This window comes from Panulirus ornatus, chromosome 13 (assembly GCF_036320965.1).
Source record: "Panulirus ornatus isolate Po-2019 chromosome 13, ASM3632096v1, whole genome shotgun sequence".
Classification (NCBI taxonomy): Eukaryota; Metazoa; Arthropoda; class Malacostraca; order Decapoda; family Palinuridae; genus Panulirus; species Panulirus ornatus.
The window spans coordinates 51,823,533-51,967,711 of record NC_092236.1 but is presented as its reverse complement, the minus strand read 5'-3'; the positions used below and the strand labels follow the sequence as shown (position 1 = coordinate 51,967,711).

General features: G+C 40.9%; 5 protein-coding genes across 16 annotated transcripts in view; 2 read left to right on the top strand and 3 right to left on the bottom strand.

The window, feature by feature from the left end:
• Window positions 1-13,818, top strand: part of LOC139752876 (gamma-butyrobetaine dioxygenase-like) — a 43,853-nt gene extending 30,035 nt beyond the window's left edge. The window contains exons 5-11 of the mRNA XM_071668887.1: window positions 1-66; window positions 254-481; window positions 751-881; window positions 2,656-2,815; window positions 3,748-3,878; window positions 9,238-9,303; window positions 10,257-13,818. The exon at window positions 1-66 is cut by the window's left edge and continues 130 nt beyond it. Coding sequence (XP_071524988.1) covers window positions 1-66; window positions 254-481; window positions 751-881; window positions 2,656-2,815; window positions 3,748-3,878; window positions 9,238-9,303; window positions 10,257-10,275 — 801 coding nt within the window. The 3' untranslated portion in view covers window positions 10,276-13,818. The remainder of the gene's footprint in view (window positions 67-253; window positions 482-750; window positions 882-2,655; window positions 2,816-3,747; window positions 3,879-9,237; window positions 9,304-10,256) is intronic.
• On the bottom strand, window positions 3,489-22,881 carry LOC139752877 (uncharacterized). 2 transcript variants are annotated; one of them, XR_011713605.1, is made up of 2 exons: window positions 16,205-22,881; window positions 3,489-4,159 (listed from the first exon to the last, which is right to left on the bottom strand). XR_011713605.1 is itself a non-coding variant. In XM_071668888.1 (2 exons), exon 1 carries the CDS (start codon window positions 20,522-20,524, stop codon window positions 19,514-19,516), a length of 1,011 nt encoding a protein of 336 aa, XP_071524989.1. In that variant the 5' UTR covers window positions 20,525-20,672; the 3' UTR covers window positions 3,489-4,159; window positions 19,509-19,513. The 2 variants fall into 2 exon arrangements, 1 of the variants encoding a protein (XP_071524989.1); XM_071668888.1 differs by having other exon boundaries at window positions 19,509-20,672.
• On the bottom strand, window positions 16,861-17,679 carry LOC139752878 (uncharacterized). Its single transcript, XM_071668889.1, has one exon. The coding sequence runs from the start codon at window positions 17,677-17,679 to the stop codon at window positions 16,861-16,863; it is 819 nt and encodes a 272-aa protein (XP_071524990.1).
• A 4-nt stretch (window positions 22,882-22,885) lies between the features above and the next one.
• LOC139752879 (uncharacterized) lies at window positions 22,886-50,921 on the bottom strand. Of its 4 annotated transcripts, none has more exons than XM_071668892.1 (6): window positions 47,745-48,011; window positions 44,865-45,068; window positions 41,088-41,275; window positions 35,058-35,185; window positions 32,164-32,306; window positions 22,886-24,427 (listed from the first exon to the last, which is right to left on the bottom strand). In XM_071668892.1, the coding sequence occupies exons 2-5, from the start codon at window positions 45,065-45,067 to the stop codon at window positions 32,184-32,186; spliced, it is 642 nt and encodes a 213-aa protein (XP_071524993.1). In that variant the 5' UTR covers window position 45,068; window positions 47,745-48,011; the 3' UTR covers window positions 22,886-24,427; window positions 32,164-32,183. The 4 variants fall into 4 exon arrangements, with proteins under 4 accessions (XP_071524993.1, XP_071524994.1, XP_071524991.1 ...); XM_071668893.1 differs by lacking the exon at window positions 47,745-48,011 and adding an exon at window positions 50,793-50,921 and having other exon boundaries at window positions 24,289-24,427; XM_071668890.1 differs by lacking the exon at window positions 47,745-48,011 and adding an exon at window positions 50,726-50,769 and having other exon boundaries at window positions 24,289-24,427.
• Window positions 50,922-52,562: 1,641 nt separating this feature from the next.
• On the top strand, window positions 52,563-134,142 carry LOC139752874 (cellular tumor antigen p53-like). 8 transcript variants are annotated; one of them, XM_071668882.1, is made up of 9 exons: window positions 52,563-52,684; window positions 114,987-115,412; window positions 120,365-120,538; window positions 121,752-121,926; window positions 123,591-123,816; window positions 123,964-124,105; window positions 125,313-125,414; window positions 130,154-130,279; window positions 133,453-134,142. In XM_071668882.1, the coding sequence occupies exons 2-8, from the start codon at window positions 114,993-114,995 to the stop codon at window positions 130,277-130,279; spliced, it is 1,365 nt and encodes a 454-aa protein (XP_071524983.1). In that variant the 5' UTR covers window positions 52,563-52,684; window positions 114,987-114,992; the 3' UTR covers window positions 133,453-134,142. The 8 variants fall into 8 exon arrangements, with proteins under 8 accessions (XP_071524983.1, XP_071524981.1, XP_071524982.1 ...); XM_071668880.1 differs by lacking the exon at window positions 52,563-52,684 and adding an exon at window positions 85,072-85,218; XM_071668881.1 differs by lacking the exon at window positions 52,563-52,684 and adding an exon at window positions 106,435-106,583.
• The last annotated feature ends 10,037 nt before the right edge of the window (window positions 134,143-144,179 follow it).

Sequence of the window (144,179 nt, the reverse complement as noted above, 5' to 3'; positions counted from 1 at the left end):
ATGTCTTATAATGAGATGATGGAAAGTGACAGTGGCCTCAGACAATGGCTGGACATGTTCTACAAAGTAAGCTTCACACTTCATGGTTGAAACTTTTTTGCTTTCTTTTATAAAATGCTTTGTATATGCAATGTACAAAATTTGTCTATCATGCACATGAGAAATACCGCACTCTTTCTTAGGATGCTTCACACCATATTAATATTCATAGTAGGCCCTATAATGCTCATACGTGCATTATCCAATTTTCCAGTATGGCGTGGCTGTTTTACGTGGAGTGCCAACTGAGGCAGGCAAAATTGTAGATGTTGTGAAGCGCTTTGCCTATGTAAAGGAGACTCAGTACGGCCACATATTTGATGTGATCAATAAGCCAGTAGAGGGTTCCCATCTAGCATACAGTGGGGTTGCTTTGGCTCATCACACTGATATGAACTACCGAGAGAAGAGTCCTGGCATGCAGCTTCTTCATTGCCTTAAGGTAGTATATGTGTATGTATGATTAACATATATGAATTACAGGAAATTATCACATTACTTTTAGTATGTCATCTGTCTTTTACAACTATACATATTCTTAAATCACTCATGAAATCTTACAGCGAATTACTAATATTATGCAATCAGTTAAGCTATATAACTGAAAAATAAGAATTTTGGCAACGTGGATGGGAATTAAACTGTCTTCAAAATTCTTGATTTTCATTGTCAGTATTTCAGGCAGTAAATGAGACATTCTCTTTCAAACAGGCTAACGATCCTAAGATGTCTGACTCAGATCCAGGTGGTCGTTCCTTTTTCACTGATGGCTTCCGCATTGCTAGTTGGCTGGAAGAAAATGAGCCTGCAGCATTCCATGTCCTTACTTCCACACCCATAAGGTATCTCCTCACCTGTTAAAAAGCTTTTAACTTTTCAGTTAAGTCCACATGTATTATGTGGCTTGTGACTGATCAGTTGACTACTCATTCGTCATGATTTAGTTTCTAACCAGTCATGTAGCTTCATTCCCAACAAGCAGTTCCTCGCTTGTCAGGTAGCATCCAAGTACCTTCAAATCATTTTAATTCCTTACTTGCTATGTAACTCCTTACTTGTATCTCGTAACAAATCAGGTAGTTCCTATCCAATCATGTAGCTGAAACTCTTCCATGCAGCCCCTAAAATGTCAATTAACTCATCCTTTGTGAAGGATCTGCCTCTCTTATCAAGTAACACTAATTCGACGAGATAGCTTCTGACTTTTCTCATTCAACAAACTTGCTTGACTGTGTCCTTATACAATTTGTTCCAAACCCAACTTATAACATGAAGATCAACATCTTCCTATAATGTTCTAGATGAAGAATAGTCTGGTGTAAGTGGTCACCAATAAATTCTTTTTGAGGTAGATTTAAGTTCTCAAATGACATTATTTGTGCCTCTTTAATTACATATTAAGTTTAAAGACATTTCTCCTAAACCAATTTGGGTGCCTGTCTACTTTTTTCACGCAAACCTCTATTTTGTGATTTCTTCCATTATCATAAACAGCCACAAAAAGGACCCTGTAAACTGTTGCTCTTTGCCTCTTTGGACTTACTTTTATTCTTACTTGCACCTAATCTTCACCAGCTAACAGTTACCTACACATCAGTGGCTCTTCAACCATCATATGGATCCTATTCTGATTACTTTTTTCCCATCATTTAGCTCTTCAATGTCTCACTGGTTCCTCTTCTTTGTTCTCAGTCAGGAAATTTCAAACCTCTTGAATAACCCCTTATTTGTCAGGTACCTCCTTAAACATCAGGTTGCTCCTTACTCATCATGCAACGAAAACCCATCAGGTAATCCCTAAATGTAAGGTAGGTCCTTCCTTTTCAATTATGTTTCACCCATCAAACTGTTGTACCCCCATGAGGTAGCTTCTCATTGATCAGGTTCCACCTCACATCATAATTTTTTGCCCATCACGTGGTTTGTATTCAGTTTTGTGGCCTTATTGTTTATAGTCAGCTTTTCAGTAATTGAATGACTCATCCAGCAGGCAACCTCTTATGTATTTCACATAAGACTCCTTATCCATGTAATAGCTCCTCACCTAGCATGTAGTTCCTCTCCCATTCACTGGGTAGCTCCACATCCAGTCAAGTTGGTCATTACTTAACAGGTCGCTCCTGACTGACCCTGCAAAGAAGTATCAGGTCCATACTCCCAGGTAGCTCCACATCAGTCAGGTAGTTTCCCACATATTAGATGTCTCCACATCCATTAAGTAGCACCTCACCTGTCTAGTAACTCTTAATCCAAAGTCCATCATGTGGCTGTCTGTTATCCATCAGGCAGCTCCTCCCCCTTTATATAGCTCTTCATCCAACAGGTTGCACTTCAGCTGTTTGGAAACTATTTCTCTGATAGTTCCTGCCATACAGATGGTAATGCCTAACCTTACAAGTAGCTTCTTGACAATCAGACAGCTTTTAATCTTGCACATACCTCTTCACTCATTCAACTGATTACTTTACAATAACGTCACATTTTCATAAATCTGAAATCTTTACTCTCATTGTATTATTTAGGATATTCATTATACCAAGACATTTAACTTTGTCTGAGAAAAAGATGACACTTGTTAAAATAACTTACACTCATTCATTTCTTCTTTTTAATCAGGTTTTCGATAAAGAATGAAGGTCGCCAGTATTCAGCACTATGGCCCATCTTGTGCACTAATGCTGAAGGGGATGTAACAGAAGTACACTACAACAATCGTACCATGAAGCCTCTTCAGGCACCTACACATGTTGTCACACCATTCTACCATGCATATAAGGTGACGTAATATACAACATTAGAAGATTAGGCATATGTATAACTGTTTAACGTATACTCACAGTCTTTTTGTGAAATGTATGTGGTAAATACCACTCGGGTTGATTTTAAATATTTTTTTTTTTTTTCATACTATTCGCCATTTCCCGCATTAGCGAGGTAGCATTAAGAACAGAGGACTGGGCCTTAGAGGGAATATCCTCACCTGGCCCCCTTCTCTGTTCCTTCTTTTGGAAAATTAAAAAAAACGTAATACTTTTCTTTCTTTTGTGCTTGCTATTTCCATCATGATTGACTTAGCATCAAGAACAGATGAATGATAAAACAATGGTGTAAAGTAATTCAAGAAATGTGAAATAAATAGGTAGTGGATAGGCAACCATCAAAAATGTAGGAAATATCAGATGTTCAAATTATGACATGAGTTGGGTACTAACATGAAAACATATTATGTATTTAGAATTTCTTAATTCATAGATGAACCTATGAATAAGCATTATTCACTGTGGCAGTTGATCCATGGAAACAGTGCAGCAACATAGAAATTTAAATGCCTTCAAAAGATGGTACTAAAATTCCATCAGAAAAAATCACCTCCAGAACTCAATTTTTTTTTGTTTCAATTTATTGAAGCATAATGTTAGTATCCATAAAAAGAGTGTGAAAGAGTACTGTAAATATATTACATATATTTTCTGCATTTCTTATAATGCATTTGAGAGAAGTGGGACCAGGGAAGACTGTATTACAGTATTTACAGTCTTGCCTAAAAGTTGAAACAAAAGTAGGAACCATGGTTGGTATAACCTTGTAGGCTTACTCTTCTGTTCCTCATGCACTTTTATTAAGACAGGAAGGGCATGCACATATTAGAAAAAAATTTATGACTCTCTTATCCACATCATGTATCTAAAGTAATGATTTGGTGTCCAGTTGTTTTCAGACAAATTGCGTGATCCAGCATCATGTCTGGAATTCAACATGGTTCCAGGTGACCTCGTAGCCTTCAACAACAGACGAGTTCTCCATGGTCGTACTTCCTTTGATGCAACCAGGGTTGACAGGTGAATTTTCTTTTTTCTTTTACAGCATAAAATGAAAGAGTTTGACTCTAGAAATGTCTGGACAGAAACTTAAATCATGCTTTTTAATTGCAATGCATAAAAAATTGAAAACCATAATTTTGTTCAATAAAAGTGGGCTCCATCTTCAAGAACTTGAAATATAAGAAGCAGAGTTTCCAGCTCTCCCCCACTCTTGCCCTCTTTAGTCACCTCCTACGACGAGCAGAGAATGCGGAGGTAGAATTCTCTCTACCATATCCCAATTAAGGCAAGGACACAGTCTGTAGGGATGAGGAAAATGAGTCAGTTGTTGTTTGCTGATGACACAGGACTGGTGACAGATTCAGGTAATAAATTTTGGAAGTTGGTGACTGAGTTTGGTGGATTGCATGAAAGGAAGTTGAGAGTAAATTTAAATAAAAGCAAGGTTGCGAGGTTTAGCAAGGTAGAGAGACAGGTTAGTTTGGATGTGATTTGAATGGAGAAAATCTAAACCAAGTAAAGTATTTTAGATACCAAGCAATGGAACCATAGAGCACAACTGAGTCATGGGGTGGGTGAGAGGATGAAGGTCCTGGGAGCACTGAGGAACGTGTGGAAAGAAAGGTCATTATCTATGAGGGCAAAAATGGGTATGTTTGAAGGTATATTAGTCCCAACAATGTTATATGGATGAAAAGCATGGACTACAGATGAGGATGTGCAGAGGAGAGTGGAGGTACTGATTAAGTAATAAAAGGGTGAGAGAGAGGTATGGTAATAAAAAGTGTGTGGTTGAAAGAGCTGAAGAAGGTGTACTGAAATGGTTTGGATGTATTGGGAGAACGAGTGAAAGAGGTTTTCAAAGATGATATGTGTCAGAAGCAAAGGGAGCAAGGAGAAGGGGAGACCAAAGTGGTGGTGGAAGGATGGTGGAGTGAAAAAGATTTAGAGTGATCAGGGCTTGAACATACAAGAGGGTGAAAGGTGTGCATGGGATAGAGTGAATTGGAGCAATGTGGTATACAGGGGTCCACATGCACTCAGTGGACTGAACTAAGGCATGTGAAGTGGCTAGGATAAACATGGAAAGGTCTGTGGAGCCTGGTTGCAGATACAGAGCTGTGGTTTTTGTGCATTACAAAGGACAGCTAGAAAATGGATGCAAGTGAATGCGGCCTTTCTTAGTCTGTTCCTGGTGCTACTTGCCAACATGCGAAACAATGATCAAGTATGAAAAAAAAGGGGGAGGGGGGGATATCATAAAGTGAAACCAATACACCATAGATTCAGAAATTTTGTTTTTGTCATAATTGTTTGTTGTTTCATATTTAGTGAAGCAGTGCCAGCAACAGACAAAAAACAAATGGCATTATTTGCTAACATCCCTTTTTCTAGTCACCATGTATAATGCACTAAAATGACAGCACTTTATCCACACCCAAGGCCAACAGACCTTTCTGTGGTTTCTCCTGATTGCCTCGTTTGCCCTACTTCAGTCTACTGTCAACACGTCACCCACTGTATAACTCATCACTCCATGTCACTTTATCCCTTGCATGCCTCACACCCTTCTGGATGTTCAGACCCTATCACTCAAAACCATCTTTCAGTTCATCCTTCCATCTCATCTTCATTATCCCACTTCTTGTTCTTTCCACTTCTGATGCTTACACCCTCTTACTCAACCTCTCCACACTCATCCTTCTTAAATGTGCATAACATTTCAGCCCACCCTCTTCAGCTTCCTCGGCCATATTCCTCCTACTACCCTATCATTTCTTGATCACCCCTCATCACACCACATATCCTATGTCTATCTATATCTTTGATGCCCATTCCCTTTAGGAACTCCCTCAGTGGGGAAGTCACAGCAGAGAGCAATTCTGATGCAGTGTTTCCAAAGGATCTTACCTAACATTCCTGCTGACTACTTATGCCTCATGTGTCTACCCACTGTTCCCACCCACTACTACTACCTCATGTTCCTACCTATTGTTTCTACTCACTACTTCTATCTAATGTTTCTCCCTATTGCTCCCCTCAAAAGTTGCTACTTACCACCTCTATCTATTGCTCCAACCATTTTGCCAAAAGGCATGGCTAGCACATAGCTGGGAATCTAGTTACAAATAATTTGTATGAGTTAAGTGTTGTCATTTGGTATGTGGGACTAGAAAAGATTGTATGTTTGTGGACAAAATACCTGGTATTCTGTCCATAAGCATGCAGTCCATGTGGGGGTGAGGAAGAAAGAAAAGACAGCTACCTGGGTCAGAGGAGTGCATAATGTCCACACTTCCAGCACATCCAACCCCTTTCATACCTTTTTTTTTAATCTTGGGGCCCATGCCTTGCGTCCATACAACATTGCTGGGACCACACTACCATCAAACTTATCAATCATTCCCTCCTCCGATAGTGATCTCTTTTTCCACATAATCCTCACTGTGCCCAGGAACTTAGCTCTCATGCTTACCCTGTGGCTTACTCACCTCCTATGATTCAATCTGCTTCCATGTCTACTATCAGGTACCTAAAACACTTCACTTCCTCCAGATTCTCTCCATTCAAACTCACATGCCAACTAAACTGTCTCTCTTCACTGATGAACTTAATAATCTTGCTTTTATTCACATCCTCAACTTATTCCTCTCACACATTCTCCCATCTCAGACACCTGCTTCTGCAGATTTCTCACTTGAGTATGCTACCACAGCTATGTCATCAGCAAACACCAATTGACCCATCGTGTCATCAGCAAACACCAACTGACCCATCGTGTCATCATCAACAAACACCAACTGACCCATTTGTCTGGCTCTCCAGCCAGAAAAAATTCAAATCCACATCTCTCTCTCTAAAACTCTCATGGTTACTTCCTCTCTGTCGCATCCTTAAACAAGTTAACAGCTATAATTACACCATATACCCTTGTTGCAAACCCACCTACAGCCCTTCCACCTCCTTTCTTCTAACTTGCACACAAACCTTACTCTGTTGATTAAAAAACCCTCCCTCCTTCTTGAAGCTTCTCTCCCACGCCATATATTTGTAACACCTACCACAATGCATCTCTAACGTCCTTATCATGCAAATTTTCTAGATCCATAAATACTACATACGATTCTCTATCTCTAAATATTTCTCAAACATTCTTCAAAGCAAACACCTGAACCAAACATCCTTTACCACTTCTTAAACCAAATTATTCCTCACCAAGCTGATGCACTGTGCATGCCACCACCCTCTCAGTGACATCTGTCCCAAACAACTTACCAGGTGTACTCAACAAACTTATACCACTAATTTGAACTCTCACTTTTGTCCCCTTGCCTTTATGCAGTGGCACTATACAGACATTCTCCCAGTTCTCGGGTACCTTACCTCTCACCTTGAATTGCACGTACAATGGAGATGCTAACTAACTAATCAGAAATGCTGTCACTTACTTTCTTTAGAAATTCAACCAAAATCCTTTCCATTCCAGCTGCTTTGCCACACTTCTTAGGTAAACTTTCACTATCTTTTCACCAAACCACTTGCCTCAACTCTCCTGTTTCATATATATCCAGATCCTAAACGCTCCGTATCTGCCTCCACATCATCTAACACCTTCAGTAGTCCTTCAAAATGTTCACTCGCTCTCCTCCACCTCTCCCTTGGCTGTTACCACTTCCCTATCTGCTCACTTCAGTGGTGCTCCCATTTGTTCTCTTGTTCGTCTCACATTATTCATCTCTGCAAAACATTTTTTCTCTGAAGTTTGCTGATACTCTCTCACTTGCCCTCATTTTCACTCCCTGACCTTAACCTCCTGCCACTTTCTCCTGTTCATCATCTTGTCCCAAACACCCCTGCCCTGCAGGTAAAACCTATACACCCATCTTTTCTCTTTTACAAACGACTAACTCATCCCATCATTCACTACCATTTCTCACATACCCACAACCCATCTTCCGCTTGCCACACTTTTCTTTTGCACATGAGAGCCCTGCTTCCCTATATACCTCCCATTCCTCACCTACTCCTCAAGTTTTGTTTAATCTCAGCTTTTGCCACTCATCCCCAATCTCTCCAGGTATCTCCTCACTTAAGTTTCTTTTTTCCAAGTTCACTCAGTTTCACTGCACTTTTCCCAAACATTTCCTAAAGCCTCTACAAACTTGCAACTTCTTTTCCACAAAGAAGTGATCAGATAACCCACTAGTTGCCCCATTCAGCACATTTACATCCAGAACTTTCTCTTTAATACACTGATCAGTTTGTGCATAATTCAGTAATGACTGCTTAACATTACCCCACTCCCCATGAATATTTGTATGTCACACTTTTTAAACCAGGTATTCCCTACCATCAGTCCTTTTTCAGCACAGAATTCCAAAAGCTATTCACCATTTTCATTCAGAATAGGCACCCCATGCCTCCCAGTTATACCCTCAGTTGCCACATCACACATTCTTGCATTCACATCACCCATTACTATTCCTCAATCCACTTATCAAAATTGCTGATGCACTCACTGGGTTCATCCAAAAACACTTGCCACCCTTCCCCACCTCTGATAACCAGAAAACAAAATAAACTAAGGTTTTTCAGATATAATCAGTCTTTACACTGAAGGGTTTAAAAGCACTTTTTTCTGGTGAGCTATCCATGCTGTGGTCTTGATTTGAAACTATGTCGCTGATAATGAGAGAGAGAGAGAGAGAGAGAGAGAGAGAGAGAGAGAGAGAGAGAGAGAGAGAGAGAGAGAGAGAGAGAGAGAGCTAACTAACTATGAGCACCTACAACAACATTTTTGCTTGAAGAGGGTTTGGTGTAGTGGCATTCATTAACAGGTGAAATCAAACTCCCCAGCCTTTATCATTTTGACAGAAGTTAAGATCCTCCTTTGTGTTTGAGAGAGAGAGAGAATTGCTGTTGAAAGCAATCAGATACCCACAGAATTTTCTTGCACCTCAAACAGAGATCATTCTCAATACTGCACAGTGGCAAAAATATGTCCTTACCCAACTAAAGAAATTCTGGGATGTGGAACCCATGCAAAATTTCCAGACAGAAGTTCATGAATAGCACATTCATTATGAGGGTAGGAAGAACTAAATTTCAGAAATGGTTGCTCTATCCAAATTCATACCTAGAGCTTGTCATTCCAAAATCCCTTACTGTAAACGAGTGCAGTGCCGCAAAACCAGTGGACTGCATTATATTAGAATGTATGCCTTTCTTTTTCACTTAGTCAAGAATCACAATGTGGTGCCATCCAAAAAGATGAAAAGCAGCAGTAATAAAGTAACATAAAGGCACGACTCCTTAAAATTTCCTCACATTCCTCCCAGTATATTGAAATACACTAAGCTTCTCTTTATTTTAACAGGCATCTACAAGGTTGCTATGTTGACATTGATGAGGCTTTCTCCAAATATGACAGCCTACAGACTAGGTAAGTTTCATATTTCTTTCTGAATTTGTGTTACACCTCATTGCATTCTCCAGTAACAGCTCTTTTTATGTGTTTTATCTTATCTATGGCTCCCTAGCTACCAGGAAAAAATGCATGCCTTTATTCACTCATTTTTTCCCACCATAATTTAGTACTTGTCCCAGACCTCTTTTGTTGATGGATTTTTAACATTTTACAGCTCTTGAGTATACAGCATTATCTTTATTATCAGTGAATTAAGAAATTTATATTTCATATAAGCTCCTAAGTGTACAGCATTATCTTTATTATCAGTGAATTAAGAAATTTATATTTCATATATGCTTCCATGACAAATGCCACTGCTTAATCTGTTATTTATGTTTTTCTGATGAAATCCTGTGCTTAGAATTCCATTTACTGCAAAGAAGAAATTCTGATACTTTCTTTTTACTAGTTAATTTTCAAAAAGGAATGCATTATTGGGAACACTGGATCCTGACCCCCTTAGAATATGAAAGTGCAAAACAGTTTCCCTCTTTTTTTAATAAAGCTATGCTTTAAATACACCTTAATTGCTGAGAAAAATAATTTATAAAGCTTCACTTTTCTCAAAAGATTTTCCCCAAGCTTACAAATATATATATGTTAACTCATGAGGTTTTTCAAAGAACACTGCCAACATGTCCTGACAAACTGCCACAATAATTTTCTCCTATCTTTGAGGTACTGTATTTTACAAGATCCATCCAATAATTTCTAAGACAATAATTTCTAAGAACTATACTCATGGTCACAAATGTACAAGAGGCAAAAGAATGCAAAGAATATTATTTGACCATTCTATGACCATCATCATCACCAATCATTGGCTGTTACAGTTTACTCCAGCTTCTGTTTCTTCAAGATCTTTTGACAGCTAATGTTATACTTTTTCAGAAAAATCTAACTCTTAGTTATCCTTCTGTCCACAGATTCTACCGTAAACTGTGATCTGAGGAAGTTACAAAATTTAAGGGGAACAGCAATAATGTGAGTTGTAAGTGAAACGTGCTAGTTGCATGATTTCTGAGAGGTCCTCTACCATGGAAAGGATATACTTATGCAAGAGAAAAGATAGTTTGCTAAGATGTATACATGATTAGTAGTTTGCTACCAGGTACTATATTTTTCATTTTTAGCTATATAGACTGATCACTGTGATAAGTATGTTTGTTACTTCTTTTCGTTATTTCATAATTACGATTTAATTTTCATAACTGCAATATTACTGTATTTACTTGAATATAAGTCAGCCTTGATTCTAAGCTGCAAAGTGAGTTTTGGACATTTTTCATGCAAAAAAAACTTTGACCTCTATTCCAAACCAAACCCCAGAATTGAACTATCTCTTTGAAACTGTACATCAAAATTACCTCACATTCAAAATTGCTCTTACATACTTTTTTCTCCCCTGAATCCCCCAGTCACACGATCAGGAAAGCTAAGGCCTTGAACACTTTGTATTACAGAGAACTGAACTATTTTGTATAATGAGTTCCAATGGATATAAGAGATTAAGGACCAAAGTAAAAAAAAAATGCTTGGTAACTGTATTAAACTACTGTAATGCACATAGTGTACTCTAAATAATGCAATATTTAATGAAAACTTTCCAGAAAATGTGGTGATGAGAGCTTGATATGGTGGTGGATAGGGTTGCTATTTGAGCAGGAAGGAAATTGGGACACTAGGGTGTTCTACTAGTCACTGAATTACATGATTCAGCAACTGTTTCAAATGACTGTGGAGAAGTCTTCCTAAGGCTTTTGGGAAAGGTAACCAACTGTAGCTCTGTGGAATGCTTCTAATTTTCCATGAAACTCCCTGTAGCTACATGAAACATCTGTAACATAAACAAAAACCTAAGTAAAAGACTATTTGAAAAAAATTGCAGAAACAAGCCAAGCCTTGACACAGCAAAGCCTGACAACATACAAAAGTTTAATAAGTTGCATGACAGCAAAGTTAATATGGGGCTCCACAAATGTAAAGGTCCTTCTCCTTACTGCAAAATTTGTTGAAAATAGGCAAGTGCACACAAACAACCAGACCTACAAAAATCACACAAGAATGGACAGAGAAACAGACAGATACTGCTTACTGTGTGACAATTGAATAAATGTTTATTAACTATTACAAGAAACTGTAACAAGAAAACTCTTGATGATATTAATACAAAGGTGAAAGGCTGAACAATGAACAGCTAAATTTTTTTTATATTTTAGCTGAGACAGCTTTGGCAACTGAATTCCCTATTCAAGATGATCTCATTAATGCCATTCATACATTTACATATATCCTAGCATAAGCAAGGACCAAATTTATTGACGAGCCTAAAGAGAAAATTATCAGCTGGGTTGATTGTCAGCCGACTCCCATGACCAGATTCAGATGCATGCAGACTTGGCCCCTGAATGTGTGACAGTCAGGAACACTGTTACTTCAGAGAGGTTCACAGATATCATGTGCAGTTACTGACTCATGTGTCAACATTAAAATCACTAGCAAGAGTATATATTTATTTCAATCAACTCTATCTATTACATACAATTCATTGTTAATTGATATTAGATACAGCAAAAAAAGTGTGTGTATTTATGGGAGAAAGAATATTTCCCATGTATTTCCTGTGTGCTGTAGAAGGAAGCAAAAAGGGGTAAGAGCTGGGGGCTGGAAATCCTCCCCTCCAGGTTTACTTTTCCAAAAGAAGGAACAGAGAAACATATGAGGAGATTTCCCTTTTTCCCTTTTTCCTGGCACTACCTCACTGAAGCAGGGGGGCAGTGATGCTGTTTCCTGTGGGGTGGGGTAGCAACAAGAATGGATGAAGACAAGCAAGTATGAGTATGTACACGTGTATATATGTATATGACTGTGTATGTGTATGCAGATGTATGTATATGTTAATATGTATATGTATCTATATGGGCATTTACATATATATATATATATATATATATATATATATATATATATATGTGTGTGTGTGTACATGAGTGGATGGGCCATTCTTCGTCTGTTTCTTGGAGCTACCTCACTGATGTGGGAAACAGCAACTAAGTATAATATATATTCATTTATATTTATTATACTTAGTCGCTGTCTCCCACATCAAAGAGGTAGCGCAAGGAAACAGATGAAAGAATGGCCCAACCCACCCACTTACACATGTATATACATAAACACCCTCACATGCACATATATATAGCTATACATTTCAACATATACATACACAGACATATACACACATGTACATATATGTATATATGTACAAAGGCAAGGGGGATAAGAGTGAGTGCTCAAATTACAGAGGTATAAGTTTGTTGAGTATTCCTGGTAAATTATATGGGGGGGTATTGATTGAGAGGGTGAAGGCATGTACAGAGCATCAGATAGGGGAAGAGCAGTGTGGCTTCAGAAGTGGTAGAGGATGTGGATCAGGTGTTTGCTTTGAAGAATGTATGTGAGAAATACTTAGAAAAGCAAATGGATTTGTATGTAGCATTTATGGATCTGGAGAAGGCATATGATAGAGTTGATAGAGATGCTCCGTGGAAGGTATTAAGAATATATGGTGTGGGAGGCAAGTTGTTAGAAGCAGTGAAAAGTTTTTATCGAGGATATAAGGCATGTGTACGTGTAGGAAGAGAGGAAAGTGATTGGTTCTCAGTGAATGTAGGTTTGCGGCAGGGGTGTGTGATGTCTCCATGGTTGTTTAATTTGTTTATGGATGGGGTTGTTAGGGAGGTGAAAGCAAGAGTTTTGGAAAGAGGGGCAAGTATGAAGTGTGTTGTGGATGAGAGAGCTTGGGAAGTGAGTCAGTTGTTGTTCGCTGATGATACAGCGCTGGTGGCTGATTCGTGTGAGAAACTGCAGAGGCTGGTGACTGAGTTTGGTAAAGTGTGTGAAAGAAGAAAGTTAAGAGTAAATGTGAATAAGAGCAAGGTTATTAGGTACAGTAGGGTTGAGGGTCAAGTCAACTGGGAGGTAAGCTTGAATGGAGAAAAACTGGAGGAAGTGAAGTGTTTTAGATATCTGGAAGTGGATTTGGCAGTGGATGGAACCATGGAAGCGGAAGTGAATCATAGGGTGGGGGAGAGGGAGAAAATCCTGGAAGCCTTGAAGAATGTGTGGAAGTCGAGAACATTATCTCGGAAAGCAAAAATGGGTATGTTTGAAGGAACAGTGGTTCCAACAATGGTGTATGGTTGCTAGGCGTGGGCTATGGATAGAGTTGTGCGCAGGAGGGTGGATGTGCTGGAAATGAGATGTTTGAGGACAATGTGTGGTGTGAGGTGGTTTGATTGAGTAAGTAATGTAAGGGTAAGAGAGATGTGTGGAAATAAAAAGAGCGTGGTTGAGAGAGCAGAAGAGGGTGTTTTGAAATGGTTTGGGCACATGGAGAGAATGAGTGAGGAAAGATTGACCAAGAGGATATACGTGTCGGATGTGGAGGGAACGAGGAGAAGTGGGAGACCAAATTGGAAGTGGAAAGATGGAGTGAAAAAGATTTTGACTGAACATGCAGGAGGGTGAAAGGCGGGCAAGGAATAGAGTGAATTGGATCGATGTGGTATACCGGGGTTGACGTGCTGTCAGTGGATTGAATCAGGGCATGTGAAGCATCTGGGGTAAACCATGGAAAGTTGTGTGGGGCCTGGATGTGGAAAGGGAGCTGTGGTTTCAGGCATTATTGCATGACAGCTAGAGACTGAGTGTGAACGAATGGGGCCTTTGTTGTCTTTTCCTAGCGCTGCCTCGCACACGAGGGGGGAGGGGGATGGTATTCCATGTGTGGCGAGGTGGCGATGGGAATAAATAAAGGCAGACAGTGTGAATTGTGTGCATGGGTATATATGTATGTGTCTGTGTGTGTATATATATGTGTACATTGAGATGTATAGGTATGTATATTTGCGTGTGTGGACGTGTATGTATATACATGTGTATGGGGGTGGGTTGGGCCATTTCTTTCGTCTGTCTCCTTGCGCTACCTCGCAAACGTGGGAGACAGCGACAAAACAAAATGAAAATAATAAAATATATATATATATATATATATATATATATATATATATATATATATATATAGGGGCAAGTATGAAGTCTGTTGGGGATGAGAGAGCTTGGGAAGTGAGTCAGTTGTTGTTCACTGATGATACACCGCTGGTGGCTGATTCATGTGAGAAACTGCAGAAGCTGGTGACTGAGTTTGGTAAAGTGTGTGAAAGAAGAAAGTTAAGAGTAAATGTGAATAAGAGCAAAGTTATTAGGTACAGTAGGGTTGAGGGTCAAGTCAATTGGGAGGTGAGTTTGAATGGAGAAAAACTGGAGGAAGTGAAGTGTTTTAGATATCTGGGAGTGGATCTGGCAGCGGATGGAACCATGGAAGCGGAAGTGGATCATAGGGTGGGGGAGGGGGCGAAAATTCTGGGAGCCTTGAAGAATGTGTGGAAGTCGAGAACATTATCTCGGAAAGCAAAAATGGGTATGTTTGAAGGAATAGTGGTTCCAACAATGTTGTATGGTTGCGAGGCGTGGGCTATGGATAGAGTTGTGCGCAGGAGGATGGATGTGCTGGAAATGAGATGTTTGAGGACAATGTGTGGTGTAAGGTGGTTTGATCGAGTAAGTAACGTAAGGGTAAGAGAGATGTGTGGAAATAAAAAGAGCATGGTTGAGAGAGCAGAAGAGGGTGTTTTGAAATGGTTTGGGCACATGGAGAGAATGAGTGAGGAAAGATTGACCAAGAGGATATATGTGTCTGAGGTGGAGGGAACGAGGAGAAGAGGGAGACCAAACTGGAGGTGGAAAGATGGAGTGAAAAAGATTTTGTGTGATCGGGGCCTGAACATGCAGGAGGGTGAAAGGAGGGCAAGGAATAGAGTGAATTGGAGCGATGTGGTATACCGGGGTAGACGTGCTGTCAGTGGATTGAATCAAGGCATGTGAAGCGTCTGGGGTAAACCATGGAAAGCTGTGTAGGTATGTATATTTGCGTGTGTGGACGTATGTATATACATGTGTATGGGGGTGGGTTGGGCCATTTCTTTCGTCTGTTTCCTTGCGCTACCTCGCAAACGCGGGAGACAGCGACAAAGCAAAAAAAAAAAAAAAATTATATATAGAGAGAGAGAGAGAGAGAGAGAGAGAGAGAGAGAGAGAGAGAGAGAGAGAAAGAGAGAGAAGGGGGCCAAGTGTGGATATTTCCTCTAAGGCTCAAACCTCTGCTCTTAATGCTACCTTGCTAACATGGGAAATGGCGAATATGTATGAAAAAATAATATATGTATGTATGGATCATAGTGAAGTGCCTGTGGATTGGCAGAATGCATGCATAGTGTCACTGAACAAAGGCAAAGGGGATGAGGGTTAGTGTTCAAACAATAGAGGCATAAGTTTTTGAGTATTCCTGGGAAATCACAAGGGAGAGCATTGATTGAGAGGGTGAAGGCATATACAGAGCATCAGATTGGGGAGGAGCAGTGTGGTTTCAGTAGTGGTAGAGGATGTGTGGATCAGGTATTTGCTTTGAAGATTGTGTGTGAGAAATACTTAGAAAAACATGGATTTGTCTGTAGCATTTATATATATGGTAAACATTAAACACTTGTTTTATGAAAATTCCCAACAACAACAAAAAATTACTAAAACCTCCAAAAACTATTACAAACAGTACATGAGATTCTATGAGCAAATAATCTGCACAATGATGAGGTCTTTATGGTGGTGTCTAAGGTAAGGTGATGGTGGGAGAGGGCACTCTTTGAAGAATTTTCATAACTTTGTATTCCCTTGTAAACAGCAACCCCACTTATGCTCCTTTTTCTTCTTTCTTTTAAATGTATGGCTTATAATTAATGAAGTACATGAGACTTACCGTAGGTCAGTTGAAATGTGCTTCGAATTTTATGAAGTAAATCACCTCTGCTAGAAGGGAGCTTTCACATGAGATACGCTTTGCCGCTTCATGTCACCAGACTTTAAAGAGTACGACCAACCACATGAAAGTAAGTGAACATTTTGCACTGCTAGAAATATGTAAGCCACAAGACGCTACAGAGCGTAGGGTGGGAGAGGTGGGCATGAGAAAGCTCCCTTCTAGCAGAGGTGATTTGCTTCATAAAATACGAAGGACATTTCAACTGACCAACAGTAAGTCTCATGTACTTCATTAATTTTACGTCAGCAAATCACACCTCTGCTAGAGGTCGCTTTCCCATGAGGTTTTGAAGCCATGTGGGTGTCGTACTGTAGACATGCAGAGCAGAGAAATGATACAAGCAGTAACCAACTGCAATATAGTAAGAAATTTACACAGCCATGGACCAGGTGACAAGAGACATCTCCTATGCAAACAAAATGAACAGACTATTGAAGCACAGCATCTTGGAAAGGATCGTGACTTGGGACAATCTCGTCATAAAACTTGGCAAAAGTCGCAGCCCTGGACCACCCAGCCCTTGCCATGATGTGTCCAATCGGTAGAGCCATGGCTTTGGCTTTCGATGCAGCTGCAGGCCGAACACTGCTCGCTCAATACTGGCTGGAGTCTATGCCCGACAGAGAAAGCACTGTTCGAATCCACCTTGCAACACTATCCCTCGTTACATGCTTGTGGGGCTTGATAAAACTTAGGAGTAACTTCCCATTCTCCTGATGTGCAGAATTTCTGAACTTCTCTGTCCTAGCAATATACATTTTCAGAGTTTCACACACACACAATCTAATGTCAGTAGAATATGCTTTAAAGGTCACAAACCACACATTGAACTTTGGCCTGCACTGTTTAATAGTTTCCCCTAACCAAACACAAACAGAAGCCTGCCCAAAACTAATATTCTTCAGCAACAAACAATGCAAAGTTTGTATTCTGGCAGCCTGCGTAAGTGCCATCAACATCACAAGCTTCAGTGTTAAATCCTTTAAAGAGAGGGAGGACAAAGGATCCATGGCTCGCAGATGCTGTAGCACCTGCTGAACATCCCAAGTTCTTGTATACCTAGAAATAGACGGCCGCAAGTTAAAAACTCCCTTTAAGAACCTGGTGACAAGAGGATGGCTGCCTGCACTGCAACCATCCACAGTAATCCCCAGGGAGGAGAGTGCACCCCTGGCAGTGTTGATTGAAGTATAACTAACACCTCTGTGGAAAGTGACAGACAGAAAATTCACAATATTAGTTACAGTGGGAGCAAAGGGATCGATGTTCCGGCTACCACAAAACTGTGACCACCTGTTAATATGTGGCTGGTACTGCCTCGCAATCGCAGGTCTCCAGGGGGCAAGGATGATGTCCGTACCTGCCTGAGAAATGCCCGTCTCGCAGACGTTGCCGGATAAGAGGCAAGCCATCAGTCAGGTGTGTCAGAGAATGGGGTGTTCCTCCTCCGTCGATGGGTGACGCAAGACGTGTGCCCCCCTCGGACAGCCGTGGTTCCTTGACCAGCAAAGTGAGTAGAGTCCCCATCCAGGGCTGGGACGGCCAGAGAGGCAATACCATCCACCCCTTCGCTGACTCTGCTCGAATTTTCTGTAGGCACCTGGCTATCAGAGCAAAGGGTGGGAAAAGGTATATTAGTTCAAACTGCTACCAGCAGATAGAAAAGGCATCAAAATGTTCTGCATCTGGGTCAGGTTTCCACGAGCAGAAATGAGTCACTTGAGCATTCAGTCTAGAAGCAAAGAGATCAATGCTCGGAACCCCAAATACTTCAGAGAGGGCCCTAAAGAGTTCTTCATTCAATTTCCACTCATGCCTGTCATTGAATGTCCGAGATAGCGCGTCTGCCATGAGATTGACTTTACCCGGTACATGAGAGCAGGTAAACCAGATATCATTCTCCGCACACCACTCCCAAAGGTCACGGCAAATGTCATTACATAGTGAGGACCGTGTGCCACCCATTTCATTGACATAGGTCACCGCCGTCGTGTTATCACAAAACATCCGAACATGTCGTCCTTTGAGAAGAGATGCAAATGAGCGCACTACCAGGGAGATGGCTTTGAGTTCCTTTGCATTAATGTGCAAGGCAGATTCTGATAATGACCATCTCCCATTAACTTTTTGTTGATTGAGGTAGCCACCCCAACCTAAATTTGATGCATCAGTATACAGATCCAATTCTGTACCCTTCCGAAAAATCTGTCTGTTTTGCAATGCAATGTGAGATACCCACCAAAGCAAGTCCAATCTCATCTCATGAGTGACCACCATCCACTTGTCAAAGTTACCTTTTGCGACTCAACGCAGCAATCTTAGCACATTCTAACCGCCTGTAATGCAGTTTCCCCATCTCTGCTGCTGGAACGGCTGCAACTAATAGCCCAACAACTCTGGCCACCTTCCAAATTTTGGCTCTGTCACTATGTAACAATTCCTCACAGCATTGTAGTATCTTGTGTATCCTACGAGCAGGTAATGTTACTGTCATAGTCTCAGAATCTATAATGTTCCCCAAATACTCCAAGTGCTTAGTGGGGACCAAGACAGATTTGCTTTCATTAATACAGTAACCTAACTTCTTGAGCAAGTCAACAGTGGCATGCACACTCTCACAACATCCATCAAAAGTGCAGTGACAAATAAGAGTATCATCAATGAAACTCGTGATGATATGTCCCTTCTCTCTAAGTACAGCAAAAACAGGTTTCATTAATTCAGTGAACAGATGGGAACCATCCGCAACCCAATTAGGGAGACATGTGAATTGATAAATTTTTCCTTGCCACATGAAACACAGAAAGCGTTGTTGCTCCTCAGCTATCTTAACAGAATAATAGGCGTGCTGCAAATCGACAGAGGCCATGAAGACACCGCTGTTAACAAGACGAATCGCCTGCTCAAAATATTCCATCTTGAAGTGTTTGTACTCTAAAAATTTATTAAATTTTTCCAGGTTAAGGATCATCCTAAACCCACCATCCTTCTTCCGTCTTAAGAAAATAGGGGAGAGAATCTGCCCCTCCTGTCTCTGGGTCTCCTTGATAACCCCAAGACTCAAAAGCTGTACAATTTCCTGGCAAACAATTTCCTAATTTCCAAATAAAGGACCAATGTGAGCAACATCAATATCTAAATGGCAATGCTGAACAATATCTAAAATATTTGGATCACTGGTAAAAGCATGCCACTCATGTACAAAATAGTGAAGTCTGCCAGCTTGAAAAGGATGACTCACCTCAGTTACTGCCGGGAATTGTGACCCCAGCCTCGGGAGTTTTTTGTCTCTGGACCCTGCCGTGAGAAGGATTGCCAGTGCTCACTCCGGGGATCATGCGTGCGTTGGCCATATGGATGAAACCTGGCCATAAAACCCCAGTATGGCAGTCTCCCAGAAGAGCCCCTAAACTTGCCAGGACCAAACTTCGAGGTAGAGAGCGGTTTCCTTGGAGCAATCTTACTCCTTAACTTTTCAGACTCCTCAATGTGCTTGGCTGAGAGTGAGACATCATCCCCAAACAGAAGACGAGTCATGGGCACCTTGTCTGAACAGAGGTGAGCATACTTGTGGTTAATTTCGCGCTTGATGATGAACCGGCGAGCCCGATTATTCTTGTGGTTAGCATGACCCAGGAGTGCCAGGGCACCATTAAGCATGCCCACCTCCTGGGCAACATCTGGTTGGCTAGTCTGGGCGATCTTGTTAAGCACTGTGAGTGACTTAGTCAAAATTGTGGCAGCCGTAATAATGTCTTTCCCAACATCCTTCAAACGGAAGTCTGCCTTCTTGGCATCAGTCTTCAGTGCATCTAAAACTTGCAAGTTGCAATCCACGGGCGCTAAGGCATGACAGTTATCTGGCCTCTTGGCTGCAGCATCCTCCAAAATCTCCTTATACTCCTCCTCTCGCAAGCCGTGAGCAAATACATGGTTAACCATATCGGCAACATGCTGGTCAATGCCATCAGACACCTCATCCACAGGACCGTTAGCCCTGACGCACTGCAGGAGAACACTGTCAGGCCGCCTGTCATTCTCAAAGACACAATCATCACTGGAAAGATAATGCTCAGCTGGAGTAAAGCCCGAAAAACCCGTGGGCGAGGGAAGCACAGGCACCACCGGGCTAGAATGGCCAATGTTTACATAGGCGGCCGCCGCGGCATCATCAGCCCCCCGACTGGGGCCAAAGTTCCTTTCCTCCCTCAATTTCTCCACATCACCACGTAAAGCAGCCAAAGCGTCCACCACCATGTTCCAGGGCGGCGCAGCTCCAGAGGGATCACGGGAAGAAGGCTGCCAAGCTCGCACCAGCACAAAAATGTCTGGAAGGTGCCAAGGAAGCACAGCAACTGGTGGCGTGAAGCGTTAAAGCGTATCTCATGGGAAAGCGACCTCTAGCAGAGGTGTGATTTGCTGACGTAAATTCAAGAAAATATAGTTGTGGATCAGTATTGAATTACGTTTTCTTTGAAGATAATTATTCCAATCTACTGATACAAATGAAATCAGAATTATTCATATGAACGGAAGTGACGATACAAATTTTGATTTAAAACTAAGATACATTTGAGTCTTTCTGATGGATGTGATTTCTTACCAACATATAACAATTATATTACTTCTTTTTAATTATTATTAGTTATACTGTACTTCTACACAATAAAGTGACTCAGTTAAGAGCATAATTAATACATTTTGGAGAATGTCAATAAGATATAAGCATCCTGTCAGAGGTACATGTTTTTCATGTCTTGTGGGATGCTAAACCAGCTAAACTTTAATAACTGCACAAATCTACTTTTTCTAGAATTTAGATAATACTATTATATAGAATTACTAAGAAATACCTATGGGAGAGCTGGTTCAGGGTATCAGGAACCCACTTACTCTACGGTTATCAAACAACTGTTGAACTACTCTCATTGCATAAAAGTTTACGATGTGTAACTGTTGCTATTTATGCTTTACTTAAATATCAAAATTTTCACCACATACTGTAGCACTATATCCAGATTTATTCTCTGTTGCAATATCGTTTATTGTTTGAAATATGTTAAACTTATGTCATAGACTTAATAGGATAAGCTTAATTTCCTGATTAAATTATTATCACAAAACTTAATAAAGCCATAATCTTCCATTCTTGTTAAAAACTGGATAAAGGTTCATATGAACTTTCTTTTCTTGCATACTTGATCGCTGTTTCCTGCGTTAGTGAGGTAGAGCCAGGAACGGACAAAGAAAGGTCACATTTGTTCACATCATTCTCTTATTGGTCATACGAACAAAGTACAAAACATTATTTTCATGATATAAAAATTGCTCTTATTTTGTTTAATCAGTGTTCTTCCAATAATAAAAAGAAAAATTGTAGCATCCATATCATGAAAGTAATATTTTCTATTCAATGTTAACAGGACTAGGAAACGAAGGTGGATTTCAGAAGGGAAGAAGGGGTGTAACCGTGACTTTTGCATTAAAGATATAGTAACAAAGTTTTGAGAAAATGATGCAGTCTCATTTATAAATGTACAAAAGGATGGATAAATGAAGTGAAAAAGGTTTTGAGCGATCGGGGCCTGAACAAACAGGAAGGTTAAAGGCATACACATGGCAGAGTAAATGGGAACAATGTCATATATTGGGGTCGACTAGCTGTCAATGGACTAAATCATAGCATGTGAAGCGTCTGGGATAAACCATAGAAAGTTCTATGGAGCCTCCTTGTGGATAGGGAGCTGTGGTTTTTGGTGCATTACACACAACAGCTACAGAATGGATGTGAGTGATTGTGGCCTTTCCTCATCTGTTTCCTGGTACTATCTTGCTAACATGGGAAACGGCAATCAGGTATGAAAATATATATATTCATATAGAACTAATGACAAAACATGAAAGACCTCTTGAGAATGTAAAAGGAAGGTCTCCTAAGACGATTTTTTTAGATTTAGTGTTAAGTTACAAATCTACCATTGTGTATTGTGTAAAGTGCAATCACTTAACAAGAAATGGTAAAAGATTACCAAAATATACAATGCAAATAGTGATATAACTTTGTTTTTAAATGAATGTAAAAAAATTTCTCATGTATTTCAGTATATATAGGTTATGCATATAATTTAAGACATTATATTTTAAAAGTAAATGTAAGATGTACTCTAATATTTCTAATATTTGTTAAACAACAAATATATTATGTGTTATTTATGGGGTTGGTATAAGTGACTCAACTGAATGTTGTTATAAGTCCTTAAAAGAATGTGCTATTTTCAAAACAACAGCAGAGCAAGAAATGTACCATTCTCACAGCAGAAATATGAGCAAGGAATGTGCCATCCTCAGAGTGATAACACGACCAAGGAATGTGCCATTCTCACAGCAGTAACATGAGCAAAAAATGTACCATTCTTGCTGCAAGTAATATGATGAAACATTATGCACAAACTGGAATACCTTCAACGAGTTCTCAAATTGTGAATCTTAACATATTTTAAGAGTCAAAAATTATACTGTTGATTTAAAAACTCAAATTGAGTGTTCTTCACAAACTGTGCTTATTTAGATCCTACAATGTATGGATGACACTGGTCTCTGATTAAAAATATACTAACATATATTCAACTTTGTTTTATTTCTCAGTACAAAATGTTTAACAGAATTTACATTATGAGATTCAGGTAGTAACAACCATTATTCTTAAGTAGCATTAAAAAACTAATGTTACCACTAACTATTAAAGATGCATACAATGTGTGTGATGAAGTTTCTTTCCTACAGTATTATGTTTCAGAAATTTTCTTAATTTTAGCTACGTGTGAAACAATCATTTTAATATCTAATGAAAGTTCAACAGCAGGCAATCAACACCTATCAACCACTTTTACAAACTTTTAGTTGGTACCAAGTTGAAAATCGACCTCATTTAGCAATAAATACCCAAACAGGAATCCTTTTCATTCTATTATCATTACACATGAAATAATATCGATCAAACAAAAATCCTAAAATTACTTGTAACTGATTGTGTCTATGTACTGTTAAGCCAAATTTTTTTCTTCTATGATTTGTAAGACAACACAAATTAGGGTGCCTCCAGCAATTAAGTTGAGGAGATGAAAATTAGTATTGTAATGAAATGGGAAGATAAAAGAAAAATTGGGAAAAGCAATTGTATTACAGACTCTTTTGATTATGGGGATATATCAAAGAAAAATGCAGTCAGAAGGACTGAATGAAGCTCTTCCAAGAATATCTCCCAAGAGATATTCTTGGACACACTCAACACAATGACACAAAAAAGTAATTTATGTACAATCCCACTTAAAAATGCTCACACTCCAATTTTTGAGCAGCTCTAGCCCCCTCCTGCACACAGAGAGATGTCACTCCAGCTTCACATTTCAGCAACCTATACTAAAGATCCCTTCATCATCAAATACATCAGTAATGAAATATATATTCACTGTAATGATTTGAGATGCACTAAGCAAAAGTCATTGTCAAACACAAACTATACTCATAACAGAAAGACATCTCAAATTACACCCCTGAGACATATTCAAGTTTCACATAAAACATCCCCAGCTGCAAATACAAGCACTTGCAGATATCTTCAATCTCTTGGTTACACACAAAAAAAAATTGCTAACATCTGAAACTTGCCAACATATTACCTGTCTTGAAACCCTCCAAACCAGCTAACTCCTCTTCCTCCTCACACCAAATATCACTTCTGTCTTTAGTATCCAAACTTTTTGCAAAACCAATTCACAAGAGAATAGAGCACAAATCTTACTCTCACCTATACAACATGGCCTTAGACTTCACCACTCCAACTCCAATCTATACACAGATCCCATATAACATATCCTAGATGGCATCAACCAATCACAACCTCCATGCTGCTCAATATTAGAAGCAGAAGACATAAACAGTGGCTGACACTGTCCCCAACACTTACTCAAACAAAAGATACTGACACCATTCTCCACAACAATGACAAAAAGAAGATGGTCAGTTTTACAGCTTGCCACCATGCAAGAGTCACTCACAAAAGCCTCATCTTTAAAGCCCTTAAGGTCCACAATGGAATTCTCCAAGAAGTAGATCTGTCCCTGACCCTCTTCAACCTCTTCTTGCATGACCTCCCAGTACCTTTAATAAACCACATAAACATAGCTAAGATGTAAGCAAAGAAATTGAGAACTCAATAATTATAAACTTTTCAAGAGATATAGGAGGTTCATGCAGCTATACCAGAAAGAAGGGACATGGTTAATGTAGACAGCACATATAAATTTATGAGGTTGTATGACAGTAGAGAGCATTCAAGAGATGAAGCCTTAAGTGTAAAATTCCCTCCCAAGACAGTACTAATAGGTAATTACAGTATGAAAGTATTCTCATGCACAATGGTGTTACCAAACTTCACCTGTTCAAGGTTACACTGCAAGTGTTAAGTCACCTTTGGTGAGGCTGTAACACTGGAACTACAGCCTCATTCAAGAATTTCTTAGTCTAAAGGAGTCAAAATTTCCCTGCTAATGGAAGTAGTGCAACCTTGGGCTGCAAGATCCATTAGGAAGGTCCTGGGTAATAACGTGACTCACAGAAACTGATTATGGGGTGATTATGAATAGACTTGCAGATGACCTCAAAACTACTTAAAAAAGAAAACTGACATCACAGTAGAAACAATAGATATGCAGCACTATAATACAAAATTGGGACAATGACTTACCAGTAACATAATGTCTGCATCACCAAAGAAGTCCTCAATCACTCTTTCAACCACAGATATAGACATATCCAACTTGCAAATTTCAATTACTTTAAATGAGCAATCAGTCACATTCAACAAAAGCCTGGCTATTCTGGGCAACACATACAATACACACAGCATTAAGTCCTCACTTAAAAACATCACCATGAAAGCAACATGGAAGCAGTAAATGCTCTCAAAACTCTAATTGGTACTAGATTTGCATAAGAAAAAAAAAATCTGTTAGTATCCCCTACAAAAAATTTTCTGCTCCACTTTAAACTGTCTCACTTGGCCAGCTGTCCACCCTCTCCAAAGCAAATGAAGCTGCAAACCACACAAACTACAGCACTCAGATTAATTACTGGCTGCCTAGTCAAACAAATACTCAGCACCTGCAAAATGAAACAAAGATTCTCCCAATACAATCACACTTCAACATGCTTAGCACTCACTTTCTTACATCAGCACTAGACCCTTCTCATCGAAACTACTCCATATCTTACCTCCCACCCAAATACATATAAAAAGCTTTATCCTGTCTCATACTTGAGCAACTTGTACTCACAGATATCCCCATGCCAACAAATACAACACTAATAAAACACAAAGTTATGACCCAACGAGCACAAAACAACTGCTTTCACAACTCAGTCTTAAATGCCATCCCAATTTAAATCCACACTCAACAGGCATACACAAATTACTCTTTCTCATCTACACTCTAGACACCACCCTTCCCTACAGCATAACAAACACTAATTCAACATATCTCAAGACCCTTCATGTCTACTATACAACTTTTTCAATGAAGAAACTAAACAATGACTATTCCACTGCTGTGAATCTTCCTACATAAACACACTCACAGAATCACAACCCTCTATGACCTGCTGTCCTACCTGGTGGATGTGGCCAGTTTCCTGAAAGTTGTAGGAGCCATATACAAGATGAGAGGGACTACTGGGGTAGAAAATAAATAGTGTGTGTGTGTGTAATCATGTATTTGTAATTACCTAAACGTAATGTACAGGGAGGGACTTTTACACTTGTGGGGGCCCCATATCTTGAACTCCCTACTATTGCACAACTTCTAAATCTATATATGCTGTCAGCATTAACCATGTCCCTATTCACCCTTTTCAATTCATCCACCACTCTTATACTATAAAAGTACTTCTTTGCATCTTCTTTACAAATTTCCTGCTTAATGTCATGCTATGTCCTATGGCTGCTCTGTCCCATCTCTCAGAACTATTCGCTGACCACATCACCCCCCACTCTTCTCTCTTCCATAGTAGGCAAATCTAAAGCTTCTAGCTTTTCCCTGTAACATTTTTTCACTCTTGATCGCTGTGTCCTACATTGCTAAGGTAGTGCCAGGAACAGATGAAGAAAGGCCACATTCCCTCACATCCATTCTCTAGCTGTCATGTGTAATGCACCAAAACCATGACTCCCTATCCACAACAAGGCCCCACAGACCTTTCTATGGTTTAACCTAGAAGCTTCACATACCTTGGGCCACTCCCTTGATAGCACGACAATCCCAGCATACCACATCATTACACATTGCTCTATGCCATGCATGCCTTTTGTCCTCTTGCATGTTCAGGCTCAGATTACTCAATATCTTTTTCACTACATCCTTCCATCTCCAGTTTGGTCTCCCCATTCTCTTTGTTCCCTCCAAGTCTGACACATATAACCTATTTGTCGACCTTTCCTCACTCATTCTCTCCATTTGTCCAAACCATTTCAGCATGCCCTCTTCTGCTCTCTTGACCAAGCCTCTCTCTTACCCTTCATTACTTACTCAATCAAACCATCACAAACCACGTTCTGTCCTCAAACACTTCAATTCCAACACATCCACACTCTTCCACACAGCCTTATCTTCAGCCCATGCCTCACATCCGTATAATATTGTTAAGATTACTATTCCTTCAAACATACCCATTTTTGCCCTCCCAGATAATGTTCTCTCTTTCCACGCATTCTTCAGTGCTCCCAAAACCTTCATCCCTTTAGGAAAGTCATTTACATATATCAAGAGGAGTAATGGTCCCAGAACAGAACCCTGTGGCACTCTGCAGGTTACTTTGACCTATGGTGATTTCTAAAACCTCCTCCCCATTCCATCTCCCAATGTAAAACACTTTTGATCTTGTTATGCAGTTCCTCACATATCCTCATATCATCCTCTACAATTCTTCCCATACCTCCTTAACTGACAACTGTTTCCTTCTGATTCTATAGGAATGATTTTGAGTTTCTCCTTTTTGAAAGTTTCTTTATTCCTCTTTTCTCATCCTACTATATTCATTCCCTGCTCTCTTTTACTATGCAAATCCTAGCCAGCTGAAGCGACTTCTACGTCCTCACCACTGCACATCTCGAGCTCCTTGCTATTTGACATCTTTTATTAAACCATCTTTACTCTTTCCAGCCATTCCTCTGTATCAGATGCTTGAGAACCTATCACCATAAAGCTCTGGTTCCTGGCTAATGAGCTCCATTTCCCAATCTATGTTACCACAGAAAAAGTTGAGGTCTGTGTAGTTTCTACAACTTTATCTTCTACTAATGCCTTGTTTCATCTCTGCTCCTTTAATGTCCTCAATTATTTCAAGATCACTTTTCCAACTGGTGTATCATACATAATATTCTCAATATACATCCTAATATGTGCAAAAATGAGATCTAGCAATTATGGTGTATGAGTCCCTCTCATCCCTACTGTGCTTACTGATGCTGGTATAGGAAACTTCCATTTATACTCTAAAAACTTGTCTCTCTGTTACTCCTTATAACCATGAAAATCCAAATTCCCTAAGTCTACCCCTTTATATTTGAAAATCCCCATTATTAGTACTTTACTATCTCTAACAAATGAGTGTTTTGCTGCTTCATGTACCATCTTGACTGTTTCTTTAGTTATCACTGTATCTATGCTCTTGATCACTGCAATTCTTTGAAGGATTATAAAACATTAACAACACTGCAATTCTATCCTACAATTACTCTTCCCATTGTGCATTGTTTACATGGGCTATCCTCCAATATTTTTTGAAACTCAGGGCTACCTCTTTGGGCAGAACAAGTGAGATCTCATCTCTTTAGTAAGCTTTGTTTCCTTCAATCTAACACACAAGGTGCACTCCCTAACATGATCTGTGAATTCCAGCTCATTACCATTAACCATTAGTCCATCAACATTTAATACATTACCATGTCCACTCTACAGTGCTGGCAGGGATGGTCCATCTCTTGCCCTTATTTGGTGTCTTCAATTTTTTGTCTTCTGACTGTACTTCTTACTTATCCCCTTCCCTTCCTTTATCACATTTGATGAATATCCCACTGAATTTCATCTTGCCTTAAAGCTTTTTAGCTTTCCTAAGTACCTCTTGGCCAGATGACTCCAAGTCAAATGTATCCATACCTTGTCATCTGTCATGATTATAACCACAAAATATTTTCCTTTAATCAACAAAATTGCATCTGGAAGATCCACTGCCTCAAGCAATTCTTATAATCATTTCCTCCTTTCCATTTTTTTCTCATCTAATATATGATCTCCCAAACCAAAAATAATCAGTGGTTTACATTTATCTTTGTAATCTTGGTGTCATGTATTTTTCACCTAGATCCTTGTGTTGAATTGTCAACCTCTGTGTCTGTGTATGTGTATGTGTCATTACCAATTTGTGCTTTACACCCATAGGATTCCATCCCTTGAACATTCTGCACTATCATACTACTGAAACTATGTAAGTTGTTGGAAATTAACCATGTTCTCAATCATTTTATTCCATTTATCCACCACTCCTATCCTGTAAAAGTACTTACATCTTTTTGACACATTTCTTGCTTAATTTCATGTTATGTCCTCTGGTTCCACTATCTCTATATCTCTCAAAGAACTGCTCACTGTCCATATCATCATTCTGTTTCAAAAACTTCAAAGGTTGAGATCAGGTCATCCTCTCCCTCACTCTTCCACCCTCTAAGGTGGGCAAGTTTAAAACCTTTATCCTTTCCCTGTAACTCAATGCAATTCTGGTACTATCTCAAGTTCAAAGCCTTTATCCTTTCCCTGTAACTCAACTCACTTAATTCTGGTACTATCTTCTGTTATTCTCTTCTAGACCTTCTCTATAAGCTCTTTGTGCTTCTTTGAGAAATATTCCAGTTTTGGCATCATGTAAGACATAAACAGTTTGCTAATCATTTTCTTTTCCATGTATTTAAAAGTTACCCTTATATGTGACAGCAGACAGTTTGTCTCCTTAACTATTCTACTAATGTGGGATTCAGACAAGTTAGGGATGAGAACAACTCCCATGTCCCTCTACCACACAGAATCCTGATGCTTATTTCCATCTAAATATTGATCATGAATGTATGTACTTTCAATCTGGACATCATCCATCTCTTCAGCATTACAAACACAGATTCAACATATCACAGGGCCCTTTCTGCCCAAGATGTAAATTCCACACCAAACACTCACTCATCAACCTTCTTGTACTCACCCCACAAAGACACACATACATCACCACACTTTCTGACCTGCATGCAGTTCCACCAATAGACACAGCCAGCTTTCTGAGTGCTACAGGATCCCCATAAAAGGGGGTCCTTAGGCTGGTATGTAAGTTAAGATGTTATGATAATACACATAAATACACACACATATATATATATATATATACATATTTTTTTCATACTCGATTGCCATTTCCCACATTAGCAAGGTAGCCACAGGAACAGAAGAAAAAAGGCTACATCCTCTCACAACCATTCTCTAGACCACCAAATCCACATGACCAGCTTTCTGTGTGTTACAGAAGCCTAAAGGAAGGGGCTGGAAACCCTCCCCTCCTTGTATTTCAATTTCTAAAAGAGGAAACAGAATATGTACATGTGTATATATGTCTATGTATGTGTATGTATATGTATATATATATGTGTTTATGTTGATATGTATATGTATGTGTAGGTATATGTACATGTATGGGCATTCATGTATGTTTCTTTCTCTGGTAAACAGAGATGAGGTAGTAAAAGCTTTGCGGAAGATGAAAGCTGGCAAGGCAGGGGGTTTGGATGGTATTGCAGTGGAATTTATTAAAAAAGGGGGTGACTGTATTGTTGACTGGTAGGTAAGGTTACATAATGTATGTATGACTCATGGTGAGGTGCCTGAGGATTGGTGGAATGCTAGCATAGTGCCATTGCAGAAAGGCAAAGGGGATAAAAGTGAGTGCTCAAATTACACAGGTATAAATTTGTTGAGTATCCCTGGGAATTTATATGGGAGGGTATTGATTGAGAGGGTGAAGGCATGTACAGAGCATCAGATTGGGGAAGAGAAGTGTGGTTTCAGAAGTGGTAGAGGATGTGTGGATCAGGTGTTTGCTTTGAAGAATGTATGTGAGAAATACTTAGAAAAGCAAATGGATTTGTATGTAGCATTTATGGATCTGGAGAAGGCATATGATAGAGTTGATAGAGATGCTCTGTGGAAGGTATTAAGAATATATGGTGTGGGAGGCAAGTTGTTAGAAGCAGTGAAAAGTTTTTATCGAGGATGTAAGGCATGTGTACGTGTAGGAAGAGAGGAAAGTGATTGGTTCTCAGTGAATGTAGGTTTGCGGCAGGGGTGTGTGATGTCTCCATGGTTGTTTAATTTGTTTATGGATGGGGTTGTTAGGGAGGTGAATGCAAGAGTTTTGGAAAGAGGGGCAAGTATGAAGTGTGTTGTGGATGAGAGAGCTTGGGAAGTGAGTCAGTTGTTGTTCGCTGATGATACAGCACTGGTGGCTGATTCATGTGAGAAACTGCAGAAGCTGGTGACTGAGTTTGGTAAAGTGTGTGAAAGAAGAAAGCTAAGAGTAAATGTGACTAAGAGCAAGGTTATTAGGTACAGTAGGGTTGAGGGTCAAGTCAACTGGGAGGTAAGTTTGAATGGAGAAAAACTGGAGGAAGTGAAGTGTTTTAGATATCTGGAAGTGGATTTGGCAGTGGATGGAACCATGGAAGCGGAAGTGAATCACAGGGTGGGGGAGGGGGCGAAAATTTTGGGAGCGTGGGAAGTCTAGAACATTATCTCGGAAAGCAAAAATGGGTGTTTGAGGGAATATTGGTCCCAACAATGTTATATGGTTGCGAAGCGTGGGCTATGGATAGAGTTATGTGCAGGAGGGTGGATGTGCTGGAAATGAGATGTTTGAGGACAATATGTGGTGTGAGGTGGTTTGATTGAGTAAGTAATAATAGAGTAAGAGAGATGTGTGGTAATAAAAAGAGTGTGGTTGAGAAAGCAGAAGAGGGTGTTTTGAAATGGTTTTGTCACATGGAGAGAATGAGTGAGGAAAGATTGACCAAGAGGATATATGTGTCAGAGGTGGAGGGAACGGGGAGAAGTGGGAGACCAAACTGGAGGTGGAAAGATGGAATGAAAAAGATTTTGAGCTATCGGGGCCTGAACATACAGGAGGGTGAAAGGCGTACAAGGAATAGAGTATATTGGAACAATTTGGTATACCAGGGTTTGATGTGCTGTCAATGGATTGAACCAGGGCATGTGAAGCATCTGGGGTAAACCATGGAAAGGTCTGTGGGGCCTAGGTGTGGAAAGGGAGCTGCGGTTTTGGTGTATTACACATGACAGCTAGAGACTGAGTGTGAATGAATGTGGCCTTTTTTTGTCTTTTTCCTGGTGCTTCCTCACTGGAGGTGGAGGGGGATGCTATTTCATGTGTGGCGAGGTGGCTACGGGAATAGATGAAGGAAGCAAGTATGAATATGTACATGTGTATATATGTATATGTCTGTGTATGTATATGTATGTATACATTGAAATGTATACATATGTTATGTGCATGTATGGGTGTTTATGTATATATATATATATATATATATATATATATATATATATATATATATATGTGTGTATGTGGGTGGGTTGGGCCATTCCTCGTCTGTTTCCTTGCACTACCTCACTGAAGTGGGAGATGGTGATCAAGTATAATAATAATGAATATATATATATATATACATATTATCAAAAGTAATAAATGGCACAATAAAAGATTTAATAAGCTGAAAATTTTTTTTTTACCATGACTAAAAGCGTTGCCATCACTGAGTCATGATTTCATTCTTAATGTGATTCCTTTGACGGTTAAGGCCACAGTTCTTCAGAGCTTGCAACAGCCCTGGCATGGGGTCAGCATGAATTTGCCTTTTATACTCTCCTAGAATCTGCAATAACATAAGGAAAATCAGTTATCATGAGAGAAAACTGAAAGTGATTGTAAATATTTATGTTCCTACTCTTTAGCAGTATATTCAAGTACAGACCCCTCCCATGCGTATTCACCATGTATGCAGATTTCCTTGCCTTCATAAACAATAACACTTAATTCTTCAGAATGCAATGCCCTGTTTCATGTGTTGCCATTCTAGCTATTGACATCACTGCATTTTCCCATAAAGCACTGCCCTGATATGGCCTCACTTTCCAGCCACTGAATCCCCTCACAATGTAGAGGTCAATTTCGATGGTTATCTGCTCATGTAAGATGAATGGGCAACTTTTCTGGCACTTCAGTACACTTTGCCTTTCCACAAGCTCTCTAACCTTAGAAGAAAATGGAATATAATATCTTCCTATTCAACTAGCCAACCAGTGAGCAAGTAAAAGCTTCATTATTAGTATATGAAACTATTGCCTTCTAATGCAAGAAGATGGATATCAATCCTTTAAGAATAGATTTCACCTGACAAATGTATGGACTGCCATCACCGAGCAAATAAAAATTCTTTTTTTCTTATTTGATCCCCTTTTCCCGCATGAATGAGGTAGCACCTGGAACAGACAGAAAAAGGCCACATCCGCTCACATTCATTCTCTAGCTGTTATGTGTAATGCACCGAAACCACAGCTCGCTATCAACAGCCAAACCCCACAGATATTTTCATGGTTTATCCTAGCTGCTTTACATGCCTGGTTCAGTCCAGTGACAGCATGATAACCCCAGTATATCACACTATTCCAATTCACTTTATTCCATGCATGCCTTTCACCCTTCTGCATGTTCAGGCCCCAATAGCTCAAAATCTTGCACTAATTCGTTCCATCTCCATTTCTGTCTCCCTGTTCTTGTTTCCTCCACTCCAGACACATATATGCTCTTTGTCAACCTTTCCTCACTCATCCTCTCCATATGTCAATACCATTTCAGCACACCTTCTGCTCTCTCAGCTGCACTCTACTTATTACTACATATCTCTCTTGTCCTTTCATTACTTAATCAAACCACTTCAAACCATATATTGTCTTCAAACATTTCATTTCCAAAACATACATCCTCCTACCCACAGCTCTATCTATAGCCCATGCCCAGCATCCATGCAATATTGTTGGGAATACTGTTCCTTCAAACATACCCATTTCTGCCCTCCCAACAGTCTCTCTTTCCACACATTCATCAGTGCTCCCATAACCTTCACATCCTCCCCCACCCTAAGCCTCACTTCCGCTTCCATGGTTCCATTCGCTGCCATGTCCATTCCCAGATATCTATGAAACTTCATTTCCTCCAAATTTTCTCCATTCAAACTCAAATCCTAACTAACTTCTCCCTCAATCCTGCTAAACATAATAACCTTGCTTTTATTCATATTTAGTATCAACTTTTTCCTTTCACACACTTTTCCAAACTGAGTCATTGACTTCAGCAGTTTCTCACTCAAATCTGCTACCATGGCTGTATCAACAGCATACAACAACTGACTCACTTCCGAGGCCCTCCCATCCTTCACAGACTGCATACTCGCCCCTCACTTCAAAACTCTTGCATTTACCTCCCTCACAAAACCATCCATAAACAAACTGAACAACCATGATGACATCACACATCCCTGCCTTAAACCAACCTTCACTTGGAACCATTCATCTTCCTCTCTTCCTACTTGTACACAAGCCTTACAACCTTAAAAAAATTTTCACTGCTTTTAGCAGCTTTCCTTCCACACTGTATATTCTTAAGACCTTTCACAAAGCATCTCTATCAACCCTATCATATGCCTTCTCCAGCTCCATGAATGCCACAAACAAATTCATCTATTCTTTTAAGTATTTCTCACACACATTCTTTATATCAAACACCTGATTCACACATCCTCTACCACTTCTAAAACCACACTGCTCCTCCCCAACCTGGTGCTCAGTACATGCCCTCAGTCTCTCGATCAATACCCTCCCATGCAACTTCCCTCATGCACTCATGAAACTTATACCTCTGTAGTTTGAAAATTCACCATTATTCCACTTGCCTCTATACAAAGGCACTATACTTGCATTTTGCCAATCCTCAGGGCCAATGCAATGATCCATACATACATTACAAATCTTTCCCAGCCAATCCACAACAGTCACCCCTTTCTTAATAAATTCAACTGTAATACCATCCACTCTAGCTGCTATGCAGCATTTCATCTTATTTCATCTTCACTACCTCTTCTCTCTTCACCAAACCATCAAAACACCCTACATATGCCACTATCATCAAACACATTCAACAATCCTTCAAAATACTCACTCCATCCCCTCCTCACTTCTTCAGAACCAGTTAACACTTCCTCTTTTGCCCACTTCATCGATGTTCCCATTTGTTCTCTTATATTTCACACATCATTTACCTCCTTCCAAAACAAAATTTTTTTTTTGTCAATTCAAAGATGCAGAAATACATCTTTAATTGATGGATGTCTATGAACATACTGGCATAATTTATGGTAAACCTATAATGCCCAAAGGGTTAAAACTCAACCTCAAAGTTAATTTTTTATGCAGTTTGGAAAGACTGAGGTTACCCAGAGATGAGATAAATAGACATCACTGTTGCTCCCATTCTGTATTAAAAGAATAAATAATCTATGATCACAATGCTGTGCCTTACTGATATACTTGGTGTTAGGTGAGGTCTAACATCTATGTATGAGTCTCACCTGATAAGTTTTATCCTTCTGACGCATGGCAGGTTCATGAAACAGCTCACTAACAAGATTAGCCAGGCCAAGAGTACGTCCAAGATCTGCCCAACGTCCTCTTAAATTCTCACTCAAGTACTCACAAACTGTAAGATATAGTAATCAATATGAATGGTAATAGATAAACATTGTAGCCGTTGTGAGACTATGAGATGTAAGACAAGCAAAGTAAATAAAACGCAGCAAAATACATTAAGGAAAAGACTTCAGAAGTGAGGGAAGGTAAAATAATTACACACTGCTCTTTCCAGACAAAAAAGTACCTCAAAAAGGTACTATAATCAAGTGATGATAAAATGTGTGAAGTTGTAATAATTTCTAAACATTTATCTTATATATTATCATACTTGATCACCATTTCCTACTCAGCGAGGTGGCACCAGGAAACAGGCAATGCTGTTTCCTGCGAGGCAGGGTGGCGGCAGGAATGGATGAAGGCAAGCAAGTATGAATATGTACATGTGTATATATGTATATGTCTGTATTTGTGTATATATATGCATGTATATGTTGATATGTATATGTGCGTATATGGGCATTTATATATATATATATATATATATATATATATATATATATATTTTTTTTTTTTTTTTTTTTTTTTTTTTTTTTTTATACTTTGTCGCTGTCTCCCGCGTTTGCGAGGTAGCGCAAGGAAACAGACGAAAGAAATGGCCCCCCCCCCCCCATACACATGTACATACACACGTCCACACACGCAAATATACATACCTACACAGCTTTCCATGGTTTACCCCAGACGCTTCACATGCCTTGCTTCAATCCACTGACAGCACGTCAACCCCTGTATACCACATGACTCCAATTCACTCTATTTCTTGCCCTCCTTTCACCCTCCTGCATGTTCAGGCCCCGATCACACAAAATCTTTTTCACTCCATCTTTCCACCTCCAATTTGGTCTCCCTCTTCTCCTCGTTCCCTCCACCTCCGACACATATATCCTCTTGGTCAATCTCTCCTCACTCATTCTCTCCATGTGCCCAAACCATTTCAAAACACCCTCTTCTGCTCTCTCAACCACGCTCTTTTTATTTCCACACATCTCTCTTACCCTTACGTTACTTACTCGATCAAACCACCTCACACCACACATTGTCCTCAAACATCTCATTTCCAGCACATCCATCCTCCTGCGCACATCTCTATCCATAGCCCACGCCTCGCAACCATACAACATTGTTGGAACCACTATTCCCTCAAACATACCCATTTTCGCTTTACGAGATAATGTTCTCGACTTCCACACATTTTTCAAGGCTCCCAAAATTTTCGCCCCCTCCCCCACCCTATGATCCACTTCCGCTTCCATGGTTCCATCCGCTGACAGATCCACTCCCAGATATCTAAAACACTTCACTTCCTCCAGTTTTTCTCCATTCAAACTCACCTCCCAATTGACTTGACCCTCACCCCTACTGTACCTAATAACCTTGCTCTTATTCACATTTACTATATATATATATATATATATATATTGTGTACATGTGTATGTATGTATATGTCTGTGTGTACATATATGTATACGTTGAGATTTATAGGTATGTATATTTGCATGAGTGGACGTGTATGTATATACATGTGAATGTGGGTGGGTTGGGCCATTTATTTGTCTGTTTCCTTGCGCTACCTCGCTAATGCGGGAGACAGCGACAAAGTAAAATAAATGAAATATATAAATATCTTATTTATATCTATTATACTTAATTGCTGTCTCCCACATTTTGATAAGTTTTGATAAGTCAAAATATATACCATTCATGGGAGAACAATTTATCACATATTCTAGTACCTTTTATAAAAAATATTTTGGATTTTATGGAATTTTTATGTCAGATCCAGGAAATATATGTACTTTTGATATTCAAAGAGCAACAGAAAATGCCAAGTACACAACTTTATTTTTTGGTGGAATATTGAAACTTGAGGGGATTATGATGACTACTGATCTGTTTATCTATCTATCCAATGATTACACAGGAAGGGAATATTTCCATCACTACAATCCCATTCCTCTCAGTCGTCTTTTACAAAACAAAAAATACATGGGTAGTATTCTTTCTCCCATCTCCATGGATAAAAGCAGACACATGTCAAAATCACTAATATAACAAATCGACTGTCAAGAATGAGACAGAAGCACAAAATACACACTAACATCTTATAAAGGTTGAGCATCCCTAATCTGAAAATCCACAATTCGAAATGCTCCAAAATTTGAAACTTTTTAAGTGGCAATATAACATTACAAGTGGATTATTCTACACCTGACCTCACTTGCCCATGCTAGGCTCTGAGGCTCTGTTGGTGCCATTTTGTTACAAACCATCATCACCGCCAGACCTGTGTGAATTACTCATGTTGGTTTTTGCTTATTCTCTGCTCTGAGTGAATAAGTGTTAGAAAATTATTGCTAATCCCTTTACATAACTTTACTGTGGAAGTAAAAAATAACTGTATATCACCACTTTTAGACAGCATGATCCATAGGGACAAAAACAAAATTAAGTTTATGATATAAAGGAAACCAAACAATGTTTGTTCTTTCTTTTTCTTTAATACTTAATCGCTGCCTCCCGCATTAGCAAGGTAGCACGTGGAAACAGATGAAAAAATGGCCCAACCCACCCACATACACATGTATATACATAAAAGCCCACACACGCACACATACATACCCATACATTTCAACATATATGTACATAAAAATACACGGACATATACATATATACACATGTACATATCCATCTTGCTGCCTTCATCCATGCCTGTCGCCACCCTGCCACACATGAAATCTCACCCTCCTTCCCCCACATGTGCGCAAGGTAGCACTAGGAAAAGACATCAAGGCCACATTCATTCACACTCAGTCTCTAGCTGTCGAGTGTAATGCATTGAAACCACAGCTCCCTTTCCACATCCAGGCCCCACAAAACTTTCCATGGTTTACCGCAGATGCTTTACATGTCCTGGTTCAATCCACTGACAGCAAGTGACCCCGGTATACCACATTGTTCCAATTCACTCTATTCCTTGCATGCCTTTTACCCTCCTGAATGTTCAGGCCCCAATCGTTCAAAATCTTTTTCACTCCATCCTTCCACCTCCAATTTGGTCTCCCACTTCTCCTAGTTCCATCCACCTCTTTGTCAATCTTTCCTCAATCATTCTCTCCATGTGACCAAACCATTTCAATACACCCTCTTCTGCTCTCTCAACCACACTCCTTTTATTACCACACATCTCTCTTACCCTTTCACTACTTACTCGATCGAACCACCTCACACCACATATCATCCTCAAACATTTCATTTCCAACACATCCACCCTCCTCCGCACAACCCTATCTATAGCACTGAAGAATGTGTGGAAGGCGAGAATGGTATCTCGGACAGCAAAAATGGGTATGTTTGAACGAATAGTGGTTTCAACGGTTTGTTTTTATTTATTCATTTATTATACTTTGTAGCTGTCTCCCACGTTAGTGAGGTAGCGCAAGGAAACAGACGAAAGAATGGCCCAACCCACCCACATACACATGTATATACATAAATGCTCACACATGCACATATACATACCTATACATTTCAACATATACATACATATACATACACAGACTTTCTTTCATACTATTCGCCATTTCCCGCATTAGCAAGGTAGCGTTAAGAACAGAGGACTGGGCCTTTGAGGGATTATCCTCAACTGACCCCCTTCTCTGTTCCTTCTTTTGGAAAATTAAAAAAAAAGAGAGGGGAGGATTTCCAGCCACCCACTCCCTCCCCCTTTTAGCCGCCTTCTACAACACGCAGAGAATACATGGGAAGTATTCTGTCTCCCCTATCCTCAGGGATAAACATACACAGACATATACATACATACACATGCATATATTCATACACGCTGCCTTCATCCATTCCCGCCGCCACCCCGCCACACATGAAATGATACCCCCCCTCCCCCCGCATGCACAAGGTAGTGCTAGGAAAGGACAACAAAGGTCACATTCGTCCACACTCAGACTCTAGCTGTTATGTGTAATGCACCGAATCCACAGCTCCCTTTCCACATCCAGGCCCCACAAAACTTTCCATGAAAAGTTTGTTCTTCTGTTCATCATTACTCAGCTCAACATGACAGGGTTAAACTATCATCATTCCCGTCGATGTTCCTTAAGACAGTACCTATATGCAGTCCAGAATTTACTGACAATGAGTTTGAGAAGATATATTCTATTGGTTCCAAGTTAAAGTCCTAGATCTTTCACTGATTAACCCCTCAAGTTGGCAAAGAAATCATTTTATAGAGTTAAACCCAAACTCCTCCTTGATATCAAGAATCTTTTAGTTCTCCCTTTTAGCGAAAATTTTACGTTACTTCCCAGGTTGCTTAAATCCTTTAATGTAAATGCAGCCTTCAGTAATAACAATACTATTAAGAATATCATAATCAAAAACTCACCAAAAAAACTCTGTGGGCTGTGTTTACAGAATACCTTATAAAAACTGTAATATGTTTTATGTTGGGCAGACTTGTAAGGAACTTTATGTTAGACTTAAGCAACACAAATAAAGCAAAAGAGCAGGTCCAAAATCAAATGCTTTGTTTAATCATGTTAAAAATTATGACCAAACTACTGACTAGATTAATGCTAATTCAGTCATTAACTGTAACACCTTTACCACAAGAAATATCATTGAATCTTCAATTATCAAATACAAAACGAATTACAACAATAATATTAGTGAAGGTCTATACAAACTGGATAGCTCTGCTATAGGCAAAATTTGTAAACAGTTCCCTTTCCTGTCCACAATAAAAATTTCATGATAGGCATGATGGCAGACCCATCCATCACCAACCCGAACACCATCGTCTGCTTACGTTTGTTTACCAATGGCATCTTAACTACATCTCTTCCTTGTATATCAACAGACTGTTCAATATTCATCTCATTCTCGTATCTCCCTTGACAATATGCTCATAACGAGAAAGTGCACTTGGGAACATATCATGTTCCATTTTCCTCGAGGTTGATGCATATGTATATATATGTAAATATACATGAATGTGTAAGTAGTAACCACAAATAGTGATAAATGTCATTTTGTGAATCTGCATTATGAGTTCTACTCACCTTAATCAAAAATCAGGTTACAGAACAATGAGTCTGGATGAGCATTGAGATACTGCATACCATGATTTGTTCTGTACCTCCCTCTTCCAACATCCATCCACTGCCTCTGGCACTGGACTTACACCATACATTCAGTGCTATATCAGAGCCAAATTAGTTATATCAGCTGACTTGTTTGTACATATCCTTTACTTTCATATGTATTTCTTTCTCAAACAGTGATCAATGTCATTATTGAATGTACATCATGAGGTTCATACCATTCTAACTCCAAGCCAAGTGAGGTATATCAACTTACTTTTTCATGGTATTTCTTTTATCTCGTGAGAAAAAGAATTATAAAAACCTCACATTCATCAATCATGATTTCCAATACTGCATTCACCAAGTAATTTGGGGTTGTCACCAAAGATCATTCTCTTTTGTGAAGAGGATAATTTCAGTTCCTTCTATCTTTTCTCTATATAATACAGGTAAATATATAGGGGAGTTCCTCTATTTCTTCATACCAAAACAAACCACTGAGAACTAGCAACCTCTTGGCGAACAAGGTCAGCTCAGCATTGGGGTTGAAGTAAGAAAACTGTATAATAAATTATTTCAATGATGAAACTGTTAATGGAGACAATGTCGTGATATTGAAAAAGTTACTTGATAGGAAAATTTAAAAGATGGGCACTTCAAAAGTAGAGCTTTGCCACATCTACCTAACCTAGGAAATGGCCTAAAGTTTCAACAGTTGTATGTGCAAAGTGGTATCCTGGCATCATGTATCCAACTCAGTTATCCATGTACAAAAAATATTTTTTAGAGGTGTTTATAAGTTCTACTCACCTTCATCAAAAATCGGATTATGGAGCAATGGGTCTGGATGGGCACTGAGATTCTGCATACCATGATTTGCACCACCCTTACAAAAGTTGTTTAATTTCAAGGATATCTTCTTGTACTGTTCTATGCGTGCTTTCACCATCTCAGTGTGAGTGCCAATGTGTTTAGTCAGCCTCAAGAGAACATCCACTCTGGTAATAAAAACAGTTTTCCATCATTTTAAAAGCACTTGGACTTCAAAACAAAAATACTGGTTTTGAAGGAGGAAAATCCATTCTTCTAGCATAAACAGAACAAAACAAAAATACTGGTTTTGAAGGAGGAAAATCCATTCTTCTAGCATAAACAGAACCATATGAACATCTGACAGAACACTTTCTCAGTAGTAGGGGGGGGCAAAGCTTTATCACCCAGATATTCACCCTTTTGACCACAATAAACTGTATGAGGTCAGTGGATGCTTGTTCACTGGAACTTAACAACCATACAGTAACATGCCTAGTCTACAACATCACAGCACAGAAAAGACATGGCAGGTTGCTCCAGGCCACTGTCTCATTCACCGATCACTGGTATCTGCCTCAAGACTGTTCATCTCCAAAATCAAGAAATTATCTAATCAAAGAGGAAAGATGAACAGAATTCCTTATGAGCTCACTGTTGTCCTAATTTTTTCTTTATATTAGCTGAGATGGCATGGGTAACTGAGGCCCTAATCAAGGCCATCTCACTTAACACTATATACATATATTATTATATAGCGCCAGGAAACAGACGAAGAATGGCCCATCCACTCATATACACATATATATACATAAACGCCCATAAATGCACATATACACACATACATACATATACATACACATACACAGACATTATACATATATACACATGTACATATTCATGCTTGCCTTCATCCATTCCTGGCACTACCATGCCACACAGTAAACAGCATTGCTACCCCCCAGCCTCTGTGGGGTAGCACCAGGAAAAATGACAAAAAAGGCCACATTTGTTCACACTCAGTCTCAAGCTGTCATGTGTAACGTACCAAAACCACAGCTCCCCATCCACATCCAGACCTCACAGACCTTTCCATAGTTTACCCCGGGCATTTCACATGCCCTGGTTCAGTCCACCGACAGCACATCTACCCCATTATACCACATTGTTCCAATGCACTTTATTCCTTGAACGCCTCTCGCCCTCCTGTATGGTCAGGCCCCAATACCTCAAAATCTTTTTCACTCCATCCTTCCACCTCCAATTTGGTCTCCTGCTTCTCCTTGTTCCCTCCACTCTGATACATATATCCTCTCTGTCAACCTTTCCTCACTCATTCTCTCCATATGCATCAGTTACTTCATCTTTAATTTTCCCAAGAACCTCTGCACTTAGTGTGGGCCTGTGGTTTATTTTTCGTGCACAAATACTTTTTCCACCTAATAGATGAATAATGGTCTCATTTACTACATCCACTCTCTCTTGTGATCATAATCACTATCACTTTTATTATCCAAGACAGTAGTTGTTAGCAGTCAATGATGAGGGATGTATATTACCAGTACCACCCATCTGGGCATCAGGAGGGTTAGTGACGGCTGCACAATGAACTACTACTTCAGTGGTTGTCAACTTGCACTCCTCTGACCCAGGTAGCTGTCATCTTTTTGTCTCACCCATACGTGGACTACTGGTATTCTTTCTACAAACATACAATCTCTCCTTGTCGTACATAACAATTGACCACAATTAACTCACAAAGCTCATTCTATGAAACTTTAGATTTTCTTGTGGTGAGCACTGTGTTAGCCCTGCCTTTTGACAAAATGGTAGGAGCAGTAGATAGTAGTTGGTAGAAACATTTAGGTATGAGCTTTAGTTAGAAACACTTAGTAGAAGTAGTGGTAAGAACATTGGGTAGGAGCATTAGGTAGCAGTCAGTAGGAACATTAGGTAGAAGACTCTGCAAGCACTGTGCTAGACTTGCCCTCAGCCAGTGGCCTCTTAAGGGTGATGCACCCAAAGGTTAAGAATCAGCACTGGAGTTTATTAGTTATGAAGACACTATTGCCATGGCCACTCCCATGAGGGAGTTCCTGAAGGGAGCAGGCATCAGAGATACAGATAGATGGATACTTTTAATATCATCATCATCATTATCAATACTATTTCTTATATCATTTTTTTCTATTATCAGTCATCAGCAACTGTTTTTACCATCATAGTTTCTCCTCTCCCAATCACTGTATTAGTTCCTTCATCTTCAATTCTCCCAGGAACCCTGCACTTGGTGTGGGCTTGCAGTTTTAAAGAAGAGGGTTAGGTGTGTATGGTACAAGGGAGTTGCCACTTCCTGTTATAAGATTATTATAAGGTCTCTTGAATTCCCTCCCAGTAAAATTTTTAAAAGAAAAAACACTAACTGAATTTACAGGCATATAACAGGTTTCAACTTATCTAAAAACAAAATGAGTATTTACTGAGTGTTGTAGAGGACAGATGGTCACAGGTGACTAAAGAGTTGGTGCCTTGGCAGAGGAGTGGCCCAACTGCACAGGGAACTGATGTCCCTCCCCCTCTCACGACAGCTTCTCTATATATTTGTTGCCTTGATCTTTTCTCCTTTCCTCTCTTTTTCTTTCAAGTTCCTTCATAGCTATCTAGAAATATAAAACTAAGAAAAATATATCTGATCCTTGGCACTCCCACTCTGGTTTACAGTTTATTTGACCAGACTGGTCAGTAAGTTTCCTGATTTCTAACACATCACTTTGATTCTCTTTAGAACAGATCACTGATACAATGCTTGTGAGTTTAATAAGCTTTATACTTTGAAAAGGCAGTAAGTACATATATAGTACTTCTTTTTCCAATGGTACCACTAGTATATGTTCTTAAGCTTGTGACAGCTACGAGGGAAACAATTACTGAGGCCTTTCTTGGTGAGGATCAAGTAACTGAGCTTAGGTATTTTCCATATTAGAAAAAGGTTGTTGAACTACTACTGTCTAGCTGTCACGTAAATGTACTGAAACCAGACCCTACCATTTACAGCCAAACCCACAGATCATTCTATGATTTACCACTACTACCTCATGTGCCACAATCCAGCCTACTTACAGTATATTATCCCTATATACCACATCAATCCAATTCATTCTATTCCCTACATGTCTCTTACCATCCTGAATGTCTAGGCGCTAATACCCTAAAACCTCCTTTACTCTATTATTTCAATATCCATCTTTGTCTCTCTATCTCCCTTCCTCTCTCTACTTCGACATTCTTGGTCAGAACTGATAACTATCAAGAACAGAGTCAGACAACTATACTACCTTCAAAAAAGGGGAAGTGGTATTTGTTGTTATCCTAATGGCTAGAAATAAAGCCTAATACCCATTATATCAAGAACCTGGTAAATCTATAACTGACACTTCTAGAACTAAGTATACTTAGTGACAAGGATGATATCAAATACAGTGCAAGAATCCTCTTAGTTTTCTTAATGCTCACATTTTTACTGGCCCATTTACATTTCTCTGGCTAGAATTCTTTCTTCTGTCCCACTAGCATTACAGATTAAATTACAAGCCTTTGAGTGTCACTCATTCAATAATCATTTCAGAATAAATGCCTAAGATACAAACACAAAAAATCATACCACAAATTTCCATCTGACCCTTTGCCTTTAAGAGAAAAATGTATGATAATCACTAAGAAATAAATATTCCTAAATACATCCCCAATTATTTATCAATGTACATTAACAGGACTTACTTCATTGGTGTAAGAAGTGTCCATTTTTCTAACAGAAGTAGTGCAGATGACAGATCAGCACACCGACTGATCTCTCTCATCCGTGGATATTCACCAACTACACTTGAAATTTCTAGAAGAGCTATGCGCACTTGAGCCATTTGCTCATCATTTAACTGCAACCAGGTATTGCAAATCTCATCCTTGAGATCAGTATACCTCATTCTGTGGAAAATATTTCATAATCAACATAAACAAGCAGTAAAATAATATAATTCTTAACACATCCATGCTCTATCAATTTTTTCATCTGTTACAGCCTCTGTTATCAGTAAACTACATATCTACCTTGAGAAAATGCGTGTTCATGTATGTGTATGTTGTATATTTTTATGTATCTATTCACATTTTCCCACTTTACCAAAGCAGAGTCAGCAGAATATGCATTAAATTGAGGTTCCTGAAGATATGCATGCACAAAGCTGGTGCAAAAAGGCAAAAAGGGAAAGGTAAATCTTCAAATGACAGAGGTATAGGTTTGAGTATACCTGGTAAGCTGTATAGAGAAGAATGATGAGTAAGAGGGTAGTGGCATGCACAGAGCATCAGACTGGGGAGGTACAATGTGGTTTCAGGAGAGGGTGTATGGATCAGGGGTTTGCTTTGAAGACTGTATATGAGAATTACTTGGAGAAAAAGAAGGCTATGTATGTGGATTTGAAGAATATAAAAAATTGGGTTGATGGAGATGCTTTGTGGAAGGTGTTAAAATATGCAGAGAGGACGGAAAGCTATCACAAGCATTAGCAGGTTCTATCAAGATAGTGTAGCATGTATAAATGAATATGTAGAGTGGAGAGTGAGTGGTACAAGGTGAAGGTGGGTCTATAGCAAGGGTGTGTTATGTAAACATGGCTATTCATTTACAAAAGGGGTGGTGAAGAGAGTAAATGCAAGGGACTTGCAGAGAGGAACCACCTTTATGTACTTTCTTTTTAGAGCCATCATGTAAATATGTAATTGGCTATTTGTACTGTTCGGGGAGGAAGTTCTGCACCTGCGGAGCCCTAACTCTTGAGCTTCCTTTCCCATACTTTTTTCAAACTTCTGAATAATGTCCGGGAACACAATTTCATCTAGTGACCTAGTCTATTCCATTCATTCACTGTTCTTTAGTATACAGGTACTTCTTTTAATATTTTCTAACATGTTTCTAAATAAATCTAAACTAAGATCTCTGGTTGTCTTGCCCATCCATCTCTCAAAGAACTGTTTACTGAGGACTTCTTCCATCTGGTCTAAAAATGAAATGAATAAATGCTCAGCTTAGCTTTGGGAACTCTAGCACTTTAGTTCTGCCTCATCATTAGCTTTGAGAAGTGGCTGCTTACCTTTTAGATGCTTCACATGGCTTGGTGTGATCTATCCTGTCTTATATAATGAATGACATGAAATTAAGTGACAGTAGGATGTAAAGGATACTAGCCTTAAATTAGGTCCTGCACTTACAAAGAAATACATAAAACTTAAGAAATCCTCACCTTACCTACCCAGCAGTCATCACTTGCCTTAATGTTAAATATTCCCGTCGAAATATACAAATGCACAGCAAACATGGTAATAAATGTAAACAGACAGTATAGCCCGCTCCTCAAAAGTAAAATGCTCAAAATCTTGCCATGCAATGGTTATTTCAATCTCTAAAAACTATAAGAGCAATAAAGGACACAATCAAAATTTACATCTGAAACTAATGTGAAGATAAATTAAGAAATTAACGACAGCTTCATACCATCTGTTCATTCATAGAACAGTTTCAAATAAACAGATTTCAGCTATTAACCTAAACGTTTTCCCTAAGCTTCATAGCCCTCCCCACTAATGGACTCTTCATCACTGAATGAGAAAGTTCCCAATCACAATCAGCGGTTCTTCTTCAACAAAGATGTCCAGTAGAGTCTATGAAATAAATCTGTGTAGCTTAAGTTGACCTAGATGAAAAATTATATTTGATTCTATTATCAGTTTCTTGTTTCTGTATATAAATATCTTCATGAATTTGTTGCCCAATCTCCATTCCGACGATGTCACACCATACTTCCTGAAAAATTAGGTGTTTTCCAGGAGAAATAATTCCTTACAAAAATGAAAGATCAACACAGTTATAAGAGCAAAATAACCCAAAAATAAGTTTCTGGTGGGAGCTTATTATCCAGTGTCATCAAGCGCTAATTTGGCTAAATTGTCTGATATTAACATGGCTCGCCAGGTGAATATTGAAAATCGCAAAGCAAATTCACAGGTACAATCAGGAAAGGAATAAACTTTATTGATAGAAACATAACTTTCACTCTTAGATTGAGTGTACAGTACCACAGGTAAATTTCAACAATTCTATTACAGTCCATTAGAATTTCTTTTGTATTTGGAGGTTAATGATATGCAATTCACCATTAATAATGAACTCAAAAAGGATACACTTCTACTACATAATACTATAATTCATCTTCCACAGCTTATTAGAATTTCTTTTGTATTTGGAGGTTAATGATATGCAATTCACTATTAATAATGGACTCAAAAAGGACACACTTCTACATAATACTATAATTCATCTTCCACAGCTAAACGAGTGGCTGAACTAAACTAGCATTCAAACACCATGATCTTAGCCCTTTACATTACATTTGTAACTTTAGCCCTTTTCATTATATCAATAACTAGTTCCAAAGAAACAACCAGTTTAGGGACCTTGACGATTTAATTGCACCATTATACTACCTAACATCCCGTCTCAGCAATTGACTGGGACATGTTCATATTACTCGCACGCTAACAATATGGGGGAACTGTCATGAACTCCAAGTAGATAATATTATTCACGTGGAAGAAGAGACTTACTTCCCATCAAATATTGAGTGAAATCCTGTGACTTAAATGTCCTACTGCTATGGCGTTGTTCAGCAGCCTCCTATTATTCTGCCTGGGGTTTCCCCTTAGCCCGTTTATCATAAAGGAAGCATTACCGACAAAATGAACTACTTGACATGTCAGAGTTTAATGGATTATCAACAATTGTTACTTGAATCTCTACAAGGAGGTCATTACGAAATCGGAAGTTACAGTGTCTTTCTGATTCTGTTCATTGGTTAAACGTGAAAGTTGTACGTCATGACTACGTCATTATATCCAGAAAACGCAGCGAAGGTTCTCTACATCAAATGTTTCCTAGAGTATAGTTCATACACTTGTAGTAACTTTTATCAAAAAATAGATACAGAAACTCTACAAAAATAACTGTACGTATTTTTCTTTATTTCTTTTACATCAGATTCTTGGCGAATAGCAGCAACTGAGTTGAGTCCCGCACTTCTCTGGTGGACTTTGGTAGGCTGCGTTAAATCTACATTTATAATATATGCAGTAATTCCGTCTGACTTGGCAGAATACACGTATTTTTCGACTATGAAAATTAAGATAAATCTAGGCTGCAAAACGAGGCTATGAGAGGTTCTCAATTAGTTTAGGTTAGCTGATCTAGGTCCACTGCTTATTACTGAGTTAAGTTAGCTTATCTATCTATCTATGTCCACTGCTTATTACTGAGTATGAGGTAGAGGGGGTTAGTGACAATTCTTCCATCAGATACAGGTTGAGAATAGTGGCGACCATGCTGTCATCTTCAAAATGAACTTCGCCATCTGTCAGTATCATGACGTATTCTTGGATTCCAACAAGGTCGTGGGAATGATATCATATCCTTGTGTCTCACCGCCAAAAAAAGGGGGACAATCTATGATGTTGTAAGTAGCGACAAGGGACTAGTTTAATCAAGGAACATGCATGAATTGTTATTACCTACTTCCACTGCCTATCTTGTGCAGTTTGAATACCATCAAAGTAGCTTCACGACCCGCTGGCATTCCAAGTTTCCTTATTTCGTCTATTCCAATAATCTACCACTCTTTTGCTAAAACAAAACCTCTTTACCTCCTTTCTAACAAGTCGTAGCCTCTGACTATTCAGGTACCATAAGCATACGGGCTAAATCCTATTAAGGGAGGGGGAGGGGGGACAAAAATAAATGTCTAAATTTTAGGTTAGAAGAGAAAATTCCCAAACTCACATGATAACCCTATCTAATCTACTTATACTTAGTATAACATATAATAAGCTCAGTGTTCATCAAGAGTATTTAAGAGACAGTAGTGAAGTATTTCAAAAAGAAGTGAAGAGCGGTTAGTTAAAAACATTACAGATCGCACTTTCAGATAACTACTAGTATGAACAAAACCAGTGTGTGAACTGCCCTGCAGCCTCGATTGATCATTTCAGACTAGGGAACGCCTCAGGGCTTCCACGAGTCGGGTCAATCTGATTAAGGGACAAATTTGATATTGTAGATGGTTAAAATGAGACACCAATTTGTGCTTTGGACTCGATCTAATTTTTTCTCTTGAGGCGTCAGTTCTCCCACCACCCCCGCAGGTAATGTTTCGCACGAAAAACCTCTCAATGTAGACTTCCTTCCCCCCTAACAGAATACTAACATTACCATCACACATTGTCGTCTCCCTCCCTCACCACACAAATCCCTACCACTCTCGTCACTACGTCGCCTTCCTCTCTTGCTCCCCATATACATCGCTACCATTCCATCCACATTGTGGCCTCCCTCCATCTCATATAGCTACCGCTGCCACCACACTGTCACCTTCTCCCTTTCCACTCATCCTTGGTGCTAGGCCACATCATCTTCCTCTTGGTCACACTCATTGCAACCAAGTCTCTTCCCTCCCTCTGTCCCAACTCTACTTCGTCCGAGGATGTAATGAACGAAAGTACTCACTGTTCTAATTTTCGTCTCTTCGATGTATATCAACTGACTTATATTTCTCTCTTGTGTCTCCCCTGATGGTATGATTATTACGTGAAAGTGCACTTGGGAACTTATCGTTCATTTTCCCCGTGGACTCATAGGAATATCTTGATCACGCGCAAAATTGTGATCCTTTCCAATATATATATATATATATATATATATATATATATATATATATATATATATATATATATATATATATATATGCCAATAATTTAGTAATTTCTATTAAGATATAAATTGGTAGCTCTTGGGGTGGTATGTTTCTGGGAAAATATTTTATTGTTGAACAGGAAGGTTGCACTGGCAACATGGGAGATATGAAGAGGGAAAATGGCTGGAGTGAATTATTATACCGCTGAAGAACGCCATTTCATTCTTCAGGGTGTGGTAGACCAAGGAGACAGAAAGTGGTGGTGGTGAGGGAAGGTGTGGTGGCTTGGGATAGAGAGTGGTGGTGATGAGGGAGGGTATAGTAGCCAGAGAGAGAGTGAAGGAAAGGTATGGGACCAGAGAGGGAGGAAGTGCTGTTGGTGAGAGAATTGTGGTAAACATGATGAGGAGGAGTAATGGTGCTGAGGCGGGATGTCCATGGATAAGGGAATAGTGGTGGTAAAGGAAGGTGTGGTTGCCAGGGTTGAAGGTATGAAAGAGATATGGCATATTGTCAAAGCATTTGCCCAGCGTAAGTCAAAGGTTAAAGGCCAGCTGGTCAGGGCCCTCCAGTCCTCTTAGAAGCGAACAGAAAAGAGCCTGGAGTCCAAATCTACTTATGGCATATATATCTCTTAGCCAATGTAACTTAAATTGTAAGATGGGAATCCTTGTCATACGTGCAGTCTTTGTTATTTAAAGATTGCTACTATTAGCATATGGTCTTTCATTTTCTCCTAACATCTATATAGGTCTCACATGTAACATTCATTTAGATACTAGAAACGGAAAAATCATAGTTCAGCAGGGAAATAATGGCGGGCTCTCAACTACTCTAATATGGTACCCTTTGGTTAAATTGGCCACTTGTGACATGACACTGCAAAACCGGTGACTGCATCAAGGATACAAACTCGGTGTAGATGCAACTGCAGAAGTAGATGTCCTCCAGGTCACCGAATATAAAGCAGTTATTATCCTTCTCAACTGCTGAAAGGAGAGTTAAAAGACTGAGAGGAATCAACTAGACACTAAAAGGTCCAGGAAAGTGCTGCAAGGCAGAGACTCACAGGAAAAGGACGTTAATACGTTTTAAAACTCAACCCAGATGCTCCTTTGTCTATCAGAGAGTTAAGTCACCCCTGGTCAACCTTGAATCACCGCCCCCCTCCCCCCCTTCAGTTACAAAAAAAAAGCAGATCTGAGAAATTATTCTCAAGAGAAAAGGAATAACAAAGATAATGTAGGAGGTGACTGCACCCTTTACAAAATATGATGCAACCTAAGAACCTGCTTACATAACTTGCGTCTGGCAACAGTGGAGTATGTTGCAAACACTTAGGGTATATGGTGGTTTTACGACCAGTGGTTTTGCTACGCATTAACAAAATATTGTAATTACATTTCTACCCAAATAACTAATGAAGTACCTTAGCAACTCTGGCAATCTCCTCGGTAAAATTTAAGTCGATGGACTTACGTTTTCTAGGATTATGGTCTGTCTTTTCTTTTGAGTCAATAATGCTTGTATAATGAGTGATTTAAGGGAGCAGGATTTTCTCTTTTCACCCTTAAAACTGATCTATCGATATTAAATAAGTCGATAGTAACAGGGTTATGAGGATATTAGAAAGTATGGGGTCAGATAATAGATAAATAATGTAAAACACCAGGATATTAGAAAGTGTGGGGTCAGATAATAGATAAATAATGTAAAACACCAGTTAATTTGAAAACATGAAAATAATATACTACAGACGTCTTGTGACGTATACTTGAAATTTGATCAAAACGTATATTGCAATGACGTCACGGCACCCTCATGTTTGGTTAGAAAATGTCGTCGAGACACTCAAATTGTCGTCTCTCTTGTTCATTTTCTTGTTGCTAGATTTTGACGAAAGTGTATCCAATGCATTTGTTACACTCTCAACTGTTGACATATAAAGTTACCCCTTCCTCACAATTTCAAAGCTCAGCCCATTTTAAGAGAACTTAAAACTGATGGAGTAAGAAATGATACATCTAATAACCCTACACTTTTTTTTTTTATGAAATCTAGACAGTGTAAGGAATCCATGGGTATCACTATCATCAAATTCTATCAGACTGAATATGTGTGTTGGCAAAGTGAGATTTTACATATCTTTGTTGGTTGGGTATTGGGGGCTTCAGCTTCTCTATTGCCAGGGTCATTTTGGCTCTCTGTTTCATGATGTAGTTATGACTATCATTCAAAAAAGCTTTTTAATCACTTTCTTCGAGTGTTCTAATAAATTTCAAGCTGATATACACTCTTACTTCAGTCTTGTATCAAATTTGATGTGCTTAGTGTCTTCATATGGTCAGCTGATATGATAAAACCTAATAATTACCACTTCTAAACAAATCTATTCCCAGTGCCAGTTCGCAATGTCCAGCGGATTAACTAGACTTGTTTCAAGATCAGTTTAATTAGTAATAGCAAAGACATTAATGTGTGGTTGAGGATGTATGTGCAGGAGCAATTTCTACTTTCTAAAGAGTTCTTGATTATAAATCTGTTGGAAAGTTCTATTTGTTGATAATGTTAGATATCATGGAAATCATCTGTCTTCTTATAAAAATATGATTTCTCACGGAAGATATAGAGAACATATGTTACTTAAATTGGAGCAAAAATTTATTTGATAATAATTATAGCCATGGGCCCTGTGCAAGCTGGGCGAGCAAGTGGTTGCGAACGTTTGTGTTTTGTTGAGGAAGGTGTGTCGTTTTTGTAGTATCTTTGCCAATTCAATTTTCCACCATTATTCATCAGTCAGTGGTGAGTACCGTCTATCATCAAGCTTAGATTATACTAACGTTCTCACCCAGACCGAATTTACTGGTGGCATATATGTTCATCGCATGCCATGTTGTATTAATAATTTGGGTCGTGTAACCTTGATCGCGAGGGACATAATGGCCCATTGACCGTCACTCGGGATTCTGTCATCCATTCAAATGCTTTATTCAGTCGCAGGATTTATAAGTCGTAGTGGGTCAGTTGATATTTTGATACCTGATACCTGTCATGTACTCTGACACGTCCTGTCCCCATTTTAGGTTAGGGTAGGAATTGCTTGTGGTTGTTTTGACTGAGAATTACTGGGGAGTGCGGCGATTAACTGCAGAATTACATATAAAAAGATAATGTTAGTGTTACTCTGATCGCATGAGAGTTCAGAACCACCGGTAGCTGGCAAATGATGCCACTTATCCTCTGAAAACACATACTGGGTTGTTTTTATGCCAGCAAGGCACTAATGGAACTGATTATTATACCAACAATGTTTATCTTTCTGTATTTACTCTGTACTGGATATATCAACTTACTCATTAGAGAAAAATACAGTTGCGCACATTATTGTATTAATTTTCATGAGCAAAATAATCATATTTGATGTCTAGTCTTAGAGGTTCCTCTGAAAGTTGTTCTTTTGGGACAGAGGGAGAATTTTTGTCAAAAACAGTCAGTCTGTCAGTCTTATGCAACTCCCAAATGGGGGCTCTGCCCCAGGCCCCCTCTGACCCTTGCCTACTTCAGCAAAACTTAAAAGTGGGTCATAATTAGAATAATTCCACTGTTGCAATACCACACAAGAAAATATACTGCCACCATAACGTTCAATCCTCTGTTGAATAGATTTTTAAAATAATTTTTGTTGAGTACATGACCACTATGTAATAAACAGCCTTTGAATTGGATATGGCATCGAAGGTATGGCAAAATGTATCTTTAGATAATGATAGGTGAAATATTCTTGCACACAAGTAGAATCTGTAAACCACATTGAGAATGAATACACACAACATTGTTCTTTACATGTATTTTTGGTGTTTGTTTACCTATTATGAGTATCACCTTGATTAAACAGCACAGTTAATTCTAAGGGAATCTCTTGCCTTTGTGCTGAATATGAAAGCAAATTATATGTAAAAACCTAATAAATGGGTATACTGTCTATTGATTTGGTAGGATTTTGAGTGGACCACTTTGAGGTCGGCATTTGGCATGTACATGATAATTGTTTTCTTATGATTTCACTCATACGCACATATATGTATATATATATATATATATATATATATATATATATGTATATATGCTTTAATATTTATATTTAAGTTTAATGAAGACTATTAAGTTTCAGGTGTAAATTTTAGTATATTAGATATAGTACACACATGTACTTTCTATGTTCTTTTGCAGTCATTTTTATATGAAACTTTATTTTCCATAAAGACATTTTCAACTTATTATCTTGTCCCTTACTGGTAATCAATATTAGGAATGACTATTGCTAACAACAAAATATAAGTAATGACTACAGTAATTTTTTCTCTTATTCTGAAACTCTTAAGATTCTCATTAACTAAAATTTTAGTTGTGGAGAGAGTGGTAACATGTAATATTCACCTTTAAAGATTACATATATTGGTGACTAAAACATGTAATGATTTTTCCAATTACGGGAGGAGAATGCAAGTTGACATCTGTGGTTAATTGGTGGAATCAAACATTAGCTGGGAATTCAAATTAGGGCAGGAATCATTAAAATCATCATTTCCCAATGATAGCAGGGAAACATCGATTGTCATTTGAATACATTAACCATTTACAGGCTGAAAAAATAATAAAAATGTTAAGACTATATTTTAAAAAATTTTGGTGAGGTTAAAGTCCACTTTAGCTCTATAATGCTATTGGCCTTGGACATTAAGGGATTTTGTTGTGCATTGCAAATGAAATGTTTTGAAAATGCTATAAGAGTTGCAGAACATTTTATTTCATTGAATGGTAGGTAAGGGAAAATATGCAGTTAATTAACGTATAGGTTGGTAAAAGACTAGTAAGAAATGTAGGAAACATGCATCAATATTTGAATATTTTAACTGTTTACAGGCTGAAAAAATAGTAATGTCGAGACACCATCAAATTTTTTTTAGCTCCACACGCTATTGGCCTTGGACATTAAGGGATTTTGTTGTGCATTGCAAGTGTAGCGTTTTGAAAATACTGTAACAGTTGCAGGACATCTTATTTTATTGAATGGTAGGTGAAAGTAGTAAGAGTTATATATTTCAGGGAAATTAATGTATTGGTTGGTAAAAGACTTGTAAGAAAATTAGGAAATTAATAGAATCCTTGAAATCTTCATCTATTAACTGAAATGTTTAATACAAATAGTTGATTTATAATCTAACTGACTTCCAGTTAAGGATACTCCAGGTTCCTCTGTACTGGACTTTTCATGCCCTTGTGTCCATTGATGATGCAGACTATGTTGTCTGAAGTTGTCAAACAGTATATCTAGCCCTCTCCAATTTTTTTTCAATCTTTTGTGAAAGAATTTTGCTTTTGGATATTGCAACCTCCTTTGCCGGGCTACTTCATACTTTCAATGCTCTTATACAAAGTATTCCTTAGAGCTGCGTTAGTTTTTCAAGGAGTTTTTGATACAAAGTCTCCAGACTGCATCTATCTATCCATCTTTGTCACCTGTTCCAATTGGAACTCCCTCAGAGGGATGGCTTCTGCAACAAAGTTTCCATAACTAAAGAACTTCGGTGCCACTTCTTAACCTTAATTGCCTCATCCTTAACAGGTCGGTGGCAGAGGGCAAGTCTAGTGCAGTGTTTGTAAAGGCCCCTACCTAATGTTCCTAAAGACTGCTACTGGTCACCTAATGCTCCTACTTACTAATTCTATCTAATATTTCTACTAAACTCCTGCCTAAATGTTCCTACCCCTTACTTCTATCTTCTGCTCAGCAATGACATTGATCTCTATTAACAAAAAGAGTACATGTAAAGTAAAGGATATGTGCAAACAAGTGGGGTAATACAACTTGCAATGCCACAGTAAAGGCAGTGGTGTGATGATGGACGAAGGATGGTACCCTAGCAGGTGGGGATTTGTTGCACAGATTCACAAACTGACACCTGAAACAATTATGTATGGTTAGTATTTACTTGTGATGTACTGAGGTATTGGTATTTACCACTTTTGCCAACGTATCGGTATTGTTAAATTTTTTACCACTTCTGCTGATACTTGACTTTATTTGGATGATGAATGAAAGTAAAAGAGGATATAGAATTTTACCAAAGTATTTGCAGAAAAAGTTATGGTAAATTTTTTTACATGCATTATCTTGTAATGCATAAAACTATTTTATTTGATTTAATTGATGTAATGAGCATGCATTTGCCCATAGAAGGTGGTGTGAAGTTGAAAGCTTATTCTATTTTAGAAATAAGCAGTAAAAGATGTTATTTTGTTTCTTCACACTTTTTGTCATTTGTTTATGCATTAGAATAATGAAATTAGTATATATGTTTCTATTCATGAACAATAGGTATTCTATTTTCACATTTTTACACTATGAGATTTTGTTTTGATGAATTAATGTAACATATTTTGTTCATTTCCATTTTCCTAACACTGTGGTGAAAATACAGTATCTAGTTTTCTTTTTTACCTTCCATTAATAAACAAGGCATAGGCCTAAGTAACTCAAGACTGACACATGTCATGAATCCTTGTAGTCAATCACTCTTGACTCATCTCATGTCCAAACCATTTCAGTACACCCTTTTCAGCTCTGAATCATCCTTTTCCTACTACCTCACTTTTCTCTTACACTGTCATTTGTCATGTAATCAGCCTTCCTTAGGCATGTAAGGCATAGTTTAAGGTGGAGTGGATGAATTGTTTGTAAAGGATGCTAAAAGATCCTTTTTCTGGTCTTGGACCAGAACACCAAGGATACTGCCTAGATTATTCAGGATTCTGCTTAGGATTATCCGGCTGCATATTTGCCATGTCAGAAATTACTTGTATGTCAACCATGCGTGCCCTCCATGTTCAGCTTTCGCATTATGTCAACCATCCTTGCCTTCCATGTTCAGCTTTCGCATAAGTATGTGACTACAGTGACTCCCAGTGGGTAAAGCCACATGTGGGTTACTAACAAAAGAAATGATGACGTCAAACAGCTGACCAATCAGCGCCCGGCTGTTTCATCCTCGTATGAAGTGGTTTGCTGAGACTATTTTTTTTTAACATGTCTACACTAAATTTACCAAGGATAAGTAAATGAGATTTTTTTGTTCTTGTTAAAGAAGCCGTTTTTAGAGCGCTTCATTGATCACCTCGCCAAAAAGGAGTTTCTCTTAACTGGAAGGTTTGGAAATCCCGGCGGAGTATGGCAACCTGATGCCACATTCATTCAACCTCCCTGGTAAACAAACCGTCGAACCAGTTCCTTGGTTACTGAGGAAGAATTAATTCCTAACATTTCCATTTTTTTTGAATGGGGGACAAACATCAACATACCCACTTTGTAAGCCTTTCTAGGAAGACCAGGGGGGTAAATTCGTAAGAGGCTACGTTATCAACACAAAACAATCCCTTTTATGCCAAGAGAGACTCCATAACAAAACTAGTTAGGCACAATGTGGCGAGGAATGTGAGTAAGCGATTCCCCAACACAGGAGTGGACACTGAGGAGATTAATTGTTCTTAATGCTTAACAGAAAATTTAAATGTCTGGTTGGAAGTAATGGGAGTTTGAATCTCCCTTCCCCTTAAGCACAGGGAGGTTATCACGTAGCGACAGATTGGCCTTGAAGTAAAAGAAAAAAAAATAGGCAGAGTGCATAAAAGATGATAAGGAAGGCAGTTGATTAGGTTGACTTACGAATATATGTGGAGAACTCTGACCTGCCGACAGTGGGAGAAAGGAGGGAAGGAAGACGATAATCAGATTCTCAGAAGGGTTCGTCCATGTTAACAGACGGATTCCTGGAGATCAGAAGGGACTCCTCAATCTGGTACAATAGGAAGCTGGACAAGACTTTTGTTTCGACTAATCGACACATAGAACAAGCTGTGGAAATTGTAGATTATTTCAGTACAGATTTCAGGCTAGGGTTCCCCTCCTCGGGAAGTCAGACTACCCATGTGCACAGACTGAAAACCAGTTAATCATATTCATTTTGATATCCGGAGTAGTGGACTTGATTGTTATATATTTTTCGGGGACCACTTTTTCGGGGACCAGAGAAGGGGGCCTAGTGAGGATTTTCCCTCTGGCGCATTCCTTTGTTCTTGAAGCTACCTCGCCAAAGCGGGAAATGGCGAATATGTATGGGGAAAAAATCTGTATGTAATGTTTGTGGATATGGAAGAAGGAATACTGCCCACGTATCATTAGCATGTAGAAGTAGTACTAAACCCTTCAGTAGTACTTTCCAAAAGAAGGAACACAGGAGCTAAGTGAGGATTTTTATCCCCACATGCTCTGTCATTTCTTTTTGACTGCTTTGCTCACGGGGAAATAGTTAACATGATTATTTGGGAAAAGAAAAGTTTGTGTATAATGACCTGTTATTACTGTATGAGTTCTACACGTGGGGTCGGGTCACACAATCCACAGTTTTGTCGCTTAGATTATTCCACTCATCCATTACTCGTACTAAAAACTTTTTTCCAATCTCTAACAACTTTCTTGTTTAATTTCTTATTATAGCCTCTTGTAGCTTTATCGTTACATCTTTCGAAGAACTTCACCGTATACGTCATCAGACTGCTTTAGAGACTTAAAATGTCACGAAGAGGTCTCTCCTTATTCATGTCTCCTCCATGATGTACAAATTTATGGCACCTAACCTCTCCCTGTAACTGAGCTCTCATAATTTTTGGTACCATCTTGATAACTTTCCACTTGCTCTTCCCTGTTGGTTCTTTGCGCTTCTCGAAGTGCGGCGACTAAAATTAAGAAGCGTATTCTAGTTTTGACGTATTGTAGGAGGTGAACGGTTTGCTAATTCTATCCTTATCCATGTACTGGAGTGATATTTTCATATTTGCTTGCAGACAGTTTGTCGCCTGCATCATTCTGAGGTGGGACTGTGGCAATGTCGATTCCCAAATCTCTATTACTCACAGATTCCTGCTGGTTGATATTTGTATGGACGCTGTATTTGCTTTTCCATGATCCATCCTTATTGCTTTGCATATATGGGATGGAATTTCATCAAGACCAACTTTGGAGTTTGTGTGGATCCCCTTGTGAGTCGGTGCAATCCTTCTCGCTTTTTATTAACTCGTATTCTCTTGGCATCAACCACAAAGATATTCGAGTACGACTCCAGTCCTTCTTGCAAGTCGTTCTTATATTTCGGAAGAGCAGTGGTTGTAAAACAGAACCCTGCGGCATGCCAAAGGTGACTTACACCCATTTCGAGATTTTCGCGTTTCCTTTGCTCCTTATCACTAAGAATAATCTCGTATTCACGGAAGTAGGTTTTCTTGTACCTGCCTGATGATGCAACTTCTTTACCAAGCTCCTGTGTGGCGTAGCGTCAAATGCTTTCTGGCTGTCCATATAGAGACAATCAACCTTGCCCTTTCCTTTGTCTAAGATTGAGCTCACGCCTGGGTCGTGTGTGTGTGTGTGTGTGTGTGTGTGTGTGTGTGAAACGTACTGATGGGCTCCGTCTTCAAATGTTGGTACCAATATTAGTCGGCCGACGTTGGTCGGCACGACCAGCCCCAACTGCTCATAGAGGAACCACGAGTTCCGTGACCACGCATGTCTGCCTTAGAATCCACCTCCTGACCCGAAGGAGCCCGTTGCTTACCAACACTGTTGACGTAGCCGGTTTATGTTTGAGTCCTGCAAGAGTCCCATAGAAGGGACTTCTTAGGCAGAACGGTAAGGTACCAGTGGAATACTTGGGCTTTTTTTTTTTTTACTCTTTTACGGCTGAACCGTTACGCGTAGAGCACTCCAAAACATTGGTTGTAACTGCTTCTGAATTTGGGCAGGGATTTATGCCACCGCACGTTAGCCGTGCAAGCCATTTCCTAGTGGCATCAAGGATGTGTGATGTCTGCGGCTGTTTCTTTTTTTCCTTGGACGGGATGGTTAGGTTGACAAAGGCAAGGGGCGGGTCTTCTCTTCGCTTGTGGCTGGGGGAACACGATGGTGAGTCATTTGCTGTTTGCCGATGTTTTGGCTCTGGGAGCAGGAGACTCGTAAGAAAAATAACTGCAAGAAGACGGGTGTCCAAAGGTTGATTGTTTAATGGAGGAAGTTGAAAGAAGTTGAGAGTTAATGTGAGCAAAGATAAGGTGAAGAGGTATAGCAGGGAAGTATGACAGGATGGGCCGTGCGTAAATTTGAAGACTGGGGGGAACTTTTAGGTACTGAACTGCTTTAGGTATCTTGGGGGATGGACATGACAGCGGATGGAACTATGAGAACTGAAGTGTCCCAGAGTGGGAGAATGGGCAAAGATCTCGGATGCACTGAGGAATGTGTGGAAGGAACGGGCATTTTTTCTGTTGCAGTGAAGATGTTTATGTTTGAAGGTATGCCAAAGAACGGAAGAGGGTGGATATGTTAGATATGAATTATTTAAGGACTGATTGTGGTGTGGGAATGTTGATCGAATTTAGGAACGACAGTGCAAGATTTGGCTATGGTAGGAAGTGCAGTCTGAATGAGAGATGATGAGTGGAAAAGGGACTGACGAAGAGGAGGTACGTGGCAGAAGCAGGAGTAAGAGTGAGAGGAAGAGGGACGAGTAGGAGGCAAGAATTGAGGGAGGATTTAAGGTGCTGTGGTCTAAAGGGAGTGAGAGGCGTGCATAGAAAAAAATTAGGGCGTTGTGGTATATGGGTGGGGGGGAAGGGAGGGGGTGCGATATGTTGTCATTGGGCTTCGCCAGGGCATGTGATGTGGTTATCTACCTCGCTAGAGGGTGAAATGGTGAAAAGTATGAAAAAGATAAATCATTTAAGGGATGGGGGAAATTCCGTGCCAGAGAAGACTTCTAACTGGCAGAAACCCTTGAAAATTTCTCCTGTATTGTAATGAAGAGTAGGGAGAGGAACTGAGGCAGGACTCATTACCGAAGGCTCAATCTTTTGTTCAGGGCGCGTCTTCACTAAAGCGGAAAAATGTAAGTATATATATATATATATATATATATATATATATATATATATATATGTGTGTGTGTGTGTGTGTATGCGCACTTTGGTGTAAGGAAAATTGTGCCTTGTGACACTTATGAGCTAATTCTTGTACGACAGTATATCGCCTCCAGCCCCACTGACTTATTTATGTCCCTGAGGCTATGAGCGGTGGGGGAAGTGGGTCGGATAATGGCATGGGGTTCAGGTCTCCCCCCCTCCCCCGCCCCTTTGGTGCCTCCATTATTGTGTAATATTTTTAGATGGATCTGTTGCTTCGGCGTGATGTGTTACACACGCCTTCGTGGATTCTGACTTTCCCGTGTGTGTTAATTGTTTTGTACGACTGTTCTCTGGTATAGGAAATCATCCCATGATAGGAGATAGCTGCGTGAACTGTTTATGTATTTTTTTTTTTAGACAACTACGTTAAGTACAGATTGAGGAATAGATGTTTGATAATACGTTTTCCTTTTCCAGAATGTGCCTAGAAATCACGGATTTATTTTATTTTTAAGAGAGAGAGAGAGAGAGAGAGAGAGAGAGAGAGAGAGAGAGAGAGAGAGAGAGAGAGAGAGAGAGAGAATGTTTGTGGTGAAAAAAAACCTGGATGTTTGATAATACGGTTTCCTTTTCCATAATGTGCATAGAAATCACGAATGTTTATTTATTTATTTAATTTATTTATTTATTTATTTATTTATTTAGAGAGAGAGAGAGAGAGAGAGAGAGAGAGAGAGAGAGAGAGAGAGAGAGAGAGAGAGAGAGAGAGAGAGTATGTTTGCGGTGAAAAAAACCTGGACACATTCTGTGGTCCCACGGCGGCTGGTGAAGAAGGTGCAGCCTAGCCCCCAGACCTCGGCGGTCACTTGGCCGCCACAGTGATGACCGCTGGCGGCGGGGGGGGAACAATTTTTTTTTTCCTATGGTTACCTGTGAGGGTTGGCTCGCTCCTGATGGAGGAGGAGGAGGCCCTTAACGACCGGCCACCGGAGTGTACACTGACAGGTGCACGACATGACTAGATTTTTATATTAGGTAACTTGAATTTTTTTTTATTATTGGGTAACGTGGGGCCCAAACCTGTTGGTCTTGTGGATCGAAGTGCAGGTTTGTTGTGGTGGTATTGTGAAGTGCATTTAGTTCCTTGTCACTTACAAGGATGAATATTAAGAAAGGTGTATTTCTAAGTTCCATAGCCACACAAATGTAAATTCATTTGTAGTTTAAGAGTCTGAAGTACGGAATTTACGTTTAGTCTTAGTGTTACGTGGGTAAATATATTGGTTCGGGAATAGGGTACTAGATTTACGGAACGAGTCGCCAAGGACAGCAGTGGAAGGTAGCTTTTTATTTAGCTTTAAACGAAAGTTTGATGTGTTTATGTGTTCAGGCAGTTGGTTGTAGGGTGGGTAGACTCAGGACCTGCCTAGCTAGGGCCAATAGGCCTCTTGCAGTGTCTACACTTCTTAGGTTAAAATGATGAAGCGAGAACAAAGACCTCCCACCCTCGACCCGACCGTCATTTTTTTTTTTTATGTGTTGGGAAGATGGGGTTGTGGCCGCCATTTCATGGCCGCAGTTGTATTTGGGCTGGGTAAGGTTGTGCACGCCATGACTTGTGGGTAGGGCTGGGTTGTGGCCTTCCGTTACAAGTGTTGTAGGCGAAGTCGTGGCTGCCGTTACGGATGGTTTATACGAACGAACACATCATTTGGGTTTGCTTTCGAGACTGTGGTTGATAACGGGAAGAAACCGGAAATTGGGAGCGGTAAGGGTGGGCGAGGAAAGGATAAGGAGGATTCCGAGAAAATGTCTTCGTACGACAAAGAAGGCGCAGATACGCAGTGCCAGTCTTGATATCGATGCGAAGTTTTTAGAATTTGTTCATAAGCATAGTTACCTACGGGGTGTTGGCTGCTTTATATCTACTTTGATTGGTGGTATACTTTCATTTTTAGCAGTCCTTTGGAAAACTCCGGACGTGTTCGAAGTGAAACGTTTGTCCACATATCCATTTTAAATGAAATCAGACAAATCTTGTCTTAATTATCATCTTTGATGGAAATGATCAAAGCTTTAGATAATATATAATACCTGTATTAGCTCACCTCTTACCTTTATCTTTTCTAAGCCCAAATAGACGTTAAAGCGGCTCTCATTGGATGATGTTTCTCGGCCAGTGCGTTCACACCGTTCTCTCTCTCTCTCTCTCTCTCTCTCTCTCTCTCTCTCTCTCTCTCTCTCTCTCTCTCTCTCTCTCTCTCTCTTCATGGAGAGCAACCAAAGCTACACAGTAGTACTCAAAGTGGGGACGCACCAGTGAATTGTAAAGCGATTAAATTTCCTTTGAGCCATATTCGTACATCCTACGTATATATCCTCCCGAAATTAGTTCGCTCTGCTTACCGATTTATATGCAGTGTTTACATGGCTGCAAGTCATCAGAAATTGTTCGATATTGAAATTGATTTGGGTGTTGTGACCGCTGTTACATGTAGATGAGGTGGAGTTGTGCCTGACCTGATAAGTGGGTTGTGGTACCCAAGAATATTATGAAAGCGTATATACACACACACACACACACACACACACACACGTGGGGGGAGGGGGAAGGTTGTGTTCACCGTCGTTCCATGTGGATTGGATAAGGTTGTGCCCTTCGTTACTTGCTGGTTAGATGGGGTTGTGGCCGATTTTACAAGTGGTTTGGGTGGGGTTGTTAACGCCCTTACAAGTTGGGTGGGATTACGGCTGTCTTTACATGCAGATTGCGTGTTGTGACCGCCCTTACAAGTTGGGTGAGCTTATGTCCGCCGTTACATGTGTTATGGGTGGGGTTGTGGCCGCCGGTACGTGGGTAAGGTGGGGGGTCGTGACCTCCGTTACATGCGAGTTGGGTGGGATTGTTACCGCTGTTACATGTGTCTTGGATGATATTGTGGCCACAGTTATGAATAATCATGTTAGCGTAGTACGAGACTTGGATGTTAGCGTAGTACGAGACTTGAATGTTAGCGTAGCATGAGACTTGGATGTTAGCGTAGTACGAGACTTGAATGTTAGCGTAGCACGAGACTTGGATGTTAGCGTAGTACGAGACTTGAATGTTAGCGTAGCACAAGACTTGGATGTTAGCGTAGTACGAGACTTGAATGTTAGCGTAGTTGGTCATGTAGCATCCAGCAGGTTACCGCGTCCTCCAATTATTATATAAACGTTGGCAACTCAAGGGTTCGTCGGCATCATTGTTTGCTTTCCATTCATATTTATTTTTCTGTTATATTTATCTCTATTTATTCTAATTTTTCTTACTATGAGACAGATGAATCATTGCTTGAAATACATTGGGCCGTTCCCCACTCTTCCCAACAGATCCGACTTCCTCGTCGGCATTTTTATCGAAAAATGTCAGAATTGATGTAGATTCTTACAGTAAATCTTGCTCTTCGGTTTAAGGTACTACTGCAGTCGAACCAGGAAGTTGAAATACTGTTTTAGTTCTAACTTTTTTGATTTCTTTAAATCATTGTGGTCAAGTAACAACTTATAGAATATTTAATAAAGCATAATGCCGTCGTAGGAAGAAGATAATCTCGAAGTGTTTTGGTAACATCCTATTCCGGAAATTGTTACTGCCTATTGCGGATCTTTACTGATGCCCTTAACTCTCCTTCTGTCTGGTATAGTTAGTTTGATATATACATAAGGATTTTGATTAATGGGTCCTCAATGATATGATGCTTGAACAAGATAGAAATGAAAAGCAATTAGAACGAGAAATTTAAGAATTTACCAAAGATATTATCCAGGTGACGTCCGTTACAATGCATATTGCTGGAGAATTTGATTGCTAACTTTTTATAAATGGAAGATTATGCCTGGAGTACTTCGTTTAATATCAATTCATTTTGATAAACACAGTCCGCCCTTGTTGATAGTTGTACCCTGTCGGGTAGTGTTTGGCATGGTCGGAGTAACAACAAAGCTATGCAACATATTAGGAAATATCTATATTTTCTTTGTGAAAATTTAAACGTTTCTGATAGTTGTATATACGTATGTATATGTATTTTTGCAGTATTATTAGTGCTTCCTTTCCCTGAAAGTTTATTGTTTAGGGATTTCACTGAAATCTTGTTTATTCATTAGTCAGTCCTTAAGCGCAGAATCCTGTGTAAGAGTTACCAACAGTTTTTTTTTTTCTCTTGTAGTTAAGAGGGATTCTCGGTTTAATGCGCTGCAACTGAACGCTTCTGAACGATGGGGGATCATTTTTATTTGTATTCTACGAGCATTCGGGTTTAACGAAACAACTGATTGTTTGTTAGATGCCCATATAAAACTCCAGCATGCCTTAGTATACGTAGCTGAAAATTGACATGGAAAAGGAGTAATTAAGATATCCAAGGATTATGGAAGGATGTGAAGTATTTGGTTTCTCTAACAGTGGCCTGAAATGTCACACACTCACACACTATATATATATATATATATATATATATATATATATATATATATATATATATATATATATATTGGTATTTTTGTGTATATGATATTTCATTTACGAAGATGTTATTCATAAATTGGTGTTGGGTGTGTCATGGCGGCTCAGTCAGTGGGAGCCAGTGTGGGCGCACCCGCCTCCCTCATTCCTCCACCTCGCCACTGCCTTTGTTTACGTTTGTTTTGGCGGGAAGCTGATCGGTGGGGATACATGACCGGAATTAAAGAGGTCTAAAAGATTTGTTTCCTCTCATTTTCCTATCATGTATAGTTCTGACGGTTGCTGGTAATTTGGGGGTGATTGTCCTAAAATATCTAGTTTGTAAAGTCTTGGCAAGGCTTTAAAGGTGAAAGGTAACGTCCGCAGATGTGGCTTGCCAAGTGCTCAAGCTTTGTGTATTTTCATTTGGTGTGTGCTTGTACAGATGAATGTTTTCGTAGATTCTTATTTGTTAAATAACCTTTCAGGTGTTGTGCCTTTAATCATAGTCTGTGAGTAGGATTAATTGTGATTACATAATTGTCGTAAGTGCCAGATTATGTAGCTCGAATTATATCAGGTCATTGAACAAGCCACTGGAGGCCGGCTTGTAATAATGAATTGTTTAATAATCTGAAAACTGCTGTTATATGGGAAGATCTGTGTAATATGGGTAAACAGAGAGATAGCATGGGAACTTAGTGTTGTGGTCATGTTTATTATAACGTTCAAGTTAGACTGTTCTTAGCTTGTTATATAATGGTAGTAGGGTAGTACATGTAGGACATGCATAGTTTTTCGTATGTGTTTGAGTCCTAGTTTCTTGGATATGAGTTAGTACCGGTGTACAGAAGTTCCACGTCGCTTTCATGGCCTCATTTGGTTTCCTGAAGATTCACATTGGATTCATGCCACGTCAGAACTCTACCGTTATGCTCCCACTTACATCTTCATAGTGTGAGCACGTCATATTCCCCACTTCCTTCAAGTGGTCTTGCTCTCCCCAAACTTCATTTCCTCACTTTGGTGTTCATCAAGTCCCACGTCTACTAGGAAAAATGATAAGTAGCCCGAACTCTGGATGTGCTGCTCCACTTGTCATTGGCATACATTGAGTGTGCGACTTGCTGCACCGCTCTGTCCAATGCCTACCACTGCTGGTTATATATATATATATATATATATATATATATATATATATATATATATATATATATATATCCCTGGGGATAGGGGAGAAAGAATACTTCCCACGTATTCCCTGCGTGTCGTAGAAGGCGACTAAAAGGGGAGGGAGCGGGGGGCTGGAAATCCTCCCCTCTCATTATTTTTTTTTTAATTTTCCAAAAGAAGGAATAGAGAAGGGGGCCAGGTGAGGATATTCCCTTAAAGGCCCAGTTCTCTGTTCTTAACGCTACCTCGCTAACGCGGGAAATGGCGAATAGTTTGAAAGAATATATATATATATATATATATATATATATATATATATATATATATATATATATATATATATAACGTTGAAGTTCTAAGATTTTGTTTTATGTCGTTAAAGTCTGTAGTAGATGTATTTTATGCTGACTTGTCATTAGGTTAATGAAGACTGAATTACACTAGATTATCAGCCAAATGCATGCGTGAGTGTTGGGGCAAAGGATATGAAAAGGAGACGTGTATGTTGGTTGTATGATTATATGTGGTGGGCTACGCGCTCTCCCTGTCTTTTGAGATGTTCTTGGGGATTTTACCGTAACGCTTCTGTTTTCCACCCTTCTTACATTTCTGTCCTAGGCTCCTAGCTCCTCTCTCTCTCTCTCTCTCTCTCTCTCTCTCTCTCTCTCTCTCTCTCTCTCTCTCTCTCTCTCTCTCTCTCCCCTAGTGGAAGGAGCTGGGTGGGACATCCTGAATGTTTATATGGCGTAGAGATCGCGATTACGTGGTGTTGAAGCGCGACCCGAGTCAAGGTATAACCTTAACCCCTCGTAATTGTAAAAAGCTGGTTGCTCTTTACCGTGTGAGATTTGTCTCTTCTGCTTCTGTACCGAATGACTTTACTCGATCGATGATGGAACCTGCATACTCTGTAGATGTCCTATTTTTTTTTTTACATGTATATATTTTTTTCTGTTTGTATTCATAGCTTTTACGTTGAGCTGTGAGAGAGTACTTTGTGGGGCTTTGTTTAAAGTAAAGGGTTTTGTTCCACATATTGGTTGATGTAATGACTCGGGCGTCCCCTCTCCTGACTAGCCTGTAGAGGTGGAGCTGTGACCTCGGTTTGCAAAAGTAATTTCCACAAAAGTTGCATGTTTACACCTGATCCAACTCGTGTAACTGGGAATGGGATGGAAGATAGTGGGTGATTGTTGTTGCATCTGAATAGTCTTTTAACTGAGTTTTTGTTATAGTATATCGAGACCAAATCACACAAATTGGCTCGCAGTTTTGTTTTCCTCCCATCTTACGAAAACTGTACAGCTCCCAAATTCATTACTTCGTTAGTGCACATTGCGGTGCGCTTTTCATTGGTAATCAATTGGAAGTTGTATATATATCAGAAAGTTGCTCACGAAACTGATGTGGGCATGCGATAATTTAGCGCGCATCGTTCAGTACTCATGGCATGCAAAAGTTGACGAAATTAGTCGTAAAAAGTTACTGTGAATGAGGAAGACAAGGTGTTAGGAATTGCTCTTGTGACCAGTCATAAGCTTATATTCAGGAATTTTAGTTTCTTAGCTACTGACAACATCAGTAGTTATGCCCAGTTGAATCACGTTATCATTAATAACTGTGAATCAGATATTCCCATAAAGTTTCCAAGATTATTCAATGACTACGTTTTACAATTAGGTCAAAAGCTCTTGAAAACGTGTGATGTAGTGTCTCCGTATTTGGGATTATATATATTTTATACAGCTACTGTTACCATCGTCTGTTCTTTTGTTCATATGCTCGTGCACCTGAACTTAGATATTCTTATACACCTACTGTTACCATCCTGTGTTGGTTCTCTTGCTGATATGCCCGTGCACCTGAATATGAAAATACTGCTAAGCAGTAAAGGTCTCTGCATAGCAACGAGAAAATGACTAACGCACACGAATCTCGTCGCTCCTTTGTCTAGGTTCATGGTGGGTGTGGAGGAAAGGTTCTGCTCTGTCGCCTGACATTTTGTCTGACAGGTTCGATGGAATTGTGTCCGGTTTAGTATGACTGACGTATGGACGGATGCCTGGCCTGATACGACGGACGAGAGTATTCTTGGGCCAGTGTCACGTACTTCTGCGTGGCTTAGTATGTCTCAAAATATAATTGGCATAGTATGACAAACTAAAGTGACAGGGTCAAAATTACATACGAAAGTTTGCGTGGCATGATTTAAGGCTAATGTTGACAGATGTCTCTTTCGGTGTGATATATGAGTATGACAATGACACGTATTCCTTAATCAGTATGATAACCTTATACCTGGCTTATTAGGAGACGAACGAATGCCAAATAATATGACGCGAACGAATGCGAGTTAATGTCAAAACACATTACTGGCCTCAAGTTACGAAGGTTTGTATAGTTCAGCATAACTCAAACATATGATTGGCTCAGTGAAAGTATACACATGGCTCACCTTGACAGATATGCTAAGCTCAAATGAACATATACTTGGCTTAGTATGACATGTGATGACATGTCAACAACCAAAGTTTTAAATTGAACATATACTTGGCTTAGTATGACATGTGATGACATGTCAACAACCATAATTTTTTAAAACCAAACATAATATTTCAAGGTAAATTGATATGTCGTTAAAGATTTTGTGTAACCATTATCTAATCTAATGGTTGCTTTGGCTGGGATGGGTTGTTTATTATATAATGTTTCTGTGTTGACAATGACGATGTGTCCGTCTCTGGACAAAAAAAAAAAAAAAAACCGCAACCCAAGCTTTGTGGGAGACAGGAGATATTGTAACAAGCTCCATGTGCGATGAGCATTGCCTTTGACTTGGTACTGTATTATATTTCAAAACAGACATTGTTATGACGAGACAGTGCAGTATCTGTGACATACAAGTCAAATGAAAATCTACAAACTCGACAAATAACATTTGACAAAAAAGATAAATTATTCACATCGCAAATTGATTGACCATAAAACTTAATCGGTAACTCGGGTAATATTTGAAAAAAACTAACGCTTTTCTTGGGGGTGTCCCTTGCGAGCCGCGTCTGTATTGGTTGCTAAGACCATGTACTCAAACTCGTTGCAACTAGTTGGCTTGAATGGCTTGGGGGTTGGGGTGGGTGGAGGGGGCGGGAGGATATTTAGTAAAACGGGGGTGGGAGGTAGTGAGGGCGGAGGGAGATTAGGGGTGTGGGAGAAGCAGGATGTCGGTGGCTTGGACGTTGTTTGTCCACGTGACCTTAGGAGTAGCTCTGAGTCAGCGTCATGATAGCGTTTTACCCTTGGCTACCTCTGTTCGTGCTGCTTGCAGTACTATGAAATGCATAATTATTATCCTCTATTTTTAGTGTGTGTATATATATATATATATATATATATATATATATATATATATATATATATATATATATATATATCCCTGGGGATAGGGGATTAAGAATACTTCCCACGTATTCCCTGCGTGTAGAAGGCGACTAAAAGGGGTGGGAGCGGGGGGCTGGAAATCCTCCCCTCTCGTTTTTTTTTTTCATTTTCCAAAAGAAGGAACAGAGTGGGGCCAGGTGAGGATATTCCAAAAAAGGCCCAGTCTTCTGTTCTTAACGCTACCTCGCTAACGCGGGAAATGGCGAATAGTTTAAAAGAAAGAAAAGAAGATATATAATCATAATAATATTGATAAGTTTATGACAATAAGTTTATGATACGTTCGTTGTCTGTCTTGGACATTCACATGTTTGCCAAATGGCGTCCTAGCTACGTCTCTTCATTGTATATCAACTGTTATATTTCTCTCTTGTAGCTCCCCTGATGATGTAATTAGTACACGAAAGTGCACTTGGGAACTTATTGTTTCATTTTCCCCTTGTACTAATATGAATATATATATATATATATATATATATATATATATATATATATATATATATATATATATATATATATATATGTGTGTGTGTGTGTGTGTGTGTGTGGACGTGTATGTATATACATGTGTGTGTGGGCCTTTCTTTCGTGTTTCCTTGCGCTACCTCGCTAACGCGGGAGACAGCAACAAAGTATAAATGAATAAATAAATAAATGAATATATATATATATATATATATATATATATATATATATATATATATATATATATATATATAGATAGATAGATAGATAGATAGATAGATAGATATACATGAACCATGAGTTCTATATGTTTAAACACACACACAAGGTACCCATTTATCGACCACCCAGAGGAATGAACATTTGGGTTGGATGTAGTAACTGCATAATCGTTTGAGAAACCTAACCTGGTCCGGTGAGTCAGGATTATAAATAGTGGCACCCCCCCCCCTGGGGGCCGGGTCGCAGGACGTAACGATCGCGAACGTTCAGCCCGACTTCAGGGATGGCTCCTGACGCGCGCTACTAGCAGGTGAGGTAGCCTCTGTCGGTAGGGTTGGTCTTTGTGTGGATGACGGGTACGCTCTCGCCCCTAAGGCTTGTAGATACGTTCCACCGGGTCCAGAGGGCTGATGCAACATGTTTTCAGGATTCCTTTGGGGGTGTTGGATTTTACTCTAATTATTATCTAAGTACATGATTATCTTCCCAAATATAGTGACGAGGACAAGACGAAACATAAATTAGACTAACTTGAGTAATTGAGTAATATTGCTTATATGTAAACTTGAGTAATTGAGTAATATTGCTTATATGGTGGCCTTATGTAAACAACAAAGATACACACAGATATTACTCTGGATCCATGGTGGTGAGTGTGCTGGGAACCATGTGACTGTCTGCTGTTGCTGTAAGCTATTTTATTTTTGTGCTTGCTATTTCCCCGCGTTAGCGAGTTAGCGCCTGGAACATGCTATTAAATGGCCTCATGCGCGCACATCTACTCCAGCTGTGGTGGTGATTTGGTGGCCCGAGAAAGTTAATTGTAGAGTTGAATAATTTCCTGTTGGCTGGTATGATGTAATAACAGGTTCGTACGCCTTTGTTCATTGTTGAATGTTACCACTTTATATTGCTAGGATGAACTTGGAATATATGCTGGGATGAATTTGGAAGAAAAAGGTTAATGTTTTGATGTTCTTAGGCAACTAGTTCCAAGGAAACTTCTGTGATGTACTATATGTTGGGATGAACTTGAAAAGAAAAAAAAAGAAAGGTTGGTTTTGATGTACTCAGGCAACTAGTTCCAAGTTGACTTCTGTGGGGTACTTACTGGGAGATATTTTTGTGTTGATTGCTGTGGTATGATTCTGATGAATACGTGATGAATATGTGTACTGATGGTGTAATGTGTTGTGTTTACATCATGAGGTACAGACAGGGAGGGCTAGAGAGGGAGGCCCAAGACCCAGCTGGACAGTTAAGTCTGTATCTACTGACTGATATGTCCATTACTGCTTACACTCCATCATCCCTGTGGATCTCAGCAAGGGCGGATTCAAGAGTTAATATTCACTTCAGAAGATGGTGTTTCCTGTGCAGTATGCGGAATATCAGGTCATGCCAACATAGTCGTTCAATTTGATTCCTATTTTATGTGGTCGGATATGTGGGGTTCGTTGGCCGTATAGTGAGGATTGCTTAATTAGGGAACGATTCCACCCCCCCTTTTTTTTGAAGCGTCGCCAATGAAGAAGTAAAGATATGGTAAAACAACAGTATGATCCAGTATTTTGACATGCTGAATCCTATGGGGTCTAGATACTTACCATTTATATACTTTAAGGTTCACATACCAGAGCTTATAGTATCTTAAAGTATATGGTACTTTGCATTTATGAACAAGATATACCAAGGAAAGTTTATAGTACACATGTACGGTGAAACAAACCATATATTTACAGTGAAACCTTGGTCGACCGGTAGCTTAATCGTGTAACTCATACTTCCATTTCCACATTACCTGTATGTAGAACAACTGGTCGTGTATGGTGGAATATGATCAGCATTATTGGTTTCAGGACCACGAACAGCTTTGTTCAATCCAGCCATCTCAAAATTTTCCTCGGATGTGGGATAAGGATTACTGACTAACCGAAGTTTAACATCGACAAGTTTAAAAAAGAATGATCTCGGGAGGCAGGCGGGCGGGCGAGCGAAGGCGACATCGAAGGATTAGGTTGCACTGACCTTACCGGAGTTCCACGAACGCTGTAGAAGTCCATGACCATGATGGGAAGGCAGGGGCGATGGTGGACGGGACTGACTGGTGACCGTTGAACGGCGCCGGGAGTGTGACTTTTAGCGGTCCGAAGGGGGAGGGGGGGGGGGGGATATTAGGACACATGAGGTTACTCGTGAACAAAAACTCTCACTCTGGGTCAGAACTTGTCTGGTGCATGTTGATGTTTACAGTTGTGATGGTGTCAGTCGACTTTGACGGCTGGGTAGCATTATTACGTGCCAATACCAATGCAGACTCTACTGGAAGTCTATGACTAAAATCGAAGGATGCGTCATAAAGTGTCTGCTTCAAGGAGAGAGCAAGGCTACGATTGAAGCATCTTTTTACCCCGTGCCATCTGTGTTACTGTTAAAAATAAAAATGGAAAGATTAAAAGTACCTAAACTTTTTTGTTTTTTCTTTTTTGAGAACCAGAGGATCCTTGGTCATTTAGAAGTGTTTTAAGATTGCGGTACTTAAAAAATATTGAGAACTTCCTCACAGATTCGCTGTTGGAATTACTCCTGAGTCTTGTAACGCGAAACTGTGGTTTGAAATTAAGAGGGGGAAAAACGTTTTACACCGATTAACCTAATTTTCTTAAAATAGTAAAATAGTGATTGAAAACTTAGATCAACCGACTACTAATGTCATAAAAGCTTCGAAAGTAAGTTCAATGAAGGAGAGACTAGGCGATTATATCCAGTTTGTATGTAACTTGTTTGGTTTCTGTATGTGTGTACACATTGTAGTTAGCATAGGTGGAAACTGTAACTTGTGTTGGCCACTATTTAGTACCTCACTTTATCACATCTGTTGTTGACCACAATACTATTACACCGGTAATCTGACCTTAACAGCTATGACCTGAAACAACCATACGGAATAAAGCCCTGAGGTATATACCACCTTGTTCTTTTGACTGCTAGGATTGTAAGCATGAGAAGTGAACTATCATTCCCTACCATTACGGAGAGGCTCCAGACGCTTGTTATAGGAACCAAGAGCTTTCAACGACGCATCAAAGGTTTGTACCCCGCTCCACACACGACAGCATCAGCCCTTGTCTTTTCCAGCTGAGGGATCTCGTCTCTTAAGATCAGTTTTGATATTACCAGACATGATTCAGTGTCACATACCTTAACCTGGTAGGTACGAACCACTCCTGTACAGCTGATCCTGCCCACGTTACAATCGCTGGAGAAACCGTTAAAGCTGGTTTATACGAGGTTCAGGTGTCATGAGAGGATAATATAATCATAAAAGCGTACCGTAAGAAACCATTGACACCATGGTAGGCAACACGACCCCTACCTAACTTTGTGGACTAGCGTTCGCTGATGATGTCATACACGAGAGTGGAAAACACCGGATGTGCGTGTGTCGTACATGACATAATAGATGAAGTGGATGCAGCCATGCCACCAGTGATCCTCTTGGCTATTGGGTGTGCCCGCAAACACAACATAGCTGGGAATCCACAAGGCAAATGATAGCATCTTGATAACAACATAACCTTTTCGTATCTGATTCCAGAGTATCTCTTATACTTTATTGAGCTGTCACGGACAGGCTCGTTAAGCTCCTATGGTCTGTTGCTGTTTGAAATCATGTGTATAACCGCGTGCAAATCCTGTTTAATGTCCTCAAAAACTTGACAATTCTTTTTTTTTTTTTCAGCTTCTCGTATCGGGGGCTCATGCGTTATGGTGAGATTAAAAGAACAGAGAAATTGGTTTCGCGACGAAGACTTAGATATTCCAAGAGATGGCGAAGGACACTGTGATTTTTGTAACAGCCAGGGTTATTGTAATGGAGTACTGATATAGCTAACAGGTCGAATGTGATGCTAGATTAAGAGTGATGTACCATAGCTTAGATTTGTCGGATTAAACTCAAGGACAAACGTCTTCCACTTAGGCAAAGTGTTTTTTCTTCAACAGGATTGTTAACATATGGTTACTAGTTAGAGCAGTGGAAAGCATAGTCTTAGATGATTTTAAGAATGGACTTATTTAGCCACAAGTGTACGACTGACATTATTTGGGGTAGCGTAGATTCACACTGGTTAATATTTTTCCCGTAACGTATATATTTGCTTTTAATTTTGTCTTTCCATACTTTTGCTCTCTTCCACTATCTCTGAATAGCCTCGAAAAGGACCCAGTGGTCCTGTTACTGCCTGTATGCCTTTTTATTTCTTTGTGGACAAGCACACGGTCCAACACTAGATTTGAAAGTAGTGCTCTGTAACGCAAGGCGATCCATGGTCGCGACGTCCTGCGTTATGAGAACTTGGAAATACGTCACTGACACTGACGTACTCGAGGATTAGCGTATGTACCTGGGTTTAACAAGCCCTAATATTATGCTATACAAGTTTCATAGCGTTACCGGACTCCGCCTTCGTGAGGTTACGCCGCGAGTGAAAAGTCACCTTTGGCCAAGTTGTATTATCGTCCGTTGACATGTGGGAGTACAGTCTCGTCGAACATTTCACCCCAGAAGAAGTCCAATCATTATCCAGCTGTTGGAAGTGGCGCAACCTTGGAGCTGCAAGGCTTCCTGGAAAAGGGATACTCTGATATCAAGACCCTTTCACATGGAAAGGGATCCGGGAGCGTTAGAGTGCACAGTAAAGTATCTGGTGATGCCAGCATAAATCTTTATGAATAGATAGATGTAACTTGCTTTCTATACTGTTGTACTGTATATATATATATATATATATATATATATATATATATATATATATATATATATATATATATATATGCACGATAACCGGACTACTTTGATGTGTACTATGTACTGAATACTTGAGATCTCTGCCCACCTGAGCGACTTAATTCATACATGAACCTGTTGCACATACTTGATGAGTAAGTAATGTGTCTGTGCGGTGATTATGAGGAGCCGTCATTGCGTCCGTCTTCTTATGTATTGGTTACTGACCCAACCGACATAGTGCTTGTCTCCATGTCCTGCATTTTGTCTGCTGGACCGTGAAACCCCTTTTGTTGACTCGTTTATCACCTAGATGTTGCCATACGTATGTTGTGATTCGACAAGTAATTTGTTTGTCGTTATGTTGAATAAAGAGGCCCTTCAGCCTACCATTGAAATCCAACGCATTACTCTGCTGTGTGTATGTAGGGTACTGACCCATCGTATGTTATGCATTACCCTGTATGCTAAACTTATGGGGCTGGAGCCCTTTTCATGCCTAGTGTCATACTAGCTTGTATATGTAACTGTTTATGCTCAAGTTCTCAAGTGCCTTTCACATACCTTATGTACTCCACATCACGTGACCCTGTTGCACAGAAAGATTAAACATGCTAACACCTAACTACTGTTGTCGGTTCATTATGTGGCCTGGCGGCTGGACCGCCATCTGTTCATTATCAACCATCCTCTGCCACTATTGCTTTCCCTTGTTCTACATCCCCCGGGGATGCGCACCCTCATTATTTAAGTCAGTACATCTGGTTCAGACATGCATGTGTGGGATCCTTGGGCGGCCGCAAGGGTCACGCTCCTCTTGAGAGAGCGCGGCGACTCGCCACAGTCAAGGTCGCGGGAGCTTCCGCTGTGGCCGGCAGCAGCAGCCGCCACCGCTGGGCCGGCTCATCCCTCCGCCTCACACAACATGACAACAGTGTTCGCGCTTCCCTCCTCCCACCCGCTTTCTTACTCTAACCTCGATTTAACCCCCCTTGACCACGGCGATACCAACGTTGAGCACGGTACGGTGATGTCACCCTTGAGCACGGCATTATGATGTCACCCTTGAGCACAACACAACCCTTGACCACGGGCTCGGCGCTGCCACGCCTGGGTAGGATGGCTTGGCCTTTGACCTGACCCTCGTGGGTTAGTTTTAGCTTTTGGCAACACTAGGAGCTTATTATGTAGCGCCAAGCCAAGTTCATCCTGTGAATGGTAGGATTACAGAGATCACAAAGGAGTGTTTGTCAGGCCTCAGTAGCGAATTGAACACAACATAGATCTGGCAAAGTAGGGTCATTTCATGAGGTCAGTAGACGACAATATCAGTACAAGAATGTTGTTTATAATGTTATGCAACCTCTTGAAGGAATTACTTGAGACTTATCTCTGAAGTGACTTGAGTTTACATCCTGCTCTTTAGTGTTTACGCATATACCCTGTTGGTATGGATCACACCAGTTGCTCAAATTGTCAAAGTTACAGCACTCCCCCCCCACCCCCCGGTCTCCCCTCCCAGCTTGGTACGTTCTGTAAAAATTGTTGTCACAGTTATCAACCACCTGCCTTTTCGAACTTGTATCACACCGCGCTTGCTTACCTTCGTTTCGTTGCCCAGAGCAGTGTTCGTGAATACACGCACATATGTAAAGAATCTTTGAAAAAGGTCTCGGCTTGATGTTACAAGGGTTTCTCGAATCGACCATGAAGGAGGAATGAGACACAGTACTGTACAGTTAAAAGAACATAGAGGGAAATTTTAGAGTGAAGGAACTTTTGGACAGAGAAGTTATTAAAGAAAGCTGTCCATGGTATAAAATATGTTATTGTTTAGGACGCCATTGATATGGAAGGAATAGGTTTGAGGATGTTATTGTGGGTAAACATAGACTAGGATACAAGACTAGATGGGGATATGGAATAAGTAGTGAGGACGATAGTAAAAGAAGCAAGATTCGTGAAAAATTTTGCTCGTCGTTCTAGCCCTACCGCAGTAATCCATGAGTTTCTGTTCTCTTCCATCATCAGAAATTAGCCTCTTTAGGTTAATCCAGTGGTCTGTTGCTGTTTGAATTCAGTTGTATGCCGATGTGTTTTTGTTGGAAAGTAGACACTTCGAGTATGATATTTAAGAATGTACTATACTGTGCATTACTGTCATGCAGGTGTCCCACGGTATTGTGGATGGAGGCATTTTCCTCAAAATGAAAACAAAGATATTGAAAGTGAAAATGGAAACTGACGTGATGATGGGTCGTTCCCTGTTGCTTGAAGACGATAAGAACTTGTAAATTATGCATGTGTGTGTGTTTGTGTGTGTGTGTTGTGTGTGTGTGTGATCCCCTGACGCCAGAGCTTCACTATGTTACCTCCTATTTATGGTGCTGCCTGAAGTTATATCCTGACTCCGTAGCTTCACTGTGGTATCCCCTGACCCATAGGGCTTCGGCATTGGTACCCCTTAAATCCCAGAGTGTTAGCTTGGTACCCTTGACCTTTGGGTTACAACGTGTTTCTGCTCATGACAGAGCTACAGATTGGTGCCCTATGACCCAAGAGCTACAGTCTGGTTCCCCATGACTTTGCATCTCTACTGTGGCGCTTTGTCTGATTCAGGGCCTGCAGCATGGTGCCCTTTGACCCCTGTGATGCAGCGTCCTGCCCCCTTGCCTCTTGAGCTGTTGTCGTGTTTCATGTGGAAGGCCCCAGTCACGGACGAAAGTTCTCGTCAGGGCCAGGCCTTAAATGAAACATGCAAAACAGGTTAAAGGAATGGTTATGACAGTTTTATATATATATATATATATATATATATATATATATATATATATATATATATATATATATATATATATATATATATATGTTCACCAAATGGCGTCCTAGCTTCGTCTCTTCGATGTGTATAAACTGACATATTTCTCTCTTGTGTCTCCCCAGATGTGATTATTACACGAGAGTGCACTTGGGAATTTATCGTGTTTCATTTTCCCCGTGGACTCATAGGAATATATATATATATATATATATATATATATATATATATATATATATATATATATGTATATATATATATATATATATATATATATATATATATATCTGAGTATCAGTAGTTAGTACACATACAGTATCTAAGTATCTGATATGTCATGAGAGGAGAGATTAAAAGAATGTCAAGACTTAGAGATTATAGGTGTATGGTGCGTGAAGGAAGATGTTAAGGTTAGTGTGGTGGCTTAGTTTTAAAGACACACAACACGATCAGTAATCCAGAGAGGGAGGGTGTAAGACGATTCCTGGCACCGCGCCATCCATCCTAAGTCAGGAGGGACCTAGTTCCCCTAGGCGGCAGCTGTCTGCCGGCTACTGACACGGAGGGTGTAAGATGGCTCCCGGATATCACTTCACCAACCCAAAGCCAGGAGAGGAGTACTTGTTTTGGACGACTGGTGTTTACAGTCTACTGACACTTGGTCTACTACTACCACCCTTTGAACATAGAGCATAGGTGTGGTCTTCCCCGGTGCAGACCATTGTACCCAGACCACCATTCTCTTATCTCAGAGCTCCATCCTGGTACCCTATCACTCAACTGCATCGAGATACATCATGACCGAAGCTAAATCGTTGGTACCCTGTGACCTATAGCTAGAGCGATGTACCCCGTGATTCACAGCTGCAGTGTGGCACCCTCTGCCCCAGAGATGCAGCGCAGCGCCCCCCAGAACTGTGGTCAAGTATCCCCTCCCTGGTTATTTTAAAGCTGCTGCATGATGCCCCCTGACCCCTAGAAGAACACCCTCGACCGTATCCAGTTCTTACCAGTTGAGCGGAGGAGGCATGTGTCAGCGAGTGGGTGTGTGTGTGTTGGTGCACAGTATATAGCAGGGTTGGGGTTGGCTGGAGCCCAGGTTGACGGGCGGGGTTCCTAGCCTCGTGATGGCTAGGAGCGGTTGGTTACCCCTGTTGTAATGAAGGCACCATGTCAGAGGGTTTAATCCACTTCCTCACGTATGTGATTACTGACACTGTAGTGAAGGTGAACTACACCAACGGTGTATTTTCTCTCTGCTTGGGTATATAACACGAATACACATCGTGTAGAGGTGTCGTGAAAGTGAAGTAAATGTGTGTATGATCGTGATGCCTTTTTCCGTAGTTACGACACCGCGAGGAGAGGTATTATGTCAGGGTAGATGGGGGCGGTGACTTGTCTGATGGTCTGGCATATCATGTCGTCGTTTATCACGCCCCTCTTTGTCTCCTTCCCTAGTGGCTCTCCCGGACACCCCTGTCATGTATTATGTCCCCACTGGACAGTCCATACTCCCCTTCAAATGTTACCTTCGATGGTGGACATGTGTCTGTTTAGATGATCAAATAAAAACCTTAAAAACTGCAGGCGTCATGAGGCGCGAGCTTACCAGACACGCTGCAGGGCGGGTGACGGTGGGCGCTGACGGTTTATTAATGTTGGGAGGAGCAAGGAAGCACAGGCGAGGCTTTGTGGGTGCCTGCAAGGTCGAGGGTGAAGTATGCTAGGAGGAGAGCAACGCCTCAAGCGTCTTTGATCAGATCACGCGTGTGGTGGTGTGCGTCATCTCTACTCCCCCGCCCCCTCTACTCCCCCCTCACCCCCCAGACGCACACACACCCTCGGGCAAGACTCCTATTACTGACCCTCCGTCTCGTGCATTGATTATTTGATGGCCAGAAGTCTGTGTGCAGGTTTTTTTGTTCTCGGGGTATGTGCTATGTCCAGCAGCAGCTATGGAAGCGTCACACACACACACACACACATATATATATATATATATATATATATATATATATATATATATATATATATATATATATATATATATATATATATTGATATTGATTAAAGTGTGGCCGTCAATTGCATCTTGGGTTTGATGTTTGAGGTTTACGGGAAGGGGTATACGTATAGGGCTGTTGTCGTCCCATCATTGAAGGGGTGACGGTCAGCCTTTGGTGGACGCCGCTGTTGTTGTCATGGGTGAGTCATACGTACATTTGGGGGCGGGTGTTCCCAGGGGCTTAGTGTGTTGGGTGGCCCGGGGCGGGATGTGGCTGGTGGGTCAGGTCAGGTGAGGTCGGCTCGAAGAAAAGTGCGTATTGTGTCCAAACCGCTCCACTTTTCTCACCTGCGCGGAACGGATATATATATATATATATATATATATATATATATATATATATATATATATATATATATATATATATATATATGTATATATATATATATATATATATATATATATATATATATATATATATATATATATATATATATAAACGCGGGAGACAGCGACAAAGTATAAAAAAATATATATATATATTATCCCTGGGATAGGGGAGAAAGAATACTTCCCACGTATTCCCTGCGTGTCGTAGATGGCGACTAAAAGGGAAGAGAGCGGGGGGCTGGAAATCCTCCCCTCTCATTTTTTTTTTTTTTTTCCAAAGGAAGGAACAGAGAAGGGGGCCAGGTGAGGATATTCCCTCAAAGGCCCAGTCCTCTGTTCTTAACGCTACCTCGCTAATGCGGGAAATGGTGAATAGTATGAAAGAAAAGAAAGATATATATATATATATATATATATATATATATATATATATATATATATATATATATATATATATATATATATATATATATATATATCTGGGGATAGGGGGTAAAGAATACTTCCCACATATTCCATACGTGTCGTAGAAGGCGGCTAAAAGGGGAGGGAGCGGGAGGCTGGAAATCCTTCCCTTCCGTTTTTGATTTTCAAAAAAGAAGGAACAGAGAAGGGGACCAAGTGAGGGTGTTCCTTCTAAGGTTCAGACCTTTTGTTAACGCTACCTCGGTAACGCGGGAGATGGCGAATTATATATATATATATATATATATATATATATATATATATATATATATATATATATATAAAGATAGAATGATTATTTAAACGAAAGTGACGCTTGTTGTTGAGCGTCATGTGACCAAGCTGGTGACGTCAGGCGGGAAGGTGGAGACGAGACGCCGTGCTTGCCGATCGATGTGTCATCACCTCTGCTAAGGCAACAGCGATACGCTCTACCCCGCAAGTTGCGCGTGTTGGATATTCGTGTTTCATTTTCCCTGTGGCTACCACAAATGTGGTCCTTGGAAGGCTCGGTGATGTAAGAGCAAAGTCGACTTGCAGTTTCCTTTGCGGGTCGTGCAGCTGTCCAGACATCCCCCGCGGCGGGCCAAAGTCTGCACCTCACCCGCATCAAGTGTATATCTTGTTATTGTCGATAAACCTTGCGTATTCCACGTACATTAGTTATTTTGATAAATGTTTTATTTGAGCGTAGGGTTTTAGTAACCCTGGACAAGTGGATTAGGGTCAGATGCCTACGATCGAGAGATTGGCGGAGTACTGCGCGGCCTGAGCGGGTATTGGCCGTATCTTGGTGTTGCTGCCGGACTTTATGACGCCATCCACACTTACCGAGGGGCACTAAGCAACGCTGATCCGGAGCGACAGTCAGCCTCTGGGGATGGTTTTGAGAAGTGAGGTCTGGTCGGGGCGGGGGGGGGGGGGGGGGGGGTGCAAGACAATGTCTGCTACTACCGCAGTCTCCTGAGACCGGCTGGTGTGTTTCCATGTTGGCTGTTGTGAAGATGCTCCAGGTCTGCGCTTAGCAAGGGCCCTCGTCACGTGACGTGGGTCCTTGCCTGGTACAGGCTAGCACCAGCAGTATCAAGAACTAGTATCATGACACATGATCCGGTCCCGGGATTATAATTTTTTTCTTTTTTTCATTGCTGTTGGTTAGGATGTTTAAGTGCCCCAATCAAGGCCATCTCATTTACGTTACATAATTTACGTATTCCTATCAAGCTCCAAGGATAGGATGAACACCAGGGTGAACTGTGAGTCGGGCGGGCATGGGCGTCAAATGAGAGTCAACAACAATAACAGAGGCTGCTTTGATGGTTAGACTAACCTCTGTTGACTTTGTGGTAACACTGGTTGGGCTTGGCAGACTTCACGTCATGCTCTTCAGTATATGACTTTCCAGACAGAGAAAACCGTCAGTGCTAAAAGGAAAAAAAAAAAAAGGGTTAAAATTCACACTTTGCTTCCATACTCGGACGTCTGGGTGACTTAAGAACCCCAGGTTTCACTCGAGCTTGACGATAGAGTGGACGTACGCATGGGAGACGCTGGAAAATCCAGACTCCAGTCTGCTTGAGGGAAGTGATTCATCCTTAGACGGCAGGACATTATTGTAATAAAGTCCACGTGAGAGGGATATATATGATTAAGGGGGTCAGGAGTGTGTTAGCCTAAGGACCTTGAGCTTATCGAAATACGTCTCGAGAAACATCGCCATTGCTCTGCTGAAGGGAATCAATGTGTGTGGTTGAATATATGTGATGTTGTTCACTGGAGAAGCGGGTGGTGTGTGTGTGTGTGTGTGTGTGTGTGTGTGTGTGTGGCGAGGAGCAGATGGTGACGTTGAGGCCACCAAGGGGTCAAGTTGTTCTCATCTGCATCATCTGAAAATAAGTAATGTGAAGATTACTCTTAGAATATGGATGATGCAGAATGAAATCCCAAGAGATATTAGTACCGTACGATATCCTTTAGTAAAGGAAACAAGGATTCTGTGAGAGTTTTCAACTCTGGCCCATATTTTTGGTGAAATAATGGTATGTAATTAAAAAGAAATAGATTTAGGTCGGATTTGGGTAAATATTTATTGGCTCGGGTATAAGGTAGTAGATTTATGAAACTAGCTGCCAAAGTACATTTGTGGAAGCTACTAGGTCTTACGGTAGCTTTAACCGAAGGTTGGGTGTGTTTAAGGGGTCAGGCGGTTGGTTGTAGGGTGGACAGACTCAGGACCAGCGTAGCATGGGCCAATAGGCCTCGTGCAGTGTCCTCACTTCGTATGTTTTAATTTAAACCTCTTGACCACCAAGCTACGAGCCGTACGTAGGCATGATGGTGTGAGCTCTAAGCTGGCTCCTTTTGGTTAAAGGCTATGCCATCATAACCCAGGGTTGTACTGTCGTGCTCAAGGGTTATACCGTCGTACTCAAGGGTCGTACCCTGGTACTCAGGGGGTATAAGGGAATGATGTTGGAGTGAGAGGATCTGAAGCCAACTGGAACTCAGGCGCCCTGTGAACTTCTGGAAAGTGTTACGTGATTCCTACTCGTCATTGCTCCTCTCGCCTTTGCTTGGTGACGTCAGGAACAAACGAACAATGGGTGTCCTGTGCGCCCGTCCATATCAAGATGTCATGTTTAATACATCGAGACCAGGACCCACCATCCACAGCCAGACCCCGCGGACTATTTCCTTGGTTTATCTTGTCCGCTTCATAATGCCCTAGTTTAGCCTATTGACAGCACTTTCGCCCCCCATATATCACGTTGCTCCAATGCATTGTAGCCCGTGCAGTTTTTCATCCTCATAAATGTGTGTAACCGAGAGTCTCCTTCACTCCATTCTTCCAGTCTCCTTCTCGTTTTGTCGAATAAGATGCAGCCAGATGCTCAAACGTTTGAGAGAATACACACAATAAAGAGAGTGGAGCTGTAACAAGGGAAGGGTGGGGTTCAGGTGAGTGCTTAACTAAGTCTTTATTACACGTATTTGATGTCAGTCTTCTGATTGTTTTTGTACATAATGGTTAGGATGGGGTTCTCCTTGTTGGGATCAGGGCGAGCTTGCATGGGGTTGTGATGCCGAACTTGGGGACGTGGGATCTCCGATGGCATGAGGTGACGGTGGGAAGGTTGTTGCTGTTGCATCAACCCGTCCATGTGATAAGTAGTTGGAGAGACTCGGGAGGATCCGTGTGGGTAACGCCTCTTGGTTCGTGGTGTAAGAGGGTTCGAAGATGGATCTTGCATGCCCTTCACTACACCTTTTCCTGGAGCCCATGTTGTGTGGTGGATATGTAGGAGAACTTGGTAAGAATGGAAATTGCACGAGTTTAGGCGCATGGAATCCAGTCGTGTTGTCTTGGGTCTACGAATAGTTGAGAGACGATAGCTGGAGGATTTGATGGCACAAATGTGTTCGTAATTATGATTCAGAATGACGCCGAGAGGCTTGGTGGACTGAGCAACTGCGAGGAAGGGCTAAGGTCTAGTGAGACTGTTTGGGCTTCGGGGGGAGGAGGTAGGGGAGCAGTGCTGGAAGCAAGGCTTGATGTAAACGTATGTTGCACGGGGCGGTGCATGACTGACTGTATCACCTTGCGATGAGGTCAGCATTACAAACGGGTATTGTCGGATCGTTGAGTATCGCTGGAGTGCATAGTTGTGTTTACGGGTCGTGATAATCACAAGGGAGGCTGTGATGTGTGTGTGGGAATGTGAGGTGGTGCAGGGTGGGTGGCGTGAGCCGTGATGAGTCATAGAGTGTGAGTGGCTGGCGGAGACCCACGCGCGGGTTTCCCATGGTTGTCATGGAAACAAAGACGTCCCTTGTGGCGTATTCTGGACGCGCCGGTGACGTTCGCTGGGTTCTCAATCCTCAGGTAGGTAAGAAGTCGTCCCATGGGCCACTGGCTCCATCATCCTCGCACAGACCCACGTTGAATCTGTGTAGTGTGAGGTCAGTCGGTTGTCTGTAGAGAAGGTTTGAGGTCCGCACGCACGTCTGGTGGTCAGAGGTCTTGGATGTGGCTTTTGAGACGAGAGTCGGCCAACTATCTATGGATAACCAGGTTAGTGGATGGGATGGAGCGGAAGAACCACCGACGCGGGAAACGGCGATCAAGTATGAATATATATATATATATATATATATATATATATATATATATATATATATATATATATATATATATATATATATATATATATATATATTGGAAAGGATCACAATTTTGCGCGTGATCAAGATATTCCTATGAGTCCACGGGGAAAATGAAACACAATAAGTTCCCAAGTGCACTTTCGTGTAATAATCACATCATCAGGGGAGACACAAGAGAGAAATATAATAGTTAGTTGATATACATCGAAGAGACGAAGCTATGACGCCATTTGGTAAACATGTGATTGTCCATGTTTACCAAATGGCGTCCTAGCTTCGTCTCTTCGATGTATATCAACTGACTTATATTTCTCTCTTGTGTCTCCCCTGATGATGTGATTATTACACGAAAGTGCACTTGGGAACTTATCGTGTTTCATTTTCCCCGTGGACTCATAGGAGTATATATATATATATATATATATATATATATATATATATATATATATATATATATATATATATATATATATATATATATATATATATATATATCCTGCCCCAGGATTCCCTTTTGTCTTGATAAGGCTCCCCGCAGCACTCAGGAAACTGGCCACGTCCACTGGTCGGGACGCATAGGTTTTCAAGTGTTGTGATGTGTGTGCGTCTGTAATGGAGTGAGTGCCTTTTAATGGTATCTGTATCAAGGGCATGAAGGGTGTTTTGGATGTGTGGAAACGGTGTTTGTAGTATCGTGGTGTCGGGTAATGTCCAGAGTGGTGACAGGGAGAGTCTGACACGTGTTAGTCTAGGTTGTGTGGCTTCTGATGGGTGTGTGTATCAGGTGGATGGGTTTAAGACTTGAGTTAGGTGGGAAGTCGGATGTTTAGTGCTTGGATTATTTCTGTCTGGATGTGTTTTGTTAATGTTATGTCTGTGAATGGAGGGTGTAAACTGGACTTGTGTCTGCATGGGGTTAAAAGAATGATTGAAAACTTGTGTGGAGATGCAGACATTCTGTTCTTGGTGAGCCATTGTCATATAAGGTACCCCTGCGTGTTTGCTGTTTCTACTACAGTAATCTACGAGTTTCTGTTGTCTTCCACTATTTACAGAGAGCCTCGTTAGGACCTGTTCCTGTTTTAAATTCATTTGAATAAGATAATGTTTAAATGCGTATGAAAGAAGGAAGAATGAAACGTTTAATCTGTATGTGTTTGTGCCTCTTAACACAATAACCCATGATTTGTTGATCTCTTCCATTATTACTCAGCCTCGTTAGCACCCAGTGGTTTGTTGCTGTTTGATTTCCTTTGTATTATAATTGCAGTTCAAAGAAATAAAAGGTAATGTATCTGTGGCTGGTCTCCACACACAATCTGCAGGAAGCAGCAGCTTTGGTGGCATGGACTTATGCAGACAACTCACGAGTGCGGTGGCTGAAATATCTGTAGAACAGGGAGGAGGGGAGCAGCATCACGGCGGACAGATGAGGGTGCTTGGAGGGATGTGATGCCTGGGGAAAGGGATGCCTCGTATAATCGACGTTTGTCTATACAGTATTGCATGGATTGTGGAGAGGCACTCATGACTTGGCGCATGGCATTCGAGAATGTGGCACGTAAGGATTTTACAGGACCATTGACAGCAGGTTGATTAGCCACTGGTGTCTGGAGAGAGTTTCTCTGGCTCAGATTTACGTGCTTAAAGTAGGTGACCACAGGATTGTACTCTGGTGAGGAACCAGCGCGCTTGCTAACGACGCAAGGTGTAAGGGAGGTTGGTGATCAAGTAGGGGTTTCAGCAGCGTAACTGTAATTGATGTCACGAAAGGGTTTCAAGCCCTGAACAGTAGCAAGGGCTTCGCGTGTCCTTGAAGAATTCCCGTTCAGCATTCGAAAGAGCAAACGTCTGGCCAACGCAATATCGGCGTGCGGACGCCCTGCATGAGGACTTCTCCGGATCCATTGCTGGAGGCGTCAGAGAGATGAGAGAAGCGATGAAAGCGTAGAACCAGAGAACAAAGGTGAAAAGAGATTTTTAAAGTTTTCATAGAATGATGCAACTCTTTAAGTAGATGGAGTGTCGAGGGGTTGTGGAAGCCTCAACAAGATCGCTGATGAAGGAACTGTAAAAACTGAGGAGGATGAGGTTTTACCAACTTGGGCAGAGAGGAAAGCCTGCCTTTTATTTTCATCACGTGCGAACTCCTCCAGCAGCAAGTTGTTGTCTTTAAGACTATTTTTCTTTTTTCTGTTTGGCTCCCAAGGAGTTGCATCTGATCAGCCTAAGCTTTAGAACAGCCTGGGGAGGTAACCGTATCAGGCACCAGCCGTACTTCCTTGTAAATGATCACACAGAAGATTCGGGATAAGACAATCAAGAGCTGAAGGTAGAGTGAAAGACAGAAGTCAGCTCTCGCGTGAGTCCGATGATTATTTACATCTGGCGAAACAGAATGAAAGGTTCGCTTCCACTACATCGTAGCAGTTGGCAAGCCTGACTACATACAATGAGGCTTCATATGTGTTATTGGTTCAGATCAACGTTCGAATAATCCTCCAGACGATTGTACTAAATTTGGTCTTATAAGAATATCAAACCTGTTTAGATCATCTTACAATTAGCTTAATATATGGAAAAAATAATAATTTTTTTATACATATTATCCCCGGAAATTTAGTGACGTGGGTGTGGAAGCACAGTTTGAGATAACTGTTCGTATTATAAATCCTAGGAACTCAGTTTTGTCTTTCACTGTACACAGTGATAGCGTGGCACTTTTAGAAAACAGTATGCATAGGCGTGGAGAAAATCTTCGGACCATCCCGGAGTCTCGTAGGCGTGGCAAGGAATCTAGTTGTCTATCAGGGATTGGAAAAAAAAAAAACCCGCACTGCATTGACTGCTGGAGGTTGCCATGTCTGCTTTGAGGTAGAGCAGCGTGGAACTTGTTTTTATGTGTATATATGGAATGAGTAACTCACACCGAAATCAAAGGCCGCACGGAGACTTGTTTCGTTGTTGAAGGCAAGGAGGAAGTAGTGTGTCGTCTTGGTGTTGCTGGTGTGCAAAGATAACGAAAGCCAGTTAACGATAAAGGCTTTAATAGCTTTTGTTTGTGTTGAATGGGTGAGCCTTTATCCTGGGCCAGTCAGTATGTCCGGTTAGACTCCCGGTGGGAGGCGTGGATTTATCTTCCCCCTCCCATCCTGCAGTCTGTAGCCCTACACTGGCGCTCACGAGAGGTGTGCGGTGTTGCTAGGCTGTATTAATAGTGTAGGAGAGACCCGGGCCATGGGGGTTTAGGGGCGGGGGTGGGCGGGAGGTTTAGTGTGGTGCTGGTAGGCACGCTCCCCGTTGGCTGGAGAGTTTAGCGTGTGTTGTGGTGGTCAAGGTCAAGCCCACCGCGCGGTACAAGGGGCAGTGCAGGGCAGGCGTCTTGGTGCGGTTCCCCCAATATACTTGACTCAATTATCCTTTAGTACCGCATGGCTGGCCACACACTCTCCCGTACGCTGTGTTGACGGTCTTGAAGTAGTCATCAGCAACCACAGAACTGACTGACGTATGATTTTTGTATTTCTCTTCCCATGTTGCTATCCGAAGCTCTTGTCCATTCCATTGCAGCTCATTTCAGTAGATTTGAATTTTGTATTTTATTTATTAGCATGAGGCCCTTTCCTCCCATAAAAGGTCTATATATATATATATATATATATATATATATATATATATATATATATATATATATATATATATATATATGATGCATTGTGAACGCGCAGTACCACATACAAACCTCCAACAGCTAGGATCCTATTTTGTTATGTATTATGTTTTATGAATATGAAAGAAAAAGATTAGCGTCAAATATTACAGAGTACCTAATACGGTTGCCGGGAAGCCGTGACCTATCGAGGGAATTGGAAGTGTATACATTGTAGCGCAGGGTTGTTTATATCCCTGGCAGCATGATGAGTGGCGAGTGAGGGCCGAGGCTGTCGTATCTGTCATGCTGTGGGGCATGGTCGAAGGGGGTGGGGTGGGTTAGTGTAGAGGATGTGGAGTCATGACTAAACCCCCCCTCCCCTCACACCACCACAACACTCGCCCTCCCTCACACCACCACAACACTCCCCCCTCCCCCTTCTGGCCGATAATCACAGGCGACGGTTGAGCGCACGGCTGGCGGCCCACCTCGCTAAGCTGACTCCATGACACACTGGGAGTACAGCACCTGATATTCTTAGTGCATTACTGAATGTGTGTAGTTTTTTTTTTTTTTTTTTGCTTTCAGTATAGTTATTGTTCTGAAGATTCATGATGAGATATAATATACTCCCATTTCTGTAGTGATGCTGTCAGCGGTGGCTTTATTGTCCTCCCAAAGTGAAGTTTTTCCCTACTTTCGGTACTGGTTACTAAGTGAGGGAGTGGGTCAGGTTGAGCGCCGGGGAAAGGTGTAGGTATTGTGGCATAGGATGTATAATAGCATAATGACTATAGCAGGACGAGGATTTGAGTGTGAATAGGGTGGGTGTTGAGGGCGTTGTGTGGGCGGGATGGGCGTGAAGTTCATGTGGGAGTTAGTGTGGAGGGGAGGGGCGTAAAGATAGTGTGAGCGGCGTTAAGGTGGTGGTGTGGGTGGGATAAAAGTTAAGGGAGAAGCGTGGGTGTCATGTTTGTGTGTGGGTTGTAGTGTGGCGGAGCTGGGTGATGTGGGCGTTGGGGTGCAAGAGTGGGTGGGTATTGCTAGAGGCGTCAGTGGTAGGGAGGTTTAGGGGTGGGGGTCATGTCGCAACATGTTGCAGGATCAGAAGATGGCGGTCTGGTACGCCGAGCGCCACGTGGTCCAGCCCAACCACCCACCTCCTCCTACCCTCTCCATGGCCGCCATTGTTCCTGCATCTCATACCCAATGTGACCACTGGTGACACCAGCGCCTGGCTACGTGCTGGCTGCCTTGCACACCCACCAGCCAGCCATCTGCTCTGCTCACAAGGTTCTCTTGGTTTCTGCAGTCGCTCGACGTCAGCCGCAGACCCTACGCAGGACTTAAGGACTGATGGTGAGGAATCCTTCTGGGTCCTCTTAGGGCAGGTGCGTCGGGGATTTAACGTTCGTTCCCTCAGTCACAGTCGGTGTCGGAGGAAAAATGTCGAGTGCAACGATACAGCCCTTGGGTATGGACATTTCGGGTTGTCTGACTGTGGAGGTGTATTGTTGCCTCAGGCGCGAGGGGTTATAAATTCAGAGACGGTGATGCCCACCAGCGGCATCGCTGGGAGCATGTGAGTCACCCATTTTCCAGACCGAGTCGCCGTCGCACCTGTTGCGCTCCGCCACACTGACCCACTCCGCAACCCCTCGCACGCCGCCACTCACACAGAATTATCTGCTTACCAAAGTTATATGAGTATGATTTTAAAGCGTAAACGCTATTTTTTCTTTTTGTTGTGAAGGGGATTCTGATATGAAATGATGAGGTGGGTGTCTCCACTTCTTGTCTTGGTAATGATACCCTGCTTTTGTTTATTTGGGTAAAATTATGGGGGTGTGTCGTCCGCCCTCGTTAAGGAATTGTTGTTGGAAACTGGATGGTGGTGTGTGTGTGTAATTACTGAGGGTATGGTGATGTTATCTTTCACCGAATCTCCTTCGTCATAGCCCCCCCCCCCCTCTCTCTCTCTCTCTCTCTCTCTCTCTCTCTCTCTCGGCAAAATACTATCGTAGGTGCACGTATTTGGTTGGTAGGTAATCCTCCATTATCTACCGTACCTCAGCCATTGCCCGCCCCTCCCTCAGCCACTCGGGGTGTGACATGTTATGACGGGGGGGGGGGGGGGGGGGCTTGTTTATTTTTTTTTCCATCTGTCGTGTTGCTATGGTTCATCCGACCTGATGGCTCGACACACACTGTAGCTCTTCAAGATCATAATAATGTGTTGGGCCGATTACTTTGCCCCTCTTGTTGATGGTGTGCCATTTTTTTTTTTTTTAAGCTGGTACTTTACGGAACTTATGTTAATGTTTGGTTAGTTAGACTGATGCGTTGCCAGTCATGATAATGTTTGATCAGGCATACTTTTATAGATTTACGACTTGGATGAATAGTCTGTGTAGAAATTTTTAGCGGAGGGAAATTGATGGACTAAACTTTCTGAGAAATAAAAAAAAAAGTCACATTTATGATAATATGATGATATTAATATTGGGACTGTTCATTGTTGGTGGTCAGGTACGTAGGTTCGTGCCGGAGTTGGATGCTGTTCAGTATAACTGCCCGACTTGTGGATCCCTCGTATCTTGAACGGAGCGAGAGGTTCTAAGTTGGACGGGCCTCTGTTTACGTCCGGTCCCCTGTCTATCGTATCGTCACAAGTGTTGAGAGGTTCTTTAACAGTGTTGTGTGTGGCAGTGACTATATATGTGTGTGTGTATATATATATATATATATATATATATATATATATATATATATATATATATATATATATATATGGCTCATAAATCTCTTGCTTGTACTGTCACGTGAAGCATGTGTTTCCTGTTCACCTCCATGCGCCCCGAGGATTCAAAGCTGGGTCACACACTCGACGATCGGCGATTTTACTTGACGGTCGTGGAATGTAACCACTCATCGAACGTCTAGTATTTGACCCGAGTTCGAATCCTGGGACGCATAGGGGTTGAATGGTTTACACCACTCCTTAACAGTCGAGTATTTGACCCGGGTTCGAATCCTGGGACGCATTGAGGATGAATGGTTTACACTACTCCCCAGCAGTCGAGTATTTGACCCGGGCTCGAATCCTAGGATGCATAGAGGTTGAATGGTTAACGTGTAATGTTCTTATTTACTGTTTATGTAAATAACAAGTTTTGTAAGTTACTGTAGAATTAAATAGACTTACTGAACATGGTAGCACGACCCTTAAGGTATTGGTGGCCTAGGGTCGTGCGGTGCTGTTGGGGGTCAAGGTGAACGAGAGAGACATGGTGGTGATGGCGCGGGGTGTTGAGAGGTTGCGGGGTCAGGCAGGTGCATGACCGGCTGGCTCTGCGTCATGACAACAGCCAGCAGCCGACGCGACGCTCTGCCCTTCTCCTCGGAGCGAGCGTGTTCTTGTCTTTGACTTGTTTTCGTTCAGTTTGGCGGGTAGGCGCGCGCGCGGTTTTTGTTCTGTGGGAATTGCCGGTAAATACTTCTCCACCCTCAGCCGGTCATGACCACCCCCTTCATGACTGCTGCCACCAGGAGCGTATATAATGCTATCTTTCGCTTTTAGTAAGGTTGAACCCAAATCTGCTTTCCAGTACACCATGGCTTCTTGGTATCCAATTGAGTATGTCTTTATGACGTACGTTAAAGCAAGTCTTTAGGACATCTGGGAGAGAATGTCTTTATGTCAAGTAGAATACGTCTTTGTGACATCCACTAGAGTTTGGCTTTGTGACAGGTAGAATATGTCTTTAGGACAACCGGCAGAGCATGGGCTGTGTGACAGGTAGAATATGTCTTTAGGACAACCGGCAGAGCTTGGCTGTATGCCATCTAGGAGAGCAAGTCCCCTGAGTTCCGGTCGAGCATGGCCTTATGCCGTCCGGCAGACCATTGTCCCTTGACGTCCGAGAGGGCACGGCATAATGGTGCACGGTTGTGCACGTAGGTTGAGTTACGGCCTTCCCCTGACCTATCCAGCACCCATAAAGCTTCTTTTTCCTCCTCTTAAGTGTGTTTTCAGAGCCTAGAAGACATGAAAGTCTCAAGTCTATCATTGTAGGAGTCGACACCAGCGCGGGAGTGCTGCCGGCTCACCATTCACCGAGGGCTTTGGTGAAGCGGTGTAAAGAGGACATGAAATTTCCAGTGGCTGGAGATACGACATCTGATATCATGAGTCTTATCGGGCTCAGAGATAGTACGATGTCATAAGAGAATGATCGGAGATAAGATCTCGTGCTACCAAGATACCGTGGCACGACTGCGCACGGGTTTCGATCCTACTGCCAGGTTAAGAGGGGTTTTAGGTGTAGGATACTTTGGTGAATATATCGTGGACATGCCAGTCATTCTTGTGTGTGAATGTCCAGTGATACTCTAGATGCATGCATCTTGCGTTGCGCCTACTGCGTACTATACCAGAGTCCTCGACGCCTTTGTTCCCTTTCGAAGTGGACAAGGACCTTCTGGATCCTTAGACCCGCTTGGTCCCACCTGCCGCCCTTCAGTATTGACGTCACTTACCTCCCCACTGCACGATCTGTGTTTGCCCGCACCTAACCCCAGATTATTGTGCCCTTCACCCACGTTACCATAGAAACGCTTTCTTCATGTACGCTTGGATGAATGAAATCTTGTGAATCAAGCCGTACGGATGGGTTTATGTAGGGAGTAAGGGAAGGGGAAATGCCAGGGCAACGCAGGTAGGGAATACAAGTTTGAGGTGGAGAAAAATGACAGGGACTACCTGTTGCGTGGGTACGGAAATAAAGATTGTGATGAATGCTGATGGCGAAGTTGGCAGATGAGGTTGACTGCAGATGTGTCGGGTTTTCTAAAGCTGCTAGAGTGTGGTACTGTTAGATATGGGTCTAACGTTTGCAGTGTCTGTTGAGAAGGATCCAAGCATGTCCTTTTAGCTTTCATGCAGGGGTTTGGACGGAGGATAGGAATGTGGTCGAAGAGGATGACGTTTTAAGCAAGAGTAGTTCCTCTTGGAGTTCCTCATGCTGGTGTTCGAGGGGTAAACATAGGGCCACTTGACAGCTGTGAGGGGGTCGGGTTACTCCTGACGGTGCAGGGGGAATCTGCTGGCTGGACTCAAGGTCACCCACTGTCTCCCTCACTCCATGTCCACACAACGCCACTTGCCTATCCCAACGCATCAAGTATAGGGGCAGGATTGAAGTGAGTTCGTGGACTTTGTTGGTGTTTTAATTACCTGTTTTGTGTTAATTATTCCACCCCCCCTCTCCACCCCGACGAAAAAAAAGGCTCCGTCTGAACTTGCATTTGCTGTCGAAATATGATTTACTAAGATGTTGAAATGGGTATGCTGGTCGTAAAATTGAGATGAGATGGAGTGAATTAATTGTCTGGAGTTTAACCTTATTAGAAGATGTCTGTGAGGGAGACTGTGAAGGGATCGGGTGGGGCGGCCCCACTGTCCTCTGGGGATCGGGTGGGGCACCCCCCCTGTCCTCTGGGGTTGGGTGGGGCGGCCCCCACTGTCCTCCGGCGCGACCACTTCCTCTCCATCGCCGCCCACACTTTTTACGTTCGTTGTGGTAAAAGTGCCACAGTGGCTTCATGAATTCTTGTTATTGTTTGTACAACACTGGATACTGCCACAGGTGATTTAGTTCTCTTTAAGTTTCGCTGTAGAAGGTGGGGGGTATTTCCCCCTAGAGAGAATCATGAGGTCTCCAGCAGCGGCAAGCAGCGCACAGAAGGCAACATCCCAGCCAGGCCATGTTCCACACCCTCAGACAGCCGGTCGTACGTATTGTGCTTGTGTATATCTGAGTCGCAGACGCTATTTATTACTTTAATTTAGACAATGTGAGGTTTTGGCGAGGGTGTGGATTGACGACGGCCTAGATTGAAGTGATGGAGGTTGCCATTGGTGGGTGATGAAGTCTGTGTGGGTGGCAGGTTGGTATGTGCAAAGGTCGACACGTTTTTGGGTTGAAAGGTGCAGAGTTTGGTAGGTGTAGCGACGTGGGCAGGTTGGTGGGTTGGTGGGTGTAGAGAAATGGGCAAGTTGATGAGTTGGTGAGTGTAGAGGTTGGCAGGTTGGGGGGTGTAGATGTTGGCAGGTTGGTGGGTTGGTAGGTGTAGATGTTGGCAGGTTGGTAGGTGGATTGGTAGGTGTAGATGTTGGCAGGTTGGTGCATTGGTAGGTGTAGATGTTGGCGGGTTGGTAGGTGTAGATGTTAGCATGTTGGTGGGTTGGTAGGTGTAGATGTTGGCAGGTTGGTGGGTTGGTAGGTGTAGATGTTGGCAGGTTGGTGGGTTGGTAGGTGTAGATGTTGGCAGGTTGGTGGGTTGGTAGGTGCAAAGATGGGTAGGCTTCTTGTTTGTTTGGTGTCGTAGATGATGAGGGAGGGGGGCTTGGTTGGCTGACCCGGCTGACCACCACTATCTGCCCCTCACCACCACCACCACCACCACCACCACGCTGGTCTTATCTCCGAGGTGTGGATCCTGTTACATTTGTGTTACTCTCTCACGCCTCGTTAGCTCCCGGGATGGCGGGACTTCGTTCACACTTGCTCGCCATCCGATCCAATATTTTCACAACAGAGACTTTGGTATTAGGGGGTCTCTTGCAAAACCTAGTCAAACACACACCAGGGTGATGCGAGTGGTGGTAGGGCGGGGGGCGGGGAGGGCCGCCTGTGGGATGATATGAGAGGTTGATCTTGGGTTAACCAAATGGATGGTTGACAGCCATGACGAGATAACAACTACTGACCCCCAGGATTCGTAATGCCTGGCTTTAAGTCGATGGTGTCAGTGGGCCTCTCCCGCCCTGCGGGTCATATAGGAGGAGGTCGGTTCTTAACCTGTGTTAAGAGGATGGGAACACCGCCTCCTCCTCCTCCTCCGCCTCCTCCTCCTCTTCCCCTGGAGCCGGAGATCACACCACCACCTCCCTTGCGTGTAAAGGCCGCCTATGCTGCGGGTCGCACAAGGTTTCATATCCGCTTTATACAGTTGGTCATTTGAGACGTACTGTTCTCGGATCGTGCTGACGGATATTGTATTCCCTACGTCGTTTAGTCGTGAGGGAGGCTCGTGCTTTATGGGACTTAGGGGAAGGAGGTTGTAAATATTTCTTGAAAGCGTCCTGGTAGATCATAAAAAGATATTTGGGGATTTGGTTGTGGCTAGGGAGCTGTGGTTTCGGTGCTTTACGTGCGAGACCTAGATAATGGATGTGTGGCCGTTCTTCGTCTGTCTCTGGCGCTTCCTCGCTAACGCGGGAAACGGCGATTGAGAGAGAGAGAGAGAGAGAGAGAGAGAGAGAGAGAGAGAGAGAGAGAGAGAGAGAGAGAGAGTATAAATATATTCTTTTGTGTATTTTATTTTTGCTTTGTGTATATATATATATATATATATATATATATATATATATATATATATATATATATATATATATATATAAATAAAGTGCATATGAACGCGCACCTTCCTAGAACATACAAACCTCCAACAGCCAAGATCGAACCCGGGACCCCTGAGCAACATGCGGGAGCGCTACCGCTAGGCTATGATCGCCCCTTATAGGAAAATGACTATTCGAATACTATGTACTCGAATTGATGTGTGATGTCTCCATGGTTGTTTAATTTGTTTATGGATGGGGTTGTTAGGGAGGTAAATGCAAGAGTTTTGGAAAGAGGGGCAAGTATGAAGTCTGTTGGGGATGAGAGAGCTTGGGAAGTGAGTCATTTGTTGTTCGCTGATGATACAGCGCTGGTGGCTGATTCATGTGAGAAACTGCAGAAGCTGGTGACTGAGTTTGGTAAAGTGTGTGGAAGAAGAAAGTTAAGAGTAAATGTGAATAAGAGCAAGGTTATTAGGTACAGTAGGGTTGAGGGTCAAGTCAAATGGGAGGTGAGTTTGAATGGAGAAAAACTGGAGGAAGTGAAGTGTTTTAGATATCTGGGAGTGGATCTGGCAGCGGATGGAACCATGGAAGCGGAAGTGGATCATAGGGTGGGGGAGGGGGCGAAAATTCTGGGGGCCTTGAAGAATGTGTGGAAGTCGAGAACATTATCTCGGAAAGCAAAAATGGGTATGTTTGAAGGAATAGTGGTTCCAACAATGTTGTATGGTTGCGAGGCGTGGGCTATGGATAGAGTTGTGCGCAGGAGGATGGATGTGCTGGAAATGAGATGTTTGAGGACAATGTGTGGTGTGAGGTGGTTTGATCGAGTGAGTAACGTAAGGGTAAGAGAGATGTGTGGAAATAAAAAGAGCGTGGTTGAGAGAGCAGAAGAGGGTGTTTTGAAGTGGTTTGGGCACATGGAGAGAATGAGTGAGGAAAGATTGACCAAGAGGATATATGTGTCGGAGGTGGAGGGAACGAGGAGAAGAGGGAGACCAAATTGGAGGTGGAAAGATGAGGTGAAAAAGATTTTGTGTGATCGGGGCCTGAACATGCAGGAGGGTGAAAGGAGGGCAAGGAATAGAGTGAATTGGAGCGATGTGGTATACCGGGGTTGACGTGCTGTCAGTGGATTGAATCAAGGCATGTGAAGCGTCTGGGGTAAACCATGGAAAGCTGTGTAGGTATGTATATTTGCGTGTGTGGACGTATGTATATACATGTGTATGGGGGGGGGGGGGGGTAGGGCCATTTCTTTCGTCTGTTTCCTTGCGCTACCTCGCAAACGCGGGAGACAGCGACAAAGTATAATAAAAAAAAATATATATATATATATATATATATATATATATATATATATATATATATATATATATGATAACAAGCGTGACCTTAGGCAAGGCACTCCTGTGGCCTTTAGTTTGGTGTGCGGGCGGAGGCAGGGAGGGTGTGTGTCCGGTGGAAGCGGATGCTAAGCACATGGTGCTGGCGATGGCCCGCGAGGGCACAGTCCCGTGTGGGGAACATTCTCGACGACATTTTCCGTTATCTTGTGTCACAAGATGTGTACATAATAGCCCAGGGTTGGCTGCATGAGTCGCCAGGTAGCTCAGAGGTCATGCACACGATACCCGGTAATTATTGGCTTGGGAGTTGACCGTGCATTCTCACGGTAGCTTGTGGTTAAAGGTCTGTGTATTGATAGGCTTCAACTAATGCTGGTAATCGTTCTGATTTGCTATGGTTATATTTAGGGGTTGATTATGGTTTAGTTTGTCCTTTCATTGGTTTACAACTAGGCTGGGTGATCATTTAGCCTTGGTTAGGTTTATTTTGTCGGCTAAGAGTTTGTGACTAGGCTTTGTGGTAAAAAGGCATTGTGGTAAAGTGTTTAGTTTGTTAATTTGATGCGGTAATTTGATTACGTTCGACATGCGGAGAATTAGGTTCTGTAGACTTTTGATGGCTAGTTTGAGATTAACTTCGTGGTTTGGTTGATTTCTGAGTAGGTTAGGCACTGTCAGTGATATTTCATGGGAGTTTAGGAGTGGTTGGTTATATCTCATGGAAGGAGACGATAGTTCATGTTGATATTTTCATGGTTGAGTATGCTAATATTTTGTGGTAGGGTGGCAGGATTTCATGGTGGTTGGGTAAGGTAGTTTATGGTAACATTGCATTGTATGGTAATACGTCATGGTAGGTTGTTGTCGACTTACCGTACACCTCCGTGGTGTTGTAGCGGTTGTTAGCAACGCTGACCGTGTGACGCATTGCTGGGCCGCCCTGAGTCGAGTGTCACTCGGTCCACGTACAACCTAGCTGTTAATCCTCCTTCCATAGGGGGTTCGATGAAATGGTTATTCATTTACCCGTGCCGTCTCATCTAACATAGGAAAAGTTGATATGTGCTTTGATTATTGATTTTAAAGTTAATACACTCGTCGAGTAGATTTTAAGTGTAGTTATTCTTTTTTCCTTTTTTGTTTACTCCTTTAAGGGCGCTTGGGTACGACCTGTGGGTTTGGTGACCTAGGGTTTGGCCAGAATAAGCTATGGTCAGGTTAGAGGTCACGCTGCTAATCCCAGTGGTCGACCCGTGGTGCTCGAAGGGTCGTGTCGTCCAGCTGAAGGGTCGTGCTCAACGGATGTAAGGGTAGGGAATGACTAGGTTTGTTAGCAATTTTAGTTTTCTTCATTTTTTGACCGGGGGGGTCGGAGAGAAGATGGGATAGGGCAAGGGGAAGGTGTAGTTCTGAAATGGAAGAGATAGTTAAATAGCTAATGTAACTAGGCGATGAATGTCTCTGGGATTTTCTTTTTCTGGAAGACTCGTTTTTGATGCGCTAATTATATACACCCCTGGGCGGTTGCGGGTGGCTCCAGCCACGCTGCTCACTCCTCCCACATGGTTGGCTGGGAGAGATATGAACTTGCTCTGTATGTGGTTTATTTAAACACGTATCTCGCTGGTTATTTTGGGTATTCTCCTGTATGTCTTAAGGAGGTGTGTTACACACGTTGGTGAACTATAGGGAAGTTGTTCTTCCGTGTGTTTTTTGGTGTCTGCAGGTTCTCAGTACATCACCACTTGCGGTGAGGGATGATGGTGAAAATCGTAGTATTCGGTCATGATATTCATAATAAATGATTAAGATGTGACTTTTGTCCTCACAGGAATTAAGCCTATTGTGTAGGAAACTGCCGGACGTCTGTAAATCTAAGTTCGTGATAGGCTACTGACAACTTCGCTCATGTTGTTTACTAATCCGGGCCAGGTTATGTACTGATGACATTTGCTAACTATTATCCGGTAGCCTGTTCGATGATTTCCTGATCAGAGTGGACTGCCTGGGGAGATGTGAAGGTCCTGGCATTAAGAGAAAGATGTGGCGACTTTAAACGTTCGTCTCGGTAACGTGGAATTATTTGTTTGAACATAATAACATGGGCTGCGCGCACACATGACTTTATTCCTGCTGTCTTTCCCTGAGAGACTGTGTTGTCACAGAATAGAATATTATTTTTTTTTTCTCCCGTGACGTTTGTTCTGGATTATAAGCACCTGTGCTTATGATAGCTCCCTTGTTGCAGGATATATATATATATATATATATATATATATATATATATATATATATATATATATATATATATATATATCCCTGAGGATAGGGGAGAAAGAATACTTCCCACGTATTCCCTGCGTGTCGTAGAAGGCGACTAAAGGGGAGGGAGCGGGGGGCTGGAAATCCTCCCCTCTCGTTTTTTTTTTTTTTTTTTTAATTTTCCAAAAGAAGGAACAGAGAAGAGGGCCAGGTGAGGATATTCCCTCAAAGGCCCAGTCCTCTGTTCTTAATGCTACCTCGCTAATGCGGGAAATGGCGAATAGTTTGAAAGAAAGAAAAGATATATATAATATTGTGTGTGTGTTAATGTGATATTTGTTAGGTCGACTGTTGAAAGGTTATTTCAAAGTGATAGAATCAAGATATATTATAAAATGCCCTAATGTGTTATTACATTGTGAAAACAGGAAAATAATCAGATGTATTTTTTCCCCCCTCAATAAAGTTTGCTTAGATATGTGTGTCTGTGATTTATGGCGAACAGCGAAGTGTAAGCAAGCCTGGGGGCTGGATGCTGACCCGGGGTCAAGTGAGGTCATGGCCGAAGTTACCAGGTCGACTTTCAAAACCCGCCCAATTATAATTTTAACTAACATCATTTGTGAATTGGGAAATAGCGTGTGTATGATGGTGTTAATGTTGGCAATGGATAAAAAAAAAAGATGGGGAGAGGTAGGTAAAAAACATGTTGGAGCGTGTTATTTAACAATATGGCGGACGGGTTTTGTGCTGAAGGCGTCAGTGTGGCGTAGCCTCGGGGGGTCGGGGATTCGTGTACCCACCCCCCCTACTGTGTTCCCCCTGCGCTATCGAATGATTGGTCCAGCGTCAGTAGCCTCTGCTTTTAAACTCCATCCTTCCTAACCTCATCTCCCTGTGGCGGGAGTTTGTCCGTATGTCAGCGTAGAAATGGTGCGCTCGTTAGGGAACAGGCGTATGCGCATCATGCGCTCGCGTTTATTGATGTGAAGAGTACGCACTTGAGTGTTTGAGGGTGTTTGTGTGCGTATGTCAGCGCGTTCGTTAGGGAACAGGCGTATGCGCATCATGCGCTCGCGTTTATTGATGTGATGAGTACGCACTTGAGTGACGGTGTTTGTGTGCGTATGTCAGCGCGTTCGTTAGGGAACAGGCGTATGCGCGTCATGCGCTCGCGTTTATTGATGTGAAGAGTACGCGCTTGAGTGTTTGAGGGTGTTTGTGTGCGTATGGTTGCATGATTGCACCTGCTACAACTTGTTTCCCGTAGATGTATCGGGCTAAGCTTCACAATATCTCGGGAGATAAAGTAAGCGCGCCTTTAAATAAAGAGAGAGAACACAGTGTCTAAGAACTGCAAGGTTAATATTATAGAACACAGTGTCTAAGAACTGCAAGGTTGATATTACAGCTATGGTCATGTGTTTTTACGTAAAAGAAAGTTTAATGAAGAGTTGTGAGAAGTTTGAGGACGAGTTCAAAGGGATGGTGCCTGTGGGAAGAGTACTGTATAAGATGTTAACCCCCATGGAGACGTACTCTATATTTTTTATATTGCGATTTACGCTTTTCAGGACGAATTTAGCGAAAATTTGTTTCACCGTCAGTTGCAGTAAAAAGTCGTAATAATAATAATAATAATAATAATAATAATAATAATAATAATAATAATATTGATGGTAATGATGATTGCAATAATAATGATACATTGATAAAGAGAAGTTTTAAGAAAAAGAAAAAAATATGATCACGACTTTAGTATTTTTTTTTTATAGTAACGCTGACCGGACGCTTTTAGACAAACCTGACATGACACGTGTTCCAGACGCTCTTGTCGTGTGTGCGATGGTAGTTTGGGCCTTAACCACCCTTGGCTTAAGGCTTAGTAACGGCTTGGTCGTTGATTAACGCGTGGGGAGGCAGAAGCGGGGTTGGGGGGCGGCTTGTCTACCGGCCCTTGTTGCCGGGATGGAGGGATCGCTAGGCTGCTCTCCCGACCGTACTCTCCTCAGCAGGTTGACTCGCGTTAGTGAACTGCTCACCGTGTACGCTGCGTACCAAACTTCGTAAAGGATATTATTATTATTATTATTATTATTATTATTATTATTATTATTATTATTATTACTAATATGATTATTTCTTGGAGATCCTGACGTGATCAGCACTTGTTAATGCTAAACTTGTGGATGATCTACACCAGGAAATTCGGTAACTGTTAACAGCTCGGGAGCACTTGACACATACATGTTGACGTGACGCCTGCAAAAAACAACTTGGCTTGGGTTGTTGGAGAAATCCTACTAGGAAGATTGATTCCCGCTCGTTGTTATTATAGGAATACACACATTGACATTAGATCCTTTGTTACCAACATGTGTTGTTCGGTGTGTGTGTGTGTGTGTGTGTGTGTGTGTGTGTGTGTGTGTGTGTGTTGTGATAACGTAACTTTTTGTTCCCTGTAATGTATTTCTTTTTGTATTATTTGTTTCCCTTAATGTAAGTAGTTTACATCCCTGTTACGTAACACCCTCAGGTTGAGAAATTGAAAATTGTAAGGAATATTCGAATATGAAATTAGGTGTGCAATTTCAATTGAGAATTTACGAACAAGAGAACTGGTCCTTTTGTGTGTGTTTTAAAATTGTGCTCGAACTTAATGATTGCAGTTTTACCGTGACCAAGTCTGTACACACCAACTGGTTGACTCTCGTTAATTTATCACTTTATAGAACGTGTTACTTCCTTCATCTCCTCCTTCATCAGTTATTTTCCCCGGTACGTAGCATGATAACTCATATTGTAGGTCTTCCTGGCTCCTGCTTATGCCTTTGATACTCCGAAACGGAATGAAGATATGGAAGGTGACTACGGCTGTTCTAGTCATGGTGCCGAGATGAGGATAGATAGTGAGTGATACGGCCAGGATGAGGATAGATAGTGAGTGATGCGGCCAGGATGAGGATAGATAGTGAGTGATGCGGCCAGGATGAGGATAGATAGTGAGTGATGCGGCCAGGATGAGGATGGTGGCTGGTGAGGTCACCGAGGCGTGAAGGGGTGAGGGGTCAAGTGTTTGGCCGCGGTGACCTTGATGCACTAGGCTTGCTCTCCTGACCTCATCACGTGATATCCTTCTAAAGTCTACCTGCTGCTGCCCAGGTTGCCCAGTCACCTATTGCTCTCTCTCTCTCTCTCTCTCTCTCTCTCTCTCTCTCTCTCTCTCTCTCTCTCTCTCTCTCTCTCTCTAACATACCCCCAGCAGCCAGGATCGAACACGGGACCCTTGCGTGGCAGGCGGGAGCATAACCGCTTGGGTGTGACGGCCCCTAATAGGGAAATGACTATTCGAATACTATGAAATCGAATCCCCTTCGTCTCACGTTGGTGAGCAACGGGGTCTCCACTGATCATTTCCCATCAGGCTCACACAACCAACAGATAGCATTCTTAAAAAGCTCATTTGCAATATCACCCACTCCAGCCGTCTAGTTACATTTCATCTTGCACAGGGCTTTTACCACCTATTATCTTCACCAAATCACTCTACATGACTCTCTCATTTCGCATACCACCCAGACCCAAACACCCTACATGTGCCATCCATCAAACACATTCAGCAATCCTTCAAAATAATCGTTCCATCTCCTCACTTCCCCTTTTGCCCCTTCACCGATGATCCTATTTGTTCTCTTGTTTTTCGCACATTATTAACCTCATTTCAAAACATCCTGTTCTCCCTGAGGTTTACTGGTACTCGCTTACCCCAACTTTCATTTGCCATCTGTTTTAACCCTTTCGCCTCCCTCGACTTGACGCTTTCTTCCAATAATTTGCACGTCTTCCTTGTAAGTACCACCCATACGGCTCTCGTTTTCTTTCACTAACAACTTTACTTCATCATTCCACCCATCCACCAATCACTGCCTTTTCAAATCTGCTCATCTCCCACCTTTCGCGTGCCACTTGCATCTCTCGCACGTGCCATCACTGTCTCTCTAGATATTTCCCATTCCTCACCCACTCCCCTTGCTTCATTTACTCTCGCATTTTGCCATTCTACACTCAATCTTTGTTGGTATTTCTTCTCTTACTTTCACCACTCTCTTCTCTACGACGTTGTTTCCTCTTTTCCCGAAACCTCTTCAAATCTTTACCCTCGACCTCGGAAGATAGTAATCAAACATCCCACCAGCTGCCCTTTCACAGCACATCTACATCCAGAAGTCTCTGTATTACAAGTGTGTCAATTGATATGTAATCTAGTAATGCCTGGTAACCATTTCTCTTATACTCTTATACTCCTGTATATTCCTCCTTTTAAGCCAGGTGTTCACAATTCATAATGCTAAATACCCCATGCCCCCCAATTATACCATCAAGCATCGTATTACCTACCTTCGCATTCAAATCACCCATCACTAACACCCGGTCTCCTACATCAAAACTGTAGACACACTCACTCAGCTACTCTCAAAACACTTGCCTCTCATGATCTTTCTTCACATTGCCAGGTGCATAAGGACTAATAATCATCACCCATCTGTCTCTATCAACTTTCATTTTTATCCACATCAGTCTTAGAATTTACTTCCTTGCACTCTCTAACACACTCTTTACTCCAAGGACATTTCCTTGACACTAGGTAACACCAGGACTCGTACGTAGAAATTGGTCCTGAGTTAATGTATAAATGATAAAGATAAGTAAATGAATATTAGTATCACCTCAGGACCATTCTCAGAAAAGGGCCTGGGCGATATTTAATGACCTCTTTCACTGGCTGCTGGCAAAATTGTGATCCATTCCCATATGTGTGTGTGTGTGTGTGTGTGTGGACGCTCCTCGCTCATGCGGGAAGTAGACGTGAAATATATATATATATATATATATATATATATATATATATATATATATATATATATATATATATATATATATATATGTGTGTGTGTGTGTGTGTGTGTGTGTGTGTGTGTGTGTGTAATTTCTGCAGTCCCAGGCGGCTGGCTTTGTCAAGTGTAGGAATGTTTGTGAAGTGACGAAGCAGTCTGTGGTCATGTGAGGGGAGGGCTGCCGCCGCTTTATTCAGCCAGTGGTAGATCTACGGCAACAGTAGGAAAGACGGGATTTGTACAGTGTGTGTTTGTGTGGGTTGGATGACGTAGCGCGCTGTCATATGAGGCGAGCATGGGTGGAATGAGAAACCCGTCCCATCCCCTCTATCGTAATGTGTATAGTCCCCCTTTTATCAACCACACGAGTCCCATAGGAATAGATTATGTTGCGTGTCATTTCTCCATGAAATGATCAGTCAGATTTCAGTGTTTATATAATGAGAGACCAGGAAATTAAACATGGTATGCTTATATTCGTTGGATATTATGGGACAAGTAATCGTACGAGTGTAATGGACAAAGCCATGAGAAAGAGCTAGAGAGTGGTGGTGACATTCTGCAACTAGCCGTTCATGAGGATGCCAGAAACATTGATATAATTTATTGCGTTTGTAGACGAGGCAAGTTTGGCTGGAGCAGGTATTGTAGATTTTAGGGCAAGGGTTGTTGGGGCTTTAGAATGGTGTACTTTAATTATGAGAAAATCATGTAAGTGCAACATGAGTCTCATTCATCCAGTTACTGAATGCCATGAGTTTTCGAATGTCGCCCACATAATGTCACAGTTTATCCGTTGCAAGTTTTTAGTTGGTTATTCAAAGTCAAGAGGCTTAATTTAATTTACTCTTCATCGCTCAAGGAGTTTGGCCAGCTTTATCGGAAATTATTATTGAGTACAAAAGTAATCCATAAATTATTATTATTGAGTTTACAAAAGTAATCCATAGATATGGTATAAATAACTTGAAATACCTGAGGTGGAAAAGTTATTTTTGTGACCGAAAAAACTGAAGAATAGATGCCATATATTTTTATATAATCACTTTTAATGACCATAAACAGGAAAGGTAATTGAGCCACTTTTTTGCTGTGCCTCATAACATATTAATTATTAATGTTGAAGTGGCATCACTAGAACCGGCAGTATTTCTCCACCCATTTTATAATTTTTCCCTTGAATATATTGAAAAGTTAGACTTACTTCCACATTTTGAAAGACTACTTTATGTCGTTTGTGATATAGGATTTGCAGTAACTTTGTTAACTGTTTAAAGTACAAATTGTAATGCGCGCGGGTAAGATTAGCATACCTTGTAAACAAGACCGCCGGTGCCAAGTGTAGGGGGCGAGATCCTCTTCCGGGAAGAGTAGCAGTATTTTTTACTTTTGCAGAACACAAGACTCAAGAACCGTAATACCAAACATAGCCAGTAAATCTGTATGTATAGCATTTAGTGGTAGTTTAGCTGAAGAAGTAAAAGTAAACTTCAAATAGTTGTAGCTTTGGCAGCGGAGTTGGTGATGCATCGCTTCAACCAATAGCGTGCATGGAGCATAGATGGGCTGGCTACGTCATTGCTAAGTGACGTCAGACTCAGTACTTAGAAGTGCAACGGAGTGTTTGTTGGTGGGGACTTTACTCAAGGTTTCAGCTTCTCGGGCTGCATTTAGTAAATCAGCTCGGGTGTTTATTAGTTGACTAAGGTAAGCATTAACTATATACAACGTGGCATTGAAAGAGGATGGTGTGTTGAGGTACTTTTCCACATAATGAAGGTGGCTATACGTTTTCGGGCACGCCAGTTGCGCTTGGAAATCCAGAACGTATCCAGGTGGCGTGCAGTCTTAGAACAGTTAGTGGTTCGGAACAGGTGTATATATATTGGTGGTAACACAGTAATGGGTCCGTGTATGTATATCGTGATATTGAAAATAAAAAAGGGGTGGGGGATAGTACAGATCAGATGGAGAGATAAGGATACATGTGAATGGTGGGCTGGAATAAGCACTTGGAAGAGTAGTAGTCGTCCCACATGAAAACTTTCTTGTGGGTATTCACACGCCAGTAAAGACTTTCCTATAGGTATTCACACTCTAGTGAAAACTTTCATATAGGTATCCACACTTGTAAGTTTCCAGTCTTGTACAGTAAGTGAAAAGTGTGTTTGTTTCGGTTGATATCATCACGAACTTCTACTATACCAGTTGACCTTAAACGTCATTGCCATGTTAGTTGTGTCCACATCAGACGTGAGCGCCCACATATATTATCAGGGTAGGGGGTGTTTTATATATATATATATATATATATATATATATATATATATATATATATATATATATATATATATGCGATTAACTCTTATAGGAAATTGAAAAGACTATATGTGCTCAGTACGTTTGACTGCAAAAGAATTTTTATTTAAAGATAATTAATATCTAGTTTCATTCCATTCAGGTCACTAAGACTATGACTTTAACTGATATATATGGATGCCATATGGTTCAATTAGTTATTTGGTCAGTTCTTCATACATTATTTGTCACTGTAAGGTATGTAAAGATACAATGAGACAGTGGAATGACAGATGTCAGTTAAGAAAATAGTAATTAGATGGTTTTTCTGTTTTTCTCCCCATGTGAAATCTTGTAGACTACAACGTTAAGCTGGAGGAAATGTGTTCAAACTTTTGCGTTGAGGGATAATTGTTTAGTACATATATACTGATCTAGTCATTTTAGTTGAAATACTTTGATATATGAATTTTTTCCCATCTGTACACAAAGACGATCTAAAAAACTAATTAACCAAATATGCAACTCCACAAGATTTGCTATGCTGCATGAGAAATAAAAAAGAAATGTCAGTACATAGAACATACCATTTTGCATAGGAACAGTAAACAAATGTCAGATTCTAGGTTAAATTGCTTTCAGGAATGTAAGATTTTGTTTCAGTGGTGCCACGGTCTTGAATATATAACCATAATGCAGTGTATTGCAGATTTCTGAGATCCCTATTGCAATACGAGAGTGGCTTAGACCTCTTGCCGCAAATGTTATTATATTTCTTTGCCAAATGTCTATTTTTGATAATCATTATAGGTACTAATTAGATGGAAGAGAAAAATATTCACATTTACATATTTTAACTTAAGAGAAGAGAGCGTGTGTGTTTCTGTATTTTAGAGTTTGCACGGATTTTGAATTTTTTTGTTGCATAATGATAGGTTCGTAATGTCATTGAAACGCAGAACTCTAGCCACACAAGCCAAGTTAAGGCTCGATTTGAAGCAGCCCGGAAAAGGGCGCAGAATCTATCACCTGGAAAAGCAAAAATTCCATATAGTTGAGGTTTTTAATCTTGTTTTAAACACTCAACACTTGACACGCAAGGGTCGTGCCATGGTGCTTTTAGGTCGTGTCATGTGGTCAAAAGGATTATTTCTTGATGTCGAACGATCTTATCCTGTGTTCAGGGGTAGTACTGTGGTGTTATGTGGTAATACTATGGTGTTCTGGGGTTGTATCTTGGTGCTGAAGGTGCTGAAGATGAGGTATAGACAGTGTATGAATTATGGTAGACAAGGGCATGATGGATGGCCTGGCTGATGACACAGTTTGCCGAACTATGTACTTATTGTTGGGTCCATCTTAGGTGATCATAAGCGTATCCCTCACCTCGCGTGTTGACGCCAGGGAAGAAGGTTCGTTGGAATAATGACAGGAGGAATTCAGGGGACGGTTTTTCATGCTTTCCTTTGTGTTAACCTGAAATCGACTGTCGATGGCACTTAGATTACCTAAGGGAAGGGGAGGGGGAGAATTTCTCGCATGGCCAATCTTGAGTAAGACGATACACTTAGTATGTTAATGAGCCTCATTTATGCTGCTGGTCCTTTCAAAGTGTAATATAGTTATTTACAGGTGCTAGTGTTAATGCTGTAGTGGAGTTACATAATTTACATGCTTTTCTCCAGTAATTTTGGACAGTCACTTTTCACGTGTTAAAAGAATAATTGAGTAAGATCTTAAGAGTTCACGGATGTTTGGGGGGTTTGCAGAGTTTAGGCTTGTTAACCTACAATATAAAATCACCAACAAAAATTTTGAAAACCCCCACGTATGTAGAAGTAATTCTAACACCACAAGCAGTTTTACTATGCATGTGTCTCATGGAGAGGGGCTCACGACGCGTTGGAACCACACAAAAATACTGCGGTTATTGTGCGAGTTGCCAAGTGCTCTTAAACTTTTTTTTTTTTTTCTTAGCTGTAACCTGTATGGTCGATTGTGTATAAGATGGCGTTACATTCACGTTCCCTCTGGTACGCCAAGTGGTCTGGCTACTCAACATCCTGATAGTGATTTTATTTTTTTTCTTCCGAGGCCTGCTATGCTGTTGTTGGACAGGGTTGCGATATTCCCAGATACGGGTAACATCTCGTCCCTATCAGTAAGGTATCAGTGTCGTGTGAGCTCCATTGTTTGTCTGGTGCGTCAGAAACAAGAGCAGGAGCCTTGTCTTATCCAGGGGTTGAGATATCGTCTTTGAGGGGTACAGAACAGTACTTATAAAGAATTGATGTCGGATTTTGTGTGTATTATATGATTTTTGTTTTTGGTTAAACAGATAGGAAACTTAGATACATGCAAGTATTGATGCAACAACAACAAAAAAAAAAGGCGAGTTTAGGCATTTGTTACATGTACACTGACTGTTGTAAGATGTGTACACAGTGAGTGTAACTCTTGCCTTCCTGTTCTGTTCTTGTATTTGTTTAGTGGTATCAGTTCTGTTACCTTCCTGTGCCTCATAACAGTTGTAGTTGAAGCCATAATCACGGAGTTGTTGTAATACATTATTGTAATATATATATATATATATATATTTTTTTTTTCTTTTCTTTCAAAATATTCGCCATTTCCCGCGTTAGCGAGGTAGCGTTTAGAACAGAGGACTGGGCCTTTGAGGGAATATCCTCACCTGGCCCCCTTCTCTGTTCCTTCTTTTGGAAAATTAATATATATATATATATATATATATATATATATATATATATATATACATTGGAAAGGATCACAATTTTGCGTGTGATCAAGATATTCCTTTGAGTCCACGGGGACTCCTAGGAATATATATATATATATATATATATATATATATATATATATATATATATATATATATCCCTGGGGATAGGGGAGAAAGAATACTTCCCACGTATTCCCTGCGTGTCGTAGAAGGCGACTAAAAGGGAAGGGAGCGGGTGGCTGGAAATCCTCCCCTCTCTTTTTTTTTTTTATTTTCCAAAAGAAGGAACAGAGAAGGGGCCAGGTGAAGATATTCCCTCAAAACCCAGTCCTCTGTTCTTAACGCTACCTCGCTATCGCGGGAAATGGCGAATAGTATAAAAAATATATATATATATATATATATATATATATATATATATATATATATATATATATATATATATTCGGGATTTTATTGTGTAACCAGGATACAAAATGAAGATGCCCCTCGCCACTGTAATTGGTTTTTAAGTGTTCAAAGTACATGCTTGATATGTTTGTAGGGCCTGTTTCGAGGGAGTTGATAAAGCTTTTGATTGCATTGTGTCTGGTAATGAAGGATGGATGACTAGTGTCATGAGTATGTTCGTGCTTTCTTTTGGAAGTAGGAGGGATGATGTTAGGTGTAGGTCAGCAGTGTTGGATGTGTTGAGTTAGCGGGACGCAGGATCACCGCCGCTATCGTTCCAGATTAAACTTCCTGACGTTATCTAGTGTCGGGCGTCATGGCGGCGGCAGCACCCTCACTGCCGGCCGGTGTTTGTCATGCCGCCTAGGCTGTGCCACCCGACCGCTAAACCCACTGATAACTTTCCCTACATTGACAATTGACATCCTCGCCGAAGATGACTGCTCGCTTGCGGTGTAAACACTTGTAGGTGGAGACTGTTAAAACACACACACACACACACACACACACACACACACAGATACACATGCTTAGTTTTGCTGTGCATGAGGCATGCGTGGGCCGTCTGGGGACAAACCTGCGTGGGTTCGAATCTTGGTCGCGGCAGCCGGTCCACAGTCCACCTAGCTGTTCATCCTTCCCTAGGGTTCTGGTCGATATATTGGATACCCCGAGATTTGACCCACTTGCCCTACTCCGCATTATCGATTCGTGTTCTTTCTTTCGTAGGCGCTACTCTGGTTTCTGCTTCCCCCAGTAGAGCAAAACTAAGTATTACTTAGCGAATTACTGCGTCACGATGACTTATGTAGCTGTTACCGACTCGGGGAAATTAGCCGTTGTGATATCTTTCCCCTCCCAACGCAAACCGTTAAGCTTTCAGACTTCTTGCCTTCTCATAATTCGCCTAACAGCTTTGATCATCTGTTACCTGTTTCTCTTCGTTTGATGACAACGTATCCTGGCGTCCGTAGTGGTGACCATGCATCCTGATGTCTGTAAACAGACATGGGTGATGTCTACGTATTCTGACGTCTTTGGACTGCGTGAACATTGATGGCATTAGTTTTTTACCCCATCCCCCCCATCTCCACCCCATGGTGACATGTTCAAGACATGCGCAGCCAAACTTTATGCTTTGTAAGTGGCGAGATTATCTCTGAACTGATAAGATACACGATGCCGCCACCTAAACCCCGTCTTCCGCAAAGATTTGTTAGTGTATCCACTTGATTGTTAATGAGAAAACACAAATTTGCTCATGGTCTGGAATGTCTCGGTATGCTAAAAAGCACGCATGACTTTGGAATGTTCATGTGAAGATGTGGGTGGAAGTTGTGGTCATTACAGACAGACTATATACATTTGACATCGCGCACGAGTGTTTGACATCTGCACTTATTCAAAATTGTAACTGCAGCCTTGGAAGGCTTGTATCTTATATCTTCGCTTGTGGCATTGTATTATGGATTCTGGAGCCTTGCATCTCTCTTGAGTATGCTGAAGGTCTTGATGATGACGGAAAGAATAATAATCGAATAAAGTATGTGGCAACTGATCCATATTAGAGTCCAACAAGCGAAATAGAGCTGTTATTGAGTGTGGGCCCAAGTTTTCGTGTTACGTAACCTGATGTGTACTATTATTTGATTTTCTCATTTAGTTATTACGTATCCTGAGGTGTACTATTATTTGATTTCCTCATCTAGTTATTACGTATCCTGGGGTGTACTATTATTCTTATTTGATTTCCTCATCTCTTAGCAATGGAGAGTAGGTGAAAGCCTACAAAAGTATAAAGTATGAAAACCAAGTGTTTTACATCTGGATGGGTCAGAAACATGCTTCATTGTTTGCGATAAGATCAGTTCGACGTGAATTCGAAGGTACTATTCTTATATTGTACTGAAAAGCTTGTTAGTACCTGGATTTTTCTTTCCCTTGTAATCCTCCGTTGATTCATACGAAACCTTTGCCTGCCGGGCTGGTTCGAAATCGCGTTAAATTTTGAATTTGAAAATTTTTAGAATATATAAGAGTATCCATAAATGGATATTACATTACTCACCTGTAAAGATTGAACATGAAAACTATTTTTGGAGTGCTATGCTTGTCATGTGAATGAAATATTTGTATGGTACACTGGCCAGTTATAACCACTCAATTTTGTACTCAAATGAAAGCACTGATTTCAAAAGATTTACTCTAAGGCCAGTGCATTTAAAGATACTCTTGAAAATTGCAAATAATTGGAAATATTGACCAAGGACCAGGCTTACTTAACCCATCATAAAAAAGTGCACTGCATAATGCTGTGGCATATTTGCAGGAAACCGATAGGACGGACGTGCGTCTCCAACTGTATTAGTGTATATGCTTCAGACTTGGAGCAATGTCAGTTTGTTTCTCATTGTTAACCAAATGCTGTAACGGTTGCTAAACATTTGTCTGTGTATCACTCGCCACATCAAAGATTACCGAAATGGTGGATGCTCGAAACGCGCGCACTATTTGCGATGTTACAGCATTAAGGTCTGTCAACAGCAAGTTTTGTGGGGGTGATGGGAAGGTGGGGGGAGAGAAGCTGGGAGCAGGGGTCGAGGGAGGGGCTACGCGGGGCTCGCCCGGCGAAGGCCGGGCAAGCTGCCGCTCAACGTGTGTCTCCTCAGTTGTAGTGTGGCTTTGGAATGGGAAAGGTCTTCGTGCTCGTGGCTCCTGTTTGCCTCCACATTGAGTGTGTTGGTAGTACGTTACAGGCTTCGTGGAATAATGAATTATTACCAAGTACGTTCGTGATTTGTTTTGGGTTTAGGTTTCCTCACGACAGTATTTAAAGTTACTTTGGTATGTAAAACGCCTTTGGTGCATGTTGTCTGACGGGCGCGGTTTCGCTTAACTTAAGGAATGATGCTGGGCAACAGATTACAACTATATGTAACGAGAGTGCGGTGAAGAGTGTGAAGATTTACGCATGATTTGAAAAGCCAGCAGTGTCACATGAGTTCGACCGATTGATTTTGTTTTGTGCCTTTTATAATGGTTTTTACGAAATCTTAGAAGTGTTGATTTGAAGGACATGAGTGAAGACTAGACAAGAATTGTTCCCACATATTTAAGATGGAGTACGTACTCCAGATATGTCATTTTTCCAACTGTTGCCCATCTATATATGATTGTGGATGGGACCCGATAAATGAAAAAAGTGATTGTGCGAATGCATTTTACCCATGGATATTCGATTGTCCACTGATATCACGTGAATGAATATATATTTCCTTGGCAGTACAGCACTGTGACCTTGCCATCTCCGAAAGCGGATTGTGTTGTCTACATTCCACAAGAAGTTAGTGGCAACTTGGGAAATTATATTTCAAAATAGGAAATACTGCTGCCTGTCCAGACCAAGCAGTAAGCACATACGAGTTGATAAAAGTTCGCTGATTGGATATATAGTGATGATGAGCTTTTCATATCTTTGTAAGTTGCTTTCCTTTTGGGAGGCCTTAGTTGATTGTGCATGTGATTGTCTGTATATTGTGTCACGGCAGTGTTTTGTGCATGTTATTGTTGGTGTATAGCGTGTCACGTCAATTGATTGTTGAAATGCAGTGTGTCACGTCAGTTTTCATTTTAGTATGGTAGATAGGGATGTAGCGAGGCCTTGCATTCTTGCGTCATGTCATGGCATAACCGTGTATTTTTTTTTAGTATGTTTTGCAAAAGGAGACTATAGTCTTAATGAAAGAAATAAAACAAAATAGTGTAATTTATCTTTAGTGGATGATTAGTCATGTTGACGTCATGAATTGGTGGATATGGTATTTGGAAGAGTACGGTAAGTCTGCGGAACCAACATTCCTGTCTCGGGATGTTGATGGAAGGGTCACCCCTTTTTTTATCTATATTTTCTGAAAAAAAAGGATTTACTAATTTAGATGACCATTTACCTTGGCATCTGGAAGAGAAACTAGTACGTACTGTTTGTTGCATGATTTTGTTAAGCGGGAACATAGGTAATTTTGGAAAGGAGTAAGGCGATATTTTTCTCAGCATTGTGGTGAAGGATTTTCGGCGGTGATAGAACACATTGGTAGTATTTCATGAAACCTTTGAATTGCTTACTTGTTTTGGTGACCTGCAAATATTTTTTCGTTAAAGAGGATGACATTGCCATTTACAACTTGGAATTCTTTCTCTTGAAAAAGTGGGTGGGTTGAAGGCACCAGCTCCTTCTTTCGCTGCCTGTTAATAATGAAAGTGTGATGGATTGTGATTTTCACGTAAAAGAAACCTTATGATTTTTTTAATTCGGTGACGACATTGGATATATTGTTCATCCGTAACGGCCTGTTAGAGGCTCGTGATTAGTAGATGGGCAATAGATTAAAGTATGTGAGGTTTTCTTGTGTTTGCGTAGCACAGTACCAAGATTAGAGGGGTGTGGATGGGATGCGCTCGAAAGTTTTGATGGAGTTTACGTACGGTGAAAGGGAAGGTAGTTGGTCCTTTTTGTTTCAGGGTAGATTGAAAAATCGTAAATGGTCTTTGTAGACATTACCTTTGTTTTGTGAAAATATCATATTGCTATTAAGGTCTTTTATTATAACTTTTCATGTCCACAGGACAACATGCAGCGTCAGGACTCTGAGCCGCTGTTTGGCGACGACATCTACAACCTGCTGAGGGAGGACTCTCTCCTCCACCGCACTGGCTCGGCTAACTTCGCGACGCTTGTTGAGGGACCGGAGAACTCTCTGCCCGTAGACCAGTCCATCGTCTCAGATGATCCTATGCAACCACAGCAACACTACTTGGAGCAGCAGGACTGTATGCAGCAGTTGGCTTACCCACACCCCATCTCTAACCATATTGTACTGGTCCCAGATAGAGCTGGTGATTTGGTGTATCCCATGACCATCCCTGCGGAGCAGCAGGCAGAAAAACCACCTCCTCAGGGGGAACAGCAACCACCTCAACAACAGCAACCGCATCAACAGTTGAGAAGCGCAGATTGGATGGCAATCAACATAAGCGACGAAGTAGCAGCTGTAAGTATTGAATATGATGTTGATAATTGTGTTAAACATTTACAGTTTTCACAGTGTTTATCCATTACTTTATATAGCCTCCCAGATGGATCCTAGACATTCCCAACTAAGGGCGGATGTATGGGAAAGGGCAGTCTCGCTCCCCTTTAGGAGTGTATACTTTATTATACTCTAAAGTACAGCTAATAATGATTGATTTACACGTACTGTCAGTCCAACCCCTTTTAAATCTTTCAAAAGAAAATGAATTGTTAAATGTACCATTTGTACACAAGGGCCAGTGGACGAACGAAATTATCCCGTTTCTACCTAAGACGTCATGTGTTGATTACTGATTTTACTAATTCTCTCATGCAGTTAGCTGAACCCAGTTAATATTGTGTAATTAGTTCCACCTGTGTATTCTTGCACATGTACACTGGTGTAGAGGACTCGGTTTAAGGTGTGACTACGTATCCAATAGTCAATGTTTACGCTTTATATAGACATTTCCAAATGTTTTAACTATCCTTGCAGTAGTCTCGTTTTCTGCTGGCTTTATCGTATTTTATACCATACTGTTTTTGTCATAAGTAATTCCTTCCGTTTATATGGATTTTGTGTACAAAAGACGTTGAAACAACATTATCAGAGAAGTTCAGTATCAGACTGGTAGGCTGGGTGACGTATAATTCCACGACACGCCTAGCGGAATGCGACTAAAGCTACGGTTAAACGCATTGCATGTATGCCTATCTTTCAGCGTTGATACTTTAGTATTACGGGTATTTATGTTTTATTAAGAATTATAGATGTAGTATTTGTGCACAGCATTACCTTAGTCGTCTGAGAATTGTTGAAACAAAAGTGTGAATCGATTGTACGGACGAACTGTAAAGCTTGCTTGAACCTGTGTGCGAGTGAGAGAGGTGGTTATGTACGATGATTACATTTTTTGTCTCCCCTTTTTATCCAAGTTTAATGGATTTAAGATATTTTTTTAGAATATCTAGTAGCTCGGTTTTAATATCTTGTTAAGTTTAAGCTTGGTTAGACTGAAAGGTTTGTGAGTTTTGGCAAATAAAAGAGAGAAATCATTCTGAAACCAAGTCGTAGCAAGTATTGGAATGGCCCTGTGGATGTAAAGTTGGGGACGGCTAGTTGTCGTGCTGAGACTTTGCTGTGTTGAACAGTCGCTGTGACTGGTTTACTGAACTTTTTGAGAACCCTGTGTTGGTATTAGTTTCAGTAGCCATCCGTAAGACAAGGAGGATGATCGTCTTCGAAGTGGTAAGTTGACACAGACACCTGACATGTGTTCCGTCTGAATCTGCGTCGATTTCAGGGCTGATTTCATTGTCATCAGTAAATGAACATTGCATATTTTGCTTTATTTGATATAATAAGTGATGCACTAGGAGGTAAAAAAAAAATCTTAGAAATTGATGTTGTAGTGACTTTCGTTATTCGTGTATCTTAAAGTGAGAATGTGATGAAAAATTGTATATTGAAAAGTAGGGTGTGTGTTTGGGGGGGGGGGGGGATGATGTGCTGTCTTTTGGCATAACTTAAGGCATATGAATTGATCAGTTGCCCAGAAGGAAAACTATTGGGTATGTTGCCTTTGTATCTGGGCACTAACTTATATCCTTCTCCCCTTAACATCCTTGGAACTCTTCCCTTTTTTTTTTTTTTTTTTTTGTCACCTTTGCAGTTACTATTTTTTGGTAAGTCATGCCCTGTATTCTCAAGTCATTTTCCTCCTTGTATTTCAAATATATGCTGAGTAGAGGCACCTGTGATTTTGCTCCATGTGAACCCCTCAGCTCGACTAGCCCGGGTTCTGAGGGGGAACGGCAGAAATGGTCAACAAAATTTATACTGTCCCATGACCTGAAATAGGTAGACCCTATGGTACTTTTTACGCTGAATTCGAAAGTTTTTAGGATTTTTCTAACGGGTAAGGTTTTTAAGTGACAGGCGTTAAATTTTAGTCATTGTATATTACTCGTTCATACATGAGGCTGGTATTGCACTTGAAATTTCTAGATTGTAGAAGTGTACGACTTTCGAGAACGTCTCGTTAGTGCCCAGCATTTATATGCCGGCATATAGGGGCTACACTTTTCTTGTTACCGCTTTTCCATGTTCAAAATGTCTCGATGAAAATTTTCGCCATGGCCATGACTGACTGCGCCACTCATGTTATATTCTTAGACAAGTCCTCCATAACAGAACGAGCGTCATTGCAAAACACCAGACCATATTCAAGGGAGAAAGATTCTTTGAAGACGACATAGCGGTCCCCATATAAAAAGAATTCTTTAGTTTCATTATGGAGAAGATTCCAGCCCTTTAACCTGTAACCCAAAAGTTCGGTTTGCTTCTTAGACAAATTTGAATCTCGGACGAGATCATTATTATCTTGACTCGGCAATTGTGGTTCACTTACCTCTACTTGTGTACTTCATCATCATCCAGACTGGGTCACTTAGTGTTGTTTCTTGGAGGCTCTGGTGCAGGTAATTCCTGACTGTGAGGTATTTGCTTCATAGCATATAGTAAATTAAGATATATAACAGTATGCTTGGATTTTGATGATATTTTATTTATTTTCGTATACTTAACAGCTGTTTCCCCGCATCAGGGAGGTAACGCCAGAAACCCTCCCGTCGTATTTTAACTTTCTAAAAGGGGAAACAGGAGTGACACGAGGAGTGCTCATCCTCCTCGAAGGCTTAGACTGGGGTGTCTAAATGTGTGTGGATGTAACCAAGATGAGAAAAAAGGAGAGATGGGTAGTTTGTTTGAGGAAAGGAATCTGGATATTTTGGCTGAGTGAAATGAAGCTCAAGGGTAAAAGGGAAGAGTGGTTTGGGAGTAAAGTCAGGGATTGATGAGAAGACAAGAGCAAGGGAAGGAGTAGCACTAATACTGAAACAGGAGTGGTGGGAGTGTAAGAAAGTTAACTAGATTGATATGGGGAAAACAAAGTGGATGGAGAGATCGATGATTATTGGTGCATATGCACCTGGACATGAGAAGAAAGATCTTGAGAGGCAAGTGTTTTAGGAGCAGCTTAATGAGCGTGTTAGTAGTTTTGATGCATGAGACCAGGTTATAGTGATGGGCGATTTGAATGTAAAGGTGAGTAATGTGGCAGTTGAGGGAATAATTGGTGGACATGGGGTGTACATTGTTGTAAATGGAAATGGTGAAGAGCTTGTAGATTTATGTGCTGAAAAAGGACTGGTGATTGGGAATACCTGGTTTAAAAAGAGAGATGCACAAGTGTACATATGTAAGTAGGAGAGATGGCCAGAGAGTGTTATTGGATTACGTGTTAATTGGTAGGTGTGCGAAAGAGACTTTTAGATGTTAATGTGCTGAGAGGTGCAACTTGAGGGATGTGTGATCATTATCTTGTGGAGGTGAAGGTGAAGATTTGTAGAGGTGTTCAGAAGAGAGAATGTTGGGGTGAAGAGAGTGGTGAGAGTAAGTGAACTTGGGAAGGAGACTTGTGTGAGGAAGTACCAGGAGAGTGAGTGTGCAGAATGGAAAAAGGTAAGAGAGCAAAGGACGTAAGTGGAGTGGGGGAGGAATGGGATGTATTTAGGGAAGCTGTGATGGCTTGCACTAAAGATGCTTGTGGCATGAGAAGCGTGGGAGGTGGGCAGATAAGAAAGGGTAGTGAGTGGTGGGATGAAGAAGTAAGATTATTAGTGAAAGAGAAGAGAGGCATTTGGACAATTTTTGTGGGGAATAGTGCAAATGACTGGGTGATGTATGAAAGAAAGAGGCAGGAGGTCAAGAGAAAGGTGCATGAGGTGAAAAAGAGGGCAAATGAGAGTTGGGGTGAGAGAGTATCATTGAATTTTAGAGAGAATAAAAAGATGTTTTGGAAGGAAGTAAATAGAGTGTGTAAGACAAGAGAACAAATGGGAACATCGGTGAAGGGGGCAAATGGGGAGGTAATAACAAGTAGTGGTGATGTGAGGAGATGGAGTGAGTATTTTGAAGGTTTGTTGAATGCGTTAGATGATAGAGTGGCAGATATAGGGTGTTTTGGTCAAGGTAGTGTGCAAAGTGAGAGGGTTAGGGAGAACGATTTGGTAAACAGAGAAGAGGTAGTAAAAGCTTTGCGGAAGATGAAAGCTGGCAAGGCAGCGGGTTTGGATGGTATTGCAGTGGAATTTATACATATATCCTCTTTGTCATTCTTTCCTCACTCATTCTTTCCATGTGACCAAACCATTTCAAAACACCCTCTTCTGCTGTCTCAACCACACTTTTTTTATTACCACACATCTCTCTTACCCTTTCATTACTTACTCGATCAAAGCACCTCGCACCACATATTGTCCTCAAACATCTCATTTACAACACATCCACCCTCCTCCACACAATTCTATCTATAGCCCTCGCCTCGCAGCCATACAACATTGTTGGGACCACTGTTCCTTCAAACATACCCATTTTTGCTTTCCGAGATAATGTTCTAACCTTCCTCACATTTTTCAACGCTCCCAGAACTTTCGCCCCCTTCCCCACCGTTACTCACTTCCGCTTCCATGGTTCTATCCGCTGCCAAATCCACTTAAAGATAGATAACTCTCTCTTACCCTTGTCCAAAACATCCCATTTTTTTCTTTAAGTACATCCCACTCCATAATTGTCGGTGCACCCTACACTCTTTGCCCTACTTTTTTCATGAAATAATGGCATTTGTAACATACATTTGTGTAAGAAGTGAGTATTTGCTAGCATGGACCATCTTCCTAACCAAAATGGTACTGTGGGGAGCAAATTGATAAACATGAATTACTCCCGACATTCATCTATAAAGAAGCTTTTGCTTCATTGACAATAAGTAGGTTCCTTGCCCACCATGGTTTTACCTGAATGGTTTTCATTTTGAGCTGTAGATTGCTTTTCATTGTTTTGACATTCTTATTGGTATTTCTTTTAAACAGACGCCTAGTCATGGTCAGATTGTCAAGAAGGAGGAGCCTACTTCACTGCATGAGGGTAGCAAATCATATCAACCAGACACAACACCATCGCGCACAGTGCCCTCCCTTCAGCCATGGCCTGGCCGTTACTCATTTTCTGTATCACTCTCCACTGATAACAAGGATCGCAATAAGGTAAATTGCTAGTAGATGTTGAATGGTCATACTGATTTATATGTTTTTACTTACAGGGAAACATGATGACAGTATTTTCCTGATCAAAAGTTAAAAAGTATTACTTTTTTTTCATCTTTAACAGTAAGGATTGGTTAACGTTCAAGACTGGAAGATTCTGGTGGAGCAGAGGTCTTTAATTTTACCCTTCATAATGATCTGGAACAAATGATAAACATGGAACTGAGTTACTGATCACCTCAAATCACTCCACCAATGCATTTTTTTGTTCTTAACCTTTGAACTCTAGGGTCTTGTAACCACAATCTTATATCTCTTAATTCTAATTAGGTACAGCAACCCTCTGTATTTTCTTGATCGAAAGTTAAAAAGTATTACTTTTCTTTCATCTTTAACCTGAGTTACTGATCACCACAAATCACTCCACCAATGCATTTTTTTGTTCTTAACCTTTGAACTTTAGGGTCTTGTGACCGCAATCTTATATCTATTAATTCTAATTAGGTACACCAACCCTCTGTTTGCCCTCCTCCCATGAAATGCCAAGATTTGTACTTTCAGAGAGTTCAGTTGTCTTCCTTACCCTGTGTCTTTATTACCACTATATGAAGACAATCCCTAGGGATAGGGGAGAAAGAATACTTCCCCCGTATTCCCTGCATGTTCTAGAAGACTACTAAAAGGGGCGGGAGCGGGGGGGCTGGAAATCCTCCCCTCCTGTTTTTAATCTTCCAAAAGAAGGAACAGAGAAGGGGGCCATGTGATGATATTTCCACTAAGGCTTAGTTCTGTGTTCTTAACACACACACATGTACTTGCCATTTCCTGCGTTAGAGATGTAGCGTTAAGAACAGAGGACCAAGCCTAAAGAGGGAAAATCCTCACTTGGCTCCCTTCTCTGTTCCTTCTTTTAGAAAAGTAAAAACTGGAGGGGAGGATTTCCAGCCCCCCTCCCTCCCCATTTTTTACGACATACAGGGAATATGTGGGAAGTATTCTTTCTCCCCTATCCCCAGGGATAGCTCATATAATGTGTTGCCAGTTGTGATAAAGAAGCAGACAGTGTATACTAAAGATGGTATTGGAATTGAGTTTTTTACTTAAGGGTATGTATAGAACTGTAGATGTCAGTGTACCTGTCTAGTTAATAATACTTTATATTTATTGGTTTTTAAATTTCTAGTCAGGTTGATATGCCTCATGTTTTCAACAGTGGTGCTATAGCCAGCAGCAGGACAAGCTGTACTTGTGCCCTAATGTCGCTGTTCCAGTAAAGATTGTGTTGAGTGAGTGGATTGATGGTACCCTCACAATTACTCCAGTGTTCAAGGATAGCCGATTCCGTATAGATCCAGTCACCCGCTGTTACAACTGTAAGAGCCAGCAAGGTGAGTCATTAGATGTAAACTATAAACAAAACTATCATTAAGATTACCTCTGGGGTAGGGAGAAAGAATTTTACTTCAGTATTCCATTTGTCTTGTAGAAGGGGCAGAAATGTGTGGGTGGAAACCCCCTTCTTGTATTTCAGCTTTTAAAAGACAACAGAAGAAGAAGCCAAGCATGGAATGTTCATCCTAATTCAAGGCTCAGGCTGGGGTGTCTAAATGTGAGTTTATATAACAAAGATGAGAAGTGAGGAGAGATAGGTAATGCAGTTGAGGAATGAAAGTAAAACAAAGCTCAGGGAGGGGGGAAAACCGGTTTGAAAGTATTTTAGGAGTAAAGTCAGGGTTTGGTGGGAAGAATGTTTTGGAAATGTCTTAGGATATTTGTTCCCTCCACCTCTCACATATGTCCTCTTTGTCAATCTCTCCTCTCTCATTCTTTCCATATGTCCAAACCATTACAACACACCCTCTTCTGCTTTCTCAACCACACTCTTTTTATTTCCACACATCTCTCTTACTCTTTCATTACCTACTCGATCAGACTACATCACACCATATGTTGTCCTCTAACATTTCATTTCCAACACATCCACCCTCTTCCATACAACCATATCTAGAGCCCATTCCTTGAAATCATATAATGTTGGAACTACTATTCCTTTGAACATACCAATTTTTGCTCTCCGAGATAATGATCTCTCCTTTCACACATTCTTCATCGCTCCCAGCACCTTCACCCCCTCCCCGACCCTGTGACTCGCTTCTGCTCCCATGGTTCCTTCTGCTTAGTTCACTCTGATATATATAAAACACTTCACTTCCTCCAGTTTTTCTACATCCAAACTTGTATCTCAACTAACTTGCCCCTCAACCTTACTGAACCTAATAATCATATTTACTCTCAACTCTCCATTTACACTTTTCCAGATTCAGTCCCCAACTTCTGCAGTTCCTCACTCGAAAAGGCCACCAGTGCTGTATCATTGGCGAACAACAACTGACTCGCTTTCCCGGCCCTCTCATCCCCAACAGACTTCATACTCACCCCTCTCTTGAAAACTCTTGCACTTACCTCCCAAACCACCCCATACATAAACAAATTAAACAACTATTGGTACATCACACACCCCTGCCACAGAGTGACCTTCACCTTACAAATAGTCACTCCATCTATGCTTCACCTCATTGTAGCCTGTTACCACTTCTCTGTTTGCACTCTTCACTGATGTTACCATTTGTTCTCTTCTTTTTTACAGTCTTTTACCCTCCTTCCAAAAACATTGTTATTCATTCTTTTACCCTCCTTCCAAAAACATTGTTATTCTCCCTGAAGTTTGCTGATACATTTTCACCCCAACTCGCATTTGTACTCTTTTTCAGCCCCTGCACCTTCCTTATGATCAGCAACTGTATTTTGTAGTACATCTACAGCCGTTGTACTTCTTCCCTGCAGATAATACCCATACTCCTCCCTTTTTCATAAGCAATTTAACTTCCACATCCCATCACCTACTACCCTTTCTCACTTATCCACCTCCCATCTTTCTCATGTCATATTCCCATGCACATTGACTATAAGGTAATGTGCATGCTTGTGATTTTTTTATGTAACAACTTCAGTTAATTGCAACTAAAATACTCTCCTGTTTACTGTATTGCAGCTATTACAGCCTCTGATCCTCATGTGGCAGAGCATATAGTACAGATAGAAGGAGAAGGTTGTGACTATGATGTAGTACACGAGCGATTTGTGGTGACAGTGCCTTTACAGCCTCCACCACCTGGAGAAGTTGCCTCCACCCTTCTCTTGAAGCTCATGTGCCTAACATCATGTGTTGGTGGACCCAACAGAAGACCTTTCTGCCTAGTGTTCACTCTTCGTAACAGGCGAGTGCTTTGGTGGTCTGAGTTTTCATCTTGGAAATAACTGGTCAATTTATGATTTCATAGTGATGTATGAATTTTTATATATGGTTCCATGATTGTGGAATATGAAGGATTAGGTTTCATGAGTACTAATGATGATTTCCACAGCGCGGGAAGTGAAATTGGACGGCAGGTCCTGGATACGAAATGTTGCAGATGTCCCTCAAGGGATATGACAAATGAGGAAAAAGTTGCAAATCCACAAGTTAACAATGCCATGTTGACTCTTGATGATGAAAATCAAGCAAAGGTAGATATCTGTTAATTTGTGTTTTATGCTAGTGTATTCGAGCATGGGCTTCTTTATTTCCATAATTAGAATAGATCTTAAACATTTACTCATTACTTGATAGTCGAGTCTTTGCTTTAACTTTTGTGCCTTTCAGATGTCTTATGCATCTTTGCATAGAGGGAGAGACAGTTGGGTGGGGATAGGGGTGGTCATCCCCTGTATAGCACATCACACTAATTCTCTATACCCCTAATGTGCCTCAGACCCACCTGTATGTTGAAAAGAATGCGTGTCCCCTTTTGCCATCTTACAGTGGCACTATATATGCATTCTGCCAATCCTCAGGCACCGTACCGTGATCCATATATAAGTTGAAAATCCTAGCCAAAGAATCGGTAACACAGTTACCACAATACCTTCCACTCCAGCAGCCTTGCCATATTTTATTGTATGCGAGGCTTTCACTACCTGTTCTCTTCCCCAAAACAATTTCCATGACTCACTTCACATACTTCTGTGACCTCAGCATCCTTCATATGCTGCCCTGTCTTCAGATCAACTGCTAAGCATTGAAGTAGTATTGCATTGGGAGGATCTTTATTTCATTGAGAGTGTTGAGTATTTGTGGCTGCCAAGTATCCTGTGAGTGTTCTGAGTTCTCCAAATTGACCCAGTTACCTGTCTTTTCTTTCTGCCTCACTAACATGTAGACTACTGGCACTCTGTCCATAAACATACAATCTCTCCTTGTCATCTGTAACACTTTGACAACACTAACTCATGTAGCTCTTTTTTGTAACTAGGTTTTCCTGCGGTCAGCACTATGTGCTAGCCCTGCCTTTTGGCAAAATGGTAAGAGTAGTTCCACTTAGAACAGGCATTAGAGATATAACTCTAAATTGTGTGATTTGCAGTTTTACCGTATTTGCATTTGATATGGTGGAAGACCAGGTGAGTGAGGCATAGTATCAAGTGCAGTTGATGAATTGTTTGTAGAGGATGCCAAGGAATTCTTTTGTAGTACAAATGTTGATGTCATTTGGTGATTAGAGGGCATTTAGTTTGTGTAGTGGTTTTGTGTATTCATGTTCCTTTAATTATGTGTCCTGAGAGATATCTTTTCTGTATCATGGGTCAGGTACCACTGAATTATTAAGGAATGTAGGTATCTAAAGATGATAATTACATGTATGTAGTGGCACTAATTAGATTTTTTTTTATTCAGATTCGAAAAATAGTTGCTGAGACTAAAGTGGGCCAAAAGAGGAAAAGGCCTAACAGCATCAAGGTTGAGCCAAAATCTGATCCTGGATATGTACATATCAGAGTAAGCCTTTTGTGAATGTGTTTTGTGTTTTTGAAAAATATGTTAATGATTTGATAGTTATAATTATCATTACACTTAACCGCTGTTTCCTGCATCAGCGAGTTAGTGCAAGGAAACAGACAAAGAATGGCCCAACCACTAGTATACACATATACATAATCGCCCATACACGCACATATACATAACGTATACATACATATACATGCACAGACACATACATATATCCACATGTATATATTCATACTTACTGCCTTCATCCATTATATGTATGTAGATTTTTGGCTACTTTCTGATAGAGGTTCTGAATAATGTTTTGTCCTTGGAGAAAACATTGTTTAATAGTTTAGGTTCATATATTTGTAGATGAAAGAAAGGGCAAGAAAATTGCAATGATGACCTTGCTTGGCTGAGGTGCAGTGTATAGGCGACTAAAAAGGATGGGAGCGGGGGGGGGGGCTGGAAATCCTCCTCTCTCATTTTTTTTAAATTTTCCTAAAGAAGGAACAGAGAAGGGGGCCAGGTGAGGATATTCCCTCAAAGGTCCAGTCCTCTGTTCTTAATGCTACCCCGCTAATGTGGGAAATGGTGAATAGTATGAAAGAAAAGAAAGATTTATTTATTTATTTTGCTTTGTCACTGTCACCCACATTAGTAAGTGAGCAAGGAAACAGGCAAAACAATGGCCCAACTCGCCCACATATATATGTATATATATATACACGTCCACACATGCATACATACCTATACATCTCAACATATACATATATATACACACAGACATATGCATATATACACATGTACATAATTCATACTGCCTTTATTCATTCCCATTGCCACCCCGCCACACATGAAATAACAACCCCCTCCCCCCGCATGTGTGCGAGGTAGTGCTGTGAAAAGACAACAAAGGCCACATTTGTTCACACTCATCTCTAGCCCTCATGTATAATGCACTGAAACCACAGCTCCCTTTCCACATCCAGGCCCTATAGCACTTTCCATGGTTTACCCCAGACACTTCACATGCCCTGGTTCCATCCATTGACAGCACATCGACCCCAGTGTACCACATCATTCCAGTTCACTCTATTCCTTGCATGCCTTTCACCCTCCTGCATGTTCATGCCCCAATCACTCAAAATCTTTTTCACTCCATCTTTCCACCTCCAGTTTGGTCTCCCACTTCTTGTTCCCTCCACATCCGACACGTATATCCTCTTGGGTCAGTCTTTCCCCACTCATTCTCTCCATGTGACCAAGCCATTTCAAAATACCCTCTTCTGCTCTCTCAACCACATTCTTTTTATTACCACATCTCTCTTACCCTATTATTACTCACTCGATCAAACCACCTCACACCACATATTGTCCTCAAACATCTCATTTCCAGCACATCCACCCTCATCTGCACAACTCTATCTATAGCCCATGCCTCGCAACCATATAACATTGTTGGGACCACTATTCCTTCAAACATACCCATTTTTGCTTTCGGAGATAATGTTCTTGACTTCCACACATTCTTCAACGCTCAAAGAACTTTCGCTCTCTCCCTCCCCTATGATTCACTTCTGCTTCCATGGTTCCATCCGCTGCCAAATCCACTCCCAGATATCTAAAACACTTCACTTCCTCAAGTTTTTCTCCATTCAAACTTGCCTCCCAATTTACTTGACCCTCAACCCTACTGTACCTAATAACCTTACTCTTATTCACATTTACTCTCAACTTTCTTCTTTCACACACTAACAAACTCAGTCACTAGCTTCTGCAGTTTTTCACATGAATCAGCCACCAGCGCTGTATCATCAGCGAACAACAACTGACTCGCTTCCCAAGCTCTCTCATCCACAACAGACTGCATACTTGACCCTCTTTCCAAAACTCTTGCTTTCACCTCCCTAACAACCCCATCCATAAACAAATTAAACAACCATGGAGACATCACACACCCCTGCTGCAAACCTACATTCACTGAGAACCAATCACTTTCCTCTCTTCCTACACATACACATGCCTTACATCCTTGATAAAAACTTTTCACTGCTTCTAACAACTTGCCTCCCACACCATATATTCTTAATACCTTCCACAGAGCATCTCTGTCAACTCTATCATATGCCTTCTCCAGATCCTTAAATGCTACATACAAATCCATTTGCTTTTCTAAGTATTTCTCACATACATTCTTCAAAGCAAACACCTGATCCACACATCCTCTACCACTTCTGAAACCACACTGCTCTTCCCCAATCTGATGCTCTGTACATGCCTTCACCCTCTCAGTCAATACCCTCCCATATAATTTACCAGGAATACTCAACAAACTTATACCTCTGTAATTTGAGCACTCACACTTATCCCCTTTGCCTTTGTACAATGGCACCATGCAAGCATTCCGCCAATCCTCAGGCACCACACCATGAATCATACATACATTAAATAACCTTACCAACCAGTCAACAATACAGTCACCCCCCTTTTTTAATAAATTCCACTGCAATACCATCGAAACCCACTGCCTTGCCGGCTTTCATCTTCCGCAGAGCTTTTACTACCTCTCCTCTGTTTACCAAATCATTTTCCCTAGCCCTCTCACTTTGCACGCCACTTCGACCAAAGCACCCTATATCTGCCACTCTATCATCAAACACATTCAACAAATCTTCAAAATACTCACTCCATCTCCTTCTCACATCACCACTACTTGTTATCACCTCCCCATTAGCCCCCTTCACTGAAGTTCCCATTTGTCCCCTTGTCGTACGCACTTTATTTACCTCCTTCCAAAACATCTTTTTTTTCCTCCCTAAAATTTGATGATACTCTCTCACCCCAACTCTCATTTGCTCTCTTTTTCACCTCTCGCACCTCTCTCTTGACCTCCTGCCTCTTTCGTTTATAATCTCCCACTCATTTGCATTATTTTTCTGCAAAAATCGTCCAAATGCCCCTCTCTCCTCTTTCACTTATAATCTTACTTCTTCATGCCACCACTCGCTACCCTTTCTAATCTGCCCACCTCCCACGCTTCTCATGCCACAAGCATCTTTTGCGCAAGCCATCACTGCTTCCCTAAATACATTCCATTCCTCCCCACTCCCCTTACCTCTTTTGTTCTCACCTTTTTCCATTCTGTATTCAGTCTCTCCTGGTACTTCCTCACACAAGTCTCCTTCCCAAGCTCACTTACTCTCACCACTGTCATCACCCCAACATTCTCTTTTCTGAAAACCTCTACGAATCTTCACCTTCGTCTGCACAAGATAATGATCAGACATCCCTCCAGTTGCATCTCTCAGCACATTAATATCCAAAAGTCTCTCTTTCGCGCGCCTATCAATTAACACGTAATCCAATAACGCTCTTTGGCCATCTCTCCTACGTACATACGTGTACTTATGTATATCTCTCTTTTTAAACCAGGTATTCCCTATCACCAGTCCTTTTTCAGCACATAAATCTACAAGCTCTTCACCATTTCCATTTACAACACTGAACACCCCATGTATACCAATTATTTCCTCAACTGCCACATTACTCACCTTTGCATTCAAATCACCCATCACTATAACCCGATCTCGTGCATCAACACCACTAACACACTCATTCAGCTGCTCCCAAAACACTTGCCTCTCATGATCTTTCTTCTCATGCCCAGGTGCATATGCACCAATAATCATCCATCTCTCTCCATCAACTTTCAGTTTTACCCATATCAATCTAGAGTTTACTTTCTTCACTCTATCACATACTCCCACAACTCCTGTTTCAGTAGTAGTGCTCCTCCTTCCTTTGCTCTTGTCCTCTCACTAACCCCTGAATTTACTCCCAAGACATTCCCAAACCACTCTTCCCCTTTACCCTTGAGCTTCGTTTCACTCAGAGCCGAAACATCCAGGTTCCTTTCCTCAAACATACTACCTATCTCTCCTTTTTTCTCATCTTGGTTACATCCACACACATTTAGACACCCCAGTCTGAGCCTTCGAGAAGGATGAGCACTCCCCGCTTGACTCCTTCTTCTGTTTCCCCTTCTAGAAAGTTAAAATACAAGGAGGGGAGGGTTTCTAGCCCCCCTGCTCCCGTCCCCTTTAGTTGCCGTCTACGACACGTGAGGAATGCGTGGGAAGTATTCTTTCCCCTACACACATATATATATATATATATATATATATATATATATATATATATATATATATATATATATTTATTTATTTTTTTTAATTGAAATCTGAGCTCAGCATAGTTTGCCCATGAAGAAGTAAATTTTTGTAAACCATGGAAAGGTCTGTGGGGCCTGGATGTGGATAGGGAGCTGTGGTTTGGTGCATTACACATGACAGCTAGAGACTAAGTGTGAACGAATGTGGCTTTTTTTGTCTGTTTTCTTGGTGCTACCTTGCTGAAGCAGAGGTTAGGGATGCTGTTTCTTGTGGGATGAGGTAGTGACATGAATGGATGAAGGCAAGCAAGTATGAATATGTGCATGTGTATATATGCATATGTCTAAGTGTATGTATATGTGTATATGTAGATATGTATATGTGCGTGTGTAGGCATTTTATATTATTAAACTTAATCGCTGTTTACTGCATCAGTGAGGTAGTGTATATGAGTGGATGGGCCATTCTTCATCTGTTTCCTGGCGCTGCCTAGCTGACGTGGGAAACAGCGATCAAGTATTATGAATAAATAGATAGAAATTAATTCTCATTTGTTTTTTCAAATGTTCACAGGTTCCTGTTAGACACAAACATGAAATAATGAGTTATTTGAATAAAGTGCTTGCTGAAGAGTACGTCAGAAATAACAATCCCTGTTTCCTGAGAACCCCAGGTAATCACCCACAGGATGAAAATTAGGTAAGGCAGAAGTAAAAAAAATCTTATATTTTTTACAAAAGTTTACCAGAAAGTATTTCTTATAATTAGGATTTTTAAAGGATCTCATGAAGTATAATAATGGTGTTTAAACTAAGTTAATAACTTTAGTATATATGTGGTTGTGAGGCAGGGCAATGTGATCACTGTACCCACTTAACATGCCTGTATTTTTGGGGAAGGAGTGCAAATGATTGGGAGATTTATGAAGTATAACTGCAGGAGGTCAAGGGGAAGATGCAAGGGTTGAAAACGAGGTCAAGTGAGAGTTCGGGTGAGTGAGTATCGGTAAACATTAGGGAGATTGATTTTTTGGGGGGGTAAATAATGTATGAAAGAAGAAAACAAATAGAAACATTGAAGGGGATGAAAGGGGAAATGATGATAGGTAGTGATGAAGTGAATATTTTGAAGGATTAAGTATGCTCAGTGATTGAGTGGCAGATGTAAGGCATTTTGATGTTATGCAAAGTGAGAGTCATGGAGATTGTTTTGGTGAGCAGAGAAGAGGTGGTGAAATTTTTGTGTAAGATGAAATGCAGCAGGGCACCTAGAGTGGATGGTGTTGTGGTGAAGAGAGAAGAGGTGGTGAAATCTTTGCGTAAGATGAAATGCGGCTGGAGTGGATGGTGTTATGGTGAAGAGAGAAGTGGTGATATCTTTGTGTAAGATGAAATGTGGCAGGGCAGCTAGAGTGGATGGTGTTGCAGTTGAATTTAATTAGAAAGAGGGGGGAACTGTGTTGATGACTGGTTAGTAAAGATTTTCAATGTATTTTTTAGATCTTGTTGAGGTGCTTTAGGATTGATGGAATGCATGTATAGTGCCAATGTATGGACACAAAGGGGATAAAGGCAAGTGTTCAAACTACAGAGGTATAAGTTTGTTGTCATACCTGGTAAGCTGTATGGGAGGGTATTGATTGAAAGGGTGAAGGGATGTGAAGTGCACAAGATTGGGGAGGAGCTGTGGTTTTTGATGTTGAGGATGTGTGGATTAGGTGTTTTCTTTAAAGAATGTGTGTAAGAAATATTTAGAAAAACAAATGGATATGTATGTGGCATTTATGGATCTGGAGATGGCATATGATTGGGTTGATAGAGATGCTTTGTGAAAGGTCATAAGTGTATTTGTTGTGGGAGGAAAGCTGCTCGAAGCAGAGAAATTTTTTCAAGGATGTAAGGCTTGAGTATGGGTAGAAAGAGAGGAGAGTGATGGTGTTCAATCTGTTTATGGATGGGGTGGTGAGGGAAGTAAATGTGAGAGTCTGGGATAGAGGGGCAATTATGTAGACTTCGGGGGAATGAAAGGGCATGGGAAGTGAGTTTTTTCATTTTTTGCTGATGGTACAGAACAGATGGCAGATTTAAGTGGGGAACTGCATGAATTGGTAATTGAGTTTGGAAGTGTGTGAAAGGAGGAAATTGAAAGAGAATGAAATAAAGGTTATTAGATTCAGCAGGGGTAAGGGACAGGTTAGATGGGGTTTGAGTTTGAATCGAGAAAAACTGGAGTAAGTGACGTGCATTTTAGATATCTGGGAATGGACTTTGCAGGAAATGCAACCATGTAAGTGGAAACTAGTCATAGGGTAGGGTAGGGGGTGAAGGTTCTGGGAGCACTGAAGAATGTTTGGAAAGAGAATGTTATCTGGGAGGGCAATAATGGGTATGTTTGAAGAAATAGTAGTCCCAACAATTATTATATGAATGTAAGACAATGGTCTGCAGATAAGGCTGTGTAGAGAGTGAATGTTTTGGAAATGAAAAGGTTGTGGACAATATGTTGTGTGACATGGTTTGATTGGGTAAGTAATGGAATGGGAAGAGAGAGAGGTTTGGTATTAAAAGAGAGTATGGTTGAGAGAGCAGAAGAGGGTGTGTTGAAATGGTTTGGACACTATGGAGAGGATGAGTGAGAATAGGTTGACAAAGAGGATATATGTGTCAGAAGTGGAGGGAACAAGGAGAATGGGGAGACCAAAGTGGAGATGGAAGGATGGATTGAAAAAGATTTCAAGCAAGCTTGGCCTGAGTGTGCTAATAGGTGAAAGGCAAGCATGGGTTAGAGTGAATTAGCAGGATCATTAGGTAGCATTAGCTAGTAGTAGCTATTAGGAACAGTTAGGAGCCTCTGCAAACATTGCGCTGGACTTACCCCCACCTGCCAATGGCCTGTTAAGGGTGAGGTGCTTAAGGCTAAGAAGTAGCACTAGAGTTCTTAAGTTATGGTAATTGATGGCAGTTGAACTCAGTTAAATGGCAGAAGTAGGAAACACTGCTCTAAAGTTGCCCTCTGCCAGTGGCCATGTAAGGCATGAAGGCTAAGAAGCAGCAATGGAGTTCACCAGTTATGGAGACTTTAGCCATTCTTGGAGGGAATAAACATTTGATATCATAGGTTGGAAAGTCAGTAAGAGTAGATACAATTGTGGAAACACATACCTCAAATACTTTTATGGTAACAGATTAGGAAATAATGATCAGTTGCCAGGAACCATATTGATGAAGATATAGATGGCACTCCAGCAAGCCAGCAGTTACAAGATAAAAGAGAGCAAGGAACAATCCACACCACCAGTAAAAACAGCTGTAGTAGAGAAGGAAGGACTGTTCCATGTTGTTTTTGTTTTTTTCTGAGGTGTAGTTATTTTTTTTCACAAGGCCAAACCTGTTTCATATTTTTTTTTTTTTTTTTTCAAATAAAGTGGGCATGGTATTACATGGAATTAACTATGTACTTTGTTAGTCTTTAAGTTTAGTAAGAAATGAGATGGAGGAATTGCTAGTTAACAAAAGTGCCCCAATAAATTTGACTTTCCCCCTTTTCCAACACAGCAGGGATGGTGTGAAACCCAGTTTTAACAACCAATTCTCACAGATATTGCACACTCAGGTGCTCATGATCCACCCTATGAGATTAATGATAAATAGAATTGGAGATAATACCAGGGAGGGCAAGGGGAAAGTAAATTTCTTCAGTGTTCATGAAGAAGGGGATATGATGGGCGAGTAGAGGGATATTCTCCCATTTTGGGGATATTTATTGTGTGTGTAATAGGAGAGCCAGGACATTGGAATGTGTTCCTTTTCTTTGTGAAATGTTACATTATATTTTGAATGTATCCACATTGATACATGCATCTTCTTTTGCAGATTTGAAAGTTGATGGACGTATGACTACAAAACTGCATTTACCATTTACTCTTTTGAAGAAGCAACTTCTGTTTCCTGTCATAATATTTAAGGATTTGTTCACAATTTAGTTTGCTGCACCTATATGCTAAACTAGAATAATTGGAAGATCTAACAGTAGTTTCCTTGATGTTATTGTCATTTTTTTTCTTGTTATTGGAAAATGTGCATAGTTCCTCTACTCAGGTTGCATATTAAATATATACTCTTGTAGTGTTTACTACCTTACTTCTGGTAGTTGTACAATGCTTGGCTTCTGTTATTTTGAAATATTTTAATATCCTATAGCAGTTAGATTAGCAGTAATCACTTGCTTATTAAGTTTGATTTAAGTTTAAGAGATAGTTTACTACATTTAAAATTTTTCTTTTACATTTGCCACATTTCTCATGATAAAATTTTTTCATGTTAATTTGTTAAGTTTTTAGGTCTTATGATGTAAATTAATGATTTGATTTATGTTGGTAAGTGGCCTTATGTATATCACAGTTTTAAAGAATAATTAAGTTCAGCTTGGATTTAATTTACTTAAAAGTATAGTTTTTAATGTAAAAGTATGTGTTAAGAAAGGAAGTCTTGATTATGTGAAACATGAAATCTCGATATTTAATTTGAAAGTGTGTTGTGTACACAGTAAAATACTGTTAAGTACTGTGGTCTTTTCTTTAGTATGTCTTTTTAACAATTGGTCATCTCTTGTCAGAAAATTATGGGGTGTCATGGATAATAACCTATGTTGGTTAGCATTATTAGTACTTGTAAATTTTTGTCTTTGCTACCTTCAGTGATTAATGCTCATTAAACATAAGAAGTGGCTGATTTTTCATGGGCTGTTTGATTGTACAAGATAGTGACCTATAGTAAGGCAGTGCAAACACAAGATAGTGACCAATAGTAAGGCAGTGCAAACACAAGATAGTGAGACACTGCAACCACATCATAGTGAGACACTGCAAACCACATCATTACAGTAGGTTAAGAAAATGAAATGGGAAGATACTTTAACCCTTCTAGACTGAAATTTATTGCTGAAGAGTAGTAGACTATTTTGTACATTTACAGTTGGTATCTCGTACGTATGAATAAAAAGAGCGTGGTTGAGAGAGCAGAAGAGGGTGTTTTGAAATGATTTGGGCACATGGAAAGAATGAGTGAGGAAAGATTGACCAAGAGGGTATATGTGTTGGAGGTGGAGGGAACGAGGAGAAGTGGGAGACCAAATTGGAGGTGGAAAGATGGAGTGAAAAAAATTTTGAGTGATCGGGGCCTGAACATGCAGGAGGGTGAAAGGTGGGCAAGGAATAGAGTGAATTGGATCGATGTGGTATACCGGGGTTGACGTGCTGTCAGTGGATTAAATCAGGGCATGTGAAGCGTCTGGGGTAAACCATGGAAAGTTGTGTGGGGCCTGGATGTGGAAAGGGAGCTGTGGTTTCGGGCATTATTGCATGACAGCTAGAGACTGAGAGTGAACGAATGGGGCCTTTGTTGTCTTTTCCTAGCGCTACCTCGCACACATGAGGGGGGAGGGGGATGGTATTCCTTGTGTGGCGAGGTGGCGATGGGAATGAATAAAGGCAGACAGTGTGAATTGTGTGCATAGGTATATATGTACGTGTCTGTGTTTGTATATATATATGTGTACATTGAGATGTATAGGTATGTATATTTGCGTGTGTGGACGTGTATGTATATACACGTGTATGGGGGTGGGTTGGGCCATTTCTTTCGTCTGTTTCCTTGCGCTACCTCGCAAACGCGGGAGACAGCGACAAAGCAAAATAAATAAATATGAATGAATGTGGTGCGGGACGTGGAAATATGCCAAACATTATGATCGTCTTTAAACAAATTCCCACATGCAAAGCTGGCTAGTGTTACCAAGCATTCATTTACCTTGGAGGTATTATAGTGCCAACGTGAAGCCTTGTTTTATCTTGATTGTCGGATAGTTATATTGGAGAATACTATATTTGATAAAAATTTTGAACTTGAAAATGATGATCTTCAGACTTGTATAATGAAAATACTAATGGCTCTAAATCTTAGGAAATGTTTTATGACAAAAAGCAGAGTTGAAGAGACAGCACTGCACCCTGCATGATTGAATGAATGAAATATGCAGTGAAATTGAGTTCGTGAAAAATATAGTCTAGCACTGGATTTTGATGCCACATCATTGGTAGGCAGAGTTCCATATTCAAAGTTAGAGAATTGTTGTGCTTGCAACTATTTTCATCTTTATCCTGAATTAATAGATATACTTTTGACTGAATCAAATTGTAACGTACACAGATTGAGAGAAATTCTTAAAAATTCCCATCTCTTGACTGCTAAACCTGTTAACCTGCTGTGCCACATTTCGTGTTGTTCAAGGACTTCACCACTTCCTCTTCTCCAAAACCACCTGCCATATATGTATCACTTTGCATGCCTCCCTGACTCCCATTCCCTTCAGGGAGTCACTTAAGGGGGTAGCCATGGCAAAAGGGTCTCTGTAACTGGCAAATTCTAATGCAGCTGGTTATTCTTTTAAGTTAAGGCTTCACTCTTTATGGGCCATTATCAGAGGGCAACTCTAGGTGTTGTTTTCAGAGGTTTGTAATTGTTTCTAATGGCTGCTTATACCTAATGCTCTCACGTAATGTTCGTATGTACGTACTACTTGTATCCATTGCTCCTAACATTGTGCTAAAAGCAGGGCTAGCACATATTGCACACTGCAGGAAAATCTACAGTTATGAAGAGATGAGTTGTGTAAGTTTAGTGTTATGTTTGTATTGTGTGTGACAACGAGAGATTATGTTTGGGAACAGAATGCTAGAATTAATATTCTCTTGGTTTGACTTTCATTTAACCTTATTACTAAAAATTTTCTTATTTTCCCTGAAGTTTGTTGATGCTTGATCACCCCAACTCTTTACATGCCTGCTTTTTCAGCTTCTGCACCTTCTTCATGACCTCCTGCCACTTTCTTTCGTTCATCTTCCACTCCTTACTTGTAAAATAATGCCCATAATAACATTCCATTTCTCTTTCACGAGTGGAAAAGGGCAAGATTGTAGTGAAAAACTAACAAAAGTGTAAGAATGATTGAGTAATGAACTTGCATGACACTGTATGGCATCTGTTCACCTTTCTTTTGTCACTTGGCTTTGTTTGTGTTGCCAAAATTATGCTTACCACTGGTACCTTTAACACTTCATACTTGATGATAAAATGAGTGAAATGATTACATTGTCTTAAGTTTTAAACTATTTCCATGAGTACAAAAAATATTACCAATTTTGAAAATTCACAAAATTTAATCTGTGATGGTGAACAGTCTACAAAGGGTTTATTATTTATTTATTAATTACTATACTTTGTTACTGTCTCCCATGTTAGCAAGGTAGCGCAAGGAAACGGACAAAAGAATGGCCCTACCCACCCACATACACATGTATATACATACACATCCACATACCTATGCATTTCAATGTATACATATATACATACACAGACATATATACACATGCACATAATTCATACTTGCTGCCTTTATTCATTCCCATCGTCACCCCGCCACACATGATATGACAACCCCCTCCCCCCACATGTGTAAGAGGTAGCGCTAGGAGAAGACAACAAAGGCCACATTCGTTCACACAGTCTCTAGCTGTCATGTATAATGCACCGACACCACAGCTCCCTTTCCACCTCCAGGCCCCACAAAACTTTCCATGGTTTACCCCAGATGCTTCACATTCCCTAGTTCAATCCATTGACAGCACGTCGACCCTGTCAATTCACTTTATCCCGTGCACTCCTTTCACCCTCCTACATGTTCAGGCCTTGATTGCTGAAAATCTTTCTCTTTCCATCCTTCCACTTCCAATTTGGTCTCCCACTTCTCGTTCCCTCCACCTCTGACACATATCCTCTTTGTCAATCTTTCCTCACTCATTCTTTCCATGTGACCAAACCGTTTCAAATACTCTTCTGCTCTCTCAACCACACTTTTTATTACCACACACCTCTCTTGCCCTTTCATTACTTACTCGATCAAACCACCTCACACCACATATTGTCCTCAAACATCTCAATTCCAATACATCCACCCTCCTCCGCACAACTCTGTCTATAGCCCAAGCCTTGCAACCATATAACATTGTTGGAACCACTATTTCTTGAAACATACCCAGTTTTGCTTTCTGAGATAAAGTTCTCACCTTCCACACATTTTTCAATGCTTCCAGAACTTTCACCTCCTCCCCTACCCTGTGACTCACTTCCATGTTTCCATCCGCGGCCAAATCCACTCCCAGATATCTAAAACACCTCACTTCCTCCAATTTTTCTCCATTCAAACTTACCTCCCAGTTGACTTGTTTCTCAACCCTACTGTACCTAATAACCTTGCTCTTATTCACATTTACTCTCGGCTTTCTTCTTTTACCAAACTCAGTCACCAGCTTCTGCAGTTTCTCATCCGAATCAGCCACCAGTGCTGTATCATCAGCGAACAACAACTGACTCACTTCCCAAGCCCTCTCATCCACAACAGACTACATACTTGCCCCTCTCTCCAAAACACTTGCATTCGCCTCCCTAGCAACCCCATCCATAAATAAATTAAACCATGGAGACATCACGCACCTCTGCTGCAAACCGACATTCACTGAGAACCAATTACTTTCCCCTCTTCCTACTCGTACACATGCCATACATCCTTGATAAAAACTTTTCACTGCTTCTAGTAACTTGCCTCCCACACCATATATTCCTAATACCTTAAACATAGCATCTCTAACTTGCCAACCCCTGACTTAACTCTCAAACCACTCTTCACTTGGAGCCAAAGCATCCAGGTTCCTTTCCTCAGACATACTACCTGTCTCTCCTTTTTTCTCATCTTAGTTACATCCACACACATATAGACACCCCAATCTGAGCCTTCAAGGAGAATGAGCACTCACCGTGTGAATCCCTCTTCTTTTTCCCCTTTCAGAAAGTTAAAATACAAGGAGGGGAGGGTTTCTAGCCCCCTGCTCCCATCCCCTTTAGTTGCCTTCTACGATAGGCAGGGAATGCGTGGGAAGTTTTCTTTCTCCCCTAATTCTCCTTTATTGCTGTTTCCCGTGTCAGCAAGGTAGCACCAGGAAACAGACTAAGAATGACCCATCCATTTATATTAACATATAAACGTACGCTCTTACACATACATGTACATATCAACATATGCATACACATACTCAGTCATGTACATATTCATGCTTGCTTTCATCCATTTCTGGCACCACCCCATCCCACAGGAAATGGATCTAATTTTTTATACCTGTCTCCTGTAATTACTTTTTTTATCAACATGGGTAGTTTACCTTCACATCTTTCCCATGTACATGAACAAGGGGATTTCATTGTAATTATATTGGTTGAATACCCTTGATATGCCTGCTTCCAAAGTTCTATAGAAAATTGTTTAGTGTGAACAATTGAAGTGGAAACCTGTTTGCCATCAATAGTTTTCTGTCAGTTAAATTTATTTTTTTATAATTAGTTTTCACAAATACCATTTAATTGGAAAGGTATTTGTGTGGCCTGGTGGTGGCGGGAATGGATGAAGGCAGCATGTATGAATATGTACATGTGTATATATGTATATGTCTGTGTATGTATATCCCTGGGGATAGGGGAGAAAGAATACTTCCCATGTATTCCCTGCATGTCGTAGAAGGCAACTAAAGGGAGGGAGCGGGGGGCTGGAAATCCTCCCCTCTCGTTTTTGATTTTCCAAAAGAAGGAATGGAGAAGGGGGCCAAGTGAGGATTTCCCTTAAAGGCTCAGTCCTCTGTTCTTAACACTACCTTGCTAATGCGGGAGATGGCAAATAGTATGAAAAATATGTATATATGCATACGTTGAAATGTATAGGTATGTGTATGTGCGTGTGTGGGCGTTTATGTATGTACATATGTATGTGGGTGGGTTTGGCCATTCTTTCGTCTGTTTCCTTGCGCTACCTCGCTAATGCGGGAGACAGCAACAAAGTATAATTAATAAATATAGATAATTAGTTTTCACATTTACCTTTTAATTGGAAAGGTATTTGTTTTTTCATGAAATCGTATTAGTGCATGGTAGGTAGGAATACCTATTAAACTATTGTTAACAGTTATTTATTTTTAGTAAAGCAAGTATTGCTTAAGAGCAATGGTATAAGTTGAGAAATGCTATATTTTATGAAACTGGGATATTCTGGAAACTTGTATGATGTCTTTGATATGAGGTAACTTTGGCTTTGGAGAGAGGTATATCTATATTATAATTTACTTTAGTAAACAGGAAGTCATTTCTTTATAAATACCTTATATTTACATGGTGATTATTTTCCATTTTTAATGTAGGCATGAAAACAATAAAAAATTCATAATAATTGAGTTATCATTATCTCTAGTACAAACTGGTAATTTAATTGGTTTAACCCTTTCATAAAATAAATGCTAGGTTATTAGTGAATTGGATGTGTAACCTGCATTATGTGGTCTTTTGCCATTCTTTACTTAAACAAGATGACTGTGTTTCTACTTCGAAATGGCTAGAAAACAAAGGTCCTCTAATTTTCTCTCCCTTTATCAGATGAAAAAATGAATAACGACAGCATCTTGGTTTTACTTTCCAGCCCCCAGAATTTACATTTTTCATGATTAAAGAAATTCTGAAAATCTTAGTTTCAACAAATTTTCACAGGGAAGAAACAATTCTTTCCATGCAATCCATATGTCACAGAAAGAAACTAAGGTGGATTTTGGGGCTGGAAACCCTCCCTTTGCATATCAATTTTTAAAAATTAAAAGAAAAGAGAGAAGAGGGTGCAAAAATATATGTCTGAGGAAAATAACCTGGATATTCTAGTTCAATGTGAAACAAAGCTTGATGGTAAAAGAGAAAGAATGGTTTGGGAGTGTCTTAGGGGTATATCAGGGGTTAGTGTGGGGCCAGCAGCTAAAGAAAGGATGGCATGTATGCTGAAGATGTTGGAATGTGTGAAAGAGTATAAAGAAGTGAGCTCCAGACAGATGTGGTTTGAAATGAAGTTAGATTACTAGAAGTAGGTGATTAATAGTGCTTATGCACCAGGCCATGAGAAGGACGATGATGGGCGAGTGTTTTGGGGGTAGCTGAATGAGTGTAAGCAGTTCTAGTGCAAAAGGTGGGGTAATGGTGATTTGAAAACGAGTGAGTGATGTAACAGTTGAGATTATACTAATCGAGGTATTCAGTGATATGAATGAAGATTGTGAACACCTTGTTTGATTATTTGCTGAAAAAGGACAGGTAATTGGGAGTACCAGCTTAAAATGAGGGACGTATAGATACATACACTGTAAGAAAGATGGCAAGTGGGCTTTATTGATCCATATGATTATTGATGTGAATATATTGCCCTGTGGGATGTATGATCATTAGCTGGTGAAAATTTGTAGAGGCATTTAGAAGAAATTGATGTGGGTGAAAAGAGAAGAGGTAAAAGTAACGGCTTGGAAAAGAGGCTTGTGTGAATATATACCAAGAGAGATTGATTGTGCAATGGCAAAAGATGAGAGTAAATGAAGTTATGGGAGTGTAAATGAAGTTATGGGAGTGCATAAGGCATGAAAGGTGTTTAGGGAAGCAGTGTTGGCATGTGTGAAAAGTGTGTGGCATGTGGAAGATGGGCAGGTGAGAAAGGGTGGTGAGTGTTTTGATGAAGTTAAGTTACCAGTGAAAGAAAGAAAGGTATGAGGATATTACAGGGAAGGAGTGTGAGTTAGTGGGATATGTACAAGAGAAGGCAAGCATGTTTATATATGTATATGTTAAAATGTATAGGTATGTATATGTGTGTGTGGACGTATATGTATATACATGTGTACGTGGGTGGGTTGGGTCATTCTTTCGTCTGTTTCCTTGCGCTACCTCGCTGATGTGGGAGACAGCGACAAAGTATAATAAATAAATGGAATATATATATATTTTATCGAGGATGTAAGGCATGTGTACGTGTAGGAAGAGAGGAAAGTGATTGGTTCTCAGTGAATGTAGGTTTGCGGCAGGGGTGTGTGATGTCTCCATGGTTGTTTAATTTGTTTATGGATGGGGTTGTTAGGGAGGTAAATGCAAGAGTCCTGGAAAGAGGGGCAAGTATGAAGTCTGTTGGGGATGAGAGAGCTTGGGAAGTGAGTCAGTTGTTCGCTGATGATACAGCGCTGGTGGCTGATTCATGTGAGAAACTGCAGAAGCTGGTGACTGAGTTTGGTAAAGTGTGTGGAAGAAGAAAGTTAAGAGTAAATGTGAATAAGAGCAAGGTTATTAGGTACAGTAGGGGTGAGGGTCAAGTCAATTGGGAGGTGAGTTTGAATGGAGAAAAACTGGAGGAAGTGAAGTGTTTTAGATATCTGGGAGTGGATCTGTCAGCGGATGGAACCATGGAAGCGGAAGTGGATCATAGGGTGGGGGAGGGGGCGAAAATTTTGGGAGCCTTGAAAAATGTGTGGAAGTCGAGAACATTATCTCGGAAAGCAAAAATGGGTATGTTTGAAGGAATAGTGGTTCCAACAATGTTGTATGGTTGCGAGGCGTGGGCTATGGATAGAGATGTGCGCAGGAGGATGGATGTGCTGGAAATGAGATGTTTGAGGAAAATGTGTGGTGTGAGGTGGTTTGATCGAGTAAGTAACGTAAGGGTAAGAGAGATGTGTGGAAATAAAAAGAGCGTGGTTGAGAGAGCAGAAGAGGGTGTTTTGAAATGGTTTGGGCACATGGAGAGAATGAGTGAGGAAAGATTGACCAAGAGGATATATGTGTCGGAGGTGGAGGGAACGAGGAGAAGAGGGAGACCAAATTGGAGGTGGAAAGATGGAGTGAAAAAGATTTTGTGTGATCGGGGCCTGAACATGCAGGAGAGTGAAAGGAGGGCAAGGAATAGAGTGAATTGGAGCGATGTGGTATACAGGGGTTGACGTGCTGTCAGTGGATTGAATCAAGGCATGTGAAGCGTCTGGGGTAAACCATGGAAAGCTGTGTAGGTATGTATATTTGCGTGTGTGGACGTGTATATGTACATGTGTATGGGGGGGGGGGGGGGCATTTCTTTCGTCTGTTTCCTTGCGCTACCTCGCAAACGCGGGAGACAGCAACAAAGTATAAAAAAAAAAAAAAAAAAAAATATATATATATATATATATATATATATATATTTTTTTAAACTATTCGCCATTTCCCGCATTAGCGAGGTAGCGGTAAGAACAGAGGACTGGGCCTTTTTTGGAATATCCTCACCTGGCCCCCCTCTGTTCCTTCTTTTGGAAAATTAAAAAAAAAACGAGAGGGGAGGATTTCCAGCCCCCCACTCCCTCCCCTTTTAGTCGCCTTTTACGACACACAGGGAATACGTGGGAAGTATTCTTAATCTCCTATCCCCAGGGATAAATATATATATATATATATATATATATATATGTGTGTGTGTGTGTATGTGGGAAAAAGAATTAATTAAGAAAACAAGTGAAATACATTTGATAAAAACGGTTTTATCACAACTATGAGGAACAAAAAGGGGGGAGGGGAGGATATTGCTAATTTATGAGTAAGTCTATGTTTTGATGCTGTTGCTGCAATGACGGCAAAGTGGTGAGGCAGCTGTCTTACCTGGTGTTCTTTTCAGTAGGAACAAGCTCTTTTGCCAAATTATATACTACAATGAGGCATTTAGCATCAAGAAGTATATGAACCACTTTTAATATGAATGAAAATGTCCAGCTTAGTGAAATTTATGTATCTATATCTCTGATGCCTGTTACCTCTGGGAACTCCTCAAGTGGGTGGCCATGGTAAAAGGGTCTCCATAACTATTGAACTGCAGTGCTGCTTCCCAGCCTTTAGTACCTCTCCCTTAATAGGCTACAGGCAGAGGGCAACTATAGCACAGTGTTTCCAGAGGGTCCTAATGTAATGTTCCTACTGACTACTACTACCTATCTACCACTACTACTGCTTAATGTTCCTGTTTAAGTTCCTGTCTACTTCTTACACCTAATGCTCCTGCTTAATGTTTCTTCCTACTATTATCTATTCTAAAATTTGCCAAAAGGCAAAAAGGCAAGGCTACTGCATAGGGCTTACCACAGGAAAATCTAAAGTTATGTAGAATGAGCTGTGTGAGTTAAGTGTTGTTGTGTTATGTGTGACAAGGAGAGATTTTATGTTTGTTGACCACACGTGGGTGAGGGATAAGGAAAAGACAGCTACATGGGTTGCAGGAATGTAACATGACAACCAGTGATGTGCAAGTTCACCACACATTCATCACTAAACCTTCTGATACACAGGCAACTGGTATCAGTAATATACTTCCCTTTTTGATAGCTGCCTACAACTACTACTGTCTTAAAAAAATGTGGGTATATCAATCAATATGTAAAGTTGAATATCGTTAGTGTTCAAAGGGTGGAAACTTCTGTTATGATTTGTCCATCTTCACAAATGAATTATCTGTTCTTACTTTGTGCTAGAACTTAATGAAGCCACTACTGAAATACATAAAAACTACTATCTCAACGATGAATGGTCTCCTGAGAAGAAACCATAGGGAAGAAGTTAGTTAATCTAAAGGTAATACTTGATATAAGGTAGGCTAAGCTTAGGTGTCATGATTGAGAATCTTATTA

Excerpts from the sequence above, each read along its gene's own strand:
- LOC139752878 (XM_071668889.1), bottom strand. The coding sequence starts at position 17,679 with ATGGCTTGCCTCTTATCCGGCAACGTCTGCGAGACGGGCATTTCTCAG.
- LOC139752877 (XM_071668888.1), bottom strand. The coding sequence starts at position 20,524 with ATGGTGGTGGACGCTTTGGCTGCTTTACGTGGTGATGTGGAGAAATTG.
- LOC139752879 (XM_071668890.1), bottom strand. The coding sequence starts at position 50,754 with ATGTCACAAGTGGCCAATTTAACCAAAGG. Across the intron at positions 45,069-50,725 it reads GTGGCCAATTTAACCAAAGG|AATGAGGTATACTGATCTCA; the intron begins GTACCATATTAG and ends TATTTTCCACAG. Across the intron at positions 35,186-41,087 it reads TAATCCGATTTTTGATGAAG|TTTGTGAGTACTTGAGTGAG; the intron begins GTGAGTAGAACT and ends TATATCTTACAG.
- LOC139752874 (XM_071668879.1), top strand. Across the intron at positions 121,927-123,590 it reads CAACTGTAAGAGCCAGCAAG|CTATTACAGCCTCTGATCCT; the intron begins GTGAGTCATTAG and ends ACTGTATTGCAG. Across the intron at positions 123,817-123,963 it reads GTGTTCACTCTTCGTAACAG|CGCGGGAAGTGAAATTGGAC; the intron begins GCGAGTGCTTTG and ends TGATTTCCACAG.